This window comes from Emys orbicularis, chromosome 11 (assembly GCF_028017835.1).
Source record: "Emys orbicularis isolate rEmyOrb1 chromosome 11, rEmyOrb1.hap1, whole genome shotgun sequence".
Classification (NCBI taxonomy): Eukaryota; Metazoa; Chordata; order Testudines; family Emydidae; genus Emys; species Emys orbicularis.
In genome coordinates, this window is record NC_088693.1 from 24104882 (window position 1) to 24249060 (window position 144179).

A 144179-nucleotide genomic window follows, 5' to 3' on the forward strand; every position below is an offset into this window, starting at 1 on the left:
ATTGAAGGGATGGTACCTGAATATTAAGATTACACAAATGCTAGGCAACAAGTAATCTTTAAAGAGCTAGATCTTCAGCTCGTAGAAATGTGTAACCCCATTTAAGTGAATAGAGCCATGCTGATTTACACCGGTTGAGGACTGGCTCATGTTTCTACATGATTTTCTGGATAAGGAAGAGCTTCTCCTCTTCCCACATACAATCATCCAGATAGATCAATGGTTCTCCACCAGTGGATTATAAAGCTGTGGAAGTGGGGTGCGGGGTGTCATGAAAGGAAATTGAAGTGTCTCAAGGTGCTGAAAAAGTTATGACAATTTAAAGCAAAGAAAATCTCATTCTTCAATTCCCTAAATATCATTACCATCCAAGATTAAGTATTCTGTCAACTTCTTGAAACCCTCTCCCCCCCCAAATTATTTTACCATCTTTTATAGTAAATATAAGCCAGTTGTGATATTTTTTACTTTGAATAAGGGGTTGCCAACCTGAAAAGGTTGAAAAACACTCACATAGAGAAGAAATTGTCCATGATGCTTGCATTCCCCTCATCCCAAGACAATGAATGCATAGAACTGGAGGTCAGGCAAACACTAGAAAGAACTAAACGTATATGCCTTAAAGGCTCAGAAGCAGCCAGGATATTTTCAGCCAGTCACTGAACATGTCAATCTGTTTTCTCTGAGCATGCCCATTGGAGTAACCCATCTCACCATTAGTATGATACACCATCTGCTGCATATTATTAATGTGGGAGGGTGGAATTATTGCTTCATGCTGGCTAAGTGGTATGGTTTAAGTTTGGAGTGGTTTTAGGAATCACAATTAGATTTTGCAACAATGGGATTGTGTTAACTCAGCAAAGTCCTTTAGAAACTTTGAGACAGCAAGTTCTAAGCAAAATGAAGTTTGATAAGGAGAGAGTCCTCTTGTTATCAAGTTTATCCAAAACCATATTTATGGCACTACTATTAAATCAAGAATAACAGTAAAATGAAATTAACATTTCATTGTTAAAAGTTATCCATTTTCAAATGTCAACCAAGAATTAAAGGAAGAACTTGACACTTCTAAGTTAAAAATTATGTAAAATTACACAAACAATTCATGGCCTTTTTCAGGCCTCTTTCAGGCCTTTTCCGCCATCTTGCTCTAACATTAAAACATGCAATAAATCGTTTTCAATTGGAGAGATTTAATCTATGTGCAAAAAGGAACTTGGATGCACGTTCTTCCCTTTTTTCCCCAGAGGCCTCTCTTTTATTTTCTTTCCAGGTATTGATTGTGAAAGTGATATCACACCAGAAGATGCATTGATATGGTGTTGAGTAACAGAAAACTGCAAAGAATCCTTACAGTATAATCAAAGCTTCTGTCCAAGCCCCACACTCTGAAGAAATCCAATCAATAGGGACGATTAAATGACACATACAGAGCCATCAATATTAAATACAGTCCATTTCCTGTACAAGAGCAATGCAATATAAAGTGGACAAGATACAACTTGAAGAGGCAGGCTATATACAGTGTTTGTACAGTATTTAATCAGGGATGAACATTTGGGGCTTGAACCGTTTGCATGTTAATCAAAAAGAGCAAATAAGTATTTGTAAAACATATTGTGGTGTGACGGGGGTTACTTAAAAGAACAATCTCTTGCTGCATTTTTTGGCAAGGGTGAGGTGAAAGGGTGCATCCATGTTGCAGATAAATATGTTACATCTTGTGGTTTTCAGAAGTCATCCTATAGTTACTTCCTTCAGAACTTCCACTGACTTCAGCATAGAGCTGCGGTTCTCAAACTTCAACAATCCGAGGACCCCCCATTTTGATTTAAAAAAAATTGGGATCCACAAGCCACCCCGCTCAGCCCCAGGCCCCGCCCCCATTCCATCCCTTCCCCCAAGGCCCCATACCATCCCACCTATTCCCACCCCACACTCACTCCATCCCCCCTCCCTCTGTCGCTTGCTCTCCCCCACACTCACTCACTTTCACTAGGCTGGGGCAGGAGGTTGGAGTGAGGAAGAGGGTGAGTGATGTGGGCTTTGACCAAGTGGCACTTACCTCAGGTGGCTCCCGAAAGCGACTGGCATATCTCCCTGGTAACTGCTCCTAGGTGGGGGGATCAGTGGGTCTCCACGCGCTGCCCCTGCCCGCAGGCACCACCTCCACTGCTCCCATTGGCTGCAGTTCCTGGCCAATGGGAGCTGCGGAGTCGGCTCTTGCGGAGACCCCTTGACTCCCCAGGAGCCGCAGGGATGTGCCAGATGCTTCTGGGAGCAGTGTGGAGCCAGGGCAGGTAGGGAACCTGCCTTAGCCCCACTGCACCGCCTGACTTTTAGTGCCTAAAATCTCCTGGTTTGGCTTCAGTAGCCCCTGGGAGATAGAGATGTTTCCCGGCTTTCAGGCACTGGGAGAGAGAGGGAGGAGTTGCTCAGCGGGGCCCCCAGACTCCTGGAAGTACTCTCAGGAACCCCCAGGGGTCCACGGACCCCATTTTGAGAAACTCTGATATAGAGTATTCAATAGCATTATTGGAACATAGGAATTGCCTTTGCAAATAAGAACAATGGCACATCTCATTATTATATTATTTGTATTACCATCGCCCCTAGAAGCCCCAGTCATGGTCCAGGACCCCATTGTGATAGGCACTGTACAAACACCAGTATTTTGTCTCCAGCTGTGGGCAGAACCACTTCAGAAGAAGGCATTAGCCCTGCATAATGGACAATTATGCAATAACATGCCTGTAGGTGAGGTTTTTTCCTACCCAGACACTGACATTTCTGGTGTCCTGAATCATGACTTATATCCTTTATCATTTTTATCCTAACTAATGTAGTTGGGAATATTTTCATTGTTCATACAATTAATTCTTATTATTCATTAAATTAGTGGTGCCAGATTGTGCTAGATGCCTCTCAATAAAGCTAAAAGATCAGACCCCCGCCCTGAAAAGCTTTCAGAGTAATTTCAGATATGACACAAAAAGTAGGAGAGGAAGATTATGCAGATCAATAAGATTATGCAATTACTTACTGATGGCTAGTGCACAGTCTAAGAAGTTGTAGAAGACTTCATCAGCAAGTATAAGTATCTCAGAAGAGGTGGGTCTTCAGAGGGGATTTACGTGAGTAGAGGATAACGACTTTGCAGATCGGATCAAGAAAGCTTTTTCATGTAGTTTAGAATACAATATATTGTTACATAATGCACTGTACTGTAATGCATACAACATAAAAACAGATGTAATACAAGTGTGAACCATAGAAGTTCTGGTAAAAGTGGTTTCATAGTACCTACTCGTACCACTCACCTGACCTAGGTCAGGGTTGCAAAAGTTTAGCCTGGTATCTATAGTGGCCAATATCCACTGACTCCAGTGTCAGTTACACAAGGAAATATAGCAGCACTAGTTACCCTCTTTTGAGAACAGTACCCAGTAAGGTTGCATTCATCTTGATCTCATTTCTCATATCATAGCTTGATGCACAGATGAGAAATATCTCATGCAGACAGGAGCAAAGAGAAGATCCACTATAGAGTGCAACATCATGATCATCGAGGATAGCAATGGGTTAAAAATGTGGATCTCTGTCGAGGTAAGAGATGCAGGAGTGTCAAAGACTGAGATGGGAGCAGATTGAATTTCAGAATATCGGTTGGTAGTTACTTCTATTTCTTTCTCTTCTTTAAATTAAATCCTTTTAAACTCTTCTTGAAATCAATGGGTGAAATCTTGGCCCCACTGAAGTCAAGGGCAAAATTCCCTCCAATTTCAGTGGCATCCGGATTTCTCCAAATGGGACTATTTATATGCTTAAAATTAAACACATGCTTATGTGCTTTGCTGGATCAGGCCCTGAGCACTCAGCACCTGGCAGGACTAAGTCCCTGGTTCTAAATTTTATTTTGGGGATATTTTATAAGCTCTGATAAAAGTTTCATAGCAAAGATCAGCCTGGCAAATACTTAGCTATCATAAATATTTGCCCTTGGGACAGTAGATCACTTGCCAATGAAATGATACTTTTCACTCAGAAAAATTAAAACGAAGTGATTGGGTAATTCTCAAAATGGTGTCAAACGTACTGAAGTTTGATGTGTTCTAATTAGTTTGGTAGGTTTTCAAGATACAGAGAAATATCCCTTCTTGACGAGTTTTTATACAGATAAAGCATCGTGAATCTGTTCCATTGAAGGGGCATACAACTGATAGATGACACTCCCCCCCCCCCCCCCCAACATTCTCTTGAGAATAAGATTGAATTAGATGTGCATATTGTGGGCTAGTACTAAACTTTGGGTCACAAAACCTGAACCCTTCTTCCCTGGTTTGATCTGGCATTATTTATATGCACAGTAGACGACTGCAATAAGCCACTTTATGGACGAGAGAGAGGCTCAAGAGCAGTACTGGTTGTCAATAGGATTATGAAGTTCATTTTGATTGATCAATAATTAACTGCACCCTTGTGAGATTACAGGCTTGACTAACAGTGGAATTTACTGAACATCCCAAGCTGCCAGGAAGTAGAGTGAAGAAGAAAGCTATAGCAACTCGAACATCTGTCCCCTGTATGCTGACAGAGCTGGTAACCAAGATCTCACTCTTTCCTTCACTATCTAAAGTGCAAACAACATAAAGCAGGGATTGGATTGATATGGAATGTTACATAAAATGTTTGCTTATAATTATTTCTAGCACCCTTTTGAAGCTTAGGGATAAAACATTTCTAATTATTCATCAGGCCTTTGGAACTCCTAGGCCTCCGTAATAGGGATTTAGCAGAACAACAAATAACGTACCGGGATCCAGATGAAAGGAGCAAATTTGAAGGGATTATTACCATAAAAAAGCAAATGACTATTTGATGGAGTTACAACAATACAGAGAGTCAGACAGGGAAAGAGAAATAATGCTAATTGATAAATACATCGCTGCTTAAGCATTAATTTGAACTATAGCATGGTAGTAAAATGAGTAATACCTGTAATTTTCTTTTTACCAATTGTTATGCTTTTAGCTTTTGAAACAAATATGTACTCAGAAATCTCAAATGGCTATCCGTATTGCATTAGGCAGTTCTTTCAAAGGTAGGATCACAATTTGCCTATTGCCATGACCATCTTGATGTCAGTTGAAGCTTCCTACCAACCTCAGAACAGGGGCCAGCACATCATCTGTAAGATTATGATATCTAAACCCATATTCAACCTCTCTGCTGTTGGGAATTAGGGGTTTGCCTACGGGCTCAGTCCTGTGCTCAGTGAAGTGAACGGCAAAACTCCCATTGACTTCAGTCTGAGAAGGAGTGAGCTCTAACTGCATTAATTTTTATTAACCACACTAATTATCTTATTAGAAGTACAGAAGGGGAAAACTAGGTTCATATAGTATTTGGGAAGTAGTAATTTGAGATATTTAATACACTAATTTAGGGCCTGATCCTACAATTCTTATTCAGACAAAACACTCATTGAAGTCAACGGGAGTTTATCCTAAATAAGCACTGCAGGATTTGGGCCCATTAGAGGATGGGAAAATAGTGAAGAGGGATCTAAAATACATTACACAAGCAATTTCCCATCTCTGGTGATCCAATTCTGTTACAGACAGCAGTTGCATTATCTGTAGATCACTCCTATTGCAACACTAATTTGCCATAAAAAATAGCATTTGACAGTCCAGCTTTAGAAGGTATAGTGCCTAGAGGAGGGGGGGAAGGAATCAGACTTTCTATATATGCAGACCGTATGCCTCCCAGAAATACAAGATTCAGCTGCTATTCTGCAGGCTGTGCTCTGTTATACCATACTACACATATACTGTTAAGGGCAAAGATCTGCAAAATGAATGATTGGTAACTATTTCAAAATCAGTATTTAAAAGAAAGATGTTCTTTAACAGGTCCATACAGTCAATTAGAGTATTTCCTTTTTCCTCCTTAATGAAAGTAAAACTGTTAATATTATAAATTGTAGGCTGCATAAATTATATATTTAAAAAAAAGAAGACTGTGTACACAGTGTAGCAGGGGTGTATCTTCTTGCGAAGAGTTGCGCTGCTAAAGCCTATTAGAGTAAATCACATTTTATACATATACATTACCATTTTCCCTGAACTATGATGTCCTTGGAGTATTACGCACAAGAGACATCCAAAATCCAGTTTAGATGGGGCACAAAGACACTGCTTGGGATTTACCTGTGCCTTGTCTCACAGGTGACAGCATTAAAAAACAAAATCTACACTTATGTCAGATAAGCACAGGATTCTGTCTCTTAATTCACTTAGAAAGAAAGGATAATTACCTGAACTAAATTTCTGCGCTCATCTGAAATGGACTCAAGGGACAATCCTGCAGATTAATACCCCAAAGCATATAAGATTCAAAAAGAGAAAAATATGCATGTATGAAATAGGATGTATTTTCACAACCTGAATCAAAACTGTATCCTGATCTTGGAGTATGCGGTGTCAGGAAATGGTTTCATTGTGATTTCCAAATATCAGAGGATTCAAATTTTGAAAATCAAACATTAATATCAGAGGTTGCTGACTTTTTTAGAGCTATGGCAGAGATTTCAGTTTTCTTTGAATTGAGTGTTTCAGACCAAAACACTGCTGTAGATCTGCATTGCCCATTGAACTAAGCGGAGCCACATCAGTTTATACCAGCTAGGGTTCTCCTCTCTTTTAGCAATATTTTAATTGTTCCTTTGTTCCTGTTTTAGAAATATTAAGAGAATGTTTTATTTTGATTTATTGTGTAATTTGATGCTGCCACTGTTCTAGCAATGGGCATTTTTTAATACTAAGCAAATCTGTGGTGTTACTTTAAAAATGAAATAAACCTTGTGTTCATAGTGACAGTCAATAACACTAGAGCGTAATAATCAATTGCTGTTTGTAGCAGCAGGACTAGCAGTGGGGGCAGATCAGTGCAAATTACTGTCACTGTTTGCTGTCGTGTAGTGCAGCCAGCCTGTATAACGTAAGACAAATGATACTATATTCAATGGAACTAGACAGTAGTTAGTCATACCTGTACAATGGCAGAGCAGTTTGTGCTGGCTTCAGATACAACAGGAAAGTGATTATAAATCTACAGAATTGATAGGGAAGGGAAATAAATTAATCCAACAATAAGTAGTGCTACTAAGATTTAAAGTTAAATGCTCATACTTTTGCTATGGGCTAGAGACTGGAGGATTACAAGTATCTAGGGATCTACAAAAGGGTTAGATAGCTTTTTAGTGAACACCAATGAAGTCTCTGTTGTAGTTTAAACTGATGGCTTGTAAAGATGCCTCTAAACCATGGGTGTCTGCAGTTCAAAACACCTGTTATGATCAATAATAATGCCAAAACGGACTATAATTGCTTATTTTTTCCATAGAAATAGAAGTGTTTGTTACTGCTATAGATCACAGCAATGTAATTTTTTTTTCTGTTTCATTTGAGAAAAAAGATCGTGCCTCTGATCTCAGTGGGGGAGCGAGCTGTTATCTTAGAATTGTGGTCTGGAACCAGCAGGTCAAACAGGTAATTGTAAAGATGGTGCTACTCAATTCTTTGTGTTTCAGCACCTTCGTTGCTATGAATTAAGTAATTTATTTGGAACCCCTGTGACTACAGACAGATGCAAATTGTGTGTATTGGACAGAGAGCAAATACACTAGCCATGGACCGAACTGCATCGTTTTGAAAACAAAGACTTGGAATAGGAATTAATTTACTTCTATGAAATAACATTTGAATAGACGGCTTGGAAGAATTCTTAATGCTTGTGAAAGGTGCCAGACAGTCTGCAAAGTGAAATCTTCTCTTTAACCTTAGAAAGCTAGTGCATAGGGAGAGAAAGAGAGAGCTTTCCTACCCACCATGATAATATGCCTCAACCTGGAGAAACATGTCCACACATGAAAGTGCAGTTAAGTCTTCATGCCCAGTCCAACGTTGGATTCATTTCTGGAACTGTTGGACAAGAATGACAATTTATTGCCCCGTTTAATAGTAGCTTTTGTGATGTTCAGACTTGCCAACTAGGAACTGGACTGAGATCAAGGATTTATTTCACACAGGCCTCTGTACACTTGTTAAGAATGAGCTGTCACTATTGATCTGGACCAGAATGGAACCATTGACCTAGAGGTGAAAGCCTCTGAATTTCATTTCCAGTCCTCTGAGCCACATAGTCCTCAGAAATAACACTGACAGCAATAAAAAACAAACAAACAAACCATTAAGCTATACAGCAAGTGAACTTGCCTGATAAGCAGAGTGGCATGCTCACCAAAGCTATGCAAATCCTTTGCCTGTAAACTCCAATACACCAAAAAGTAGCCTAGTCTGGAGTTCAAGCATCTTCTGTGAATGCAGAGTGTCTCATTAATTAGAAATGTTCTAATGCTGGTGAAACATGGTTCAAATTTTGACATGCCTTTTTTTTTTTTTTTTTTTTTGCAACATCTGAAAAATCCGAGTGTATCATATGATGCATTTTGAGTTGGCTGTTTGGTGGAAGTCACATGTTTGAAGTTATATGCCATTTCTTTTACTTGATTGGCTGAGCACAGCACATGGGCTCAGGAGAATCAGGGAAACTATTCTCACTCAGCCTCTCTCATGAAGAATCTATGTTTAGTGCACACTCTGCCTCTGTATGAGCTGTTACAAAAATCATACAAAGTCTCACTATTTCTTCTCTCCTTTCGCCTATTCTCCGTGCCTTTCAAAGATGCTGGCAGTCTGTGTCATTGTACATTTTCAGCTCCTATATTCCTCACATTTAGTGCAAACAACATTACTTAATAATGAGGGATATTTCTCCTCACCTTAAATCAGAGTAGTTTTACACAGGAAATCAAAGACTTCTTGTCTCCATGTCTATTTCTTGCTGGGGGCGGGGGGAGCAGATCTTTTTTTTTCCAGGGGGGGCGAGAGGGGGGGAGACTTTTGATTTGGAGATTAAGGAAAATTGTGTGGCTTTGCATCTGGGATTCCAGTAAAAGCAAGATGTTGAAACAAAATGGGATTTTCCCTTAGAGAGGTTTGAACTATAGAACTGTCCTCAGGTAAGAGGTGATTGAGAGTTTGCTTTTAATTAAACTGAATAATGTCAGGTAATTTTTCGAGTGCTGTTGCACTGGAATTACAGCTCTGAGAGAAGGGAAGGGGAAATGTTGTTTTTTGTTTTCCATTTAAATGTCTTCAGAGTAAAAATTTTGTACAGCTCCACTTCATTATTTTGAAGTCTATTAGGGATTTTATTCCAACTGATACATTTAGGTCAACTTCATCTAATCTGAATTTAAAGTGTAATTTCAATCCTCTTAAAGTCAGGACAGTTTTCCAAGGACTTGAACTCCAGTGTGAAAACTCCAAAGAATTCAGAAATCCGCTAGCTGGCTTGGAGTATGACAAGTAGCTACCATGCATCTCAGAAAAGCAACACACTTAAAACTAAACCATTATATTGTACATAGTTCAGGGCTGAGAAGCTATCAATGGTTTGATTTGGTTTGGTTTTCCTTTACACAAAGCTAAAGGACTCTCTTTAAGAGAGTAATTGACAACAGACTCTAATAGCTAGTCTTATAATTTGTCATTGGTACAGGGCATTAACACAAAGTAGAAGTGTAAACTGTAATGTTCTTTAAACTGTGCACCATTTAAAAACTCAACATTCACCATCCAGGTGCCTGCAGTAACTGTGGCATTTTGCTATAATTAGAATATTGAGATATTATGGATCACAGGAGAGTGCAAACACTGAATTTTAATGGTATAATAGATCAGTGGTTCTCAACCGGGGGTACGTGTATCCCCGGGGGTACTCAGAGATCTTCTGACAGGTACATCAACTCATCTAGATATTTGTCTATTTTTACAACAGGCTACCTAAAAAGTACTAGAAAAGTCAGTACAAACTAAAATGTGATACAGACAACGACTTGTTTACACTGCTCTATATGCTATACACTGAAATGTAAGTACAATATTTATATTCCAGATGATTTATTTTATAATTATATGGTAAAAATGAGAAAGTAAGCAATTTTTTCAGTAATAATGTGCTGTGGCACTTGTATTTTTAAGTTTGATTTTGTAAGCAAGTAGTTTTTAAGTGAGGTGAAACTTGTGGGTATATAAGACAAATCAGACTCCTGAAAGGGGTACAGTAGTCTGGGAAGGTTGAGAACCACTGTGATAGATTGTGCCCTATTAACCACAGAAATTGATAGTATCATGAATACTTAGCTCTCATATAGCGCTTTTTCATCAGTAAATCTCAAAATGCTTTATAATGGAGGTCAAGATCATTATCCCCATTGAATATGAGGGGAAACTACGGTGAACTGATGTGCCCACAGTCATCCAGCAAGCCAGTGCCAGGAATAGAAACCACCTCTCCTTAATCCCAGGCCAGTGCTCTGGTCTTCACACCACACTGCCTTCCTGAGGAAAATTACAGTATTTTGTTTATTTTAAAGAAAGGGGGTTGTATGAAGGAAATAGAGATCATTATAACTTTTCCTTGAGCTTCTCACATAGTTTGGTGAGGAAATAGTAGACTGTGACCTTTATTGTGTAATCTGTTCATCTGTATGTATGTAACACATAATAATGCTCTTACAGTTATTTTAAAATACAAACCATGTATTGTAATTAGCCCCAAAAGAGTCAAATGAAATACAAAAATCACCTGAGATCAAACACTCTGGCTATTATAATGTTACAGCATGTAATTCAATATATCTATTTAGTTATTGACATTCTGCATTATTAATGGCTTTTAAAAGGGTACTGCTGTCTTCTAACTCCACAACAGGTGGAAGTCCACTGGAAACCCAACATTTATTGTTTATTTGCCAGATGATTTTCAAGATAAAAAGTCAGCGAAAATGTATTTGTGGACTGGAATTTACTTTTGAGGTAAGCTCTGCAGATGGGACAGGCAGCCCCCTGGGCTACACCATAAGTAGTCATATTTGACTATTCTCCCTGCGTTGTTTCCATATAGCTCCCCCAGCTGCCCACTCACAACAATATGGGAGAAAGGGATTCTTCATTAAACCTGTCTCCATATTCAGTTTTACTGCTTAAAGCTTTTTGCCGGGATGTACAAAATCTTAAAATTAAGACCATAGATATAAACCTCTGTATACATTCCTCTTCCCCCACCACCACCCATGGTTCCTTTCATTAGGTTTCTGCAGGGGACAGCACTGTATTAATATCAGCAAAAAATGTTAAATTCTAGACCTACTTCGTAAAATAACCTAATCTTAGCATTTCCTTCTTCTCTTTGGATGTCATTGTATTTACATATATTATGCTACACATAATGTATGCTAATGTTTAACTGATACAGAAGTGCTGACCTAGGATCAGGCATTAGATAGTTAAAAGCCAAAGTTTATTTTTAATTAAAAATTACTTTTTAATTTAAAAAATCTGTGTGTAATATAGTTTGATTTTTATATTGTGCATTTTAGTTCAGTGTTTGTAGCATCTAATAGCCTAAGAGGAGTGATAACAAGGTATAGAAATTTCAGAGAGAATCCTTTCCCTATAAGATTATTATTCTTTCATTCATTCATTACCCATCATTCATATCTCATGCCTGATGCCTGCAGACACATCAGTACAAGTCAAGTTTTAACTAATCAGCCACAGTGTTTTCCTCCATCAGGCAGTGCTTCCTCTATTAATTAAATCTAATTATCTCAAATCTACAGCCTATGTGGAGGCACAGCAGAAGGCCTTGCAGATGGCTCTGGTCTTTCACATATATTTTGGGATCCATATATATCCTTGCAGATTAGGGAGATTTTGGGGTGGATCCTACGGCATATCCCATGAGATAAACCAAATCCTCCCCTCTGTGTTCTCTGATATGATGATAGAGAGAGAACTCTGGAATGGGATCAGATCCTCAGAGATTTCCTCCCTTAGAACTACATTTCACAGATTTTACCATAGGAGGCCAATTAAATATACTTGTAATTGTAATATTTGATACTTCTCTATCAAACCAATCAAACCTCCAGGCCAATTAATTCGTGTTCAAATACTCACCATTTTTAAATTCTGAAGAATTCAGAGCTAGGATTGACAATTAATTCCCACAAAATAAGACACCTTCTGAACCATCAACCAGTTTTAGGCTCAAACTAGACCCAAACCTTTCTTGAGGTTGTGATATTTCCAAGCAAGGTTTTGGGGTGATGTGTTTTTGTTTGTTTGTTTTTTAAATTTGTGACAATTTAGAGAATCTGTCTATTTATAGCTTATGAATTCTGGTTGAATTTGGGGAATTCCCATGGAGTATCTTTATCAGACAGCAAACTCCATTTTGAGTGTGGGGCTTGTCTATCTTCTCTAATGTCCTTTGCCTTCATATTGAGCTAACACTCACAGGATGTGTCAGGAGAAATGTTTACACCTAGCACAGAGCTAACAATGGAGAGTCATTAAACCTTGATGATCATCCATTCATATAAAGAACCCTTGGACAAAGGAATGGCCACCATGCTAGGCAAACCAGTTTTTCAAGTCTGACTGCAAGGGGAAAGGTAATTAAACAATGTATCACCTGCTTGGAGACTTGGATCATCTGAGACTGATTAGGGGTCACCTGACGAAGGGGACTGGAGGCTATAAAACAAAGGGTTTCTCACCAGCCATTTTACAGCAAAAGGAAATCAAAGATGGGCTGCAATAAAGGGTATTTATAAATAACTGAGGTGTCTTGGAAAACAGCACTGGTCTTGGGGCTTAGCAGCTGGTCCATGAGTTACCACTTCCAGGAAGGGGTAGCAGGCCTTCTATGCCAAGGAAGGTGTGCCAAAGGTGCTGAAGCTAGAGATGGTGACTGGAGACTACTAAGACATAGGGAAGCTTAAAGTACATGTGTCCAGTATGAGGGACCCCAACACAGCAGATTGCTAAGTATCAAGCTTAACCCTGGTAGTGATATAGTTTCTGACCAAGACTAGAATTTCAAGTGCCAAAATGCCACACACAAAAAACTTGTCTTCAGCATTCAAGTAGAAGTGCTGAAAATCTTATGAGTGCCTATTCTTTCAAAATGTTCAGGTCACTTTTCAGATTCAGGAGTTTCAGATAAGCATCCAAACTTTTGACTGCTTATCCAAAACAAAACTAGACTATGAATCTTTTTTAGGCTTCCCTATTGCCTTATTCAGAACTGTGCCAAGTGATTTTTTTCTGGAGCTAGAAACAGTGCTACAGCTAGAGGTGGGTTGAGTCACAAATTATGATTTACAAATGGATTTACAAAATTCAAATTAATTTTGTAGAATTAACATCAACAAATTTCCTACAAGTAGTTCATACTTTTTTTCTGGTGATTTTCTGAATTGTCTGTCCAGAAATTTGACATGAGTGCTCAGATGAGGATTAGGAGGACTTTATTTAATCTAAAAACATGCTGAATGTACTGAGGTTTTTGTTGTTGTTGTTGTTTTTTAAAGACCTAGATATTTTTGTTTAAAATGTGCTAGTTTTCTTTGATTCAGAAATCATCTCTTAAAAGTTGAATGTTAACAAGGATGGCCTTGTGATTTAAAGAACTAGCCAGGGGATCATGAGGTCTGGGTTCAGCTGCTGGCTTTCCACTGTCTTCTTGTGTGACCTTGGGCAAGATACTCAGGCTGAGAGGTTGTTTTTTTTTCTCCCAAAGTCGCTTAAGGGATTTGCTTGCTCAGTTCCTATTAATTTTAAGGGAAATTTGGCATCTCAAACTCCTGGACACTTTTAAAAATCTCACCAATAATCTCTGTGCTTCAGTTCCCCTTCTCTAAATGGGGGGGTCATACTTCCTTTCTCCCACCTCTTTACTGTCTTCTGGAACTGTCTCAGTACAGTTATATCAATACCTGAAATAATTTGGACCTAATCTTGGTTTGGGAATTTAGGTACTACTGTATAATAATAATAATTAGTGACATAGAATTTTAAATAAATTTAAAAGTCAAATTAAAATAGCTGAGACATGAAGTGGACATTTATAATTTTGTTTTTATTGTAATTACTAATATTGATAACGTCCTACAAAAAGTGGAAACTAGGTCAAATTACAAAGGATAAATATAAACAAATAACACAAGTATGTAGGGATAAAATCAGAAAGGCCAAGGCACAAAACAAGATTAAATTAGCTAGAGATTTAAAGGGCAACAAGAAAACAAATACATTAGAAGCAAGGGGAAGACCAAGGACAGTGTATGCCAGTTACTCAATGGGGGGAAGAGAGGGGAGGGGGAAAGAACAGAAAATGTGGAAATGGCAGAAGTGCTAAATCATTCTTTTGTTTTGGTTTTCATTAAAACGGTTAGTAGCAATTGGACATCTAACCTAGTGAATGCCAGTAAAAATGAGGTGGGATCAGAGGTAAAATAGGGAAAGAACAATTTAAAAATTACTTAGAAAAGTTAGATGTCTTCAAGTCACCAGGGCCTGATGAAATACATCCTAGAATACTCAAGGAGCTGACTGAGCCATTAGTGATTATCTTCAAAAAGTCATGGAAGACAGTAGAGATTTCAGAGGATTGGAAAAGGGCAAATATAGTGCCCATCCTTAAAAAGGGAAGGACAACCCAGGGACTTACAGACCAGTCAGCTCAACTTCAGTACCCAGAAAGCTAATGGAGCAAATAATTAAGCAATCAATTTGCAAACACCAGAAGATAATAAAGTGATAAGTAACAGTCAGCATGGATTTGTCAAGAACAAATCACGTCAAACCAACCTAATAGCTTTGTTTGACAGGGTAACAAGCCTTGTAGATGGGGGTTGGGGGGAGTGGTAGATGTGGTATAGCTTGACTTTAGTAAGGTTTTTGATACTGTCTCGCATGACCCGCTCATAAACAAACTAGGAAAACACAACCTAGATGTAGCTACTGTAAGGTGGGTCCATAACTGGTTGGAAAACTGTTCCCAGAGAGTAGTTATCAGTGGTTCACAGTCAAGCTGGAAGGACATAATGAGTGGGGTCCTGCAGGGATCAGTTCTGGGTCTGGTTCTGTTCAATATCTTCATCAATGATTTAGATAATGGCGTAGAGAGTACATTTATAAAGCTTGCAGATGATACCAAGCTGGGAAGGGTTACAAGTGCTTTGGAGGATAGGATTAAAATTCAAAATGATCTGGACAAACTGGAGAAATGGTCTGAAGTAAAGAGGATGAAATTCAATAAGGACAAATGCAAAGTACTCCTTTTAGGAAGGAACAATCAGTTGCACACATACAAACTGGGAAAGGACTGCCTAGGAAGGAGTACTGTGGAAGGGGATCTGGGGGTCATAGTGGATCACAGGCTAAATATAAGTCAACAGTGTAACACTGTTGCAAAAGAAGCAAACATCATTCTGGGGTATATTCGTATTGTAAGCAAAACACGAGAAGTAATTCTTCTGCTCTACTCCGCACTGATTCGTCCTCAACTGGAGTATTGTGTCCAGTTCTGGGCACCACATTTCAGGAAATTGTAGACAAATTGGAGAAAGTCGTAAGAAGAGAAACAATAATGATTAAATGGCCAGAAAACATGACCTATGAGGGCAGATTGAAAATATTGGGTATGTTTAATCTGGAGAAGAGACGACTGATACGGAACATAACAGTTTTCAAGTACATAAAAAGTTGTTACAAGGATGAGGGAGGAAAAATATTCTCCTTAACCTCTGAGGATAGGACAAGAATCAATAGGCTTAAATTGCAGCAAGGGAGGTTTAGGTTGCACATTAGGGAAAGCTTCCTAACTGTCCGGGTGGTTAAGCATTGGAATAAATTGACTAGGGAGGTTGTGGAATCTCCATCACTGGATATTTTTAAGAGCAGGTTAGACAAACACCTGTCACAGATGGTCTAGATAATACTTAGTCCTGCTATGAGTGCAAGGGACTGGACTAGATGACTTCTTGAAGTCCCTTCCAGTTCTATGATTCTATTGTTGAAAAATTGCAACAAATCTATATCTGTAGTAGAGAGAGGAGGAGTAAAAACCCCTGCTACAATTGTACTAGAAGACAGAACTTCAGTAGAAGTGATCCGCATGTATGGAAACTTTTCCACAAGGATATTTTGGAGCAGTTGCACACACTATATTACTGTCAAAAGTGCATGGTAGTGTGCAGTGACACTGATCTATTGTGGTGCATATTGTAATATGATATCACAAGACAGAAACATTAAAAATTACAGAAAACATATTTTGGTCCGGATCAGCTACCCATTCAAACAATGGAAGCATGATCTAAATTCACTGACTCAGACCATCTTTCCAGTGTTCATGAGGCTCTTAAAAGCAAAAATACCCAAGTAGTTGAATCTTTCCCAAATAGTTTAGCACATTTACACTTCCAATATCTCTTCACTCCTGTGCTCTTCTGCTAGTAGATTTTATTTGTGTAGTGTATTAGTTAGAAACCAGAGGTGATGTTTTAATTAAAATCCAAAATTGTAATAGGAGAGTAAAAAAAAAAAATCAATTAGCGCTTAGGATTCTCTGTCTTTATGTGCTTAAGTTTTTCTTTCCAACAAATAACAAAAACCAAAATAAACACATTCCTAAATAAACCAAAGGGGAAAAATGATAATGACAACTTACCTTTTAAGTACATTTGTAAAACGATTACATTTTTCCCTTCTATCTTTAAAAAGTGAAAGGATTACTTCCGGGGCCAGATCTTCCACGGATGTAAAGTGACATATTATAATTTGTATGTGTTTGTAAGATGATGGTGTTTGGAGGCCTCAGCTGAGCTCAGGTCGACATTGTGCAAGGTGCTGTGCAAAAGATAGTCTCTGTCCCAAAAAACTTACAATCTAAATAGACAAGAGTGCCAAAGAGCGCTAGGGGAAATAAAGGTACAGCGAGATGTAGTGACCTTTCCAAAGGTTGCACAGCTGGTCAGCGGTAGAGGTGGGAATAAAAGTATCTTGAAACCTAGGTAAGTGTTCTATCCATTAGACCATGCTGTCTCCTCTGTTGAAATGCTATGCCAGCTTACGGCCAGCTGAGGATGTGACCTTAGATCAGGGGTCGGCAACGTTAGGCACGTGGCTCGCCAGGGTAAGCACCCTGGCGGGCCGGGCCAGTTTTATTTACCTGCTGACGCGGCAGGTTCGGCCGATCGCGGCCCCCACTGGCTGCGGTTCGCCGTCCCGGGCCAATGGGGGCGGCGAGAAGCCGCGGCCAGCACATTGCTCGCCCGCGCCGCTTCTCGCCGCCCCCATTGGCCCGGGACGGCGAACCGTGGCCAGTGGGGGCCGCGATCGGCCGAACCTGCCGCGTCAGCAGGTAAATAAAACTGGCCCGGCCCGCTAGGGTGCTTACCCTGGCGAGCCGCGTGTCGAACGTTGCCGACCCCTGCCTTAGATGTTTACCTGCGACTGCATTTGCACAATTGGAAGGAGAAGATGAGGAAGCAGAAAGTCTTTGCTCCTCTCTCATGTGCATCTATGCAGGAAGCAGCAAGCATGTGGTTGATGTGCTCACTAAACACAAAAGGTGGCAGGTTGGTAAGGGCTGAGGCATTCCATAGCTGAAAGGGGCATTGGTTTCAGGGGCAGGGCCCGTGCACCGCCACACTTCTGCACCCACTAGTGTGCAGAAATCAGTAATGGGAGGGAGAGAAGAAGAATATTCTGTTCCCCTTTTAAAGGGTGTAATAATTATTGACCTTTAGATACCATTTATGGTGCTAAATGCATTAGATATACTATAGGGCCAGACTCTGCCAATAATTAGTTGCCTGGTAAGATTCTACCTACTCAGCATGAGTAAAGGTGGCAGCAGCTGTCCCTTAGCTAGTTGCTGCTGATGTGTGTATCTCTCCCATCCCAGAAGATTTCTGCCTGCCTCTGCACTTTGCAGTCAGAATGCCTACAACTGCCTTTCAGTCACTGCACTTCTGCTCTCCATATGCCCCCCATGTGGCTCTCGCTGCAAAAGCCATAGTCTAGCTCTTAACATTTTGCTACTTAATGTATAAAGGTGTTGTTTTTTTATTAAGTACATATTGATTCGCTGTGATTGAGCCATGCAACTGTGAAGGTTTCCTGGATGGTTTTAGTATAAAGCATGCAAAGCCCACAGTACATTCTCCCATTTCTTTGGCATTGTGTCTGCAGTGCAGCGTCATGAGTGATGACACCTCTTCACAGAAAAACAGAGAAATATCTTTTGTGAGATTTCTAACGAAAGTTTCCCAGTGACACGAACTGTTGAACTCTCTCCATAGAGTTCTTATTTAATTTGAACCATTCCATCATAAACAGCACCATCCAAAATGCTGGGCAATAATTAAATTTCACAAGGAACTAATAACTATGAAGTGCACAAGTAAGATTCCTCTAAATTTAAAATATTTTAGTTTATTTTTGGTGAGGCTAAATAATCCATGCACGTGTGAAGATCATCAAATTATATCCAAGTTCCCTGTTTTAGAGGGACTGAATTAAATATACCCTTTAAAAATCCTGCCATGATGGTTTTTGATTAATATGCTATAAGAATTTCTGCATCTTCCTCTAAAATATTTTCCTTGAAATAGATGGCTTGTAAATTTGTTAATAAAATGGTATGCTGAAATGTAACAAAACTAAAAACAGATTTTATTAAAAACCAAATCAAATAGATGTGAAACAGAGGATTTACCATCAGCCATGAAGGAACATAATACACTTTCAAAATCTGTGTGATTGGGATGTATACTGGACCCTCATGGTAGGATAAACACATGATCCCATTTTTCAAAATATATTCTGAAAGCTAAAATGGATTCAAGATACAGTGTGCTTTCTATACTGCATAAAATAAAACTATGTGCATAACATATATCGTATACAGATGCACATTTATTCACATTTCTTTTTCTTTTAGACATTCCTTCAGCTCTTTTGTTGGCCAACTGTAAACTGATCACTTACAATTGTACTTGAGTGTTTAGTGACCAGAAAATGTACAAATGCTGCTGCTGCCAGAGTAACTGAAAGTGCACAAGCAGATTGAGGGAAATACTACAGGCAAAAATTAGCCATCATTAGTTACCCCTGCTAATATTGCAGAAAATTGAAATGCTTGCCTCACTGAGAATTGAAGAGCATTTCTGAAGTTTATCCAGAACAAAATATCTGACTTTTACATACAAATAAGATGTAAACGGTTTTGTGATGTATTGTTATGCTGCATATTAATACTTTGGTTCCACGAAAGGGTTTAACAGATATACTTGCAATCTTAGATCAATGCAGTGCTGCTAAATGGAATTTTAACAGTTGCAGTTGCCATATGAAGGAGGGAAAAATTGTCTCTGCTTACAACAGGGGCCGTAGATGTCAAGAGGCCAAGAATGCTGCAGTATACAAATTGCCGTAGACCCATCCTTAACACATTAAGGACTTTGTTTTATCAAAAAAAAAAAAAAAAAAAAAAAGAACTGTGGTAAATGTCACAAGCTATAACAGCATCACATTGAAAATTGTTGCCCTCTAAATATCCCCTAACTTATATCCCCCCTTACCCCCCCATGCACAATCAATCATGTATATTCTTTGTTTTGGAGAAAACAGAAGCACATACAAGAGGATGTGGAGTATCAGAGAAGCCATTTATGAAATTTAAACATGCTAGATTTAAACAGACCATTTTGAATCTCGGCTATCCTTTTTTTTTTTTTTTTTAACATTTTGACTATTGAACTACTTTTTACATAGATTCAATGATTTAATATTAGTCCTTAGTACTGGGTGCATTTTTGCTTTCTAATCTACTGCAAAAATCAATCTAACACGTTCAGTAAAAATTTACAAGTAAATCTCACCAAGGAAAAATGCATGAAGGCAGGTTTAAGCATAACCTTCCTCTGATATTTGGATATTCATTTTCATAGATGACCTTACTGTCAATATCTCTCTCAAGTACATTTCTGCAACACCTGTTATGAATGCTACAGGCTTCCATGCACATGTGACACCATATTGGAATGATGCAGTTCATTTGACATAACGCAAGTAGGTAGAGTACATGTTGCTTAACATATTTAAACAGCATTATATTTTGATCAAAGAAAGCTTTAGAAATATTTTGCACAATAAAGAGGTTTACTCATGATAATATATAAACTGAAAAGGTTCATTTTGGATCCTCATTACCAAAATCAACCAACCAAGGAGATAACATTGAAAAACATGCCATTCTTTTTATTTTTTTTAAAGATAATCCCATTACCCAGAAGGAAAGGTTAACCACAGTGAACCTTTTACATTCATATGAAATACATTTCATAGTATACAGCAATGCTGATTTTTTTTTGTAACTATTAATGCTTTTGTTTTTAATTCTTTTCTGCTGAAAAATTGAAAAGCGTCAGAAGTCCTTATCCAAAAAATTGCAAAGCTTTTCAACTCGGTACAAAAAATGGTAAAATGATGCATTCAAAAAAAATTGCTACACAAAAAAGTACTTTATATTAATGCTAGTAGGACTTCCAAATACTTTTCTTATTTAGATCACCTCTGACAGATTTTAGCACCTGTCCTTTCTACCAGTGAATGATTTATACACTTGTAAGTATTTAAAGAATTCTTTATCATATTGCAAGGGGGGAGTTCATTATGATTCTTATTTGAGGTAAGCCCAAATTTTGATGGTAAAAATGAAACATTGAATAAAACAAGTCATTCTAATCTTGCCTCCAAAGGTTACTGGCAAACGTATAGTGGTTAGTGTAGGCAGTCTGCTAACCTTTTACAAATAGACAAATCTACTGCTATTGAACTGAACATAAAAATATTGTGTACACAGTATGGAATTATTTGAATGTAACTTTAGTGCACCAGACAAATTGGGTCAAATAGATAAATTAAGGAACCAAAAAAATCATCTAAAAATGAAGGAAGCGGACTTCAATTTTCTAGTTCAATTGGGAAACAATTTCTGAATAAACTTTGTTGCCTACTCAGAAGTTATATAGCTATCCTGTGAAACTGCTTTTTATAATAGCTTCAACCTATACAGCAAAAACAAACCCATACCACTCCTCCTGAATTGCTAATGTTTCCGGCTCACCTTATGTGGCCACTAACTTATATCTTAGCCTCGCTCTGACCTGAAGGAGCAAAGCTATATATTTTTAATCATGGGAGGATTGGAGTTAGGTTGGCATTGTGTTATTCAAGACCCATAATACTACAAGAGCCCTTCTTTAAGGGTCACAGAAAGAGACTGGAGACCTCAAACTCATAGATGAGAATGATCAGGACCTCAAAGAGGTGGGTATCCTGTAGGTATGATGGGGCACTCTACATATCATGCCTCCCTTGGCATGGTAATTAAGGCTAGTCAAATCATCAGTCACTCCTTCATTGCCTTATTACTGTGATGGGGGGGAACGGGGACTGCGGGGAAGAGACAATGTCAGCATGCATAATGACACAGAGCTGATTGCAAGTGTGGAGGCCAGGAAGAACCAGGGTGTGTGTGTGTGTGGGGGGGGTGGCTTTCACCTGTAACTATCCCAGGATTTCCACATCTGGAGTCTGGTTTCCCCTAGGGCTCCAGGTAATTTTTAGTCCCTTTTGTGAATCCTCAAGCCCTCCTTCCTCTGTAAGAGGAGCAAATTCTGTAAGGTTAACCTTTTGGTGTTTCCCATATACATTTTTTTCTCATCAGTGTAAATTTAACTGGGAGTGGAATGTGAGGCCCAGCATCTTTACCCTGATGCTTTCTGTAATTTCATATCCATGTCCTGTATTATCAAACTCTAGGAAGTACTTTGAAATGAAGGATCTGAGCCTGCAATCCTTCTTCCTGCAGTGTTCCTTTAGAAGGAGTTCTTTGCCCTGATGGCTTGCAAATCAAGCCTACATCTTGTATGAAAAAATTATAAAAAATAAAGGGCCTTTGGCCCTTGGATCCATACACGCAGCTGTTATTGATGTCAATTGGCTGAATTGTACCAAATTGTATTGTTGTCTTTGTAGCCTGCTCTGACTGGCCTTTGTTGGTAACAATTAGACTACAGTTGCTTAAACTTATGGATTCATCCAATTTTGGTCCAATCTACTGATAAAACTGAATTCATAGGTATGTGAGGTCCTATCCTAATATTAATATGTAGCACTACTGTATATGGCTTCTAAGGAAAGTTACTATAATTGGGGATTTTATCCCCTGAAAGTCAGAAAAATTATTGACAGTTTCTGGGGCCTAAATGCATCACCATTTCAAGTAAAATAACAAGCTTTGCCTCAGGGTGTAGTTCATGCTATGTGATCACTTGATACTTTGTCTATGCGGCTTCGCATGGCATGAGAGAGAACGCGAAAGAGAAGAGCCGCCACTGAAATAGAAAGGAGTCAATAGATCACTTCACAAGCAATTATTATTTGTATTATATTATTTCAACATCATGATAATTAATGACTGCACTTCCAAACATATTTGTGTGAATTCAGTGTACTGATAAGAGTGGTTGCATAGTGGGTGATTTGTATTTGTTTCTGATTTTTTTGCCTGGGTGCTTAGCAGCAGAGTGCCACGCTGTAACTGCATTATTGTGTGGGTAACTGGAAATGTTTTACAGGCAAGTTCTGCCATTTAGCATAGAACTGTAATACAGTTCTATCATCCATTTTCAATCAATATTTAACCTTTTGAATAAATAACTTAAGTGTACTAAGCCAGAAAGAGGAAAGCTAATTGGCACATGATGTATTTTGTTTCCAGGTATACTTGGATGACTAAAGTAAAGTTAATTAGGTTATAGGTAGCACAGCAAGATTAGAAAAATGTATCTTCTGCCTCATAGACCTTTTGTTCAATCAATAGCATCAACAAATACTTGGGGAGGCTGCTTGTAATATGATGACCACTAATTCAAAACCTGGACTGTGTGCAAATCACTAGCAAATGGCATATGTTAACCAATGGTATTATAGTAAATAGAGGGGGGTTGTAGATTTATGTTCTGCTTTCTGTTCTGAACTAAGGATTACATTTTTGTTCTTAGCTGTAGAAAGATCTAACTATTCAGAACTGAATGGTTTTAAAATGTTTAGCAAAAGCATTTTTCAGAAAAAAAGTTAACAGGCCTTATTGTTACAATATAAAAGCTCATTGTTTATGGTAACTTTTAAGAAGCTATGTAAGCTTGAGAATACTTCTGTTCATAATTGCAGCATGCTATTGTCCACTGTTCAGATAGGAGTTCAAGTCTATTCCACCCTTTAGGAACCTTTTATTTCATCACTGCAATACAGTAACCAATTAATAACTTTTATGTACTTTTTTTGTCCCTTAAGCCCATCTTTTGTTAGTAGTGGTAACCATTTTAGGAATGTTTTGGGTGTACACATGTTTTTAAAAAGGAAAATAATGTTCAGAATTAACAAATAATTAAGAAAATGAATTAAAAAATTAGTTGTTGTTGTTTTTTAAAAAAAACCCTCAGCTGGCAAAATTAATGTCAAAGGAATATTTTCAGAGAACAACTTTTATTAGTGTTGTATCCAGAGATTTCAGATACATTCTCCTGAAAATCTTTATCCAGCTAACATGGCTTTTGCTTACCAGAATATGAACTGCAGTTGATTTCCCAAATTGCTTTTCCATATACAGGAAATAAAATTAAACACAAAATATGATTCTAAGGACCCGATCCCATAACCTGTATGTGAATCTGTTATCCTTACTCGTGCAAATAGTCCTGTTTTACATGCGTACAAATTGCTGGATTACTGGCTTAATCTGACACCCATTTAAATCAAAGGAAGTCCTTCCACTGACTTAAATGGGCATTGGATCAAGCGCTAGGCCCCTTGCTTATTTTCCACAGTTAATAGTGCCTAATGAGGATTCCATTGAAGTCAAATGGCAAGACATCCATTGATTTCAGAGACCAGAACTAGGCCCTGAATGTTCAACCTTGATCTTAATTATACTAGGGTAATAACGTATTGCTCTAATTTACTAAAAGTAGCAGCTCTGAATATGCTATAGTTTCAATAAAGCTGAAGTGATGTGTCTGTCTTTGTGAATGGTGATTTAAAAATAAATGCAAATCTGCTTACAGCTTTTCTTCCTGACATTAGGTCATTGCTTTATGGTCTTCCTTTCATTTGCACATCCATAGTAATTTCTATTTTTGAGCACCATTGAAAATATGAGATTCACTGGATCCAAATAGACATTCTTATAATAAGCAGATTGTGCTATGCTACAAAAGCAGCAGTATAAAAAAACAAATTCTATGAATGTGAGAAGAATGTGTAAGAAGTTTCATCATCAAAATGACCAGTAACATTAAGATGTTTTGTATGAAGAAAACACTCCAAGCAATGTTCTTTGTTACAGTATAAAAAGCCCTTTTGCAATGGCTGTTCCTTGACACAGAGTCTTTATATGGGAAATAATTTATTGCCATACCTGTAACTGAAATAATGACTAAATCATTAAAAAAAAAAGTCTCGTAGCTCGTACAGAGTAAATCTTCTAAAACTTGCTGCAGTGCTAATCGCAAGCATGTTATACAGTAAGTTTGCCTGAAGCTAAGTTAAGCAGGCAGATTAGGACTGTAATATAGTATCAGGGCTCATAAATCAAGTGTGCTTGCAGATTTCCTTTCACTTACTGCTCCTTCTTACAGTTCAGACAAGTCATAATTACACATCAGTAGGCATTGTGAACAGAGGAATGAGCTACAACATAACGCACAATAAACCCTGTCATATAAAAGCAAACTGGATAAAATAACAGAAGCAATACTCCATTTTACAACATCCCACTAAAGAATTATACCATGCCACTGTGTAATATTCTGATCAATCAAGAGCCCATCCACAACTGAAAGTCCCGGTAGGATGAAATTTACCATTGAAGAATATTTTTCATTTGTAGTATTTTCTTTTTTTTATTATTGTATACAGTGAATGAGATTTGAAAAAGCTACAGGTTCAAAATAAAAAAGGAGCCTAATGCACATTATAATTAAATGAATTCTGCTGATTTTTTTATTTAAAGCTTTCCTTCATGATATACACTTCTGATAAATTATTATGGATAAACTGTAAATAGTTTTTTCATGTTTTTATTAGCATTAAAATATTGAGCACAGGTATTATGTGTTTGCTATTTTAGACAAAAGTCATGTTGACGTCTTCTAGTTATATCTAGGCTTAGAATCAGATCAAAAGTGTTAACTTTAGCAGGACACTGAAAATGGGATTTAATTAAATGAGTAAATATTTGTTTATATTGTAATAAATATATCTAAAAAGAATCAGCAAATGATGGTTAAATACTAGGCACTGTGTAGGGCCCCTGCATTCTCCCCTAGGTTTCCCTGCATCACCACTCTGTGTATAAGGGGAAGCACAGGCAAGTGGCAGGGTATTGAACAGAAAAGGATTGTGTGGATCCTTGAAGCTATCCCTCAGTGCTCCAGGTAGCATAACTGGACTAGTCGGGGGAGTAGGGGGAATAGAAATCTGCTTCTGGTAAGGCCTAGTAGTAAATTATTTCTCCATATAGAGGAAGGAGGGAAAGTAGGGGAAAAGGGCAAGGGATAGCTCAGTGGTTTGAGCATTGGCCTGCTAAACCAAGGGTTGTGAGTTCAATCCTTGAGGGGGTCGCTTAAGAATCTGTAGCAATATCAGTACTTAGTCCTGCTAGTGAAGGCAGGGGGCTGGACTCAATGACCTTTCAGGGTCCCTTCCAGTTCTATAACATAGGTATATCTTATTATTATCCTGTAAGTATCTACCAGAACAAATGCTCCAGATCTTTCTAACTAAGTCCCCATCCTTGCTTAAAACAACCCCTGTTGCCTTTTCTGCCCCTGCACTTCCACTGGGGAATTTCCAGGCTTAAACCCTCCCTCTCCTCCCTGGAGTTTCTGGGTAGAGAGTCTTCAAAGTCAATGGTAGCAAAGTCAACTGGTAGCAAATCCATTGTTTTTGACACAACAAAAACACCAACCCAGGAACCAAACCCTGCTACAAACCCCAGTGCCAACTCACTCCACATATCTATTCAAGGAACACCATCATAGGACCTAATCACATCAGCCACACCATCATGGGTTCGTTCACCTGCACATCTACCAATGTGATATATGCCATCATGTGCCAGCAATGTCCCTCTGCCATATACATTAGTCAAACCAGACAGTCTCTACGCAAAAAAATAAATGGACACAAATCTGACATCAGGTATCATAACATTCAAAAACCAGTTGGAGAACACTTAAATCTCTCTGGTACCTCAATAACATACCTAAAAGTGGCAATTCTTCAACAAAAAACCTTCAAAAACAGACTCCAATGTGAAGCTGCAGAACTGGAATTAATTTGCAAAGTGGACACCCATCAGATTAGGCCTGAATAAAGACTGGGAGTGGTTGGGTCATTACAAAACCTAAACTTAATTTCCCCAATACTAATTTCTCCCTACCATTACTCACACCTTCTTGTCAACTGTCTGTAATGGGCAACTCTCTTACCACTTCAAAAGTTATTTTTCCTCCCTTGGTATCCTGCTGTTAATTGATTTATCTCGTTAGACTGACCTCACACTTGGTAAAGCAACCCCCATCCTTTCATGTATTTATATCTGCTCCTGTATTTTTCACTCCATGCATCTGATGAAGTGGGTTCTAGCCCATGAAAGCTTATGCCCAAATAAATTTGTTAGTCTCTAAGGTGCCACAAAAAGAACAGGAGTACTCATTGTTGTTTATTTTTTTTAAAAGTGATCACTCCATGTCTGACCTCTCAGTCCTTGTCCTCAAAAGAAACCTGCACAACACTTTCAAAAGACAAGCACCGGAACTTAAACTCATAACTCTGCTCAACACTGAAAATCATGGCCTGAACAGAGATGCTGGATTTATGGCAGGAGCGGAGGAAGCTCCCTAAAAGTGTGTGGGGGGGGGCACTGGTGCCCAAATGGTGACCCCAACCCTTCCCCTGATGTCCTCCCCTTGTGCTGCCCCCTCTCCCTCTCGCTATCATTCTTACGGCCAGTAAGAAGTGGGATGGCATAGCCCTCTCACTTTTAAAAGTGATGGAGCCATGGCCCCCTCCCTCTCTCTCCCCCCATTCCAGCACCCCTAATTTATGGTTTATTACAGCAATCTGTATCCCACTAATCCCCTCCTTGTTGTCCTTAGACTGCAGGGGTGTTAATGGGCCACTCTGCTTTGAATGGTCCTTAGAATATGTGCTAACTACTTATGCTAAACAATTTGTTCCATCTTGCATTTAGCAGTGATGCTCTGAGTACCTTTCCCAAACCAGCTCAGTGTTGCACACTCGAAACTCCAAAGCGCTGCTGTGGGAGAGCTCCCACGGCAGCGCTCTGAAGTGTGAGTGTGGTCACGGCGCCAACGCCGTGGAGAGCTCTCCCAGCGCTGCAGGTACTCCACCTCCCCGAGGGGATTAGCTCCCAGCGCTGGGGCACTGTTTACACTGGCTCTTTACAGCGCTGTAACTTGCTGCGCTCAAGTGGGTGTTTTTTCACACCCCTGAGCGAGAAAGTTGCAGCCCTGTAAAGCGGCAGTGTAGCTATAGCCTCTGTCCCCAGTAAAAGTTTGTTCAATAGAAGCTATTACCTCACCCACCTTTGTCTCTCCACTAGAATTCGTGTTCCTGCTACACAGTGAATGCTCAAAGCTACCCTCCAGGTTACATTCAAAATGAAGGTTTAAATACAACACAATGTTCACAAAACAAAAATGGAATTCATACTCTGACACAGGCACACACCCCTAACCGTGTCATGTCCTTCACCGAAATAACTTCCTAACTTTCAGACACTAGGTAGAGTTTCCTGTCCTCTCAGCGTTATTAACAACAATTTAAAAAAATCCTCTAAAATAAAGAACAAAATGTGGGTTTTAAGTTAAATTCTAAAGTTAGTTAATTCTCAAACATGGGGAAAGTACATTTCCCCACTATGTTTGCTATACGATGGCCATGTCTACACTAACACTTATGTCAGCAAAACTTTTGTCACTCAGGGGTGTGAATAAAATATCCCCAGAGTGACATAAGTTTTGCGGCCATAAGAACTTGTGTGCACAGCATTATGTTGGCAGGAGATGCTCTCCTGCTGACATAGCTATCACTCAGTGAGCTGGTTTTATTATGTCAATAGGAGCACTCTCTCCTGGCAGCATAATGCAGCTACACGAGCGATCTTACAGCGGCACAGCTGTATGGGTAAGCTATGCTGCTGTAAGCTTATAAGTGTAGATATGGCCTCTGTGGCACCTCTATGCTATGCAGGGATGTTTACTATAGGACCATAGAGATTTGTGATTTTTCTGGACATTAGCTGAATGACCATGAAGTCTCTAGATGGTTAAAGAAGATATGTAGATGTTAGGATAAAATGTTTTGCTCTTTCAAGGCTGATCTACTTAAGTGCTGTTGTCAGTTTGCCTGTAGTAGCCTCTCTATTTGTATTGACATCTACATTCTCTGTAAACATTTCAGTTTCATGGTTCTGACATCAATTCCAGCCAAGCTTGAGGCTACCTAAAATGCAGAGGGATTTGCCCAAGTCTGGGGATGCTGATGCATAGGGTCAATGTGGTGGAACTTTTTGCTTCTAAATTTGTATTAGTCTCTGCAAGGTGCTAGGATGAGAAACCCCATGGAGGGTCCATGGCAAATTCCACAGAAGTAAATTTAGGGATGGAATTACCTTAGAGATAGTAATTTCTTTTTTCATTGGGGTGAAAAAATCCATGCTTAGTACAAAGGTACAGCAGATTAATGTTCTGGTCTGTTAGACTACCAGCATCTTTAATGGAAGAGGACCTGAGTCAGCATTTCATTCCTGGAGTAAATTAGTGAGTCCTCAGTGCTGACTGAACTGACATTTCCTGATAAAAAGGAGGGGGGGGAGTCTATAAAGTTCTGGAGAGTCTAAAAAGCAGAAGCCAAGTAATTTAATGCTTAATGATCCTATTGTGCAGGAAGGCAGAAGAGGACAATTTTGCCATCTACAGTAGATGTCACTAACATTAGAACAAATATTATGTCATGTGCTAACATGACCAACCACTATTTTTAAAAATCATTAACATATTTTTTTTCAGTGTTCATTTAATTACTAAGAGCTGGTCTAATATTAAAACACTACATTGTTAAAAGTACACTTTGCTTTTATTGGTAAGATCATATTAGTATCCATGTATATGTGGATAGCTGGCAGGTATTTGAAAAAAGGTGAACAGAAAATTTCACAAATTTTACCATAAATCCACTTTTTTTCTAAATCATATAGCAGAATGTGCACTGTCACTCACTGGTTTCTGAGAATTGTTCATCCTAACTGCTAGGTGAATACTGAATTTTTTCAGATAGCTAGATTTGTTCATGAATAACTTGTAAAGCAAAATTATTGTTTAATTCACAGTAAATAATGGCTAGATTCTACCTCCCTTCCTCATAGCACTTTGCTATTATGGGACTACGCATATAGCAAGTTCATACTCAGCATGAATAAAGGTAGCAGCTTCTGGACCTGTATTAGTAATATATCGTTACTAAATAAATCTTGTAGGAATTGCAAAAAAGTCTTACTTGAATTATGCAAAAAGTTACTTTATAAACCAACCTATTAAAATGACCTGCAATAGATAATGTGTATTAGTTTTGCATTTTTATCCCCTTTTGAGTCACAGTGGGTGTTTACAAGCTTTACTCCCATTTTATGAGAAAAGTCCCAGTTAATTCCTGCTGTTTCTCTGCACGAAGGTGAGTTTTAAGTGTTGTACCTATCTGACCAACATTCTTCCTTAGAACTCAGGAGAGGAAGTCAGTTAATTCTATCCAGGTTCTTTTGTCCTGATTTTGTACTTCTGCTGGGTACGTTTCTCTTTCCTAAGGTTAATTTTATAAAGGCACTTAAAACTGTAAATCAATAATCCTATATAGAAAACCCATTGGGAAGGAGAAAACAATGAATTACATTAAGTGTGATATTCTATTTTCCTATATGTTGGTTAGTCACCCTTAAAGGAAGACCACCGGAGAACTGAACTCAAACTGGCCAGGAATTTCAAGGCAGCCCATGAAAATACAACTCTACTCACTGGTGAAGATCAGATTTTAGTGTTGAGGAAAAGTAAGGAAACGTGACAGAATCCAGAAGTGATACTTTTAGAGATATTAGCATTCACTGCTTTCATGTGTTATGGTATCCTACAGCAGAGGTTTTTAACCCTTTTTTGCATTTGCAGACTCCTAAAAAATTTCAAATGGTGGTGCGAACCCCTTTGGAAACCTTAGGCCTATTCTGCGGACCCCCAGAGTGTCCACAGACCACAGGTTGAAAACAACTCTTCTATGGTACCAAGAACCTTTCACAGACCCTTTAGACATAGTATGCGGACCCCAGGGGTCTGCGGACCACTTGTTGAAAACCACTGTCCTACAGTATTGCCATTCTAAGGAAACACCTGAGGTAATGCAATAACAATTTTAATTTCTCTCAAAGAGTAAATTGCACTGGGGCCAGACGCTTTTTAAACCAGTGCACCTTGCTTTTCAGCCATAGTCAGGCTTTTTGTTCACGTCTCTCGTCAGCACGTACTGAGCACTCCCAGGTAGGGTTTAATCACTGCATTTTCCTTCACTTCATTTTATATCTTCCCATCTCTTACAGGGCACTGATAGCTTTATCTGCCTCATTTTCCTGCACCAGCAATTAGAAGTCCTCCTTTTTTCTTTAAATTTAATCCAGACAACCACAAGCTCCCTTTTTAAAGTCTGGAAGTTAAGGTTTCTATTGCCCCTTGCACAGCAGAGAGTGCAAGTGCAAGTGAAGACTATCTGCAGGCTACATATAAGTTTGAGCACCAGCATAATCCTCTGCACTGAGCAGTAATAAGTCATGAGCACCCCACCTCACTACTCACTAATGTGTGGGATAAAAAAGAGGACAGTGACTATGTCTGGGGAAACATGGGGTTAAATTCAGCCCTCACCACACTAATATAGGACATAGCTTCACAATACCCACTTTGGCCTTTCTCCTGCTGCTATCAGGAAGGAGTAATTTGGCAGCCACTAGCAACACTGGGCTTGGGCTTTCTTGTGTTATCTGACCGGCTCATAGCTTTCTTACCTTTTGCTTCTGTAGGCAACACTCAGTGGGACCAGATCCTCAGCTGGTGCAAACTGGCATAACTCCATTGACATCAATAGTGCTCAATTTACATCAATTGGGGATCTGCCCCATAGCCGCACTTTAACCCCAAACGAGACAGACAACAACATTTTAGCTAATAAGGCCAGAATATTTTTAATGGAAATTAGAAGGGAGGGGAGAGGCTCAGGATTTACATTCACATGGTTCCTGTAGCCCAAAACCCACAGTTGAAGGGCCACAGATAGGCATTGGCCACTAAACTAGAGGACAAAAGACTCCACAGCCTGCTTCCAGTTTGCAGGGTGAATTCTGTCCGTGTGCCTTCTGCCTGGGGTGAATTAAATTTCACCATACTTGCACATCTTAAGTATAGTGGTTGCTACAGAGGGCCTCTGACAGTGGAGACTTTTTTTTCTTTTGGAATTTGCACACTGCCGTGCATTGAAACATTTGGGATTACCCTTCTGATTCAAACCAAGGGTATGTCTACAGTGGCAAGTTTCTGTGCCACAAGTTATACCACTTTTATTAAAACACTGGAATTAAACCGCTGTTGCATGTCCACACTGTGCTCCTTGTGAAGGTGGAGTGCATCCACATTAGCAGCTCTTGCAACGGCAAAGACAGCAGTACATTGTGGTAACTCTCCCCCTGTGCAACTGGCAGGGTGCTTTGGGAAGGGTTTGCAATGCCTCATGGGGCAGGCACAGCATCACATGCTGCAGGTTTCCCAATTCCATTGTTCCATGGACATCCTACTACATTGCCAGCTGCTTTTCAACTGAAGTGTGGGGGCGGCGGGGGGGGGAGTGAGTGACAGGGAGTGTGTGTGTGTGTGTGTGTGTGTGTGGAGGGAGGGAGAGAGACAGTGTGTTTTGGGGGACAGAGAGTGTGTCAGCAGGCTGCCTTGTAAGTTCAGACAGCGGCAGGAAGCAACCAATCCTGAGGCAGGGAGAGGGGGAAAACCCAACGTCAGCCCCTGCCTCCTTTCCTGGGCTCTCTGCACAGCAATCTCTCTCTCTCTCTCACACACACACACACACGGCTTGGCAGTGTGTACACGTCTGCAGTTTGAGCACAAAAAGCTGCTTTATTGTGCAGAAACTTGCCAGTGTAGACAAGCCCTTAGACCCACCACGTACAAGTTCCCTGAAATATACCCCTGTGCACAGGGCCCATGTCAGACAGGACTATTCACTTAAGCGGCACAGGCTCCTCTAAACACAGGTGAATTTCACTATATAAGGCAGCTTCACTGTCATTCTAATTGGTTAAACTAACACCGTTATAATTTCCTAAATATTCCTTGCAGATCATACTATAGGGGCCTGTGTTTTAAAAACAGCTAGTTCAATGGGGTGATGTTTACTCAAACTATAGTAGTTAGTTTTAGTTTACTAATGATTTCTAATGTGAGAGCAGGGAGTGATGCGAACTTTCAGTAATGAAATGTAGTAGCACAGAATCTCTTAATTCATTTGAAACAGCGTACTGTATTTTTTTCTCTCTATGCTTATTTTTTCATCCACCAATATACAATTTTTACTTGACTGTACAGTATGTCTTCCCTGCCTAGTGGGAACCCTAATTTGCTTTAAATTGCCAAAGTGCTCATTATGGAATGCTTAGTAGCAAGAGTTTGTACATAATATTTGAAAATCAACCTTAATTTTTCTGCCTGAGATGAACACTTGGATTTCACAGTAAACATAATCAGAGATTTACACAAACCCAGTGAACCCTGTTTATTATACTTGCCTGGAATAGCTACAAAAGAGGTCAGAGGTCCAATGTCTTCATGCAGAGACAGATCATGTTCTAGCTAGTACTGAGGAGGAAAAAAACAGTAGGTGATGCTTTAATGAATGGCTTATCATGTGGAACACACCATGTGATAATAGCAGTGCTGGTAAGTAAAGAAGGAAGTAAAAAACATAAAGGATTTATCTAGGTTTACATTGCTTGAAAGCTTACATTTGAACAGTAGCAGATGAAGGGGGTTTATTAAGAATATGTAGTAAAAATTGCAGAAAGTTGAAAGGATCTTTGAACTTCTTATTTTAAACATTGCATTGGAATTGTCTATATCATGGCATTCCCCTCACTAAATGGAAACACATATCAGATTCTTTTGATTTTATATGCCAATTTTTATTATCATTTTCACTGAAGTGACCTTGATCTAAGAACTCATTTCACAACAAAAATGAAATCTCATAGACACATTACTCCAAACACTAAAGGGAAAGTCTATGACAAGCTACAGTTTTGTTTTGGTTACAAAAAATGTCAATTAAGAGCTGTGAAAATGCCTTAGTGTTCTCAAAGCACTTCTTTCAGACTAAATAGTGGGCACAGAATGATCCAACTCCAAAATGAGAGCATTTATACTATATAGTATGGGCCTGATTCGCATCTTACAATGGTTTTATACTGATCTAATTCTATTGTACTTATTCCTGATTTGCTCTTATGATTTATCTCTTACTTGAGAGAAGAATCAGGCCCCATTTCCAAGCAACAATGTGTCTATCTGCCAACTTAGGTTCCCTTCCCACAGGTCATTGGGTAAATCTGGTGTTTTGATACCTGAACCTATCCTTATCTACGCAGGTGTCCGAAATGTTTTCTTCCATCCCTCCTTTCGAAAACATCACCTTCTAGGGTAGCTGATCAGCATGAAAAATCTATGAACTAGTATGGCTCTCATTACTGTAGTATCTGAGGACCAGATTATGAAAGCTATTTAGATTCCTAAAAATGCAGCTAGTGCCTCATTGAATTTACAAAAGCACCCACTACAGTAATGGGAGCCATATAAGTACATATCTGAAGGACAGATTTTGAAGGTATTTAGGTGCCTAAAGATGGAGATAGTCACCTAATGTGATTTTCAAAAGCATTGACACTGACACTGAATAGACTCCTAACTTCCATTGGTAACAATAGGAGTTAGGTGCCTAATCTGCTTAGGTGCTTTTGTAAATTCAACTAAGCTCCCAGCTGCATTTTTAGGTGCCTAAATACCTTTCAAAATCTAGTCATAAGCATCTCAGTCTTTAATGTACTTATCCTCCTGCCACTCCTGTGGGGGTAGGGAAGCACTATTAGTCCTATTTTACAGACAAAAATTGAGGCACAGAGAAACTAAGTGACTTGCCCGAGGTCTCACACACACAAAGCCTGCAGCAAAGTAGGCATCAAAGTCAGTTTCTGGAGTCCCAGGCTAGTACCCTATTCACCAGAGAATTTTGCCAACTCTTCTAAAAATTAGCCAGGATTTGGACCTGTGATCACATTGGTGTTGAAATGATATCAACAATAGTATTGACTTCTAGAAGTACTGTAGTCCAGGCCATTTATAAATTATATTGCATGTCCAGCAGTGTCAATGATGGAGAAATTCAGGTAAATTTGGCTGTTCTGGCAGGCTTTTAGCTGGGTCCCATTGAGCTACTAAATACAAGTGTTTTCAAGCTTCCATGTACCTGTATCCCATAGCATATCCATGACAGGATGTGTCATCCAGCCTCAGTACATTGGTTTGGAGCCTTTGATGGTGATGCTTCATGAGTGCATCAGAAGAATTAATTCTGAAGATCATAGAGTAGCAAGTGGATCAAGTTTGTGATTAGGAAGGAAACAACAAAGCTTGTCAAATGCAACATTAAAATTTGAAATTTTAATGCTTTAGAAATAAGGAAATTCAAAGATAAATTTCTCATGGCCACCTTAAAACCCTGCCTTCATGTGCATGTGCTACAGTATGTTTGCTTACCATTTTTCATTACAGGATTATATGTAATTACATGAAATAAATGCACATGCTAGTATAATAAATGGTTATGGTTTATATGCAAAAATATGGACAACTTTTAGGGATAAACTCTGCCTTTAAGTACATCAGCTGTGTATGAGGAAAGGCATGAGGAGGAGCAAGGGTGAGCAGCTGTAGAGGATGAATAGAGAGATCAGTGTGACAGACTACACCCCTGTATTCACACCCTACACACTATTGTAATAATCTTTGTACAAAGTATGCCTTGTAAGGTATCATTTGAAAAATCATAATTTGCTGGTCAGTATTGTCCTGATAAAATATTTTTTGGCAACACTGTATGTGAAGTTATAAGTTTCCCCAGTATGAAGTTGAGTGCATGTTCAAAATTCACGTAGCACCAAACTAGTCAAACAGGCCTGTCTTGAACAAAGGAGTGTACATTTGCTTTAATTTGCATTTGAGCAGTAAGCAGAGTCATCAAGCAGGAAGGAAAACAAAGGAAGCTCAAACAGATGGGGAAAAAAACCCAGCAGGGAACATCCTTCCACACAGACTCTGTCTCCAGGTGGAAATGTTTTTTAAGACGGGGAATGAAACTTTAAAAAGAAGGGGCAGCCACCCCTTCTCGCTCACTGTCTATTTCTGGCATCAGACCTAAGAAGACAAAGGACAATTGGACTTTGGGGGAAAAGGTACTTATCTGAAGAGTTTGGTCAGTAATCTTGCTGAGAGCATGGGGAGAGATGTTTTGCTTTAACTTAATATAGTTTAAATTAGGCACTATTAAGCATTTTATCTTTGTTTTTCCTGTAATCATTTCTAACTTTTATGCCTCATTACTTGTGCTCACTTAAAATCTCCCTATTTGTAGTTAATAAACTTGTTTTATTGTTTTATCTAATACAGTGCGTTTAAGTTACATGTCTGGGTAACTCCATTTGAGATAATAAAATGGCATATTATTCCCTTAAAGGCATAATGGATTTAATATATTTGTAATGCCCAGAAGAGGACTGGACAGTACAGGACATATACGTCTGGGGGAAAATCTGGGAGTGGGCATGTTTTGGGGTCACCCTGCAGTAAAACCAAGGCTGGTGAGAACTAGGGTGCACCTGGCAGACTGCTGTTATTTGTGTGTGTATATATATATATATATATATGGAAGCTACCTCAGAAGGCTTTATAAGGCATCCAGAGTTGCAAGGCAGGGGTGACACAACACCCCACTGGTCTGAATTGTACCCCAATACATGACAATTAGTTACTGGTACGCCTGAGCCTATGCAGGCAAATACTTTTCCGGTAGCAAGGAAATAGGTCATCTGGGGAGGACAGCCAGGTCCTCAGCACTTATTACACCTCATTTATAAAGGTACATTTTCCAAAATAGTCACTGATTTTTTTTTTTTCGAGTGCCTTCATTTTTGGATGCCTAACTTGACACAAGTACCCAAAAATGGAGTGCCCAATCTCACTGGCCACTTTTGGCCCTAACATGTGCTCCCCATCCCACCCAGGCCTGCTGATGGATTCTGACAAGTGTTTGGAGGTTGCGACTCATCACATTCCCAGCCAGATTGGCCATGGCCCTTTTATGGCATAGATCATTGACTGCTGTACTAGCCAGTCCGTCTTGTGCTCAGTGAGTGCTAGCCGACAGCTTCTGATTGGGCCCTTTGTAGGTACAGAAGCTGGGGAAGAGGCTTCCTTGGCCTTCTTCCCCTCTCTTGCATGACATCAATCTAGCCCTTAATGTAGGGTGACCAGATGTCCTGATTTTATAGGGACAGTCCTGATATTTGGGGCTTTTTCTTATATAGGCTCCTATTACCCCCTACCCCATGTCCCGATTTTTCACACTTGCTGTCTGGTCAGCCTACCTCAATGTTGCCTGTTAAATTGACCTTTTGGGGGGAACTGAGAAATGGCCTTACTGTCAATTGTTTATCTTGTCTCTATTAAGGCACTGTAACTTCTGGAAGTGGCTGTTTTCACTTTTTATCTTGAGTCATCTCTTGCTTGTTTACAGAACGTTAAGTTTTCTTGTTCAGGTTTAAGTACCCTCTAACCCTGAACAAGTAGACGAAGTCATCAGTAAACAACTCTTTAAAAAGACCAAACAAAAAACCCTCAGCAACGTGCACAGTACAATATTGGATTAGTATATGCAGCATGAAGTCAGATAAAACACATAACTAAAAGGTAAATTCACAGCATTTCTTAAGTTGGGACTTGTTCTGTGTGACTTTGATTTCTGAAACTTTCATCTCTTGCTTAGCATTACGTGCTACATGAAAGTCTTCTGTACTAGATTGTTTTAAAGCGTTATCTGCCAGGACAAATTATGATAATAGGAGATAACATGTGTTTTGGAATCCATACCCCATTAAATGCCACGTGCAACATACAGTATGTTATTGAATTCTGTAGAGGAAACTAACCTCAGCTTACTAAAGAGTCAATCATAAAGAGAGACAGAACAGCCCTGGGTTTCCTTATTTTAAAAGTACTATACTTACTGGACCAAATTAATCCAATGAAACCAACAACATTACACAAGGGATGACTTTCTCACTCTCTCAGCAAAACTTATTCATGTATTTAGGTATACTGATAGCCATACAACTTATCTTATACAATTAGTGGAATTATGGTAAGTACTTAGACATCTATTCCATCAATATACATATATGGCAAATAGGATTCACATTTGTGAATCAAGGGGAGATAAATCCTGTATTAAGAAAACTGAAATGTATACATAGGGTATTTCTCCAAGTCTAGGAAGTGGGGCATGTGTAGTCTGGCCTATGGTGAATAATATCTTCGGACTGGATACAATCCAAGTGGCTGGACTTCTCTACTGGAAAGTGTGGGAGGAGGAAAGATTCCTGGTTGCTAATTTACCCACAAGACTACCAACTTTGAGGAAGCCTTGTATGCTCCCCTATACTTGAGGGGAGGGCAGTTGGCTGGTGCCCCGCACCTGTTTCTGTTTCTCCCCTATCCATCCCTTTACCTCCCCGCAAAACATCCTGAAATGCTAGGGGCAAGGGATTGCCCTGAGGTTCCCAAATCCTGTCTGTATCACTTTTACAGAGAGGAGCCACATTGGTTCCAGTAAGTCAGTGTCCTCTGCAGCCACAGTGGTTGGGCAGGCTGTGACTCAGGGCCCCAGAGAGGACACCAAATAATTTGATTCTATATAGCAAACTCTTTTTTAAAATGGGCCAAAGTTTCAAAACCATGGACTTTGTGTATGCAGCTACAACTCTGTGTACCCAAACACCTGCCCACACACTTTCCTAGTGTGAACATGTACACATATATAGGCGAGAGGATCTACACTTTTGGAAGCAAGGTATAGAATTTACATGCAGAGAAACCCTTTGAACAAACAAATTGTACATGTGTGTAAATTCCATCAACTGCTCATCCAGGGATTAGGGCAGGGGTTGGCAACCTCTGGCACACGGCTCGCCAGGGTAAGCACCCTGGCGGGCCGGGCCAGTTTGTTTACCTGCCGCGTCCCAGACCAATGGGGGCGGCAGGTAAACAAACTGGCTCGGCCCGCCAGGGTGCTTACCCTGGCGCGCCGCGTGCCAGAGGTTGCTGACCCTGGATTAGGGTTTGAAAAGCATGTCCAGGCTGAAGTTACCTTGAAATACAAACCACTTTGAATATGTCTTAAGTAAATATTTTTAAAAGGAAATAATTTCTGTGCAGCTCTAAATGTGTGTGTGTAGGATGCTAAAGTACTTAGCTTCCAGCACACAGTACTTCAGCTGCAGCAAATCTCCATTGCCCTAACGGGTGCAGTTCAAATCCTAGAGATACTTATACTTAATGCTCCTGAATTGCTGTCTGAGATGATCAGAGAACTCAAGCTATCCAAATTCCAGATCTCCCTTAGGAGCCAGAAGTAGTAGGAATGAACACACAGGTCTTGCTGCTGCTTCTCTTCACCTGCTCTCCCTCTGTAATTGTGACTGTTGTTTTCTTATTCCCTTTAGTGGAGAAGGAGGAGCTAGCAGAGCATAATGTCGTGGCCTCTGTCAGTTTATGTAGATAGAGTGGAATATGAGAATTCATTGAACTGAAACCTCCAAGTAAACATAAGGGGGTTCATTCCCTTTCAATGCCTTGCAAACCAAGTGTATCAGCAATGAGGATTTTGCTCCTTAAATAGTGCATGCTGCATTTTAAAGTAAACTGAGCCTAGCTTGCAAAACTCAAAACAACTCCCAAAAAATGTTTGTGAAGACCATTCTCCAGTTAATAATAATTCCTACCATTAGATCTGTGATATATACGATAACTCCTCAGAGATAGGGTTCTGCAGTATCGCCACATGATCCTTGAAGCAAAGTTCATTTTTACAAACTTGAAATAACATACTGGAAAGACAGCACAGAAAATGTAAAATCAGCAGAATAAACCACAGAAACAGCAATAATCACACAGAAAATATCAGTGGTATTTTTTATGATGTCGGGTTACTGTTTGCAGTGACGAATGATCAAGACCTGGCTACAAAAAAATAAATAAAATGCCTCCTGTTACTAACAGTAGATTTTTCTAATTTGGTTATTACTTTGCTTATCTGTTCATTGAGATAATTATCTGACACCTGCCAGCAGCAGATTGTTCTCACAGATTTTTATTGGCTGAGATCAATTTGTTACTCACCATCTGTCCAGCTAAAGGTGGTTTACAGGTCAACAAGCTGGTGAGCTCTGGAAGATCTCACAATGACCTGAGTAGTAGCCTTCCTGAACTGTTAATTTCATCTTAATCTTATGTAAAGTACATGAAAGCATAGGCCTGAAAACACAGGCTCTCAGCAAATATTCACTGTGGAAAATTAGCTTTAGAAAAGGTGTGCCAGGATGATCTTTGAGTAAGTAATTTGTTTTCCTTTGTTGTGACCTTGTATAATCTATTTCATATGAGGTTTCCAAAAACCACTCTAGCACTCCATTAAATTGTAACCTGCTATATTATATGAAGAGCCTCAAGAGAATGGAGAGAAAAGGGTTTCCATCGGAAGTTATACTTGGCTAAATACCACTACCCTAGTGCCCAGGAGAATGGGGATAGTCTTTTCTCCTTGTAGATAAAGAAATGTCACTGCCGCTGTTTCAGGTGGTGGGTATAGTGAGCTCAGTTACTTCAGTGTTTGACTTGCAAATGTCAGTGCATGAGAGTGTTGTCCTTCCAGTGGGATCCCCAACAGAGTGCTTTAAGTTTTGCTGGGCTCTGGGCCCTGTCAAGCAAGACTCTAATCAACAGAGCAGTAGAGTCTAAGCATAATTTTCCACTGCTTGGAAAGATCTTGGGGGAAGCCTCAAATTCTTTGGGAATTTCCCTATAGGCCAATCTGAGGCTGTTATTACATAATTGCTGCCATTATTACTGCAAGTGTGTGCCAGTGGATGACATTATTTGTGACTTTATCCCCTGGATAGTTGCTTCAAATCATCTTTGACTTCTGTGTTGAAAGTGAGCTACATGGGTTTTCTTCTGAAACACAAATCCTGTTTGTAAGATTCCAGAAGTCAGAAAAAGCAGTGTATCAAGCTGGAGGTTTAAAAGATCCAATATAGTACAAATTTTCACAAAATATTAGAAGATAATCATTAATTCCCTCACATTGCAAGGAATCCCCTTGGGCAGGAGCAGTGTAGAACTAGTTATGGCAGCTGTGGGAGTTTAGCACTAAAGAGCATAAGCAGCATATGGGGATGTTCTACATTTTACCAGGATAGGGTGACCAGACGCCCGATTTTTAAAGGGACAGTCCTGTATTTAAGCCCTCCTGCAGTTGCCCAGGTATTTTCTTAAAAAGCAGTACCCGTCCCTTCCCTCCTGCCCAGTGCTGAAAGGCTGCTGCTGGCCACATTCTGGTGTGAACCCTGGCAGAAATTGGGGGTGGGGAGATGTGATCCTGCATGCCCCCCGCCCACGTGTTGACTCGGGAAGACATGGCACCAGGTACCAGGAGAGGCGGGTCTGTCCCGGGGGCCCAGCCAGGCACGGAGGGTGGAGAGTCCTGGACAGGGAGGGTCGGGTTGGTCATTCACCCTGCCCCTCCTCCCCTGTTTGAGAGAGGTGTACGGAAGTGTGTGTGTGTCACCTCTCCCTGTGTGTGGGGGGGGCAGAGTTGTGTGTATCACTCCTCCCTGTGTGAACCCTAAAGTCTTAAATATAAGAAGGTAAATAAAAGGAATCCAACTACGCAGTATCTCTTTTTAACGGGGGCTCAGTCAACTTGATGTTAATTTGAACGTTTGTACTGCATAGTTCTGATTGATTGCCATTGAACTCGCTTGAATACGAGTAATTTTACCAGATGTCCCATATTCAGCATGGGAAAATATGGTCACCCTATACCAGGGGCTACTTTAGGCCCCACGGCAGCCCAGAATGAAGGTACCACAAAAGTGGTGCGTAGCCACATTTTTTTAACTTTTCTGGGCTCCATCTTCTCTGCTGTTTCTCTCAGGAGACATAGCATAGAATCTAGCCCCTAATCTGAGTTTCAAGTTGGTTATACAACACAAAACAGGAAAGTTTCATTTTGAGGTTTTATTGTGAAAATTTCACACAGACTACAAAGGCGATGCCTGGGAGGGGCAAGAAGGGTCACATGCCCCTCCACAGATGCCTTGAGGGGCACATTCAGCAGGGAACCGCAGTGGTGAAAGGAGCAGAATGTGGGACCACCGCTCCCAGAAGCCAGCACCCTATGCCGGCAGCTCCTCCGGCCTGGCTCTACTGGCGGCGCTGTACAGACCCCAGGAGAAGCAGGCGCATGGAAGGGCTGGGGCAGTACAGCCGCGCTAGAGGAGCTGTCGGCGTGGGGCCACCCTCCTTTAACTTGAAATCTGTATCCAGTGCAGGAAATGTGGGATGTGTGGGATGGGGAGGAGATGGGGAGAGCATGGGGGCCCGGGCTGGGGGCGAGACCCGTGGGGAGGTCATGTACTCCCCTTTAGCTGGTGCACCCCTTTGTGTCCCTCCCATGAGTCACCTAAACATAAAAGAGTCCTATTTAAGTCCACATGAAGGCAAGCAACTGAATATTGACAAAATATATAAGTGCTCATATACAAATGCTAGAAGTCTAAATACTAAAATGGGTGAAATAGAGTGTCTGGAATTAAATGAAGATATTGGTACATTAGCATCATGAAAAACTGGTAGACTGAGGATAATCAATGGGACACAGTAATATCACGGTACAAAATATATAGGAATGACAGAGTAGGTCATGCGGGCGGGGGGGGGGGGCAGGAGTGGCACTATATCTGAAAGAAAAGGGAGTGAACAGTGAGGTGGGGAAATTTGCGACAATACAGAATTACTCAAGATAATTAAGTCCAAAGCTGACTGTGAAGAGTTACAAAGGGATCTCACAAAACAGGGTGACTGGGCAACAAAATGTGAGATGAAATTCAATGTTGATAAGTACAAAATAATGCACACTGGAAAAAAATAATCCCAACTATACATACAAAATGATGGGGTATTATTTAGCTGTTACTACTAGAGAAAGAGATCTTGGAGTCATTGTGGATAGTTCTCTGAAAACATCTGCTCAATGTGCAGCAGCAGTCAAAAAAGCTAACAATGTTAGGAACTATTAGGAAAGGGATGAATAATAAAACAGAAAATATCTTAATGCCACTATTTAAATCCATGGCATACCCACACCTTGAATACTGTATGCCAGGGGTCGGCAACGTTTGGCACGCGGCTCGCCAGGGTAAGCACCCTGGCGGGCCAGGCCAGTTTTATTTACCTGCTGACGCGGCAGGTTCGGCCGATCGCGGCCCCCACTGGCTGCGGTTCGCTGTCCTGGGCCAATGGGGGCGGCGGGAAGCGGCGCAGGCGAGCAATGTGCTGGCCGCGGCTTCTCGCCGCCCCCATTGGCCCAGGATTGTGAACCGCAGCCAGTGGGGGCCGCGATCGGCCGAACCTGCCATGTCAGCAGGTAAATAAAACTGGCCCGGCCCGCCAGGATGCTTACCCTGGCGAGCCGCGTGCCAAACGTTGCCGACCCCTGCTGTATGCAATTCTGGTCACCCCATCTCAAAAGAGATATATTGGAATTGTAAAAGGTATGGCGAAGGGCAAAAAAAAATGATTAGGGATATGGAACAGGTTCCATATAAGGAGAGATTAAAAAGACTCTGCCTCCTCTGCTTAGAAAAGGGGTGTGAGTGATATAAATGTATTAAAACATGAATGGTACAGAGAAGGTGAATAGAGAGGTGTTACTTACCATTTAATCTAAAACAAGAACAATGAAATTAATATGCAGCAAGTTTAAAACAAACAAAAGCTAGTACTTTGTCACACAATGCATAGTCAACCTATGGCTCTGATTGCCATGGGATGTTGTGTAGGCCAAAACTATAAGTTTTTTTTAAAAAAAAAACCCCTCAAGATAAGTTTATGGAGGATGGGTTCATCAATGACTATTAGCTAAAACACAGAGATGCAACCCCATGCTTTGGGTGTCCCTAAACCTCCAGCTGCCAGAAGCTGGGACGGATGGATGGAAGGATGAATCACTTGAAATTGCGCAGTTCTGTTCATTCCCTTTGAAGCATCTGGAGCTGGCCTCTGTCAGGAGACAGGATACCAGGCTAGATGGACCATTGGCCTGACTCAGTATGGCCATTCTTAAAATAAACACAGGGTTGAGGGAACTATTGTATTATAAATGCCTATTTACACTCCTGCCTTGGATTAGATTGGGGAGTGGGGCAGGAAATACCATGCCATTCCACTCCAGCTATGCCTACAAACTCAGACTGCACCCAGAATCGCAACACCAAAATAGTAACCCTTAGAGATGGTCGAAGAAAATGTTGCTGGAGACGTTTTTCATCAGAAAATGCCATTTTGTCAAAATTGGTGTGTTTTGCAGGAACATATTGATTTTAATTACATTTTTTATGGAAAAATTTGAAATGATTAGAAAGCTGCATGGAATGTTTAGACTTTCTTGTTTTATTATTGAATATTTGTCATGTTCGTGATCAGTGAGGGGCTGTGTCACTGCCTGCCCTGTGTTGGAGAAACTTCCACACCTGTAAACCTGAGTGCCTCAAAATGCTCTGCTGCTAGCTCTCTTGTCTGGATTTGTCCAGCCACCATATATGCATACACTGAGTGTCTCTGTAGTAAGTAGCTCTGCCTTAAAAATTCAGATTCCAGTATTCTGCTTGTTACACCACTGTCACACTCTGGCCTCCACCAGCTTTAGTTACACCACTCAAGATGACCCCAATGCTCGCCTGTCCTGAATTTCCCCAAAATCATGGTCTCTGCAGTGTCCAGCCATCTCCTGGACCATTCAGAGAGATATTAAGTTTCGTATGTTACTTTAAAGATACAATACCCAGCAACTTGCCACATTAAATGGAGTTAATGTTGACTTGCAAATCAAACACAGCATTGGGTTGGTTTAGATTAAAAGCAAAACACATTTATTAACAAAAGGAGATAGGATTTTAAATGAGGTTAAGTATAATGGATAGAATCAGAAATGGCTACAGGCAAATAAAAGTGAAAAATGTTTTCTAGAGGCTAAGGTTTAACAAAACAAGCTTACAGCCTTTGTTCAATGTAGTTTCCTTACCAACCTATCTTCCAATAAGATGGCAGACCATCCCTCTGGTCAGCTTTTCCTACAAAGTCCAAAGAGCTTGGTTCCTTTATTTTCTTATGTGAACGATCACTTTGTGGTTCTTTCCCCTTCTCTTTTATAGTATGGTGAACCGTATAAATTGATTTTTCCTGAAGGTAAACCCTCCAAAGTAAAGTAAAGTGATGCCGAGTAATTGGCTCCGCCTCTTGTTGGCTTGATGTTCCTATTTCTGTTCCATGTAAATTGCATTCCCATCGTCTGTTAATATACCTCAAAAATACTTTCCAGGTGGCAGAACCACATTCCTTTCTCTAGAGTGGGGTAACTTTAGTCTTACCTGCCAGACACCCTTTAAGAACACAATTTCCAATATGTCTGTAGTTTTGAATTTGTCCTCCCAACATAGATCACAGAATAATATTAATGATCAGTATGCTATTAGCTATCTATTGGTATCTTACATGTCACCGGTTAGATACAGATTATGCCATCAGTGAGTTTGAATACATTCCACTGGTTAAGCCAGCTGAAACTCACCTCCAGATACCAATGAGCCCCTTGCTCTCTTGCAGTGTGGTGCTGCTAGGGTCACAATAGTATCATTAATATTATATTTTATATTTTCCATTATATTTCAACATTATCAAAATTAAAATTATGACATTATCAGAATGAAATAGTTTGATAAGGTAATTTTGATGTTTCTGACTAAATTTTTCAGAATTTCCATTTCACAAAAATTTCAGAACATAGACTTTTCACCCCAAAACCAAATTTAGAGATGTTGGAATTTCTAACATTTTCCTTTTTTCTGATCAGCTCTAGTAAAAATTGATTCTGTTTAAATTACCATCAGTAAGCTTCAGAATCAGCACTGAATTGAATGAGTAGTTTACGTCGCACTAGGAATTACTGTGTCAGACAATCACTTAGGAAATGCTATTAGTTATTGCGTTGTTTATGGAGTTCTCTCAGGTATGATCAATTTGTTTTTCAAACAAATTTTGGCATTATGTCATCTCTGTTTATGACTGCCTTCGCTGAAGGTGTTATTCTCTACCCCTTGACCATCAAGTTCTGTTCTGAGTAGATCTGTGCTTCACTGGCATTTCCAAATAAATAATAATAAATAAATAATAAAAAATATATATACTTCAGGTAGACCCAAAAACTACATTTTACAAAATTTTCCCTAAATCAAAACTAGAAAGAAAGAAAGTGTTGGTCAAAAAAAGTATTTTCTTACGATTTTGAGTTTCTTTTTAATGTTTTTTAAATAAAAGAAAATAACATTGAAAGACATTTAAAAACAATCATTTCAAATCAAAACATCAAAATTTTTGCCTTTAAAAAGGATGAATGAAAACATTTCAATTTTTTCAGGTTTTTTTGAACAAAGCAATTTGAAGTATTCAACACAAATTTGCTAAATGTTTCAATCACTCTGAATCTGCATCTTTCTCTTTAAAAAGTTTTGGTTGAAAAAATTGTCCCAGATCGAATACTAAATCTCATTCCGTTCAGTTTGTCAGCTAACTGGTAGCCTCCCAGGACAGAGGGAGCTGAATTCAATCTTAAGCAGCCACTGCAGTAGGCTTGCTACTGAAACCAACTTTATTTAAATGTTCTCAGGCTGCCAGAGGAATAGATAAGTTATTGTGAAATTGAATTGTAAATGATATCACTGAATTACACAAGAGATATCTTTTTCTATAAGAAACTATGTGATAACAGTTGTGTTATGAGACATTCTTAATAACTGTGGATCATTTGCAGATAATGGCGCTGAAGGGCCCTATTACAGTCTTTTGTGTTCAATGCATACTTACATTGGAACCTTTCTGATTGCAGTGGAAATGTATGAGACACTCCTATTACCCACAGATCATTGGCATGATAGACAGTAACAACTCCTTCTGAGACATTAAGGTCTATTGTGACAATGAGTACTAAGGGATGCTTCAAGCCAAGGATCCATTTAGATGCCAAAATCTTGAATACTAAAATCCTTATGACATTTTTATTGAAAATAGAGTTATTGCATATACTATATACAATAACCATTTTTAGAAGTTTAATATTGCAGACATTTTAAAATAAAAAATAAATTGTCTCCAGAGCAGTTCTGTATGTAACTCAGGTGAGAAAACTACTTTTTTGCTCCTTTTAACTTCAAATAATAGCTAATTCAAAATTTTTACAATCATATGTGGTGCCAGGCTGAGATATTATGTGGAATGTTTTAAAGTTTGGTATAAATTATTAAAAACATGAAATAGATTGAAAAGAGATTAATGGAAATATTGACACGGAGTCCCTTAACTCCTGTCTACAGTAATGGTACTAATTTAAAGCGTCACTGCAAAATTTTCTGCAGTTAAATTATTTCTGAACCAATAGACCTCTGTACTATTTAAAATAATGATAGATTTGTCAAATTAGATATTTCTGATTTGGTATAATCCAGTTCTTTTGAAAGTCAAGAACTTTTCAACTCATAAATGTGTAATGATTGTTACCCATCATCTGTCTGAAGAATCTATTGATATTTTATAGAATGTTTAGTGTGCCTTGACATCTAATCTACACTACATTGTGAAGTCAGTGGGAGCTGTGGGTTCTCCATAACTGTGAAAAAGCAGACAACTTTAAAAGATTTAAGGGTAAAATTCTGCAACTGATTTCAGTGCAGCCAGGATTTCACCCCGAGTCCCTAACATTAAGCACCCAGGTTTGACAGTTTTTGGCCCAAAGAACTAGGGTCAAAAGTCTGCCACAGATTCTTTTTGCTCATTTGCCATAACTTTCTCCAATTCCAGCATATCAACTTAATTTTATTTCTGTTTCCAGTTTGAGATGCACTGCAGGGATCTCTTTCTCAGGCAACAGGCAATACGAGGTGAGAAGAAGAGCATGCTGCCAGCACAGGTATAGGCCTGTATAATGGAGCTGTGACACTCTGAAAGTGGCTTTTCATTTTAACAACTTTTCAAGTGTGGCATGAAAGACATAATGCAGATGTCATAATTGAAGTGGGAGAATGAAGTATTAAGCATGCACAGAAGGGATTAGGGAGGGAGACTTTGGGGGTTATTTAATTTTGGCTTGGTTGTTATCTATCAGTTTTGTCTAAAAAAAAAAAATATTAAAGCTCCTTGCAAGACTAGAGAAACTAAGGAAGATTATTACCTGCCTAAGAGTATGCTAAACCTTGTAAAACTATCAGACTTGAGAAAATGTATTCTTTATTACATGATATCATGTTCTACAAAATATCTTTCCTTCCACAGGTCCTCTTTCTTCATTTTTATAGACTTGTCAATTCTGAGAATCATCTAATCATGATGAGAATGTGAGGTATGTATATGCATTGTAATACATGCTAATAATTCATGAGCACTTGTTTTCAAGGATCTTCTCTCTCAAGCTCTGCAGTTCAAAAAGCAGTACCTTAACATAAAAAGATGCTAAGCCTCATATTTAATACCTAATGAAATAATTAAAGAGAGATCAGGCATGATTGCAAATGATAATTTATCAGATCTCATACAAGGCATAAGTAAGGTGAACAAAGGATAAGGACTTTAAAAAACAGTGAGGTCTTGTTAATTGAGGTAGGAAATATCACAGTGTAGAAATTTAAAAGGCCTGCAGTGTTTCTTTTGAGATTCATCAAGGAAAACTTCAGTATTTCAAGGGATGAAATAGCCAACGGAGGGCCTAATCCTGCAGCCCTCGCTCCAGGTCAATGGGAGTTTTCCCAGAGCAAAGATAGAAGAATCTAGCAAAAGTCTTAATGCACTGTAGACATTTCTTCTGTTTAAGAACCCCCTGAGGCACAGTTAGTGACATAAACAAAAGCAAAAAACATTCACAAAAAATGTACCATATTTGTGGTGTTAGTTACCTACAGGAACTTCATGAAGAATATATATGAGGATAAGAAATAGTCACTCTTTATTCCTGTCAGTAGGTCTTGCCTTTGGCTCTGCTGATCAATATCAGCCCTGCATTGGTTACTATGGGAATGAGGCTTTCCTTCACTCAATAAACCCCAAGTTCCTTTTTTACAAAGGTGAGCAAAATACTTTTAAAAGAAGGTTTTATCTGTTTTATGCCTTGAGGGACTCTACAGCCATCACTGTAAAGGTACTTGGACACTTTGAAATGCAGAATATTATGATCTAGCTTTGGGCAAGTAAAGACTTAAAACCATTTGTTTACCTTAAAAATCAATGCCAAATTCATGTAGAAATCTATACGCCGTGTGTGTGTGTGTGTATATATATATATATATATACACACACTATATATATATAGCGAGAGAGAGAGAGAGAGAAACACATGTATACAACTAAAATTCTGAGTTCAAAAATATATAACAATATGTTGCACTCAGCTCCCAGGAAAAAAATAATTAATTTACCCTTACAATAATCTGAGTGTTGCTGATTGTAATGGAATAACCCACTTTCAGGTTCTGGTTATGATAAAATTCATGCTGATTTTAATTTTTCACTCCTAGCTTAAAAAATATAAACTTTAACAACACTCTCAAGTTTTTCCTTTAAAAAAAATATTTGTATATAATTTAGTTTTATACATACTTTTTTGTTTTTGTTTATTTTGCATATAGTATATAACCTATATCTAGGATATAGTGTACTGCTAAGCAGAGTTGTTTACTAGGGTTTGGTCTACATTACATGCTTACTTTGATATAACTACGTCGCTCAGAGGTGTAAAAAAATCCCCACCCCTGAGCAATGTAGTTATACCAACCTTAACCCTCCCCGTGTAGACAGCTCTGTCTTTTCCCACTGACATAGCTCTCATCTCTCACAGAGGTGGAGTTATTAAGATGACAGGACAGCTTTCTCCTTTCGGCTTACAGCGTCTTCACCAGACATGTTATAGCAGCGTAGCTGCATCGGTGCAGCTGTGCCAATGTAAATGTGTAGTGCAGAGCTTCCCTTATTGAAATGCAGTATTAAACAGAAACTGTGACTGTGCTTTTGTTTCTATGACGGACGGAATGCAGGTTTGGTGGAGTAGCCTCTGCATGGATTTTTCAAAGGAAGCAAAATAGGGGTAGCAAACTTCCCATCAACATTCCTGCTACCAGCTACGGCCAATCTGTTGGATATCTATGCCACGGATCTGAGAGGATATGCCCTGGTGTATATTAAGAATGACCAAACTACTCTAATTCCCCACTCCCCACCACATACACACTTTTTGCTAATTTCTGCACTTCTTGGTTGGTATTTCTACTTCCAGTAGGAGATAGAAATACCAAGAGAGGCTATTCTGATGATATTCCCAACTTGGAAGCAACCAGAAAAAGCTGGAAACATTGTGAGTAAACATAGGCAACGTCCAGCACAATTTATGGCACAAAGAGATGTACAAAGTACATAAGAAGCAAATTAATGCAGAGTATCTTGCTGAAGCACATCCTGGGAGGAGTGAGGTGATGCTGACAAGGTGAGAGAAGCACTCTGAAGAACCCATGCCTCTGATCACCCTCCACTTAGAGCATCTGCCTTCAGAATATTAACACAGTTGACTTTTACTTGAATTCCTCTCTGCTTCGGGATACCCAAATAGCCACAGCTGCAGAAAACTCCCATTTTCATCTACTTCTGGCAAGAAGATAGTGCCCCATGTTGAATCTGGATTTAGGAACAGTAGGCACTTGTGAGTATATGGAGCTTCTAACTTTCCTAAAGATACACTTGGTTCAGAACATGCAGCCCTTTTGCTGAGCAACATGAGGACGAGTGCCCTTTGCCTCACTGGTCCACTGTCTTTGCTGGCTTCTTGTTGGAAAAAAATGGTCAAATTCAAGTTTTCAGGCCTCATAATCAAAGCCTACATAGAATCAGAAATAGATCTTCACTTCTCTTGGAAATTTTGGGGGACTTTCACGATGATGAGTGCCAAATAAGAACCTAGCTATCAAAGATAGACAGATTAGAGTAAGACTATGAATTCATTAAAAGATTCTAAGTAATTTCTCTGGGAAAAACAAAACAATCCCTCATAAACATTCTAAAGTAATTCAGAACTAAAGTTGTAAGAGTTATGCAAACCCACTTTGCAAACAAGCTCACTTTTTTCCCCCTTTGCCAAACTAATGAGACTAGAAAGCGTGTTTAATCAAAGTCAGTATTGGCCTGCTGACTCTCAAGAAACAATCTAAAAGTGCTTTGGGGGCGCTTTCTCCACTTATTTTTTCTTCCTGTTGCTCTTGGTTTCTCTAATGATAGAAGAAACACTTAAAAAAGCTTAATTTGTGGTAATTTTCTTCTCTGCTCAATTGAAAACTCAGATTAAACACTTTTCAGGTGGGAAAAATATCACATTTACAATGAGATTGTACCACAATGATCTTCTGAAAAAACAACGTTGGATGTTTCAGCAGCCCCACTAGATCTTGCATTTAGAGCAGTCTAATGTTCCAGTATGGCAGCAACTAAGTGTATGTGTGTGGGGGAACATAACTTATTCTCCATTCCAAGCCTAACTGTTAGCTTGCAAACTTAAGTGTTTCTTTATTAAGCTTTGTTGAATGCAAATGAAGTAAGCCCAGGTCAGAAAAGCAGATGGAGGAGTCAGAATTAAATGAAGAAACTGGTAGCTCAGAATTTAAAGAGAGAATATTGATGGCCTCATTCTCTTCTCATTTGCATAATTGATCAAGAGTAACTCTACCTAAGTGATTCAGTTACCTTACTGTATAGGTCCCTGCTTCAAAGCTCACCAAGAAATTTGTTCAAAGAGTAGTAGGTGGACTATACAAATAAAATATTATATAAAAATTACAATTCTTTCTCACACATTTGTATAGCACATTTTTCCAATAAAAGCTATTCACTGACAAAACTTGCAGCACACGGTACTAATTAATAAATAGCCACCAACTAGTTACACGTGGCCACCATAAGAAATGTAACAACTGGGAGCCCAGTTCACTCACCTTTACATTAATTATAGACTCAGACTGATAGACTTTAAGGTCAGAAGGGACCATTGTGATCATCTATTCTGACCTTCTGCACATTTCAGGCCACAGAACCTCACCCATCCACTACTGTAATAAACCCCTAACCTCTGGCTGAGTTTCTGAAGTCCTCAAATCATGGTTTAAAGATTTTAAGTTACAGAGAATTCACCATTTACACTAGTTTAAACCTGCAAGTGATCAGTGCCCCATGCTGCAGACGAAGGCAAAAAACATCTCATGAATCTGCCAGTCTGACCTGAGGGTAAATCCCTTCCCAACCCCAAATATGGTGATCAGCTAGATCCTGCACATGTGGGCAAGACCCACCAGGCAGATACCTGGGAAAGAATTATCTGTAGTAACTTGGAGCCCTCCCCATCTAGTACCGTATTGCTCCATTAGTCAATGATTCAATGGGACTACTCAAGTAGTAAGGAATTACTGAATGTGAGTACAGGCAGGAAAATCTAGCCTACAACTAGAACACAAAATAATTGTTTTAAAAACAAGTGCTTTTTGTGCCTCTTTGCAAAGTAGGACATTCTCTCCTACAGGAAGAGCCTTAATCTTTCAGTCCTTACTCAGACAAAGTTCCTATTGCAGTCATTGGAAGTTTTGCTTGAGTATTTTTGAAGCAAAATGTGTATGTAATTACTTTTAATTTGAGCATAAATTTTCCTTTTTGAAGTAAAATACTAAATCCTGGTTATACTGCAAAGGCTTGCAGCATTAAAAATAGCCACATACATATTTTAAAAAGTGGGCATAAAAATACCAATTAAGATAAAACATTATACCAGAGTACCTACAATAAACACAAATTAATAAACCAATCAGAAATGTGAGCACCTTCAAGAAAATTATATCATGCATCATATAATCTCACAGAGATAAGCAAGGAATGTCTGATGTGAATTTCTTTTAATGAACCAGTTAATTTTGGGCATCACTAGGGAAAGAATCTAAACAGATGTCCTGTAAAAACCCCATATATCCATCCTAAGAAATGGTGCTCTTCTCCTTATGTGGAGAAATGGGGCTTTACATTTCCTTATTTGGCTCCAAAAGTTGCCATGGGAGGGTGTCCATCCATCTCAGGATAATGCATTTTCCTAGCTACAGGAGGAGATTCCGCAAATAAATTAATTGGAAAGGAGAATTTTAGTCTAACTATACAGAGATTTGAGGGAACAATAAAAACATCTACAGATTTCCTAATGCCACTCTTCTATTCCTAATCATGTCACAACATTAAAATCTGATATTTCATGATCCTGCAGGGCTAAGTGGATTCTGTCTTTAGCAATGAGAAGCTAGGACTCTCCCATTTCCAATGGTATACAGCTCCTATTTCTAGCCCTACGGGGTCATGAAAGAATACTTTAAAGTCATTACACATTTATGTCAGGAGAACCTGTCAGAAGCGCAGAACTGTACCTTGGCAGTCCTGGCCCTTAGGCTAGCACCTTCATTAAAATGGCTCATCATGTTCTCATAAACAGAGAGTTTTCTAGGGTTGTGTCTGGGCTGGTGACCAGAGCAGTGGAGACACTTCACTTCCAAGGCATCAGCAAGGTGCTATATATCTGACACGCCCTTTTGAAGGTGGCAAGACACAAAACATGTAACATGCCACTGGAGATTCTGCTTTTTCCGTGTGGTAAAAAACCAAAAGACAGGTGGGAAATGATGATGAAGAACAGTGTTGCTCAATCTTGCATCCAGCAAGGCAGAACTTCAGTAACTCAATAGTCAAAGCAGTCATTAGGTGAAACAATCAGAGAAGAAGGATAGGCAACCTCTATTTACAGGTAATGCCAATGACTTCCTTTTGGGTGCAAACTTAGGTCCACCCACCTGGCATTATTTACAAGAAGTGATAACACATTTATTTTTATTAAATGTGTCTTTCCCTTCTGGTTTGTAGACTGTAGTGACTAGGAAGACTGAAGAATTGCTTTGTCTTTATTAGGTTTTTCACATGACATTCACTCAAGGGCTTCTGAAACATTGATTGACCTGGTTAGTATGGGAGGTCAAAAGGATATTGTGATTGTTTTCCATGTGAACTGTTTGTGGGACTCATCTTGAGAGTGGCTTTTACCACCCAGTCATGTGGGACTTCCTCTTGTAAGTGCTATTTTCTTTTCCTTATCCATGTTAATTAAAAACCTAAAATTACCTCCATTTCAAGGTCCATGCCTTTGCAGGTTTCCCTGGAGAGGTGACATATAGCCAGAATGTAGGAAAATTCTTGTTTTCATGTTCAACTTGCATTTTCAATGAATAAGGAAAGCAGTTAGCAAATTAAGGCTAATTTTCACTCAATCTTGGATGCATGGAGGTCTCGGTATGTTTCAAGCTATCTGGAGTGGCTCAGGAGTGTGAGTACCAACTTTGGGCAGATTGTTACAAACCACAGCACAAACCCCCCAACTTTTTTTTTATAAAAGCAGAGGCAATGAGGGGCTAGGTCCCCAAACCCATCAGAGGATGTGTTGTTCCTTCCGCCCCCCCCCCCACCCCCCGCCCAATACCCAACTGGTTAGAGCACTCATCTGCAATGTGGGCGACCTGGATTCAAATACCCAAACTGGAGTAGGGGCCTGAATCTAGGTTTTACCCCTTTCAGGTGATTGCCCTAACCAGTCAGCTATAGGCTATTCTGGACTCAGTCTCTCCTTTTGAAGCTCTTCCACTTGATATAAAATACTTGACTAGTCATTGACTCAGACTGTAAAAGGATGACTCAATAGACTAATGATTAAGGGACTCACTTGTTATGTGGGAGATGCCAGTTGGAATCCCCTTGCTAGAGCAGAGGCTCAAACCCAAGTATCCCACCTCCCAAAATGCCCTAGCCTCTGCTACTTTGGAGTGGGTCTCTCTTAATCTCTCCTGTTGAAGTTGTTCCACTTGTACAAAATACCTGACTAGTCTGGGGTCCAGAAACAGAATGATTCTATTTTCTGGTGGCTATGGCACCCAAAGGGGAAGGCACCTGGGTCCCAGTCCCTGCTTCAGGGCAGGAATTCACACCTACCTCTCCTCAACCCAGGTGAGTGACCTAACTATTGGGGAGGCATCAGCTCCTTCTCAGTTTGTGAATGATGCCAAATCCCAGTTTGTAAATCCAGCTGTCTCCTTCCCTGCCCCCACAAATGTGCCTGAAATTATTTGGCAAAGTCACAGACCGTTTCAGTTATTCTGAAATTGCAATTTTCAGTGAAAATTTCAAAAAAAAAAAATCATTCATCTCTGCTGGAGAATTTGGGATTTGTGTAAGCAGAAGCACTGGGATGAAAGAAGGGAGAACAATGAGGGGGGAAGAGGGAGAAATGAGGGGAAGGGGGAAGCAGTTGGAAAAGGAAAAGTGAGCAGCCATTGAGAATGCAAGGGTGAGATGAGAGTGAAGGGACGGACATAGGAGAGGGTAAATGAGGTTACTTGTGGAAGGAAAAAGCCATAGACTGATACAGGGAGAGCTCTGAGGGAGAAGGTAGAGCTGAAAGAGGTGTGGGGGTGGAGGAGAGGGAAATGAAAGAAAAAGGTTTCAGCATATTAGGGCTTAAGAGTGCCGTAGGGATGCTGGAGAGTTTTGTGTGCATTTTATTGACTTTTAGGTTATTTTTCTCTACAATTCTCAGAAGGAATTAACCTAAACAATGTCAAAATGCAAACACAGAGCTGTACAGTGGCTGGAGAAACACCCAGCTCACTAAAATATTGTCTTTGGGTGGGAGGTGATCATACATTGGCAACTATGCAGATGGACACAATCATGTTTTGCTTTAAAAACATTTGATGGCAATACAACCTCTGCTATTCTGACCCCAACAGACTATGGTTCAGTGTCCTACTTAAATAAAGAGTAAATTTCAGTTAGCTGAAGCTGGCTAACAGGACCTTTTTGGGCCCACTCAGTTTAAAAGTTACTCATCTTTGTTTTTCCAAGGTTTCCATGGTGAATATATGCACATGTATCTGTTTTGATATTTTTAATAATGAGTTGGATCTTCCATGTTAAACCATAAACAAACGAATAGATCATACATGTTTCTTTCTGTTTCCCCCTTCCAGTTCCTCCCCAAAGAAATGTAACACTGCGTAGACAAAACTGAACTGAGCACTAATTGGCTACTCTTACAGTGAGTCAGTAGCATATGAGGAGAAATGGGCAGACTGCATTGCAGTGGCTATGTGATGGTAGACATGGCTATGTTTGAAGTTTGTAAGGTGCTAGGGTTTGCAAAAGGGATTTTAAAAAAAGGGACTAGACAAATTTTCCAGATTTCACAAGAGTGCTTCCCGAATGTTAATATCTTATCCCGGGATCACCTCTCAGTGCACACAAGTCCCTTACCAATTCATGCACCTCCAACCGTTGTTTCTTCTTTTAGTTTTGTAAAAGACAGCCTTGGCTACAGAGAAGTTTTTAAGTCCTACTAAAGACAAAAGTTAATCTTAACTATAGAGTCACTAGCATGCCTCCATAACATAGTAGAACAGGGCACTTGACTTGTCTGACTGTACAGCACCTTTCACACAGTGGGTGATTGAAAAGGTCCAGTCCAACCTCAATTGATGTAAATGGAAAGACTCCTATTGACTTAGGAGTTAGGTGAGGTACCATATAATCTATAATAATAATATATAATGATCCTCTTCTAACAGCTCGTTTCCATAAAACTCTATGAAGCTTCAATTGTTTAAAAAAACCTATTGCTCCCTACTTGCCGATTGGTTCATGGGCTTGTTCCAAATAAATGCAAGTGCAGCCCAAGTTTTCTGCTGCAGGCAGCTTGCTTTTCACGCTGCTGAAGCAGAATCAGATGTGTGTATTGGAGGCATACTAATGTTTTGTTGCTTTCCCAGTCTCAAACAGCTAGAGTAGCTGAACATTTCATTCTTTTCCTTGTCTGAGAAATATGTACTCCTTATTATAAAAGGTTTAGGGATGGCATACTGTGTAATAGCTTAGATGACTGAAAACAAATTTAAATATAAGAAATGTACTGGCTTAGTTTTTGCATGTTGTAAATACTCTTAGAAACAGTATGGGGCCTTATTAAGTTTGAACCTCAGGTCTTTCAACTTCCTGAAGAAAAGAGAACAAATGGTAAATGCATGAGAAAATAAGTAACCTCGGTGATTTCCCACTTCAGCTGAAGCCCAGATATTTTTGTCAGTTGTTAATTACAGTCATATTTCTCTAACACCTTTAAAAAAGAAACAGCAAGCAAAAGATTTCAAGGAGAGAGGCTTCATCAGCGTAGAAAAGTTCATATTTCTCCAAACATGTGGTAACCTGCTGGGTAGGGAAGATTTTGTGCTTACTGTGAACCACATTCTCAGTGCTGCTCAACTGAGAAGATTTGACTATTTTCCAAACTGTCATTGAAATGAATTGGACTAGTCAATTTAAAGAGACCCCACCCTTGTGAACTGTTCATTTTGTTGTTGTTGTTTTTCCACACACTTATGGAACTATGTTTTTCCACACTTATGATGCTGCTGTGCATAGATATCTTCTCCCTCTACAAGTGAAAAACTCAACTGCCTACAAATAGGGCAATTGAATACAGTGGTCACCATTAAAAAGTCATTGTTTGCCAACAGTTTCAACATAATGATAGTGTGATTGCAACAGCTGTTTCCTATACTTGGAATAGGAAACAACTGAAGTATCTAAAGGCTTGTCTACACAGCCCTGCAGTTCAGACTCTGGGGGTATGACCTGAAGCACACACTAGTGTGCTATGCCAAAGCTACCCCATATTGATCCTGCCCCTGGGGGTGTGAACTAAAAGGTACCTAGTTCATGTTAATGTAGTCCTAGGTACCTTTTGCATTTTAGTTCATTCCCGCAGAATCTATACAAAGGTAGGCAATATTATGCTCATGATGGGAATACTGAGGCACAAAGAGGTTAAGTGACTTACCAAAAATCACACAGAGCATCACTGACAGAGATAAGAATAGAACCCAGGTCTCCTCCCCCCTCATTCAAACAAAAAATATTAGGCTACACAATGGAGCAACCCAGTGCACAACCACTAGATAGCCCATCTGATTATGGGATTGTGATGAATCAGGGAAGTTTAGTGTGTAATGGGTGTCACCAGGCACCTGTGCTTGTCTAGTGTTATGTTAAACATAATGGAAGATGGGAAACTAGCAGGCTGATGTCCAGCGAAAAGTTTTGCTTTTTCACAGTGTGTGTTTTCATTTTGGATCTGATTGTGCTTTTTAGTTTTGTATTTATAAAAAAAAAAAAACAAGCATATATAAAAGCCCCAAGGCCACTGCATCTGCATTACTGAGTGTCCGACGTGACCAAGAAGCACATTGTCAATTCATCATAGCCTACAGGCCAACATCACAAGTGCGGCTAAAAAAAAAAAAGTATTGATTGTGATGATTCTGTATCCCTAACAATCTCAGCATTTCTTAGCTATCTAGATATGTGCCACTTAAAGCTCCAAAGACATGTAGACCTTCGGTATCTCATGAACATAGGTCACATTTTATGGATGTATGCTCTATAGCCTTATATTCCACTGAAAGTTCACACAGCTCTTTAAGTTTTTATAGGAAATGTGGTGGTCCCTATCACTCCACAGCATGTTTCATTTAAGGGGTTAAGCAAGTGAGCATCATTCTCCTTTCATTCCTACAGAAGGAGGAATATTATTCTCTGCCTATCTATTTGTGTACTTCTAGTGCATTTATCACTATGGTATCTATCTAGATATGTGCATTGTCCCTAAAAGCATTTCATTTGCCCATGAGGAGGACCACTGAGCAGTATAAGCATTAGAGATCGTCAAATGGTGAAAAATAGATTTCTGAATCCATGCATTCATGAATAAACAAACTGCTGGTACCCGATTCACTGCTATTCATGGGATCATCCCATTTGCCACTTGTGAATGTAGGGATGACCATGTAAATGTTTTTGAATCCCAAAAGCTTTTATCACATCATAAAGAGTATATTATGTCTATTTTTTCATTATTTGCCATGTCCTGTTAAAAAGTTTGTTATCCAACAAATGAGTGAGCAAAACACAACCATACATAAGTAATAATGAATAGCAAATTTGTTACTAAAACGAACAGTTCTTGAATAAATGGTAGTTTAGACAATATTTATTTTTTCTACTTGGTGAACATTTAAAGGATCATGTGCATTTTGGGGCTGGTTCAAAACAAAGACAAATTTAAGTAAGCTTTTGGTTTCATGAATATTATTCAACTGGTTTTAACAGGTGCATTGTAGGACTAACAGTGTTTTCAATGATTAGAAAGGAACTCTAGGATTTATTTATCCAAACAAAGTTGCTGCTGGGGAAAAGTGTCAAATTAACAATTTAATAATCCTGGAGACAGAACTCTTTTTAACTCCAAAATTAGGTAAAGTAGAGACCTCAACCCTTTAAAAATAAACAAACAAAAACAAACCAAACATCTTTGCCCATTATGTACAATATATATTAACTTTACTTATGGACTGGCTATTTATATAGTTTAAAGGCCAAATTAAAGGCCTCAGTAGCACTAGTGTAAATTGGGACTAAATCTACTAAAGTTTGCCTGACTGAGAGCAGAATTTCACCTGAAATATTTTAACTGTAACATGAGTTTGTTATCTATATGAATCACCTTAAGAAAATCAGAGCCTTCTCATTGGATTTGCCAATGGGGGATCAGTAATCCTTGGGTTTATTTTAAGCTAATGTGTCTAACCTCTCAGATCTGTGTATGATACCACTTGTTTCTTGTTTTTAGGAGCATTTACCTGTGGGTGATAACAGATAAGATTTGTGTCTCATTTTGATTCATCCAGAATTCCCACTCTCTCAAGTGCTAACTCTAAACTTTCTCCAGTTCCATCTCATCTGCTGTAGAATCTACATACGCATGAAAGAAACAGGAAAGGGCAAACTTTACTGCATTCATTGACAGCTACTGGGAAGTGCTTATTGGTAACAAGTATATTTGGTTGTCCTTCACAGGGTCCCAGATGATACATTTTATATATATGTAAGTATGTATATTAATCTCAAGTTTTGTACCATCGCAAAAGAGTGCTTTTCTATTTAAATGTATAATGTAGCAAAGCAAGAAGAAGGTGCAACAATATATGAAACAGGTTGGGGAATAAGGCAGAGAGATTTGCACCACTTTGAAGCTCACCAGTGCCTCAAGCAGTCCTCGGAGCCACAGGATTTTCACTAAACACCAATCTGAAGGGGAGGGGATGCTGTAGCTTTCTGTACACTGGCGGCTATGTGCCACTTTGGGGATTTGACTGACTCCCTGATTCAGGACAGGAAAATGCATGGCACGTAGGATCACTGCCTGTGGGAGTGGCTGCTCTGGGAAGTCGATCTCACATTAGACAGATGATTAGACATGAGGTGTGCAACAGAAGCCTCAAAAGGAAACTATGAAAGCACTAGGAAACACAACACCCCCTGAAAGCAGAGACAGTCAGAGAACAGCAAAGGAGAGCAGGGGGGCAGGGTTCCATAACCATAGTTAGACACATAGGCACTGACTTCTTCTGGTGCCGGTGGATGCTCGAACCCCCGCTGCCCCCGGCCCTGCCCTGACTCCACCCTGCCTCACCCCCTCCTGCCACCATTCCAAACCCTTCCCCAAAGTCCCCGCCCCAACTCCGCCCCCCAGGGCCGGCTCTAGGCACCAGCAAAACAAGCTGATGCTTGGGGCGGCACATTTTTAGGGGCGGCATGGCCGGCGCCAGAATGCCGCCCCTAAAAATGTGACCCGGCCGCCCTAGCTCACCTCCGCTGCCGCTCGTGCGCCGCTACTCGCCCTCCCTCCCAGGTTTCAGAGCCTGGGAGGGAGGGGGAGAAGCGGTGCCCGCGCCATGGCCACTCGGAGTCTCCCCCTCCCTCCCAGGCTCTCAAACCTGGGAGGGAGGGGGAGATCCCGAGCGGCCGCGGCACGCGAAACAGTTGTTTCGCGCGCCGCTGCTCCCCCTCCCTCCCTCCCAGGCTTGAGAGCCTGGGGGGAGGAGGCAGGGCGGGGATTTGGGGAAGGGGCGGAGTTGAGGCGGGGCCGGGGTTGGGGGTAATTAAAAAACGGGATGGGGGGGGGAGGCGGCCAAAATTGTTTTTGTTTTGGGCAGCAAAAATACTAGAGCCGGCCCTGCCGCCCCCTCCCGGCGCCTATTCCGACCCCTTCCCCAAAGTCCCCGCCCAAACTCCGCCCCTCCCTGCCCCTATTCTGACCCCTTCCCCAAAGTCCCCACCCCAACTCCGCCCCCATTCCAACCCCCTTCCCCAAATCCCCACCCCAGCCCCGCCTCTTTCGCACCTCCTCCCCTGAGTGCGCCACGTTCCCGCTCCTCCCCCCTCCCTCCCACTACAGCTGTTTGGCGGTGGCAAGCGCTGGGAGGTAGGTGGAGGAGCGGAGACGTGGCGCGCTCAGGGGAGGAGGCGTAGGTGAGGTGGGGCGGGGGGGAGGGGTGGGGAGCTTGGCTGCCGGTGGGTGCAGAGCACCCACTAATTTTTCCCCGTGGGTGCTCCAGCCCCGAAACACCCACAGTGTCAGCGCCGATGGTTAGACACATTTATTGTGAGAAACAACATGAGTGGGTAAAAGAGAAGAGTCAAGAATGGGGCAAGTTCAACCATTTTAGCTATGTATGTAACAGCAGAGGAAGGTCTCAGAAAGATTCAGTTAGACTTGTACAAGAGAGGGAGGGCATATCAGACAGCAGTAAAGACATCTTGACTCTCTCCTTGAGACCAAGAGCACATCAGGTTCAGGCTGCTGAGACAGGAAAGCATCACCCCCTGCCTTCATGCAAGAATGTCAGTGGAGATATACCATTCATTGGATATCTCCTCACAGCCAAGGGACTGAAAGCATCTCTCAACAAGATCAAGACAGTCAGAGACATGCCAGCTCCAATGGGTGTGAAAGGGGTGCAGCACTTCATAGAATGATAAATTTTCTGTCCAAGTTTTGTCCGCACCTGGCTGCAGTAGCTAAACCTACATGTCAGCTCACAAGACGAGATGTTAAGTGGCACAGAGCAGGTTCCCAAGAGCAAGCATTTGACACGCTGAAACAAATGATAACAGAAGTCCTTGCCCTGAAGTACTACATTCCAGGATAGCCACTGACACTCCCAGGGGATGCAGCAGAGCCCTGTCAGAGACTGAACAGGGATATGCCCAAATAGAAAAAGAGTTTCTGGCTGTGGTATTTGGAGTGGACTGAATCCATCAGTGCACCTATGGCTATCCAGTATTAGGGCAATCATACCACAGATGCCCCAGAAGTTAATCATGGCAAAGCAGCTACTTAGTGCTTGTTGCAGGATTGGTACACCCCGTACCAATCCTGGGGCAGGGGAGAGTGCTTTACAGCCCCACGGCTGAGTCTGTAGGGCTGCCCCTGGTCTTGGGGCTGCGTGGTCCAGTGTCCTTAGTCAACAGCCTGGCCCTTGCTATTGGGGCAATGCAGCCTAGTGGCCAGAGTCAACAGTACTGGTGAGCTGGGCCATCACCTTGGGGTGGGTGATGGCCAAGGTAGGTTGAACCGGGCCCCCTCTCTCCGTCAGGTCCCAGCCGAGGGCTCTGTCAGTGGCGAGGTTGCCAGCCACCAGCTTGGCAGGGATCCTACCGAAAAACGCTGAGTTAGTCTCTTGTATACAACCGAGTCCCAGAAACGTTTCCCTCGGTCACCTCCTACCCCATTCTCTGCAGTTTGCCGTCTCCTGGTCTCACGGTCTCTTCACTTTCTGCAGCATTCTGAGCCTGGGGGTCAGGGTTTGTCTCTGTCTGGCCGGCCTCCATGTTCTGGAGTGCAGGAGGTCCTCCCACAGGAGCCAGCAGCACCAGCGGTCAGCCCTGCGGTCAGCCCAGACTGAGCAGTTCTGCTTCCTTTTATACCCTGTCTCCAGCTGGAGCATGCCCAGCAACACTGCGGAGGCATGGCTTCCTTGGCCCAAAGATAAGGATTAATCCCTGCTGCACCAGTATGGGGCTGGTACACTCTGTCACAGTGCTCCAAAGAGATTGCAGTGTGTATTGATGCACCTCAGCACTATCAGATGATTACTAGTGCTAGCTGACACCCTGAGCAGAGCATATGTACCCATCATCAGTGAGCTGGGGGAAGGGGATCAGGGCATTGAATCCATTGACATGCTGCACTATCTCCCAGTTTCAATAGCGAAGGTGATGGAAATCAGAGAGGCTATGAAAAAACCCCATTCAATTACAGGCATACAAGAGCACAGTGCTAGCAGGGTGCCAGGAGACCAAAGCCCAGTACGGGGAACGGGGCGGCGGGAGGGGAGGTAGACCATATTTTCAAATTAAAGCTGACTGTGCAGGATGGCATTGTATTTTGAGGAGAAAGAGCTGTTGTCCCCCCCTCATTACATAAGGATGTCATGCAGAAAATAAATGCCTTACACCTGGGCATTTACCTCTGTCCTAGTCTTGTGTGGTCCTGAGAGGAATGAATAAACAACTCCACTCCTTGCTAGAAGGGAGTGGGATACCGGCCAGCAGAAAGAGACTTTTCCTGGATGATCTAACCATGAGAAAAGGTGGGAGCAGACTTATACCTTCAAGGGAAAGCAGTACTTTATTACAGTAGACTGCTATTCACATTTTTGGGAGGTTGATGCCCTGATACGAAAAGCAGGTCAGTGATTGGCAAACCAAAGGCCCATTTTGTGAGTGATGGGTTTCTGGACACTATATGCACTGACAACAGACCCCCAAGGCATTTGAACGTAAATGAGAGTTTGACCACCACATCTCCTCCCCAGCATACCCAGAGATAATGGTAAGGTGAAATCAGCTGTGAAAACATCTAAGAAACTATTATACAAGGCTGTTTCTGCTGGTTCAGACCTCTTGTTAACATTTTTGGAACACAGGAATACCCTCATCACAGAGAGGCCAAAGTAATCCAGTGCAGGCACTGCTGGGATGAAGGACTAAAACTCTGTTACCAATGAGGGGAGACCAGTTGCAACCAGGCTGGAGCTATGGCCAAGAGGAGATAGCCAACAAGCAAGGAAAGCAGACACTAGAGAGGGGTCAGCAACCTTTCAGAAGTAGTGTGCCGAGTCTTCATTTATTCACTCTAATTTAAGGTTTTGCATTCCAGTAATACATTTTAACCTTTTTAAAAGGTCTCTTTCTATAAGTTTATAATATATAACTAAACTATTGTTGTATGTAAAGTAAATAAGGTTTTTTAAATGTTTAAGTAGCTTCATTTAAAATTAAATTAAAATGCAGAGCCTCCCCAGACTGGTGGCCAGGACCTGGGCAGTATGAGTGCCACTGAAAATCAGCTCGCATGCCACCTTTGGCTCGCGTGCCATAGGTTGCCTACCCCTGCACTAGAGTATAACAGGTCAGCCATGGACTTTCTGGCCCTGGAGACAGACACTCCTGTGAGGATCCATCCATTGGAGAGCCACTAGAAGGAGTGGCCTAAAGGAGTAGTGGGTGTGGGTGTGCAGTGGTACGCAGGTCATATGAGGTGACTACACAAGAGGGAAAAGTGATCTGAAGGAACAGGAAGCACTTATGAGCCAGCAGACATAACACCCAGAGAAAGCCTACAGCCACCCAGTGATCATCAAAGAACAAAGAGACAGAGAACTAGCTAGAGGCCATCCCCAGAGGGAGGGAGGAAACTCCACAGAGAAAAAGTTTGCTAGACTTGGAGAGAGAGAGAGAGAGAGAGAGAGAGAGAGAGAGAGAGATCAGCTGAGTCTGTGGTAAAGATAAGACTCTAACTTGTCTGGGTTCTAGTAACCTCTGGCCCTAGAGACACGAGGTTGGGTCTGGGCATCAATTGTATTTTTAATCTTTACATTAAAATGTTTTTAAAGTAGGGAAGATGTTTCAAGATCAGTGGAACTTCAATCCAAGGGCCAATGTTCCCTGCAGGGACTGCTATCGAGGGCCTGAGGGACACCACTGGAACAGGGAATGTGGGGAGTTAGGCTGGAAGCAACCAGGGCCGGCTCTGGCTTTTCTGCCGCCCCAGGCAAAAAAGCCTCCGCCCGCCCCCCCTCCCCGCGGGAGGGCGGCCGGAGCCCCGGGGCGAGGGTGGCGAGCCCCGGCGGGGGCTCCGCTCTCCCCCCGGCGGCCGGGGGCAGGGCACCGGGGGGGAGGGCGGCGAGCCCCGGCGGGGGCTCGGCTCTTCCCGCCCCCCCCGGCGGCCAGAGCGCCGGGGGCAGGGCGGCGAGCCCCGGCGGGGGCTCGGCTCTCCCCCCGGCGGCCAGAGCGCCGGGGGCAGGGCGGCGAGAGGGCGGCGAGCCCCGGCTGGGGCTTGGCTCTCCCCCCAGCGGCCAGAGCGCAGGGCGGCGAGCCCCTGCTGGGGGAGGGCGTGGGGGGGGAGGGCGGCCAGAGTGCCGGGGGGAGGGCGGCGAGCCCGGCTGTGGCCCCACTCTCCCCGGCGGCCCGAGCGCCGCGCCGCCCCCCTCCAGGTGCCGCCCCAAGCACCAGCTTGGTTGCCTGGTGCCTGGAGCCGGCCCTGGAAGCAACTCAGCCAAGTGGATAGAGCATTCCACAGGGTTTAATAAAGTGTTGCTTGTTTAACTTAACCTGCATTCAGCTTCACTCTTTATGAATAAAACAGAGGCTGAGCAGGCCTTCCTGTAATAGTTCCTCCCAGCAAATGGGACCTGTTATGGCATTGGGCACAGGAACTGAAAACAGGGAGGTCCTTCAATGCTGCCTCTGCTGGCAGCCGTGCACCATGGAGAAAAAGGAGAAAAGAGCCTGACATAAAAGTATAGAAGTGAGGAGTTGTCAATAGCTGGTGGAGGGATGGGAGCAGAAGGTGAAGGACAGAGGGAGTAGCCTGGTCAGTGAGGAGAAAATGGAAGGGAAGTCAGGAACAGGAGTGAGTCTGGGGCGGCTGGGGTTAGGGGACACTCCCCTCCTGAACTTGGACTGGCCCACAAGTCTCAATATTCCTCTGTTGTCAACAACTAACTATGAAACCCACTGGCAAGGTAACTGTCTTATACCCCTCTAGTGGCTGGTCCATGTAGTGCAGGGGTAGGCAACCTATTGCACGCGAGCCAAAGGTGGCAAGCGAGCTGATTTTCAGTGGCACTCACACTGCCCGGGTCCTGGCCACTGGTCGGGGGGCTCTGCATTTTAATTTAATTTTAAATGAAGCTTCTTAAACATTTTAAAAACCTTATTTACTTTACATACAACAATAGTTTAGTTATATATTATAGACTTATAGAAAGAGACCTTCTAAAACGTTAAAATGTATTACTGGCACGCGAAACTTTAAATCAGAGTGAATAAATGAAGACTCGGCACACCACTTCTGAAAGGTTGCTGACCCCTGGTGTAGTGGATAACAATGTACTATTGCTACCCACTACTCCATCAGCTGAAGTGGCAGAGGTCTGTGCTATGGACCTAAACCCTGCTGATGCTCAATGTGCAGCTCAATATGGTTCCCTGTGATGAAATTTCAATTTGATTTTTAAAAACATAGAAAATTATGTAAAAAAAAAACCTATTAAAAGAACATTGAGTGCAACTCTGGAGAATTGGATTCTAGCCCTGTCTCTGCCACAGAGTTCCTAAGCAGTGCTGAGAAAGACATTTAAGCCACAGTTTTCACAGGAGGCCACTAACTATCTGTTCCTTGTGTTCTAACTTCCCAACCTGAGACACCTAGGACGATTTGTGGCAGTGCTGAGCACTCACAACTGCTACAGGAGTCAATTAGAGCTGTTCTTTGAATTCTAAATACTCTGAAGAATCAGGCCATAAGTGGCTCAACTAGGGCACCCAAATTTCAACCTTTATCTCTCTCGAACCAATCCACAGAGGTACTTAGGTGCCTAAACCCCAGATTTAAGCATCTAAGTCTGTGGTTGGGGCACATAGATCCAAGTTTTAGGTTCTACTGCAACCCACAAAACTCCCACCATAGTTAGCTAAACTCACTGCCTAAGTTTTCAGGGTAAAAGTTCCCTCAGCACCTAAGTTTCAGCCTCTGGCAGGAATCCAAATACTTAGCACCCATCGAAGCCCCAGAGCAATCCACAAGCCAGTGGAAGCTAGGCATTTCCACACCAATCTTAGGTGTGGAGCCTGATCCGGTAGGTGTGCTCAGAGGCCACCTACTGGATTGGGTCCAATTTAAAATCTAGGGGTAGGGGTGCCTCCACTCATGTTATTACTTTCAGCCCAGTGGTTAGAACACTTGCCTGCAATTTGGGACACCCTTGTTGAAAATCCTCCCCCGCCCCAGACTGACTGGAGAACGGAGTCTCCGACATCTCTCATGCAAGTGTTCTAACTACTGAGCTCTGGGATATTCTGAAGTGGGGACATCCTCATTTTTTCCTGTTAAAGCTGCTCCACTGTGTACATGTAATTAAAGAGTGAGTGGCATTGGGGGACTGGACCCTGTGTCTACCACGTGGGTGCCCTAATCACCTTTATCTCTTTCTGGCCCAGTGACTATTTAAGTGTTTATTCACAGTGGAACAACTGCAACAAAAGAGAGCGATGGAACACCTTCTCCCTGCTAGTATCCCATAGCTAATATCCCATAGTGGTTAGAGTGCTTTTCTGAGAGGTAGAAGATTCCCAATTCAAATCTTTTCTCTACCTCGGGGGGGAGGGGGGAGGTAGGTGTGTGTGTGTGTGTGTGTGTGTGTGTGTGTGTGTGTGTGTGTGTGTGTGTGTGTGTGAGAGAGAGAGAGAGAGAGAGAGAGAGAGAGAGAGAGAGAGAGAGAGAGAGAGAGTCTCCTGCATCCCAGGTAAGTGGTCTAACCACAGGGCTCAAAGTCAAAAGATGGGTGGCACCACCTCTTCCCCCTGTAGTGATTTTGTATAAAGCAAGGCAGGTGCCTAACTCATTTCTGCAAGAAATAACTTAGGCACCTAACTTCCCTGTTTCTAGAAGAGGGGTTCCCATTTGTGGACCTCTAGCAGAGATAGATGCCTGTTTCCACCTGAGTGGCAGGGGTTAGTGGATACTCTTCTTGTCAACATCTCCCATTGGCTAGCATAGGGGGCACCTCTCCTAGCTTGCTGGCCTTTTGATTCTAAGGCAACCAATAAGAACCTAGGTGCATAACTCTGGCTTTATGGATCACATTGTTGTTCCTGTGATTTTCTAGGCACCTAAAAGTTAGACATCACAATGCTCAGCATTATAACGCCCAAGTCCCTTTGTGAATCCAGGCCTCTGTGCCTCCATTTCCCATCTGTAAAATGGGGGTAATACCACCTCATCTCACAGATGTGTTGTGAAGGTAAATTCATTATTATTGGAGAAGCACTTTTGTGAATGCACCATAGCCAGATCATTGAGGAAATTATTAATTGTTAATGTATTCAGTGCAGGGTTTGGGTGGTGTGCACTAAGTAAGGCCTAGGACTAACATTGAATGATGAACATCATAAGATATATTGAAGAACTACCCATTCAGTGAGCACCATCCATCCTAGGCACTGAAGGAGGCAGGGACCCGATGGAAAAAGTAGTATGTGATTATGTCATTAAAGATTGTATCATAGTGCATATGCACAAGAGACAACCTTAATTCTGGGCATTTCTTAAATTTTGATTGCTTAATTTTAAAACCTTCATGTTTTTAATGTAGTTCTTTCTGGGGGGGATGCATGTGTGGCTACATATACACATATGAATACACACACACACACACACACACACACACACACAAGGGGACTATATATATTAATATGTGTGTCTTTTCATTCAGGGGGTCATGTCTCCTATTAAAGTATGCTGTTGAGTCAAGTAATCTATTCAAAAAAATAAAAATACATTATCCTGACCACAGTCAATTTCCAATTTACTAAAGCATGTTTTCGTCTTAGGCAATATGAGCACCTAGATTCTACAATGATTTGTGGGCTGTAAATACATATATAGGTTCATGTAATGATTATAGGATGCTAATAGTATGTACATGCTTTCCGAGGCTGAAATTGCTGTTATAGTGGTGGAACACATCTTTTAAAATTGTAGGCTGTTCTTTTTAATCCCATTCTCTACCACATTCTATTCACCCTTCCCTAGAAATTTAGCTGTGTTGCCATTGCATATTTTGAAATTAATAATTACAGATTGGAATAATAATAATAATACTTAATAATTAATAATAATTAGTTATAGCCACACACTGCATTTTTATTTTACTTGGAAGGCATAAACTGAAACTCCGAGGCAGTGTTCAGGATTACACTGAACCTGTTTACAACAACGTGAGTTCAAATTTTCCATAGCTTTTATCTGTTTTCTTCTGAGAGTGTACAAAGGTCAAAACCATGTTTAAATATTGCATCATGCCTTTAACTACATTTTTCCCCTTGTTTCTGCACCTCCTTTGTGCTTATAACTACTACATTACAATGTCCCCTTGGATGCTAACATCATTTATTGAAAGATCCCCATAATCTACAACAGATTTTGTTTGTTGATTTTTTTTTTCTAAAACCAGCTTTATGGGTCTTATATGTGGCTTTTAATGCTTTTTGTGCTCTTACCTCTGTCATAGGGCCAATTTTTTTCTTCTTCTTCACAAATATGACACATTCTTTCCAAGATCATTTAAGGAGTGACTCAAGCCATGGAGTTGATGTGAATCGCATGAAAAACAAAACTGAAGTCTGGTTTATTTGTGTCTTGGTACTACTAGTTTCAAGGTAGAAATAGGGTCCTTAACTTGATTCTGAGTTGTATCCTGGCCTCTTTATGCTGCTCAGCCAGCATAAAAAAAACCCCATAAAGCTGCCCCAAGTAGACTTGGGGCATATCTGCAGCATAGGGGGAGTCCATGGGTGGCCAAAATCTGGCTCTATTTTCCCATCAGCATGGGTGGAAATGAACAGAAGATGCTTGTTGCTTCCCACTGTTATATTTATGGATGGGATCTGCTGTCCACCAGCTAATCCCAGTACTTCTCAGAAGTTCTAGGATTGACCAACAGCCCTCGTAATAAGGACAATAGGTGCGGTGGTGCCTCCCTGGAGCTATGGTCTACCTTCCCCCACCCCCTTGCAATCTGTAACCAGCTTTGATGGCTGTCACCCCTTAAATGCATTGAAGCAACTAGGCACTTTTCACTCCCCTATAATCCTGCTTCAGAAAGTCACCCTAAGCCTGTGCTTAAATATATAGCAAATCACCTAAGTATGTGCTTAAATATAGACAATCACCTACAAATGTTCTTAATCTCATTAAAGTCAATGCCATTTAAGCATGCACTTTGCTGAATAGGAAGGTTTGTTTAATGAAGGGATATACAGAGCCTTAAGTCATTACTAATGTAAGCCCTATGGCCAGAAGCTCCAGAGGGTAGAGCTCTCTACTGCCTCTGTTAGTGAAAAGTGCAGTCATAGAGAGCTTCATTTGCATAGGCTACCTACCCACGAGTCCTTTAGTGGCATTTGGGGAGTCACCATGACTGTACATGAACTTGGATTGTGGAGAATAGGAGCTGCCAAAGGGTTATTTCTAAGCAGCTTTGAACTCTGGTCTTTTTTTCTTTCCATTGTCTGTAGTTGAGCTGTTGTACAAGTATATGCCACCTTTGTTTGTTTGAGACAGCACTATGATCCACTTGCTTACCATCTTTGTTAATGCAAGTTTTTCTTTGGGGTATTTTTTTCTACCAACTTCTGATAGATTATCTTCACCGGCTCCTCTTTATTCATCTTCTGTATGTGTCCAAACCAACAAAGTTGTGCTTTCTGGATTTTGTCAGCCATGTCATGGACTTTGACGTCCATCCTAATGCATTCATTTTGAAATCTCTCCCTTTTATTTCTTGAAGACATCTCATCTTGAACACCTTTAGGTGTTGAACCTCCTGTCTCTTTATCACCCATGCTTTTGCACCATACAGCAGAGTGCACCATTGTTCTATACAGTTGAGCTTTAGTCTCAGTGGCATACATTTTCATACATAACCTTTGAGATATTATTCCACACTCTTCCAGAACTCCCCAGTACAGATTGTATCTCACATTCAAGCTTGCCATTAAGTCAGTCACCAGGGCTTTGCTCATGGGTAGTAAATGGTCTTGGCTTCCCTCCTGTGGAGACTTCATCGTGAGAGATGATGCAGACAACAGCAGCATTGCTGAGTGGTTGCTAGTGAGGCCCCCCATCTACCCAACATTCTGATAAAGCTGAATCACTAAGATGGGTTATATGGTGGTAGGCTCAGGCAAGAAGCTCCCTTGGGATTAGAGCAGGTCTCAACCTTTTTCTTTCTGAGCCCCCCCTGAAAATGCTACAAAAACTCCAAGGCCCACGTGGGCCACAACAACGATGTTTCTGCATATCCTGTAGATTAAAAGCTGTATTAAATGGATTGTTATAGTTCAGGGATCAGCAGCCTTTGGCACGTGGCCCGCCAGGGTAAGCACCCTGGTGGGCCGGGCTGGTTTGTTTACCTGCCGCGTCCACAGGTTCGGCCGATCGCGGCTCCCACTGGCCGCGGTTCGCTGTCCCAAGCCAACAGGGGCTGTGGGAACCAGTGCAGGCCAAGGGATGTGCTAGCCGCCGTTTCCCGCCACCCCCATTGGCCTGGAGTGGCGAACCACGGCCTGCAGGAGCCATGATCGGCCGAACCTGCGGACGCGGCAGGTAAACAAACCAGCCCGGCCCGCCAGGGTGCTTACCCTGGCAGGCCCCGTGCCAAAGGTTCCCGATCCCTGTTATAGTTAAACACACCTGCATATAATATATAAAAAAGACCAATACAGGCACAAAAATAAACTGATTTTCTTTTTTATTTACTCAGTGTGAAACTTGTTGGTGCTGATCAACAAGACAAGGAGGTATCTTTAAAAAGCGCACGCGCATGTCATGGTCAATGTTCATTCTGCTTTGGTACTCTGTTTTCATTACTGTCATGGCTGAAAATCCAGCTTCGCATAAGTAGGTGGTACAAAGGGGATCAAAACTTTCAGCACTGCAGAAGACACAGTGATGTATTCATTGGCACACCCACACCAAAATGTCTCTAGCGGCATTTCTTTGAACCTGGTTCCAAGGGAGCTGTCTGATGAAATACCAATGAGCTCTTCTAACAATTTTGATGGAACATAGGATGGTAGTTTAACGTCAATGTTCTCGCTAAAGGGGTTTGTAGTCCACATGTGTGTAACAGCTTGTTCTGTTGTGAGTTCAGGAAAATAAGCATTAAATGTGTTAAGCAGACCAGACAGAAGTGCTGCTAGCTGAGGTTTAGTTACATCAAAGTCAATGTTTTGTTCCTGAATGAAAGAATGTAAGAGCTCAAACATATCAGTATTGCCCCCACAGACACGAACTTTCCAGAGTTGTAGTTTTCTTTTGAATGCCTCAATTCTTTCATGCTGCGCAATAAAATTAGTGTTCCCACCTTGCATAGTTTTATTCAGCTTATTCATTTCACTTAATATGTCTGCGAGGTAATCCAGTTTTGCCAGCCACACATCATCTTTCAGCACTTTGGCAAATTCAGTTTTCTTATCAGCTAAGAAAGTACATAACTCTTCCTTGAGATATACCGTCAAGCATTCTGCCTCGAGATACCCATCTCACCTCTGTATGCATGAGCAAGGAATGGTGCTTTGCATAGGCGCCGACTCTGTGGGTGCTCCGGGGCTGTAGCACCAACGGGGAAAATTAGCAGGTGCTCCGCACCCACTGTCAGCCAAGCTCCCCCTCCTCGCCTCCTTCTCCCCCCGAGCGCACCGCATCCCCGCTCCCACCACCTAACAGCTGTTTGTTGGTGCTTAGGACTTTTCGGGAGGGAGGGGGAGGAGCGGGGATGCGGCGCGCTCAGGGGAGGAGGTGAAGAAGAGACAGGCCAGGGGCGGGGACTTTGGGGAAGGGGGCAGAATGGGGGCGGGAAGGGGGCAAGGCTTGGGTGAGAAAAGACGGGGTGGGGCATGGACTTTGGGGAAGTGGTGGAATGGGGTGGGGCAAGGACGGTGCAGGGGCAGGAAGAGGCGGTGCAGGGGTGGGGCCGGAGGGGGGGTCGAGCACCCACTGGGCAGAGGGGAAGGTGGCACCTATGGTGCTCTGTACCCACCTCCTCACAAAATGGAGCAAAACACCTGGCATTTGTTGCTTTGGATTTAATAAAATTAACAAGTGTAACTGCTATATTCAGATCACTGCGAAGATCTGATTCAAAATCTTTTGCAGCAGGCGTTCCTCGGTGTAAAAAGCACTGTGTCCAAATAATGCGAGGTGCAATGGCTTTTATTTTTTGCAAAACACCAGAATGCTTTCCGGTCATTGCTGTGGTTCCATCAGTACAGACCCCAGTGCAATTAGTCTAGCTGATTTCTGTTGAAATCATAAAATCATCTAACAGCTTGTAAATGTCATTTGACTTTGTTGTTCTCTTGAGCTCTTTGCAAAACAAAAAGTCTTCCTTTATTTCCTTGTTCCACATATACCACACATAGGCAAGTAAATGGGACATTTTTGAAACGTCTGTGGATTCATCTAGTTGCATAGCAAAATCATTGTCCTACAGCTGATCAATACACTGAGAAACTATGTCTTCTGACATAGAAATGATCCGTCGTTTGACAGTGTCATTTGACGTTCGTAGTTTTTTTCAGTACCTTGGCCTTCTCCTCTCAAACACTTCCTTTGTTATTTCAATAACACATGGCATTATCAAAATCTCAGCAACTGTATGTGATTTTTTTTTGTTTTAGCAATTTTCTGCGCTGCTATGTAGGATGACCTTAAAAGCTTTTTATCTGCAGTAGTTGTGAATTTCATTGCTGCTTTAGTACCAAGCAGTTCCTTGGCCTTTTGCTCAAAAAATGAATGGTGCTTATCCTTATAGATGTCATGTTCTGTAATTAAATGCCTCTGTAATTTGGAGGGTTTCAAACATTCAATGGAGAGTACTTGTGCATAAATTACACACTGCAGTTGAGGTATATCTCCACTTCTGGAACAAATAAAACTGAAATTCAAATAGCTGTCTTCAGATTTTCTATGTCTTGTGAGGTTAATCGCAGCTTTATGTTTCTTACTCAGATCACCTCCTCGATGTTCTTCAGCCATTATGGTGGTTGAACTTGTTGAAGGAAGTTTGGTATCATCGCCCTGGGGTTTTTGTTGTTTTGAAGCTGATGGTCGAATTAAAAATGTATCCAGATCTGCTATTTGTTTACTCTTACAAAATTTTCTCCTGTGCTGTGTAACTTGTCCAGCTCCTGTTGAAATATCTCCTTTACAACCAGCAAAGGGAGCTAGCTAACTTGCAAGGCTGGCATCAGATTCACTGGGCCGAGGGCAGAAACCAAGGAGTGAGCCTTCGCATGCAAAGTCTTGGGGTGCAGAGCCAGAGCTGGGCCAGAAGGCGTTAAGGCTGACCTACAGGCTGGGTGACCTGGAAGTCTGAGCTCCCACCTTCTGGGCAGGAAGCCGGGGCTTGAGCTTCAGCCCCACTGTGGGGCTTCAGCCGGCGGGGCACAGGGCTTAAGCCCCTGGCTAACTTCAGAACAGCGACTCCCTGCTTTAGCCCCATGGTGTCACTGGGTCTCATGGATTCCACCCTGGTGCCCAGTTTTAGCCCTGGCTTCAGCCCCACAGCAGCACAAGGGCTCAGTGCTTCATGTAGGACTCTAATCAAGTCACCCCTTAATCTTCTCTTTCTTAAAATAAAGAGATTGAGCTCCTTGAGTCTATCACTATAAGGCAGCTTTTCTAATCCTTTAATCATTCTTGGGACTCTTCTCTTAATTAATTCACTCTAATTTATCAACATCCTTCTTGGACAAACTATTCCAGCAGTGGATGCACCAGTGCCAAATACAGAGGTAAAATAGCCTCAGTGCTTTTACTTGAGATTCCCCTGTTTATGCATCCAAGGATTGCATTACCCCTTTTAACCACAGAGTCACAGTGGGAACTCATTTTCAGCTGATTATCATGACTCCCAAATCCTTTTCAGAATCACTGCTTCCCAAGTTAGAGACCCACATGCATTCTCCTAGATGTATATATTTACATTTAGCTGTATTAACATGCATATTGTTCGCTTTTACCAAGTGACCCAGATTGCTCTGCATCAGTGATCTGTCCTCCTCTTCATTATTTACCACTCCACCATTTTTTGTGTCACCTGCAAACTTTATAAGTGATGGTTTTATTTTTTTCCAGGTCATTGATAAAAATGTAGGTTCAAGAACAGATCACTGCTGGACCCCACTAAAAACCACACCTGCTCAGTGATGATACCCTATTGACAACTACATTTTGAGATCTATCTGTTAGCCAGCTTTTAATCCATTTAATGTGTGCCATGTGGATTCTATAATGTTCTAGTTTTCTAACCCAAATGTAATCGGGTTCCAAGGCAAATGCCTTAGAGAAGTCTAAGTATATTACACCAGTGCTATTACCTCTATCAACCAAATTTGTAGTCACATACAAAAAAGATACTGTTTGTTTGACAGTATCTATTTCCATCAACCCATGTTGATTGGCATAAATTATAGTATCCTCATTTTATTCTTTATTACTTGAGTCCTGTATCGGACACTCCATTATCTTGCCTGGGATCAATGTCAGACTGACAGGCTGATAATTACCCAGGTCATCCCCTTTACCCTTTCAAAATATTGGCACAACATTAGCTTTCTCCTTCCAGTCTTCTGGAACTTCGCCTGTGTTCCAAGATGTAATGAAAATCCACAATAATGTTCCAGTAAGCTCCTCCATCAGCCTTTTTAAAACTCTCAGATTCAAGTTATCTGGACCTGCTGCTATTTAAAAAGTCTAACTTTAGTAGCTACTGTTTAATGTCCTCCTGAGATACTAGTGGAATGGAAAGGGTAGAGTGTTCATCATCATATGACATAAGTACATCGTCTTTTTCACCCAATATGGAACAGAAATATTTATTGAACACGTCTGCCTTCTCTGCATTATTATTGATAATTCTATCATTTGCATCTAGTAATGCACCAATAATATTGTTAAGATTCCTTCTCTTCCTAATATACTTTTAAAACCCTGCTTCTTATTGTCCTCAACTCTTTAATTTTATATATTGGTATTTGTGTAGGCAATACAATAATGGGGGAATCAGTGTTCATAGAGAGGGATTTATTGTCAAGTGGCATAAGGGAATTCCATTTGTCAGTAGTTAACTCAACATATATATAGTTTAAAGATTAAATTTTATTCTGAACTTTGTTTAAATGCAAGTGTATGGATTTTTTTTGTCAACAGTCTAGAAGTTATTAATGTTTGGAAGCCAGCTGAAAAGTGGAGGAAGTAAGGACTGACGTGCATTCACATTGCATGTTCCAGGCCTGCCTCTACATGACAGCAAGGTATAGGATTCTTACAGGAGTTTCAGGGATATACATGCTTCACTTCACATGTCTGGGGAGGAGCACAGTGCTATTTGTTTACAGTCTCTTGTTCTAATCATATAATTATATTCTTTGATGGCAGACATCTGACAAAGCCACTGAAAGTAACTTGTAACTCTGCCTCCAGCTATTATCTCATCACCACTCTTGTGCTTCTCCTAGAAGATAAAGACAGCCATGTGTGTACAAAGCTATCATTTTACCTTAGTGGATTGTGCCACCACAATTATCTCATTGAAAAAAGAAAGTAAACTGGTTGTTGTGGAAACAGAGGGCATGCAAATGGCAGGTAATAGAGCAGACCTAATTAGTTTTAAGTACCTGTAATCCTAGGAGATTTTACCTTGTGATAAAAGCTAGGGAAAGTCCCTCAGGTATGAGTAATTGGTCCCCAGCCAGGTTGGCTGTGTATCAGGTGTAGCCTGTCAGCTCTGCTGAATGCAGCCTATTGATTCAGAAATGCCTATATTTTCTGCCACAAATTGAATTTAAATTGCTTACATGAGGGAGACATCTGGCATGTTAAGGTTTACCTGCTTCATATTTCAAAATAATTTTCTCCACCAACAAATCAGTTGGAAATAGTTCACTTAACATTTTGTTTCTTTTAGAAATAAACCAACCTGCACATTCATTTGAAAGATACAGACCTGTTCATTAAAAATGGAAAATGATGCAAACAAACACATATAATGTCAAATTGCACATGTCCCAGTTCAAGGCAACTGCACCTGTATTACCCCGGCACTGACCACCATGGGCATCCCCTCTAGGCTCTCAGCTTCTCAGCCATCACCTAGCCTGGGCAGTGTCTCTCTCTCCCTCTCTTGATGGGGGTTTTATAGGCTGCACTGTTCCCTTTCTGCAATGTGCAGCAACCTAGACTGCTGAGAGAGGCCACCATCTGCCCTTTGCTTAGAAAGCAATGAACAGCTGTAATTGCCAACAGTCACAAGTTAATACGCAGCTCTTTCTAAGCAAGCACATTTACTCTTCAGGTGAAAGCATTACAGAGAAGAGATATTTAAAACAACAGAAGAATCTATACACACGCTAATAAGCTTACCAGAGATCACCCCCAACTCCAACAAGGGCTCTGGCAGGAGTTAGTCTTTCAAATCCCACAAAGCATTTTTTTCTGTGATTACAAATTCATAACAGCCTTCGCTCAGACCTTGCACCCCCATGAATAGTTCAGTCATTTCTTTATGTGGGTTGGGCCTTTCATCTGGAGACTCTGGAAACCTATGGGAACAGGTAATCAGCAGGCGGTGGTCCTCTCCTTGGGGATATATTAAATGGCTTTAAAAGCTGGCTAATAACAGCTGGGGTTTTTTGGCATAACTGGAGATAGGGAATTTCATTCACCTTCCCCTAGAGATTCCCCAGGCAAACCACTTTACTTGTTTATCTCAAAAGTACAGCCCTTTGAAGTTCATAACACTTCCCAGGGTTCACATCCCATCTCCCTCCAAGAGAGGTTACATAAATTCTGGCCCACAATAATATATGACCTTTGCATTAATGCAATGCACGCCAAAGATATTTAAATGTAATTCAATAAGATTTTTCAAGGATATTACAGGAAATTACATATCTGTCACAGCACGTATACTACGTTTCACATGATAGTAATCATTAAAATAATAGAATGATAAAGTATATACAGATTAAATATAACTACAGTGCCTTTACTCCCATGGAGCACAACAACTTTCTTTTTAACTTGATTAGTAAAACAATATATTAGTACTAACAATCTAGTTCATTTTCACAAAATCCTGGGCTAAATAACTGCCTTTTATTTCTTTTCCAGTGAATTTCTAGCTAAATTCATACACTGTTGGTAAAGGCATGCATATATTCTGCATTTGGGTGCTAACAATTGTGATCTAATGTGTTCAGAGCAATAATTAGAGAAGCTAGGCCATAGGTTAACAAATTTTCTGTTTATCTTTTGAGTGAGGAACAGGTTCTTTCCACGCGTTTCACATTTCCACTGACCCCATCCACCAAGGACCTGGATCAGACTAGGAGAGTGGCAGCACTACTTTCAACACGGCTCTTCTATCAGTTACTTGAAGTGCTAACTCCCATCCTGTATGGTTAAACCTACTATCTCCATGTACTTACAGTCATGAATACTTTTAGTAGTGAGGAGCATGAAGCTACTAGATCAGTCAGCCATTCCAAGATCTGACCTTTAGTTCTCTGAAAATCCAAAATGAGGGCGTATATTCCATATTGAAGCATGTGTAATAATCTTCTTTAATGTTAACAGGAAATGTGTGTGTGTGTGTGTGTGTGTGTGTGTGTGTGTGTGTGTGTGTGTGTGTGTGAATAAAGACAAAAAGAGAAAAAAAACACTTGCCCTCAGAATGAGAGGTTGAAAATATTCTTGTTTTAATGCTATTATGTATATAGTAACTTTGTTTTCAATGTTTCTAGTTGAATGTTCACAATAACCACTAGCTAATTTATACATCATCCTACTCATATTTCATTTTAAGAGCCTTCACTGCTATTTAGATAACATCTATTTGAAAAGAATGCAAGATACAGGCTAGACAGCTGCTTTTTTCTCACTCATTTCACTCAGTTATTGGTTAACTTAGTGGAAAAATGTAAATTTTCCAGGGACTTCAGGTTGGAGGTATCTCAGCCAAGGTGGATGTGTGCTTCACTTGAGGTCTAATCTAACTCCCGCGTAGTATTGATCGTCTTGGACCACCAGGGACCCTTACAATCTTCCTTTGCCAAAGGTAGACAATGGTATGAAAGTAGTGTAATAAATGCCCCTGTCCGGTCCCATGTCGATATACAGCTGCTGCTGGTTTTTTTTTTTTTTTTTTGCCATTTGGAGTGGATCAGTATTTCACGTTTATTGTAGTGTGATGAAACACCTTTCAGAATGGCCAGAGGGACACTCAGCAGTAAGTGTTTAGGCAGTACAAATTGGAGTGAAGAGGAGGACAGTTAGCAGGGAATATTTCTGAGGTCAAAGTAGACTGAATAGGAGCTGAATCAGCTAAAAGCGGAGTTAAGAGCTACAGTACCTGCTGCAAAGTAAATATAGATTACATTCCTGAAGACAAATTGATTTACTGGTGTGCCCAAAGAGGCACGACAAAAGAATTAAGTATTTCACACTGACATATACACAAAGAAACTTTAAACACAGCAACCAGCGAGATTTCACCTTGTTAGTGCATGCATAGTCCTCATATGAATATTATTCAATGCCTAGGAAAGATAAAAGGCCCAATGTTAATGCCCTGCTGAAGATTCAGAAGCTGTATTTATAAACATAGGGTCTCTTCTGACTAGTGTTGCTGTCATCAGTACCTGGTTTACAATGGCACCAATGGTGCTGTGGCACTGGGCCCACTGACAGAAGGGGTGCTGCGGCCCAGATTGTGGCCCTGTGGTCCCACTCCGCTCCAAGGTCCCATCCCTGCTCAGCCTCTTCTCCCTGAGGCCCTGCCCATCCTCTCTGCCCCATCTCTCCCACCACTAGCTCACTCCTCTTTTCCCCCTTCCCGCTTATGTGAGCAGAGGGGCCTTGCAGGGAAGAGGCTGAGCAGGGGTGGGGCCTCAGGGCAAATCACGGGCAGAATGGGGCCTGGCTGTTATATTATTATTTGACCACCCAACAGCCAATTACTTTTCATTTACACTAATGCAGCGTGTGATGCACTGGCAACCCAATTACGAACACTGGCCAAAGCTGTAAGCATTAGCTAAGAACTGAAAAATTCATAGCTGGAAACCAAGCCAGCTCACCAGTATGTTAGTTTTGTTCAAACTAGGTATTGGTTTTATATTATACTTAGTGTTTAGACTCTATGAAATGCTCTTAAGTTGCTGTATGCATTAATTTGGCTTGTAATGTCTTTATTCCATGTTACAAGGTAAAATATCAGTTTGTTTTATAATTGTAAAAATGCCTGTGAACTCAGCAGGGAACAGTGGCTCCTCCTGCCCATCCAGGAGGACTATCAAAAATTAAGTGGGCCATTAAGTAGGATAAAAATGTTATTAAATGCCCAATCCACCTATTAAGAAGTGCATGAAGAAGGCTTCAGCCCATCCGTTTGCATGCTGGAAGAGGAAAATAAAAATAGCTAACATGAAGATTTTTTCATCTCTTTGCAGTTTGGACTCTTGCAAGAGCTGGAGATAAGAAACAAAAAAGCAGGGATCCCCAGGGTTGACCTGGGTTAAGCCCCAAAAAGACATTCAGTGCTGACAGATTACTACATCTCTGTCACCTTTTAGAACCATAGACTGAACTAATTTCTGCCTATATGTTGATTGCTTAACCCTGTAAATAAACGCTTATTTATTGTTCCTAGTTAATAAACCTGTAGTTAGTTTATTACAGGATTGGCTACTAGTGTTGTCTTTGGTGGGAAAGCTAAGGTACAAATTAATCTGGGGTAAGTGACTGGTCTCTTGGGACTGAAAGCAACCTGAATATGTTAAGATTTTTCTTTGGTGTAAGTGACTATTTATCACTAAATCTAGCTTGCCTGGATGGTAAGATAGACTGGAGAGCCCCAGGGGACTGTCTGTGACTGCATGGTAAGACTGTTACAGTGGTCTAGGAGTTCACATTTGTTACTGGGTCGGTGAAATCTATTTATAGAACATTCCACCTGTTTGGGGTGTCTGCCCTGCTTTGACAGTCTGTGCTGAGTTTGGCAGTCTTGTTCTTGAGCCACTCCAGACAGTGTGACCCAGAGTACACCATGCAAGTTTCCCCAGTGTAGGTGAAAGGAAAATCAGGCCCCACAGTCCACCCAAAGTGCCACCTCTTCAGGCATAGCACTTCCAGAGATGATCATGACAAGTGACTTGTGATGGAATGGTGTTGATGCTACTGATGGAAATGAAGAAGTAGCCAATGACAGACTACTGAATGATCTTGGAATCTGAGTTTATGTATTGAACAGCAAATTAGAGACAGAGGACACAGCTGGTTTACTGCCAGCTGGCTGTAGGATAGGACTGGGCTGTCTCAATTAGGAGGAAGATCAAGAACTTGAGAGTGGAGGAAGACAGAGTCTGTCTAGCTGGGGAGGGGGATGGAAGGGAAGAATAACTCTCTGAAAGAGAGAAATGGACCTGGAGAAAGCAGCTTTTCCAGAATGACTGTGAGTTTTCTTAAGAACATTAGGAGAAATCCTGACTTCCTGGAAGTAAAAGGGAGTTTTATCACTGACTTCAATGGAGCCAGGATTTCACCCCTGAAGCTTTAAATCCCATTTAGCTTTAATCCTTTCTTGGTTGAGGATGAAAGTCAGCAGGTGAAAGGTTACCTATGTAGGTTTTGTGGTTGGCATCACATGTTATATAACTCATCTATTTCTAATACAATTGCAGCCTTATGAATTTTATCCTCACTTCACTGCTCTATCTTCTGTTTCTGGGAGTTAGGCACCTAGGACTAGATTCACAAAGAAATTTAGCTGATCCTCAGTATCACCATGACTAACTTTTAAGAGCCTACAAAATCACTGGGATTCACAAAGCCTGAGTTTGGTGCCTAGGCTCCCTATATAACGAATAGGGAGAGATAGGTGCCTTAGAATGGGATTCCTTTTAGATAGTGCCTTTCCTGAGATAGCCAATGGGAGATGTCAAGCTCAGGGGTGTGTTTTAAGCCCTGCCCTCCCTCAGAGATAGGTACTTAAGTCTAGACTGCAGGGAGGTGCCTCCTTTTGCTTGGGATTCGCAGCTGCAAACCCTCTCTTTGTGTTGGGTGGTGGCAGCAACAACCCTCCCCAATAACCAGTGTTTAGGGTACTCACCAGGGCTATAAGAGACACCTGGTTCAATCACTCCCTCTACCTGAGAGGGAGGAGGGATTTTAATTCGGATCTGCCATCTCTCCGATAAGTGCCCTAGCTACTGGGCTATGGGATATTCTGATGTGGGGCTCCATCACTCTCGCCTTTTGAAGCTGTTGCACTGTGGAAAAATAATGAAAGACTCAGTGGGAATATGGGTGTGTATGAGAGACAGTGATAATGACAATGATGCTGTAGATTTTTTGGTTAGAGCACACACTGAGGCCGTGGGAGAACCCAGGATCCAGTCCCCTGGCTCCAATGATTTTCTTAAATTATTTATTCCCGGTGGAGCACTAGGCATGCTTACCAGATGGGGCCCACTGGTGAGTTAGGTGGGTGAATGCCTATCTTCCCCTGGTCTGTGAATTGTTCTGGGGCTTAGGCATCCAGATGCCTGACATGAGGCTGCAGTACGCACGCTCAGAAGTAGAAACATAGGTGCTGATGGAAATTCAACTGCAAAAATTTAGGCACCGGTAGATTTTAGGCATCATCAGGGTTTGGGGGCAGCTGAGTGGAGGCTTTATGAATCCCAATGGGGCCTGATTCTGGGATTTAGGTGCCTCATGTGGCAAGAATCTAAGTCCTTTCATGGATCTAGCCCAAAGACACTTGTAAAAATCTCAGTAAGTGCCTGTCTACATCTTGAGGTGCCTAAAATGCTTCATTGTTTGGAATCCCTCTGACATTCAGGCAATAATACAGTATTTCTTTAATGTTTCGTTTCTAATAAATGTGCCACTGCAAAACAGTAATAGCTAATGATTTAGGATCAGATCCTGCCAGTAGCTCTGTTTGAGCAGACCCTATTGAAGTCAATTACTTCAGTGGGGGAAGTAGGAGTCCAGCCACATAGAGAATATTGCAGGGTCAGGGTCTTAGTAAATGAATGATTAAATTATAGTGTAAACAACAAGGAATGTTTCCCCCCCCCCCCCCTATTCATGTAGTTATAATGTGTAATTAAATTATTCCCCTGCAATTAGGAGATGTGAGGAAATACTTGCAACAACATTTGAAAAACTCCCCCATGAGAGGTTTTCATATTTGTTGCTTCAAATTCACAAAAAAATTGTACAGTTTCATGAAAAGCCTGCAAAATTGCAAAATTATGCCCTTCCTGATTAAATTACTACTTCAGTTCCCTTATATGTTTCTGGATAGTTTCTGATCACCTATCAGTTGTATATATGAGGTTTCATTTCTCAACTTGGAATAGAACAAAAATGTTCACTTGAAGCACTGAACACAGATTTCTGACAACAGCAGCGAAACAACTTTGGGTGCAGAAATGTACTAACCACAGAATGACATCTTCAGTAATCCAGGTCTGTCAATTGCCTTTTCTACACCATAATTATCTGAGAAGTGAAAAAGTATTAAGGAAAGTGGGGAAAATAGAATTATAATAAGATTAAATAAACACACGTTACAAGGCATAGTGACGACTAGATTGTGCAACCCTTCCTTGGGTTTTTGAACCCTTAACTCACACAAATAGTCCTATTGCTTCATGTTAATGTGCGCAGAAAAAAGCCATAAAAATAAGACAAGAAACATGGAGTGAGTCAGATGAGGTAGTTTTTTGTTTGCTTTCTTTTTAAAATTATATTTTCTTTAGATTTACCACCTACTTTCCTTCCTTTCACTCCACCTCGAATAATTAAGAAATGGAAAAGACACTTGATTTTCCTGTGTTATGGGCAAGTTACTCTGTGGTAACAATACCCTAAAAGCCACCACTGAAGTCAATGGGACTGCTTTTGTTATTAAGTGCTTACTAGCCTGAATAAGGGTTGCACAATCTAGCCCAGAAGTATCACAGTTACCTCCATTACTGCAGTCCCACAAGGTTACAATTGTAGCGCGCACCATGCCTGATAGAAAATGTTGTAGGCTCAGACTTAGATTATAAACTCCTCAGGCACCATGACTACACACAGCAGCTCATCAGCACTAAACAAACGAGTCATAAATGCTACGCTAGCCATTTTTGTGAGTATTAGGCTCTATTATTTTTTATACTGAGAAATGAATGTGTTGTGGTTATTATATAAATGGCACATCAAATAGCCTCACCATGTCATTTTCTTAAAGCAACATAATACTGCTAGATGTCATGTGCACTTGTGTACTTTTTACATTGTTATCAGGGAAGAATATGTCTTGCCATTTCCCATGGGGATCCCTGGGATAGCATCTGAGTGTGAAAGGGCACCATGGGGCTGCCTAGGACAGTTTTCTTTCAATATTTTTTTTTTCTATTGTGACCACTATTCTCTGCTGCTTCACTGATTTCCCAGCTGTTCTTTGCTGCAGTGTCTGAAGTCAAAGCAGCAAGTCTAAGGCTGAACGGCTCAGAAATCAGCAGACGGCATAACCAGCAGGTCATGGCAAGCATGAGAAAACCAGGACTATATTCTCTGACCACAAAGACTGATGGGTTGATTCGTACTGCCTCGTGTAGTCAGAATTTGTAGAATTTTGTACCCATGCTGCACTGGTATAAATAACTATGCAAGGTCCCAAGCTGTGGTGAATAAGGCCTAGTGTGTCACATAACAAACCTGAGTGATTTTGCAGGCATAACAAATACAACGGAGGTGGGAAGGCTACTAGTGCAGAGACTTTTGTTTTGTTTTAGTTCACTTAAACCCTGTGCAAAGGTGTTCACTAGAATGGGCAGTCCAAGAGTAACTCAGGAATGAGTTAGCCCAAAGGTGGCTAATCTTGTCGATGCTGCCATGGCCATGAAGTTCCCTGATGGTCGTTCTGCTGCCCAAAGGGGTGGCAGGATTTAGGGGCCTTCCAAAGGTGCATCTCTTGCTGTGCAGTGCAGTGTCCTACTCTGCAGGGTTTCTTGCATGGCTGCCAGGGGTGGGAAGACTGTTTAATATTATCTTGTTGAAAGTTTAAATTATACTTAGGTTGTGCCCTTTATTCACAAACAAAAATGGTTTCCTATTAAAAAAATAAGGCAAAGGAAAAACATCTACTATTTTTTCAAAAATATTCCTGATTTAAATGTATCATGGGTAGGGAATTGTGAACAATAAGGTAGTCACACAGGTGGTATAATACTCACCTTTGCATCCTCCTGTGGATACTGGGACTTGCTGTCTGCCATGCTGGTCTCTTGTCATAAATTACAGCTGTCTGAAGGCTGCTTTTACTTATGCAAGCTGCTAATGGCTCCAAGGTGCCAAAAACACATTAGGCAATCAGAGTAGCCTGGGACACCCTCTTTCATCTGACCATATCCTATATGTGAGCTGGCACGGCAGTCTTTATGCCACTGGAGGAACCCTTTGGAAATATCAATAGGGCATTTCTCCAGGGCCATGTATATGAGGTCAGGCCCAAATGTCACCAGTGGTTCAGTGTAAAGTAGCCACAGCACACCAGAAGGATCTTATCAGTTCAACTGTATGTTTTTCCCCCTGCATGCTTTTCACACCCAGAAGTGTGCATTTGATTTTGCTCATGAGAAAATGCTCCTGTGTCAATTAGTGCATAAAAAAGAATGATTTCATGAAACATCAGACCCTAATTTCCACAATCTGATACACTTCAAGTTGTGCGTCTGCTTCTGGCATCACTTACGTCAGTCTTGTATAATTCCATTAAACTCAATGGAGTTACTTCAGATTTACTCCATTTTAGGTGAACAGAATCAAGCCCATGGTATTTCTCAGATGAATGACAGAAATTAGTTTCTAACCACATTTTCATGTATTTAATCCCATCAAACACTATGAACACATTAGGGTGTAGAACTACTAGTATATGATTTCAAGTGTGTTTCCTTAAATCCCTACTGTAATTTTCTGAACACTAATTTATAGCTGGACTTCAAGCTTAGTTCTGTAGCACCGGTGTAAGACTGCTTTATGTATTTGAGGAAATCTATGCAAATGTATATAGTTAATGAGAAAGTGTCAGTTAGTGGAGTGAACACTCCAGCAAGTTTCTTTTATCCACCAGGGTGGCACATATTACTTGTTTATCTACTATATTTAAGAAAGATTTTACACACTATTATTATATCCAGTTTAGAAATGAATATACTGAGGGACAGAGAAATTAGTCAATTTACACCACAAGGTCACACAGTAAATCAGGGGCAGAGTCTCTGACTCAGTCCCCTGCTCTAACTAGTAGACCGCTCATGCCTGAATACAGTAACCAGAAGACATTTTTTATGAGACAATGGAAACTGGAAATAACAGCTCCTTGGGAAGTTCAAGATTGCAGTTGCATCATTTCCCCGTATGTACCAAAGAACGATCATGGTTTCTGTCTCCATTTTTATTGCTCTAGGCAGTAGATAACGAAACTAGTTTCTATATTTAATGCATTGAAACTCACTGGTCTCCAAGGTAGCAAGGTATCTATATCCACTGCTAGAATACATTTTAGGTTCAATCACTTTGAAAGCCTAGATAATAGAGGAGCACTTGTACTATGGATAACAAAGTTATTTCCTTTAACATCAACAAGCAGCTCAGTTAGTAACTGCAGCAAACATTGATTTTGTTAGCCTGTTTGTAGGCACTGCAGGGGCCTTTTTAACTGATAGAACACAGAAATTTGTAGAACATTCTGTTTATACATTATTTTACAGTACAGACAACTGACAGGAGGAGCTTTGTCAATTATCATTTTTTTAAATATCAGTCAAATGGCTTTAGAGATGGACCTGAACCCAACTCTGATCTTCTCCCTCTAGCCCCTCCAACCACTGAATTTGGGGTAAGTTGGAGACTGAACTCACATCCAAAGCAAATTTCACATTTGGCTCCTGTGTCTGTAAGGGCCTGAACCAAACCCCATAACACATGCAAACAATGCCCGCTCTGAACTACTGGGATTCTAAATGTGGATTTACTTCCAGAGTTTTCAGCTGAGGTCCAACTCTAAAAGTTTGGTTCTACAATTGGATCTACATGAGTGTTCCCATTTGCCCATTCTGAGGCCGGTTTATTTCCATGGGTGCAAATATTAACCTATATTTATTCAGTTGAAAAATCAAATCCTAAATTTATTTTTAGTATTATAAATCAGTAGTTAAATATTGCCATAATTCCAACATTACCAGCATTAATAATACCTTCCTTTTTCCCTATGAGAAATCACCCTATTTTAATGCAGTTTGTTCCTTTTTTTGTATATTATATTTGTATACTAATTAATTCCCTAGGCCCTATCACATTCCCTCCTGCCACTCCAAACCATATAGGTCATATTATTGGTAATGGGAGTTATTCATGTACATAAAAGTGAAAGCAGACCCCTTCGTGTAAACTTTTTGACAGAAGTATTCGTAACAACTTCTCAAAAAAACATGTCTCATTTATTTTCCTCTTTTTCCTCCTAGTTTGATGTCAGTCATCAATCGAACAGGAGACAACTCATTTCATTTCTGTGACACACAATGATGGACTTGTGTTACAACCCTGACTTATTTTGAGAACTTCAATTTCTCAAGCTGAAAGCTTGAATGTCCCATGCTTGGAAAGGCTATTGATCTGATGTAGATGGACAGCTCAAGAGGAACTGATATGTTCCTTACAGCACTTTTTTCCCTGACCACTATATAATGTAGACTTTCTGGGTATTTGTTGACATTGAAAAACTTTGATTCTGTGATTTTGCAGATTTTTTTTTGCTGTTTTACTCTGTATTTCACTGTACATAACACACATGGCCCTCCTGTTGCCTTTTACCATTTGCTTTCTTTAAAATAACTATTAATGCAGGAGTTAGTTATTATATACTACCTGGAATGGAAAAGCTGGTTCAGTGTGATAAAATACTATCATTCATAAGGCTGCAGGAATCTGTGTAGTCTCTTTACAATATCGTGGGTACAAATGTGAATTATTCACAGATTTGAACCCATTTCGATCCCTTTTAAACCATATAAAGTTGGCACAAATTTGGTTTGGAAACACACTATCTGCAAAGAATAGAGAGCAGTCAGGAAATAGTGAAGATCTGTGCTCACCTTCATGTTTACCCATTACATTGTGTCATATTACATTATGTTAGTTCTTCATAGCATATTGATGAAGTAACATGTTGCAGTACAACATCATTAACAAGAGGGCTATTTTTTAATCAACTCATTTTAAAGCACACCCGCTTCCAGTGCTGGGAGGAAAGTTATGCACATTTTTTATGGCTTTTGCTTCTCCTCTGGCCAAACTTCACCCAAGCCCCAGAGTAGACCACAGACACACAGGAATCTGTTGGAGGAAAATGGTCACAGAGGTGGCATAGTCCTGTTCCCATTGAGGTAGTGAAAGGTCAATGAGGGGAGGGTCTTGGTTGTGTACAGAACTTTCTATACCTGTGCAACTTCCTTGGAGTTATTATTGGCTTATGAGCCCGTCTTCTCTACCACCATGACTCATTAGGCTTACAGAAGCATACAGGAAGATTTGAAACACAGGGGGCCAGTGATTCAACTGGAGTTATTGGGGCCCAAAGCCTCAAAGTTATTTAAACCCATAACTTCCATTGATTTCAATGGGAATTAGGCACCTAAATACTCTGAAGTGTATGGGTATTATAAATTTATACCAGTTGAGAATCTGGCCCAGGGTTTCATTATCAGACATGCCACTTAATAATAGTGATAAAGAAGGTCTCCTCCTCCAAGACCGAATTAGAGCAAATTAAAATGCTTCTCATCTCATAATCAAAAATATCTGCCACAATGATTCTCACTTAAATACCAATCCAACTCTATTTTGTCACAGCAGGTTGATGTATCCACTTTTCCCTCTAAAAGCTAAATACCATTCAAACAAAAGCTGCCACTTCCTTTTTAATTACATGAAAGCAAAAAAGAAAAGAAAAAAAGGGTGGAAAAAGAAAAACAAAAAGGACATTAAAGCATTTTATGAGAACCTGGATGGTGTAATGGAGGTTGGATGTGGCCCAAGACCTTTGCTTTGTATTCAGCTCAGATTTAGACTTTAAACTTCAATTTGATGCATAGGGTCACAGTTTATTATGGTTGCCTTCAAACATAATAAACATATTAGAAGAATAAAGGAGAAGGGAACAAGGGAAGGGGGATGGGGGAAATGATGGTTTTGGACAAGACATATGGGAATCAGTGGTGGGCTGAGGCTTTTAGCGATGGAGACTCCAGAAATGGTGTTTCATTTGCCTATGCCATATCTGCCAAAGAAAACCTGGAGGGTTGACTCCCGCCGCAAAGTTAAATGTAATATCCTATTTCTCCGTTAATAACATGCCTGATCTTGCATTCTATTTGAGCCATATTCCCACTGGTCAGTGGAAGTACAGCCTAAGAAAGGCTGGTAGGATCTTGCAATATAATACATGTTTTTAATCACAATTATCTACTGAGAAATACAAAAGTCAGATTCTCAGTTGACTTAACTCTTTTGGCTTCAGTGGTCCACAGCAGCACTTTCAGGTGGAGAGGATTCAATTCCCCATGTAACATCTGATTACTCAGGCTTTATTAAGAAGATGAAGGGTTGAGAAAAATTTACATTTAAGATCTTTCTTTATCCTTCCGTACATTTGCTGTGAGTGCTATTTCAGAGGGAACTTTCTAGCAGGATATGGAACCTATGGAAGATGGATTGAATCAGGGGTTCTCACATGTTTTCATTGCGTGAACTATAGTTTAATATAAATTTTTTTTTTCATATATGTAGCCCTACCTCTCCCATCACAATGACACAGACCACCCCCACACATCAAAAATCCCATAATATCCCTATGGAAAGTTCTGCAATTACTTACTAGAAAAGTAATAATAGGAAAGTACTTAGTGCATTTGTAGATTCTTTTAATACAAATCAGGAGCCAGGCACAAGGAAAAGATCTAGCAGCATGTGAGAAGCCTGGTTTCCTCAGACAACTAGCTAGTGCTCTGTAGATAGTTTGAGAACTTCTTGATTGAAGATACCATCATGGTGGTAAGTGTGAGCAGGCTACGAAATTATAACTACATAGTTATATTTTAGAGAGTCAAGGTGGGTGAGGTAATATCTTTTATTGGACCAACTTCTGTTAGTGAAAAAGACAAAGAGCCAGTGCTTAATTTGTGCCAGGGCTTACCAGGGCTGAGCCTCGGCAGCTCTAGGCCTGGCAGTTTATAGCTCCTGCACCTCTGAGCTTGCCGCGACAGTTATGAAAATAGAACAATTGCTTGAGCCCAGGCACCTAATTGCTTGAGCCCTGGCACCTCTTTCATTGCAAATTAAGCACTGCAAAGAGCTCATCAGTTTCAGCAACAGAAGCTGGTCCAATGAAAGATATTACCTCATCCACCCTGCCGCTCTAATATCCTGGGACCAACACGGCTACAACTAAACTGCAAACAACTATTTATATACTATTACTGCTATTAATACAATTGTGATTAATAATTATAACTATATAATTATTGCTAAGAAATATAAAGTTTTATTTTCCAAGTTGGAGCTCATTATGTTACTTTCTGGTCATGTTTCTCATCTTTCTAGGTTCTGTAGTCTTATTTCTCTGTCCTCATTCATATTTTGTTCATTAACAGTGTGGCATCATGTGACAATGCCATTATTGTGCTGTTTACTCCTCTTCCAAATCATTCATTAAGACATTAAATAAGATCAACTTAACACAAATCCCTGAGGTAACCTTAATACTTCCTCTGAGTTTGATACATTGTCTCTTATAATTACTCTTGTATCTATATTCAACCCCATTGTATTACTATCCAGAACAATTGAAGGTATATTTAAAGTAAAGATTGAGAGACATGGCATTAAAAGTTTCAGTAAAATCTAAACGTATTCCAGCTACTGCATTCCCATCACCCATTAATTTTGTAAATCTGTCAAAAAACACACCTAAGGATTGTCTGTCAAGAGTTCTTTAAAAACCGCTGCTTCTTATTGCCCATGTCTCCATCATATTCTTAGGGGCTTATTTCTTCACAGGGGGCAGAGGCAGTACTGGAGTCCTAACAAAAGACTTTCTGGAACACACAATATCAACAACAAGAATTCCTTGTAACAGCAACAAGAATACCTTGTAAAAGTAACATTTTTTTTATTATTATTTTTTTACACACCTGAAAGATGCCATTAGAAGTATCAGAACTCTTTTCTGGCTTGCAAAAAAAAAAAAAAAAAGTGTCAGAACGGCATTCTTTAGTGTTCTGGCATGACTTGTTTCAGCATTCTAGCTGCTGGAATGGTGAACCATAGGATTGATTGGGGCCATTGCCTCTGATGATCGAGTAGAACTTATTTAAAGGTAGCTATGGGTCTAATAATACAAGAACTTGATGATATCCAATAGATAGGGTCAATAATAAGTGGCATTATCTTTTGTCCATGCAAATCCATACGCTTTTCTTTGCCTTACTTTATGCAATTGCAGTAAAGCATAGAGGCTAGAGATGTATACTATGTCTCCTTCTCTGTTGTACCTTGATAAGCTTATCAGTGGCTTTCTGTGTGTGTTTCTAACTACAGTGATGTGCATTAGGTGTAGCACAGAAAGAGTATGAACTTATTCTGTCAATGCCAGAAAAAACCCTGACATAGCTGCAGGACAAAGCAATTTAACAAAAACAGCAGCTTAAGACCAGGTTCCAGCTGTTGGAATTTTATGTCCTTAAGATACTTCTGGAATAACAAAATGTCATGCATGCCTGTGCCAGCACACAAGATCAGCACATGAGATCAGACATGCAGATGTTGCCTTCACATCCACCCACTGGCATCTTATTATCAGTTCAGTTAGCATCCCCACCCATTTATGGCTAATCAGGAAGTCAGTATTAATAATGCGTGAGAATGAGCTGTCTAGCTACCCTTTAGCTGAAAAATGAACCTTCCACAGGAAAGAAAATACAAAGTGAATATGAAACCTATAGAACCTCACTGCCTGTCACACAAGCAGGTGGGAACACTCTATGATGCAATACACAGTCATCTGAAAGGTGGTAAATCTTAAGGGAGTGAAAGGACGGACATGGTATGACTTCAGTAAGACAGAAATTTGCTTTCAATGGCTGAGGCTCAGGAAGGGAAAGACTTCTTCCCCCAGGAATATCCCAGGCCTGACACACTTGAAGTTTTTCAGCCCCCACTGTACCATAATGGAATACAACATAGAGTGTACAGTTCAGACTTTGAAAGGATGCTATGGAAAACATATATTGATAGGAAGTCATAGGAAATGGGTTGATCTCTATGTCTCTCCCTGACTGACCTCAGGAACAGACCTTTTAATTAGAAAATGATGGCCATTAATTACAGTAGCAGGGACGAGACTCCTTGGTATCTTAGGTTCTCAATGGATTTCAGAAACCGCCATTAGCTGAAATAATTTTCATTGGTTCAACATGACAATCTGATCAGTGCTGTGCAAGGCCCAAGTGGTCAAATTTCCAAAAGTGACTGTTAACTCTGGGTGCCCCTTAGGTGTAGCCAGGCCTGGGAAGAGTGTTTGAGCTAAACTACGCATTGTGTTATTGTGAATCAACCAAGCCCTAGGAATGGGGTGAGTTTTAATTCTTCACAGTGTGTAGGTGTGTGTGGACTTGGTTTTCAGGCAGTTTGGGAAAGGCGCCTTCTCACCCCAACCCTGGTAAGTGTGTAATAGCATCTTCCAATGAGGATCTTAAAACATTTTGCAAACATAAATGGCTTCGACCTCACAATCACAACACCCCTGTGATGTAGATAATATTATTCCCCTTCCACTAACTGGAGTGTGGAAACACCAAGAAGCTAAGTGATTTGCTCACTGTCATACAGCAAGCAAGTTTAAGAACCAGGAATTGAACCCAGGTCTTCTGTCCTACAGAGTAACCACAAAACCAGCCTGCTCCTTACACCAGCATTCAGATACAGGGCTTTGGTTCAAGCACATGTCTATTGCTGGAGCTGGTTTCAAGGGCACACGTGACTTTTTTTCAACACTGCAGTAAGCTGCACATCCGAGTACATTTCCCTTTGGTCGCCTAGAGCCATCCTGGCACACACACTCTCCCACACCCTTGCATTTCCATAGTGAGGCAGGGCAGGAATTTGCCTCTCATGTTTTTCCTCCTTTGCTGCAATTATAATTCCTTGCTTATGCTCCCAATCTTTAATTGGACTGGAAAATTACAGTCACAGCAGAGGGAAAAAAGCTGAGTTATTTTCTCTGACTCAGATGCCTGTTTTAAGTTTACGACACCACACTCTAGAGATGTTCTTTTGCACTAAACAAGAAGAAGCGTATCTCAATTTAAAAACAAAGAACCCAATTCTGCCCTCACCAACTGCGATGCATCCCCACTGACATCAATGGGGAGGCCTAGCATTGCCATTGAGAAAGAAATTTGGCCCAGGTAATTTTACATAAGAGGTGGAAAGAACAGGTAAAGCACTTATTCACAGAGTGTAGCCTTGTTTCTATGTCTACCTGCTTCAGCTGTCATACTGTGCCACATAATTTATATGTCAATTTCTCTATAGAAAGGAACACTGACAGGTTTTCTGTTGAACATGGCCATTAACATTATACTCTCATTCTCAGGAAAAATATCACAATGGAGGAAACAGCTTAAGTTCCAATTACATTAAACATAAATGCAAGCAAACACAGTGGCTTCTTACCAAGCTCTCTAGTTAAATTAAGCAAACAGTAGAGGGTTAAAGGCCATTTTTCTTGCACCTGCTTTCTCACTGACAGGACTAACATTAAGACATGTCTAATGATGAAACTCACTCTTGCCTGGAATTCAAAGTCCATTCACCTGAAGGTAATGAAATAGGCCAATTTAGCTTAAACAAAAGGGGGAGGGAGAATCAACTCACACATGCCAGTATGGAAGCAACTCAGTGCAGTTCTACTTCAAAGGGTTTGAAGTGCATCACTGATGCAGAGCTGAATTCAGAAAAATGTAGACCGGGACAGTTGTAATGGTGATTAACGCTTTTCAAGATCAGCTCTGAGATTCAAGTTCTCTGAAATTCCAGCTCAGGTAATAAAAACCAAAAGTTTAAAAAATACAAAACAAACAAAACAAAAAAACCCATCATTCCAACTTCAGAAATCTCCTCTCTGTTGCTAATAAGACATAACTAAAAATGTATGCTCAGATGGGTCAAATTCTGCAATGTGCTGAGTGCCTCCGACAAAGTTAAGAGCATCAACATCTTCCACAATATCATAGGGAGAGTTGAGGTGGCTCAGCACCTCAGGAGGTGCTTGGCAGTTTGCAGAATTGGGTCCATAACTCAGACACCTATCTATCTTGATATGGTCAAGCTAGATTGATAGTGAAGGCTGGACATATTAAAAGCCAAATTCATCCATCACCTGTGGACCTCATATGGCAGAAAATGGCTCACGAACATCAATAGATTTGTATATGTATAGAAATCTGGTAATTCATAACTCATTGTACCATTATAATATATATGTCACCCATGTGCCAGTCTTCTATCAAGAAAATCAGCCATTTACTGTCCCATTTTGCCCATCAGAAACCCATCCAAAACCCGCCAAGCAAGCTGGCATCAAGGCGAGTGTTACAGATCAAGAGTGAAATATGGCCCCAATTCAGCAAAACACTTAAGCAGTGGTTACATTAAAGAAGAATATGTTTAAGTACTTTTCTGAATAGGAATGGTTTGAGCAATTGGGGCCTGTATTGGTATTGCCGTATAGATACCACACTTCATGCATAGCACTCAAGTACATGAGAGATTATAGATCCTCTCACACACATTTCTAAGGGACAAATAATGCCACAGGCAGAATTGGAATGTCTTTCTTACCTTGCACCTTCCACAATTTACTCAGCCTCTAATAGCAAAACACCCACAAAGTATACACCTAAAGCTTTCACCTCACCAGTTAAGCCAGTGTTGTTTTCCCTCCTTTTCATCATCACAAAATTCATCTACTGTCAAAAGAAAATGGAGTTCAATAAAGGGACATTCCATGAAATTATCAAATACTGGCTACAGACTGAAAAAATAAGGAGATATGTATTTATTTTTCAGTCTGAGGCCATTAATAATCACCTCTGTTTTAGTATTTGTATACTGTACTTAAAATAGACAAAGTCCACCCCAAATTGCCAACATGGTGTTCCATTAGTCTCTAACTAAGTCCCATAAAGCAGGAAGTAACAACTATGTAATGATAAGGCTAGTAGCAGCAACCAGAATGCTTGAAGGTCTGTTCTTGTAAAGAAAAAAATTCAATTAGTTAAAGAAGCCAGAAGCATCAGCTTTCAAAAAAAGAACTTCCGTATGAAGCTTTGATCTCTCCTACTGCATCATGTTTTTCATGAAAGACAGTTATAGCAGACAGTTTAAATGGCATCTACAAAACAGTTCAATTTGCAAATCAGTAGGATTACATTTTCCTTTATAATCTTCATTCAAATGAAGTGGGATGAATTAGATGTTAAATTCAGGTCTTATCTACTAGAGTTGTGCTAGAGTAAAAGTGGTCAGTACCTGAGAATAATGAGGAAAATACATGGCCCAGGCAAATTTTACAGCAGAAAAAAAGCAATCAGAGATGTGTGAACATGAAATTCCCCTTATTTGCTACTTCTACCAAAGAATCTGAAAAAAAAAGTGATTTGCTCCCAGTAGCTTAACTGTCCCCCTAGCAACCCAGAGCATATGGCTTTGATGTTGTGTGATGCCTATAATAATATTTTAAGAAGAACACTGATCCCAGTTTTTGAATCTAATGGAGCTACACTTTGTGTAGGACCCAAAAAGGGGTGGTAGGATACTTTAGGCTGTCCTGATCCTGGGTTTGGCTGAGGGCTGGTTCATAACTTAGAGCATCCTGGAGGCAGCACTAAATTACAAGCAATTGCAAAGGCCCCCAAAGGGCCCTTAAAACAGCGGGCGTCACCAGGGCATAGCTCACTCTAGTCACGTCCCCTTCTCCCACTATGCTCCAAAAGGCGGCGGGGGGGGGGGGGGGGGAAGCTTGAGCAGGAATGGCTACACCACCATGCCACTAGAAGATTCGCCTACACAAAGGGAATACTCATTTGGCCACTTAGGCCTAGGATCAGCTTTAGCTGTTTTGCCGGTCAGGATGGAAAATGTTTTTGGTATCCTCTCCACACACACAGCCCCTGAGCAGCTGAGCAGGAAAAAAAAAAAAAAAAGGCCAGCCAATCAGTGAAGCAAAAACAGCAGGTCAATCAGAGTGGAAGAGAGAGAAAGAGAGAAAAAACAAGCAACACACAGGGCCGGCGCAACCCATTAGGCGACCTAGGCGGTCGCCTAGGGCACTACAATCTGGGGGGCGGCAACCGTGGCGGTATTTCGGCAGTGGGACCTTCCACTGCCTCTGTGGGGGGCGGCATTTCGGGGCGGGACCTTCCGCCGCCTAGGGCGGCAGAAAAGCTGGCGGCACTCCTGGCAACACAACAGTATGGTGCCCCCAGAAGTTGGCACCCAGGGTGACTGCCGTGCTCACCTGACCCTAGTATTAGCTCTGCATGGACAAAAGTAAAGCAGACTTAACATGGACAAGGATATGAGCCAATGTTTTTAGTTTTATAATTATTATATAAACTTTCAATCATTTTTCTGGATTCCATAGATTCAGACACTTGCCATGTCCTTCCAAACGTCTTTGCTTTCTACTTTCCAATAAAGAACTCACAAACAGGTGCTGAGCATCTGATAAATGCCAGCACCTCTATTTAACATTAATGGGAGCTGGAAGCACTTACCAGACACTCAGCACCTCCCAAAATCAGACCCAGAATTCTTTCATGTCAAATGCCAAATAGGTACAGATGTAAAGTATTGCTACACTGGCGATAAAAAATATTTCTGAGCATAACTGTACATTTTCTAATAAAAAAACCAAAACCCTGCATCGTGAAAGCATTTTTGACAAGGTTCCACTTTAGAGGTTAATGGCAACATCTGAGGTGTGGGAGTCCTGGAATAAATGGAAAATTGGCTCCAAATATTAAAGCCAGAGAGCAAGAAACCAAGAAAAGCATAGTCATAGACGGATGATACTACATTGGCAGGAAAGGTAAATAGCGTGGAAACATATTGCCAGATGCAGAAAGGCTTAGATCATTAAAAGGGAAAGAGATGAAAAAAACACTCAAAGCAAATAAATTAGAGCAATATCACTATTATAGTCTGTCAGCGTTTCCGTTAGAAATCCCTGTTTTCAAGGGTGTATTCCATGGCAGAAAAAAGTCTCTACAGGATAGAACTTGGCATGCAGGATTTTAGGCCAACTGTAAACTTTTGCCTTTAGCCTTGTTTAAGATTCAGGAATTAAAAATAAAACTATGTGAAAATTTAATTTGAATTAAAAAGAATCAGGGTTTGTTTGAAACAATACAGTTATATACACAATGGGCCAGATCCTCCGCTGGTATAAACTGGCATGGCCCTATTGAAGTCAATGTATTTATATATGCTTAGGCTCTAGCTCAATATGATTTTGATCTTCAGGGATTTTTCTCCTTCCTATAAAAAACCCAAAAGCAAAGGGTGACCAAATGTAGTTTAAAAACTGGATAGTGTACATTTTGCAGCAACGTTATTCACAACTGTACAACACATAGGATTAATCTTAAATATGAACTTACATGATGGGAAAGGATGGATGCTTCAGCAGTATTAGGGTCTGTTGTGCAAGTAATTCACCATTTAAATAAATGTATGAATATGGCAGTTCAAACCAACTGACTATATAACATGCCTTTACCAGAAACTAGCTAAATACAGAGTTCTCTAATAGATCAGATCAACTGCAAACACTACACACTTTTCCAAAACAAAAGAAAACCCCCAAACAAACAACAAAAAAACCCATTGCTTAATTGTGTTCATTATTTACGTGAAAAAAATATTATTTGCAGCTATTCTGGTCTTTCTGGTAAATAATAAACATTTGGATAATTTTCTGTGATGCATTATACTTTTTCATAAGACAAAACCAGGGTATAAGCACAAATGTCTATATTTTAGAAAACAGTTAAAGATTTGTCTTACACTGGCCCCCAAATAATCAGATTCTGATCATGTATTCCATTCTTAACTCCCATTGCTACTGGGCTGTTGTTGGTCCCCCCCCCCATCCATTCTTAATTAAAAAAATACTACAATATTCTACAGAAATGGCCCAACTCATTGCAGTAGTTTCACTGTAAGCTATAGCATTTTGGATCAATACTATAGAGTACCATTGGTGAGTTGCTGTTTTTAAGTGAGGATATGTAGAATTTCAAGGCGTTTGTCAGTTTAAAAAAAGACGATAAGTCTAAAAACATTTTTATTTGTTTAATGCACAGCAACATAGTAAAGTGTCTTTGGAAAGGAGGAGCTCAGACAACTATGTATGTGTCAATAAGAATGAGAAAGAAAGAGCAAGGAATAGGTCATGCCCTCTGATACATGGTGCGCATCACTGCATCCTTTGGAAAATCAGCCACTCCACCTGTCCCAGGGATGCAATGGACACAGAAGAAATAAGATAAATTGCTTTTCATAAAAGAGATTAGACCACAGTAGTGAAACCTTATTTTAACCAATACATTAAAAAATCCACATACTGTACCATAACATAAGAAGACATCTTTACTTTTATCCACTGACGCGTCCTCTTTCTCTCGCTCAGATTTGATTTTTCTGGGTCTCTTAGGCATTTGTAAACTGTCTATCACTCCAGCATAACTAAAGGACTTCTAGAAAAGGGGCACTTGTGTACCTTTGCCAGTAGCTTGAGTGGTTTGAATTGGGGGAGGGAGGGTTCCTTACCTTGTCTACATAACCTTAATTTCTTAACTATTAGCTGGGAAAGATTTTGAGAGTCACAGACAAAACCTGGACATGTCTGCAGGCCACAATGAAATGAATGTAAAGGGTTTGATTTCTTTCTAAAAACCTGTGAGAAAATGAATATCAGGCTTTTATGCATTTGAAAAATCTCAAATACTACAACTGGACTCTGAGTGATGAGAAACATGTAGAACTCCTAATGGAATTGGGCTCTGGGAGAATAGTTCTTAGTCCTGGCATATGGATAGTAACAGCAGGTCCCAGTGGTACGCATAGCAGACACATGAAGAAGTGGAAGTACTCAATGTGTTATGCATTTTCATAAGAATATTTTTTTCTGCACATAGCATGTGTCCTACAGAGGGAATTACACAACAGAACAGCTCCAAAGGCATCTTCATCCTAGTCAACTGGGTAATTAATACACTTTTTTATAAAAGTATCATTACCTATTTAAAAATAAAGGCTGTGAACTTGCAATCAGGTAGATAAAACATATTTAAAAATTCCTGAATATGGATTTATGCAATAGAATGAAGAACCTGGAAGTCATGATTTTGTGTCTAGTAATAACAATATTCTTCAAAATGGAAATGGAATGTATTGAGGGCTGAGGTGAAGACAGACAGAAGTAGCAAGACATAACTAAAACCCAAACTAAAACAAGTCACAAATACATGATCTGTAATTGTTGTACCCCTCTTCTTCCCCTCCATCTTTTCATCTCCCCCAGAAGCATTGCTTTGTTATAGTTTGCTGTCTGAGTTAGATGTTAAGCTTTTGGGGGCAAGTATCTGTCCTGTAATGTCTTTGTAAACCACATCAATAGAACTGGTTAAATAATAGCCGTTTACATATGCAAACACTTGATTTATACAAGGAAACACAGACATGCAGTAATGCATCCTTCCCCCCTCCTTTTTGTTTTGGGTTGGATCCTGTGGGTGAAATCTTGGTCCCACTGTGATCAATGGCAAAACATCTAATTGACTTAATTGTGGCCAGGATTTCACCTTGGGCCCTCTATATTTATATATTTGGTCAACCTGATGCAATAGTACTGTAGATAATTAAGAGGCTAAGGAGTGCTCAACATTTTTAGTGTTCTATCAATAATACTTTTAACAGAATTAAATATTTACTTTTTTCTAAATGTGGAAATATATGCAAAATATTCATCGTTTATATGTACTTTTTCTTATTGCTTTATACTTTCAATATTTTAGCTTCTCTTATACTTTAGGGCATAGGCCATATCTCTGCAATATTCCTCCCACTCTTTCTCTCTATTACTTTTTCACCCTAGATGGACACCAAGAGTGAATTTAATGAACTCATGCCTCCCTAGGCCTAAAATTACTTGGAAGTGTCACCAGGAAAAAAGAATGTGAGTATTATGGAGATGCTGATAGCAACTCTTTTGTTAAGGTTGCATTGAAATTTGCTGCTAAAATGGGGTGTAAATCCTCTAATTTCTATTCACTGCTGGATAATGTAGTCTTCATATTGAACACACATGCAAATCTTACATGCATTTTCTGTGTATATTTCATAATTTGTAAATGAAGATTCAGAGTGTGGAAAAAGTTTTTAAATCACTCATTTGTGAAATGTACTGTTGGTCTTACATTTCACTCTGTTCCCTGGCTTTAACCTGAATTACAGTTCTTCCAGAACTCTTTAAATTTTACTCTTTAACTCATCTGCACTATATCTTGGACATGGGTTAAATATATTAAAAAAAAAAAATATATCCCTTTAATTCATCATAACTGAAAAGTGGTTTGCCAAATGAAGCCAACAGACATGAGAGGATTCATTAAGTATTTCAGTTTTCTGATGCGCAAATTGGAAAGGATCATCTAGGGAGATTGCCAAGGACAGGGCTTAAAACATTTCTTTCTTCATATACTAGAGATCTGTGAAGTTACACAGATAGCACATGTAATACCAGAGTTTTACAATGCTGAAGAATCTGTCCATCCACATAGAACATCATTCAGAGGCAGGCAAATACACATAAAACATTTTTTTTAAAAAATATTTAATTCAAGCAGCATTAGTTAAATATTAAACAAATGGTACATAGCAGTAATAATAAATCAATACAAATTATTTCCACATTCTTTGAACAATAACAATTGGAAAGTGACAGCACAGATTCATCTACTTTGCTTCCTTAGAATTCCGAGCTTCTGAAATCAGAATCTCCATATTAGCAATGAATACAGCAACATTCTGATTTAAATTATTGACAGCCTGAACTAAATTAGTTAGCGTCTCATCTAGTTTCAACAGCCTGCTATTCATTGAGTTGTTCAGATGTTGGATGGACTCCATCAACATTTTCTGCACACACACTCTTTTTTTCTCCATTTTGCTGCTCTCTGGTTCCTTTCTGACATTGCCATCCCTTTCTAGTAAAATGTTCTATGTATTATGACCCCCAATTCCATGTTTGTTCCTCTCCTTTATCTTTACTTTCTATTCTTACTTTACTCTCTTTTCCAATCTCCTCCTCTCTTTCATATTCACCTTCCTTGTTAGCTTCTCTGACTTTTGACTCAGTCTAATAGTGGAAGTTCTGCTACCAGAGTCTAAATGAATTTATTCTACAAACTAATTAAAATCCATACCTAGCCAAGATTCAAGTTCCATTTGTCCTAGACTCCCCTCGGTGTGGCTGCACTGTTGATCAAGTGGAATTTCTTTACACCAAGGCATTGGCACAGCAAGTGCTTCCCTTGATGCTACTATCTGGTGCATAGGAGGAAGCCTTCAAGCTGCACTGCCTTAACTCTGAGGCATGGGGCGCCTCTCATTCCAGGGTCCACACACAACCTCAATCTCTCCATAACAGAGCTAACAGGGAGTTTCGCAAGGAAGTTCTCCAGGTGAAGGAGGAGCTAATACAGCATCTGTGGGGTAAGTGACTGTCTGTAGTGTGTGTTTGTTTGTGTTTGGGGGTTACTTGCTGTGTGCTGAGCTTGTGTTTGTTTGTTTGGTTGTTTGAGGGACCGTGTGCTCTGGCTGGCAGTTGGAGGCAGGTTTGAAAGCTCGAAGCCTCTGGTAATTGGCTGAGCCTTACTCAGTGGGCGGGGCATTCACTCAGGCCAGGGCTTTATAAAGCCGCGCACAAGCGACCAGGGGCTGCTAACAGGGAGTTTCGCAAGGGAATTTAGAAGGGGAGTGGGAAGGGAGTGGGAGTCCCTCGCCAGCCGTAACCCCATCCCCGTGGCCCCCCCCTAAAACCTATAAACCAAACCACATTCCAAAACTTCCTTCTGTAAACCACCCTTTCACTAACTAGGATACAATGCAGGCAGAAGCCCAGCAGCAGAGTGGGGGCTATCCAGTTTATTGCACCGACTGTTGCATGTATGATTACCTGCCCTGTGGGCGGGTGGCGTATGTGTGCAGTCGGTGCAAGGAGCTCCTGGCCCTCAGAGACCATGTACGGACTTTGGAGGCCAGGGTGGCGGAACTGGAGGAGCTGAGAGAGGCAGAGAGGTATGTTGATGAGGCTTTCCGGGACACTGTAGAATTGTCCCACCTCCGCTTAGACAGCACCTGTGCTGTTAAGGAGGAAGAAGGGCCCAGGGAAGTAGAGCAGTCAATGGGAGCAGAGGGAAACTTTCCCGTAGTTGGGACCCTCCTTCCAGATGGTTCTGGGGTTGCCTCGCGCACTGAGGTTGCCTCTCCGGGGGAGGGAACTCCAGTTTCTAGGAAAAGGCAGGTGTTAGTAATGGGAGATTCGATTATTAGAAATGTAGATAGCTGGGTCTGTGATGACCGGGAGAACCGTATGGTGACTTGCCTGCCTGGTGCGAAGGTTGCGGATCTCTCGAGGCATCTAGATAGACTTATGTGTAGTGCTGGGGAGGAGCCGGTGGTCGTGGTACATGTAGGTACCAATGACATAGGGAAGGGTAGGAGAGATGTCCTGGAAGCCAAATTTAGGCTGCTAGGGAAGAGACTGAAATCCAGGACCTCTATGGTGGCATTTTCAGAAATGCTCCCAGTTCCACGCGCAGGGCCAGGTAGGCAGGCAGAGCTTCAGAGTCTCAATGCGTGGATGAGATGATGGTGTAGAGAGGAGGGGTTCACGTTCATTAGGAACTGGGGAAACTTCTGGGATGGGAGGAGCCTATACAGGAGAGATGGGCTCCACCTAAACCAAAGTGGAACCAGACTGCTGGCACTAAACATTAAAAAGGTTGTAGAGCAGCTTTTAAACTAGGAGATGGGGGAAAGCCGACTGCTGCAGAGGAGCGTGTGGATCGGACACAGACTTCCCTTAGGGGAGAGTCTGATGATAGAGAATCTCCAGGTTATAGTCGGGAGCAGAGGACTGAAAAGTATAATGTAAGGGCCGGATCAGATGATAAACAGCCACATAAAAAAGAATCTGGCACATCAGAAAAAGACAGGCTAATAAACAGGGACAAGTTTTTAAAGTGCTTGTACACAAATGCCAGAAGTCTAAATAATAAGATGGGTGAACTAGAGTGCCTTGTGATAAAGGAGGATATAGATATAATAGGCATCACAGAAACCTGGTGGACTGAGAGCAATCAATGGGACACAATCATTCCGGGGTACAAAATATATCGGAAGGACAGAACAGGCCGTGCAGGGGGAGGAGTGGCACTATATGTTAAAGAAAGTGTAGATTCAAATGAAGTAAAAATCTTAAGCGAATCCACAGGTTCCATAGAGTCTCTATGGATAGAAATTTCATGCTCTAGTAAAAATATAACATTAGGGATCTATTATCGACCACCTGACCAGGACAGTAATAGTGATGATGAAATGCTAAGGGAAATTAGAGAGGCTATCAAAATTAAGAACCCAATAATAGTGGGGGATTTCAATTATCCCCATATTGACTGGGAACATTTCACTTCAGGACGAAATGCAGAGATAAAATTTCTCGATACTTTAAATGACTGCTTCATGGAGCAGCTGGTACGGGAACCCACAAGGGGAGAGGCGACTCTAGATTTAATCCTGAGTGGAGCGCAGGAGCTGGTCCAAGAGGTAACTATAGCGGGACCGCTTGGAAATAGTGACCATAATACAATAGCATTCAACATCCCTGTGGTGGGAAGAACACCTCAACTGTCCAACACTGTGGCCTTTAATTTCAAAAGGGGGAACTATACAAAAATGAGGGGGTTAGTTAGACAAAAGTTAAAAGGTTCAGTGACTAAAGTGAAATCCCTGCAAGTTGCGTGGGCCCTTTTTAAAGACACCATAATAGAGGCTCAACTTCAATGTATACCCCAAATTAAGAAAAACAGTAAAAGAACTAAAAAAGAGCCACCGTGGCTTAACAACCATGTAAAAGAAGCAGTGAGAGATAAAAAGACTTCCTTTAAAAAGTGGAAGTCAAATCCTAGTGAGGCAAATAGAAAGGAGCACAAACACTGCCAACTTAAGTGCAAGAGTGTAATAAGAAAAGCCAAAGAGGAGTTTGAAGAACGGCTAGCCAAAAACTCCAAAGGTAATAACAAAATGTTTTTTAAGTACATCAGAAGCAGGAAGCCTGCTAAACAACCAGTGGGGCCCCTTGACGATGAAAATACAAAAGGAGCGCTTAAAGATGATAAAGTCATTGCGGAGAAACTAAATGGATTCTTTGCTTCAGTCTTCACGGCTGAGGATGTTAGGGAGATTCCCAAACCTGAGCTGGCTTTTGTAGGTGACAAATCTGAGGAACTGTCACAGATTGAAGTATCACTAGAGGAGGTTTTGGAATTAATTGATAAACTCAACATTAACAAGTCACCGGGACCAGATGGCATTCACCCAAGAGTTCTGAAAGAACTCAAATGTGAAGTTGCGGAACTATTAACTAAGGTTTGTAACCTGTCCTTTAAATCGGCTTCGGTACCCAATGACTGGAAGTTAGCTAATGTAACGCCAATATTTAAAAAGGGCTCTAGGGGTGATCCCGGCAATTACAGACCGGTAAGTCTAACGTCGGTACCGGGCAAATTAGTTGAAACAATAGTAAAGAACAAAATTGTCAGACACATAGAAAAACATAAACTCTTGAGCAATAGTCAACATGGTTTCTGTAAAGGGAAATCGTGTCTTACTAATCTATTAGAGTTCTTTGAAGGGGTCAACAAACATGTGGACAAGGGGGATCCGGTGGACATAGTGTACTTAGATTTCCAGAAAGCCTTTGACAAGGTCCCTCACCAAAGGCTCTTACGTAAATTAAGCTGTCATGGGATAAAAGGGAAGGTCCTTTCATGGATTGAGAACTGGTTAAAGGACAGGGAACAAAGGGTAGGAATTAATGGTAAATTCTCAGAATGGAGAGGGGTAACTAGTGGTGTTCCCCAAGGGTCAGTCCTAGGACCTATCCTATTCAATTTATTCATAAATGATCTGGAGAAAGGGGTAAACAGTGAGGTGGCAAAGTTTGCAGATGATACTAAACTACTCAAGATAGTTAAGACCAAAGCAGATTGTGAAGAACTTCAAAAAGATCTCACAAAACTAAGTGATTGGGCAACAAAATGGCAAATGAAATTTAATGTGGATAAATGTAAAGTAATGCACATTGGAAAAAATAACCCCAACTATACATACAACATGATGGGGGCTAATTTAGCTACAACGAGTCAGGAAAAAGATCTTGGCGTCATCGTGGATAGTTCTCTAAAGATGTCCACGCAGTGTGCAGAGGCGGTCAAAAAAGCAAACAGGATGTTAGGAATCATTAAAAAGGGGATAGAGAATAAGACTGAGAATATATTATTGCCCTTATATAAATCCATGGTTCGCCCACATCTTGAATACTGTGTACAGATGTGGTCTCCTCACCTCAAAAAAGATATTCTAGCACTAGAAAAGGTTCAGAAAAGAGCAACTAAAATGATTAAAGGTTTAGAGAGGGTCCCATATGAGGAAAGATTAAAGAGGCTAGGACTCTTCAGTTTGGAAAAGAGAAGACTAAGGGGGGACATGATAGAGGTATATAAAATCATGAGTGATGTTGAGAAAGTGGATAAGGAAAAGTTATTTACTTATTCCCATAATACAAGAACTAGGGGTCACCAAAAGAAATTAATAGGCAGCAGGTTTAAAACAAATAAAAGGAAGTTCTTCTTCACGCAGCGCACAGTCAACTTGTGGAACTCCTTACCTGAGGAGGTTGTGAAGGCTAGGACTATAACAATGTTTAAAAGGGGACTGGATAAATTCATGGTGGCTAAGTCCATAAATGGCTATTAGCCAGGATGGGTAAGAATGGTGTCCCTAGCCTCTGTTCGTCAGAGGATGGAGATGGATGGCAGGAGAGAGATCACTTGATCATTGCCTGTTAGGTTCACTCCCTCTGGGGCACCTGGCATTGGCCACTGTCGGTAGACAGATACTGGGCTAGATGGACCTTTGGTCTGACCCAGTACGGCCTTTCTTATGTTCTTATGTTCTTATGTTCATACAAGAATGCCTTCTGCACACAACTTTCTTCTTTACATATATATCTCCCTCACACATATGTCCCCTCCAGCTTAACTGGTGCACCAGAGGAAGTGTCAGAAGGAGCCAAGAGTGGCTGAATGGCCATGTGGGGGGCATAAGGGAGCAGGGGTAGCAAGGAATGTGGATGCGGACATGGGAAGAGCACAATTTTGTGTGAGAAGATTGGCAGGAGGGAGGCGTCTGCCAGAGATAAAAAGGCAGAGAGAATGGCTGCCCTAACAAGCCATGGGGTATGTGTGCAAGGACTTCAAAATGTTTTTTTTTCATATGTAAATCTGTTTAATCTTTCTGAAATAGTATTTAAAATTATTACCCCCTTCTATTTCAGAGCTATTGATCTCCATGTTCCCACAGATCCTCATAAATGATTGCATTTCAGCTACCATTTAGCTATAATACTTTTTTTCTTTGGGTAGACTCACAACAGGTGCAGAACTCAGTGTAAGGTGAAGTGGCAAAGGAACACAATATATTGTGCATAAATCAGCTACAGAATAAAAGATGCTGGTTCTTTGTCTTAGTATTTACGTATTCATTTTCCACAAGATCACAGAGAAAAATTCTGGTCTTAGAGATAGTGTAGCGAGCCCCAAGAATATCACCTTACTATAGAGGGACGTCTGCTGTCATGCAGCAGCTCCTACATCACCACCCTTTCCTGTTGTTGGCCTACAGGTGCTGGGTAGAGGAAAGGGAGCATAGCTAAGGCCTCCATAAACCTGCTGATCTCCAGCTGACATATCAGTTCCTTTGGGTCACTGGCAGGCAGTGTAATACAGCAGCCATCAGTTTTACTAGCACACAGCCAGCTCAGGATCAAGGGGAACAGGAAAATTACCTTTCCACCCCTCTCCCGAACTATACTGTGCACTCCTTGGCCATAGACCAGGACCTAGTTCTATATCTAAAGTGCATATATGAAGAATTATAAAATGAAACCTTGCTCAAAAACTGCCTGAAATTAGAGCTGGACAAGTATCAAGACACAATAGACATATACTTACATATTTGTTGGTATCCTGGCCTGTTGTATAAAGGTGTTACTCCCAGCTGTAATGATTCTGGAAAAGGATTAATTATTCTGGCCAAATGACTTATTCATCTTTTAAATGTTAGAAATATTCTAATATTTACATTTCACAATTTGTTATGATAAAACAGTATTTGCTAAATCTTCAGCACCATCACCAGACATGCAATGTAATACTTTAAATGAAGTAAGTCTGAATTAAACAAGTATGGTAGAACTGCAAGTGGGATTTATAGTAACCAATAACCATCTAAGAATGTATTTCACATATTGCTTCTTTATATTGCAAAATGAATAGAGTTTTATGTCTAAAGAAACAAATCTGCACATTAAAAAATCAATGTTTCTCATGATACACACTTGGTATTATTTCTGGGAATGCTACAGCTGGCATGCATAGCCTAGTTAAAATATTATAATTTACTTGACTGAATGCATAGACGATTTGGAGTCAAAACTACCACTTACTACATGGGAGGAAAAACAATGACTTCCGTGCTACTGGAAACATCAAAGGTACTTTTTGCACTACTCCCCCTCAAAGCCTCCTGGGAAAAGCCCTGACTCATAATCTTTCCACTGGTTACTAGAGTGCTTCTTAGGTTTGGGGAAAAAAATCATATTCTGCTACAGTACCTCTGCTGAAAAAATCCTCAACAAGCAGAATGGATTGAAAAATTCAAGCATGACTAAAAAGTACATTCCCCACTAGTCAGTGAATTTTGCTCCCTATTTGTCACTGCCACCTTGGAGAGCGGTGAGCATTAATAATGCATGGGTGCTAGGAATGTATTAGCAACTAACCTTGCGAAGAAAATCAGCTGGGGACCCAGAAGAGCTGTTTTTTTCTTTTATTTCTTTCTTTTCTTTTCTTTTTTTTTAAAGTCAGAGCTCTAAAGTACCCTCTTATTTATTGAAGAGATTTTGGGAGACGTGTCAAGTATGGCGGCAACTATGTATCATTGTAAACTAAGGCTGAAAGTCCCTGAAATGGGGTCGTAATTGAGTTCATTGATCAAATTCAGGAAGATATCCACCCCACCCACTAAGCCATCTCATATCCTGCCTTCATCTAACATAGGAAATACCTAAGGGGATAAAGGACACTTATGTACTTAGGTAAATTGGCAGTTGTAGCAGAAATGTCTTTACTAAGCATGTGTTTTAAGAAAAAGCTTAGCACTGGTATCATTTACAGATACATCCAGTTTGTGTAAGTTAATTATAAAAGGACCTTTCTTAGGAAGCAGTAGACATTCCAGAATCTATTTATGCTATTTTAGCTCCGTTAGGGTCAGCATTATGGATGGAAAACCAGTTTTGTATTTTTACTTACTTCTAGAACTAAACCTGAAGAGAACTCTTTAAAATTCAAAAGACTTTGGTCAACCTTTATTAAGAAATGTGACAATCTTTGGATCCTGATCTGATTTTGAACCACTTTGGTCCCTCAAAGGCCCAGTACCCAAAGATCCAATACCCAATAAACATATCATACACTTCTATAGCTTGAAGCAGTTTGTTCACTATGCTGCTATCCTGCTGTTAGACTTGGCAGTAATCCTACAGCTACAATTTTGCATGTTGCCACCTCCTTTCAAATCATATTGTTTATATTTCAAGGTTTGTTTTCTGATATAACAACCTTTACAAATTCACTTTATTTTGTGGAATATATATTATTTTTAGTAATATTAACCAACAGATATTGTGTGTGAATCTCCACACTGTCAATTACTTTAACAATGAATTTATTCATCTTGTCAACATTTGTAATGTGGAGCTTCAGAGAGAAGAATATTCTCAAACTAGGCATAAAGAAAAAAGAGGACAGGTTTTTCCCCTCTTGCATATTGGATAAATGGGCAAAAGACATTGGCATCTATTCATGCGTTAAGGAAAAAGTGCTCCAAATTAGTGTATGCAGTGACAACCAAAAATTGTTGAACCCAAGGGTCCCTGAAGGTTCATAACTTTGACTACAGCCTCATCTATATTTGTCTTAAGTTTAGTTTGCAACTTGGTTTAAATACAGTTCCATTCAAAATAGGATTAAACATAGTTTGGCTGGCCAGTGAAGATGGGACCAAACTCTTTTAAATCCATTTTACATTGTCTAAAACTATAACTATAATAGATTTAGGCACCATCATACTGACCAAACTTTGTTTCAAACTCTTTTAGCTGGAAGGACCAAGTTTAAATTGACCCTGCCATTCATTTTGAGCCTATTATAGATGGGGACTAAGAATAAGAGCAAAGCAAAGTATTTTAATTATTTGGGGCTAAAGTCATTTTTTCACTTATGCCATTTTCCACTTCCACATTTTCACAGTTATTTTTCACTTATGTGTGCTCTTTAAATGATATCAGATGGGTAAAATACATTTAGCACTTAAAAATATGTCATTGGATTCTCTATAAATAGGGTTTTCCTTCTTGTCTTGTTTTTTTACTACACACCATGATGAACAGCTACAAGGAATCCCCCCTCATATACCATTCCCAATACAGTCAGTGGACTCCATCTTATGTTTCTGATATCACTTTTGTGGACTTCCTCCACTTCATTAAAGAACAGCCTGCCCTGTCAAACTTTTTTGTCTCCAACACAGATTCTGCCTCTGACCACTTCTCTGATAATGATCAGCAACTAAAGACCATGGAGACCAGTACCACCTCTATTTCACTTGCCATGTGTCCTCCAGACTATCTGCTACACAGGCCCTGCTTTAGGAATACAATAGGAGACTTTCTCCAACAGAAGGCAGGGGATCCCTATACTTCCCATTTCTCTCACAGAAAGATTTTCTATCTTGGTACTCTGTTTCTCATGCCCCTCAGTGGCCATCTGGTCATTTTTAACTTTCCAGTTATCCCCATAAAGTACATCATTGCAAAGATTCAGGAAGTCTCACCCAATATTGCTGTATGAGTCTCCAGACAAAGACACATATGTGCACATGCATTTTCTTTATATACTGTCTTTATGATAAATGTTAGTCACTTAGTTATGTTTAAGACATTCTAGTCTTTTTAATGGAATCTGGTTCAAAATCAGTGAAGACGGGAAGATACATCCTATTTAAAGGCAACTCCTTGGAGTAGGAACTTTAAATCCTGATGTCAATTAGACCCCAATTCAGCACCTATTTAAGCTTGTGCCTAAAATTTAAGCATTTCCATTCCGATTTAAGAATTTAGTCCCACGGAAGTCACATTTTAAACACGCTTGTGTTTAAAGTTTGCCATATTTTTAAAGACCAAGGTAAATTTTAATAAATGAAAAATATGTCTTTTCCCCTCAAAAAATTAGAATGACCTGTTCTTAATATTGGAGCTGATCTGTTTTTGTAACTCTTTGGTTAGTCAGTGTACAATTAAGCTAATATTGTGTCCAAAATTCAAAGTTCCGTATACACAATGAGGTATAATAGCTATTTTATAAAACTTTGAGTAAGCTATGATTCTCAAACCCAAATTCCTAATTAAATGCTGCAGCCTGTGGATAAGCTAGAAATCTTACTGCGACACAATCCCCTGTTTTTCCACCTGATTCCCCAATACATATTAAATAATTCATTCCATAATTCTAATCTTTATTTGAGGTTGAAGACAAAATAAAGTTAAAAGACACCTACTGGTAGATAGGTTTTTCCATGGAACATGCTTAAATAGGCCTTTAGGAAAACTAGATTCTGGCATCCTGAGAGGATCACATGATTAAGATCTGAAGATTTTTAAGAGAATTCATTTATTACCAGTTTCCCATTCTCATTACAATTGTTCTCTTGAGAAATGAGTAATTTTGTGTCATTGTTTACTTGACATAACAGCTTTGTTGGATTTTAGTGTAGATTTTCACACATCCTTCTTTCATTTTTTTGTTTTGTTAGTCCTCCTTTTAAATCTCCCTGTGCATGCCATATTCATTTAATTTTTGTTATGGAAATCATTAGGGTTTTATTTTGTTGTTGATGGGTTTTTTTTCCTTCCGTCCCAAGAGTTCCATAGGATTGCAGTCACTCAGTTAATGAATATAAAAGGTCTTTTGTCACACTAGCTTGTGTGTTAGCTGATAAAATGTTTCTTATTATCCTCTGATGTTGCATTCACAACAGGATAGTAGATATTGTTGAGTCAAGGTCTGCATTATAAACTAGAAGTCATGTCCCTAAGTTCCATACTCAGTTTCTTACTCATGCAGTAGGCATTTGCCTGAATAATGACTGAGTTAAGGACCTCTGGGCCCAACTCAGCTCCCACTGACGTCAGTGAGCAATGGATAAGGCCCTAAATGCTGGGCTTATTAATTCTGAGGTTTCCTGCAGAATGGCAGAGACAACTCAGGCACCTCTGACCCAGAGAACCTCCAGAGCACATTAGACTTCCTACCTGAGCTACCCACTTGAGCTTAGGATATCAAGTGCATGGTATGAGAATAGCTTTGATAGAATAACACTAAAGGTACAGGCCTTCTAGGGCCAGTTTTTAAAGGTATTTAGGAATTAGGCACCTAAGCACTTGTGAATATCTTATGAGGTTCCTATCTGCATCTTTAGTCACATAAATACCTTCAAAAATCTGACCCTGAGAGTCCAGAAGATCAATGAGAGAACCGGGGGCCCATTGTAGATCAAACAGAATTAGGATCATCAGTGGCCTTATTTGGGGTAAGGAAAGCAAAAGATGGGTTGGGGAAAAGGAAATAATTTTATCTGATAGAGAGAAAAGAATGGGGGATCTTGCATAGGGGAAAAGGGAAATCAACAGCTTCAGATAAGCAAAGAGATATACATTTGGGAACTTATTAAAAATTATGGCTGATTGAAACATTGAATGGAAAATTGTGTTTTTGACTAAGCAATTTTTTTTCACAAAAAGTATCTGCTTTCTGCAGAAATTATTACTTTAAAAAATACACATGAAAATCAAAACTTTTCCTATGATGTACCACACCCAGGGGGTTCTCATGAATCAGTGGAATATAGTCTGGATAGGCATTCTGGCCCATAGAGAATGGAAGAGAATGGAAGCATAAGGCATTTCTGTATAGAATTATTTTGGTGTGGGGTTGGCTGACACATTTCAATTTTCAATTTTTCACTAAAAAGTTGAAATTTTCAAAAGATTTTATTTGTTTGCTTTTATCTAGGAACATAAAACATTGTATTAAAACAATCTCAGAATGCATAGAGGTTTCCCCATTATTAATATTACTATTTTCAGGAGCTCATGATGATATTTAAAACAAATTAAAAAAAAAAGAAAAATAAGGAAACTCTTAGTCCTACAGGAACATTTCCCCAAAGTATTATAAAATACTGTAATTATTCTATTAAGAAGAGCAGAGCAACATCAGCAAAATAACTGAAAAGTCTACAGTAATGTCTTTTGCAGTGTTGTTGTAGCCATGTTGTAGTCATGTAGAGAGACAAGGTGGGTGAGGTAATATCTTTTACTGAACCAACTTCTGTTGGTGAAAGAGACAAGCTTTCTAGCTACACAGAGCTCTTCTTCAAGTAATATCTGACATTAATATGCTACCTGAAGCTGTACAAAGGGCCATGCTGGCCTTTTCTTGGGTGCACAATAAGCTCCTCCTCCACACTGCACTTCCTCCACTACCACAATCAACGTCCCTGCACTCTCCAAGTCTAGCAGCTACTTCCAGTCCCACCCAACATTCTGGAACATTCTGGGACATCTCGACTGTCTCCAGCATGGGCTTAACAATCGTTAGTAGCATAGGCTGGCACAGAATTTGTTATGTGCTATGTCCTTGCTTTGGACTGGAGTCTTTTGCAATTGACTTTCACTGATCAGAAGACAGCTGAGAAAGTAACATTTGAAAGTGGCTACTTGCTTTCTGCATTTGTTACATTTTCATTACATTTGAATAGATCAGGAACTAATTTCCTTTGAAATTAAGGGAGGAACTGTAATGAATGCACATTTCCCTTAGCATTAGACCAGTATATGATCCAGTTCCAAATAAAATATCTGGATATTTTAAGCTTAAGCTGAGGGGATGTTATTTCAGTCTTACTGCTGTATGCCCCTGACCCAGAAAAGCACTTAAGAAGGTTCTTAACTTTAAGCACATGAGTAATACTGTTGAAATCAAGGAGACTACTTACATGCTTAAAGTTAAGCACATATTTAAGTGCTCTGCTCAATCGGGATCTATCTTAGAGTACACCTGAGCTACCTATGCAATTATGATAGGATCCAATGAAGTCACTTCTACTCACATAACTGATTTGTTCTCAGTGACAGATTTCAACAATTCTTTATAAAGGAAAAATTACCCAGGATACTCTTTAGCCTTCATAATTTAAATGAAATTAAACTAATCTTTAAAATTGTTTTGACTGTGGTCAGAATCTAAGGGCTTGTCTATATGGTGAGTTAGCACAGACCAAGCCAGGGTCTGAATGTACAGTGCTCCAGCCTGCTGTGTACTAACTGGCCTGCAACCATGTACTAAAAATTCTATAGTGCACTGTGGCAAGACAGTGCTTTATAGAGTTACACCCCAGCTTGCTGTGTCAGTGGGCAAGCCCTAAAAAAAGTAGGTAAAATATGTTTAATTTAGAAATGCAGAATATTTCTTAAAATGTGAAGCCTCCTTATTGTACTTCTAATGTACTGAGCAGTGCTGGGGGTATTTTAAGATATGCCATATATTTTTATCATACTTGCATTTCCTCACTTGGTTCTCAATCTTAAATTTTATTAAAACTGAATTTGGTATGTGAATACCCAAATTTACCAGTCAAAATCTTACTCTCTGTGTTTGAAGGGGGGGGGGGGGGGGCTCACAAAGTAACGTTTCATTTATGGAACATTTAACACTTCCTTGTAACTCAGAGATTCCAAGCTAGATCCACAGACAGGCCTAGGTGTGGCAAGGTGGAGCACTGTAACACCTAATTTTTAGATACCTTGACACCTTGTGGAATCCACAACCGAGTTAGGTGTCTAGGCTCCATATGCAATGTATAGGGAGAGTTAGGCACCTAAAAATGGGATCCACAAAATCCAGCACAAGCTAGCCAATAGGAAATGCTGAGGAGAGGGGTGGGTCCATACTCAAAGGCACTTATGCATCTAAGTCTGAGCCAGCAGAAGAAGCCTATCTCTGCTTGGGATTCTCAGACATGTACCCTCTCCTAGAGTCAGGCATCCAAGCAGTTGTTGTTGTTTTGTTTTCTTTGGTTGGTTGGGTTTTTTTGCAGGCAGTGCTGGGCTTTGGGGGCAGGGAGAAAGAAAGAGAGGTGCCTCCCTTATAACCTTTAGCTCAGTGGTTAGGGCACTCAACCAGGATGTGGGTATTCAATTGCCCCCCCACCCCTTATGTGGAGAAGGGATTTGAACATGGATTTTCCACCTCTCAGGTGAGTGTTCTAACCACTGGATTAAAGGATATTAGGGAGGCTTGCACCCCAGGCCATTTTTCATGGTGAGTTAAGACTCCACCCACATGTATAGGAGGAGGGATAGTAGGGCCATGGAGTCTGCTATCCTTTTGCACTGTTATTAGTGTTATGAGGTAGCACACACAGGGGAGTAAGGTCTAGATCCACAAAGATACTTAGATGTTGCAATACCTAACTTTCAGGTCCCCTGCCAGACAGTGAGTTCTCATGAGTTATGTGCCTGGGCTCACTGTAGAGTGCAGGGGAAGAGATAGATACCAAAGAATGGAATTCTCAGAAGTCAGCGCCCTGAGCAGGGAGCCCCTAAGCTAGCCAGTAGGAAATGCCAAGGTCAGGGGCAGGGACTAACTCCAACCTCTCAAAGGTGCCTGACTCCTGGCCCAAAGGAAACACCTCCCTGTTGTCAAGATTCACAGCCATGAATCCTTTCCTGGAGTTAGGTGGCTAAGGTGCGTCAGCAGGAGAGCTACATCTCCCCACCACTCACCTATTATAGGCAATAACCCATTGGTTAAGGCACTCAGACAGGATATAAGAGACCCATGTTTGAATCCCCGCTCTTCCTGATTGGAGCCAGCTCTCCCAAATCCCAGACTGAGTGCTGTAGCCACTCAGCTAACTCATTCACTCCTTTTGTGAAGGCTAGGCATGCTCCGAGAATGCCTATCAGATCAGGCCTTGCAGATGAGATGAGATGAGCAAGAGAATACCTAGTTTTGAGAAGCCCGCTAGGGTACTGAGCAGCTCAGCAGTGTCGGGTCTTTAGAAGTTTTGTGCATGACCACCATCAGAAGACAGGTTCCTAGGGAATTAGGCATCTACAGTGTTAGGCGGCAGCTGAGCAGGGGGTTTGAGGATATCAGTGCCTCCTAAATGTTGCATTCAGTGCCTAAAGTGGCAGATAAGCACCTAGGTCCCTTTGTGGATGTAGCCTTAAATGCTTCCCCCCCCACACACACTTTAGTCTGCTGTATGAGTGCATGCAACAGGTTTCAAACTGGCCCTAGGCTAGTAGGAAAGGTTTTGGATGGGATTTCATTATAGTAGTTCTAATAATATCTGTGTTACAAGGATGCTTTATGTCTGTATACATGTAAGTCGTTTTCTGTTAGAAAATATGCCAGTATATGGTACGTAAAAATGAATAGCATAGTTCCTAGGTTTGGTAACACAAGTAAGGTTTGATATTGTTGCACAATGAAAATGACTTCCTTTGTGAAACTCTTTACAATAGCTTTTAATCATCCCAGTAAGTAGGTGTTTTCATTACATCCCAGAGAAAGTCACATTTGAAAACAATTAATATTCTTTTTTACAATAATATTTTATATCGAAATATGAAGAAATCTATGCAACAGAGAGCTGGTGAGTCATCTCAGCAACAAGCAACCATTATGTCTCAAGATCAGAGGAGGATTGCTAGGTTCTAGCGCTGAGACCACTGCCTAATATGCTGACCAATATTGTCCCATTATTTCCTTGTACTCCTCCATCAGTCTGTATCCATCTGTTGTCTTGTACTTAGTTTGTAAGCTCTTAGGGGAAAGGACTGTCTTTTTGTTCTTTATTTGTACAGCACCTAGCATAATGAGGTCTGGCCATGATTGGTGATCCTAAGCTCTATGGTAATACAATTAACAACTAATAATAAAATGAAAGTTGTGTATCAAAACTCACTTAGTTCCAAATTTCTTTGTGAAAGCAAACTCCAGGCAAGGGTGAAAGGTATGTCTCACAGAGCATTTGGCCAAACATGGAACCCTTTCGTAGGTCCTGGTCACTTCTCCACAGGAATTCTCTCTAGCCAAGAGGCTGTACCTCCCCAAATGTTTGTAGGTGACTATTTTGGGCAGGTAGACGTTTACCCCTTCTTTCTTTATGAAGTGATGGGTGTTGAAGGCAGTTGAGTCCTCCCCCTATTCTTAGTCTTTAGGAAAAGCTAAAGGAAGTCCCACTGCCTTCCCAATCAGTATGAAGAGTTTTCAAGGGAACAGAGATGGAGTACTTAGTGGTGCAACAGTAGGACCAGGACTTTTCCTTTCCATCTGCTACAGAATGATGAGTGAGAGTGAGTGAGTGTGTGTGTAGAGAAGGGGTTAATCGAGAAAGGAAAGTTGGCCAGCAATTAAAGTGGCCTTTACCAGTGTGTGTTCATAGATTATTGAATATGAGATCACCATGGGCCTTAGCTCTGTAAAATGGACTAAAAGGGCACCTACATTCTTGCCAAGACAGTACAAGACATGGTATATGTTTCACTCAGTGGGAATACACACTTTGCTAGAGCTCAACAAATAATGTACAAATAATAATTTATCTGATGAACATTGCTTTTGTTCTTGCTGGTGAATTGTCCACAAACAGATTGCAAAATCCTTTAATGTATTGGCTTCCCTGCACTCCACATAAGAACACACAAAGTATACAGAAATAGGACTCATACAGTTCTTTCCTTTCTATGGACATGAGCCAAATCCCACTGAAACCACCAGAAAGACTCCAATTGACTTCAGTGTGCTTTGGATCAGGCCTTATGCATATTCACACTCTGAGTGGGGGCATAGATATGCACATACATACACAGCAATAGGAAGAAAATCCTTTAAGAAAACAGACTGTAACACAAACCCTGTTACAAGTACAAGCCATCCGTCCTGAGACGGAGTCAAAACACATAATACACTCTTGGTTTTGCCCTTGCAAAATATTGCCATATATCCATAATAAACTGTAGCCAATTTATTTTTTTAGAAATGGAATTTACAGATTACAAAAATGGTTTGCTCAAGTCATCATCCCTTTCAACTTCAAGACCATTTGAATTTGATCCTGACCAGACTGACCATAAACTATTCTGTTTGGATAATAGAGGAAATGGAGCAGTTTGTCTTGGGTAACCTTATAATAAACTGCAGCTCAATAGATATGAATTATTACTAAAATAGCAACAAAAAACCAGCAAGCAACTTTAGGTCAACAGAGGTGAATGAGTGAAACAGTATTTGCAATAGTAAGGTTATTTTTATTTTCAGTTAAAATTAGCGAAGTTCATCTACTTTTTTCCATTATCATTTTATTGTATTACTAACATATTAATCATTTAGGTGAGCATGATAACAACATGACCATATCATGGTAGCATAAACATAACTTGTCCATCAAAAATTCACCTTAATCTGCACTCAAACAAAAATATTGTTTGGTTACAATATTGAAGTTTCAAAGTACATTTAGTTGTGATTTTGAAGCTGTCTAATCTATCTTTCATGCAGTCACTGAAAATATAGTGATGTTTCAACCTTATGCCAAGTTTTAGAACTTACCTGAATGCAGGCCCAAACTGACTTTGTTGTGTAGTACAGAGAAGAGCAAAAGCATGGAAAGCCAACAGAAATGATGCAGACATGGGCAGCATCTGGAGGGCACGCTATCTTCCCAGTGTGATACCCCTCCATGGTAACAGTCCACCTTTGGGGCTCTGAAAGTATTGGAGGGTATGGCCAGCGGAAGGGTGTGACGCTGAAGAACAGTCATTCTATGCTCAATGTACTCAAGAAATGTTACTGAAGTTACTGCTACTGAGAACAGCATTAACTGTCACTCCATGGTCTCTTCTCACCTCAAATGGTGAAATTAGTGCACAGAAACAGGCCACAAGACTCATGTCAGCTCAACCACTGTACTGGCCATGCTGTCAAAAGTGTGGGAGACAGAATGGCATACAAATGAGCAAACACTCAGTATGGCTCTCTGGACAGCCATTTAGCTGGCACCATGAATCCCTACCGATTGTTGGGATGCATGTGGTTAATAGCACCCCTTCCAGGCAATTGCTTATCCATCCTACATGGTGGAGAATAAGTGGGGAGAATGCAGCATCATTTCTGAAACCTCAATGAGGCACAATTTTGAAAGCTTTCCTCTTTTATTCCTTATTGCACAATAGAAGACATTACAAACCATTCAGAGTCTTGTCAAGAAAAGAAGAGAGGCTGTGTTACAGGCTGATGCCATGTGCCATGATATAGGGAATTGCAGTCCATCGTAAACAGGAGGCATCTATTAAAAAGAAATAATTACAAACTCTAAATTACAAAGAGACGTCCAGACAACTTGAGTTCCAGTTTTGTTTCCTACGTTTAGTAGGAGCCACACTTGTGCTTGGAATTCTAGAGAGACATCTACTGGCTGAATAACACACTACCAGTAAATATTTATTCCGTGCTTTTACATCATACGGAAATAAAGAAAAACAAGTCACTAAAATCTTGGGAGAAAAAACTAAATAACTTAATACACTCACTTTTTTTTTCTTTTTAAGAAACATGGCGAGTTTGCTCTGCTTTTGTTCATTGGATTATATCAGGGGTCGGCAACATTCGGCACTCGGCTCGCCAGGGTAAGCACCCTGGCAGGCCGGGCCAGTTTTATTTACCTGCTGACGCGGCAGGTTCGGCCGATCGCGGCCCCCACTGGCCGCGGTTTGCCATCCCGGGCCAATGGGGGTGGCGAGACGCCGCAGCCAGCACATCACTCGCCCATGCCGCTTCTCGCCGCCCCCATTGGCCCGGGATGGCGAACCGCGGCCAGTGGGGGCCACGATCGGCCGAACGTGCCGCATCAGCGGGTAAATAAAACTGGCCCGGCCCGCCAGGGTGCTTACCCTGGCGAGCCGCGTGCCGAACGTTGCCGACCCCTGGATTATATTATTCCTTGAGTATTCATGTGATCAGCACTTATTCATGAAAATATATATAAATTCTAAAAGTTTTACCAATTTTAACACAAATGATTATTTCTCTGAAAATTCATACTGGAAGTGTACTATGCATTAATTACTTAATTTCAATGACCTAGTCAATGAGAGATACATTTTCAGTCCTTAGGAAACAAGGTTTATTCCAAGAATCTGGATAATAGTCATAATTCACATCATGTTTATCAACACTGAACCTTGCTTTCCAGAACTATATGCTGTTCTTGGAGATTTACTTTAGTTCTTTAATGACAATCAGTTTAAAAATATCTATTAATGCAATTGGACTTTTTTTCTAATAATAATACTTTTCGGGCAGACAACCATATTGTGTGTTGTGAAGCAGCTATAAGGCTTTCCTGAGGGGCAATAGCTTACAGTCTTCTACAATTCTGCAGAGAAAAAGGGATTATACCAATGAGTGATCACTATGCAGAAGAAATTTACTATTCTAAGAGAAAGGTTTTATTATTGTCCTTGCTGGCAAACTGAGCTGTAATTAAAGGTAGTCTATGCTCCTTGTCATTATCTCTTTATCTGAATTGTTAACATTGTACCAGGTTTACTTTCTTGATAAAATAGTGGGATTGGAGCATATCACCATCATCTTGATGGCATTCCAGAATTTTCCTGAAATACAGGAGTGGCTCACTCTTTGAAAACAGATCCCTGAATACAGATGCTAATGTCTCTTTCAAATTTATATAGAAAAAGTGCACCTTATAAATCTGAAGATTAGGGTTAAACAACTGTGGTACTTGTAAAACAGATAGAGCAGTATTCTCAGGATCTGAGATATTATTTTTCAAAATAGATTATTTCATATTAAAGGTTGCCATTGAAATCAAGATATGATATACGGTTTGCTAGAATGTCACCCTCTTCCTTTAATTCATTAGAAATCCCCTTTTTTGACAAGAACTACACACTCATTATACATTATAATTCTGCCTTGAAAAATTATCATAAGAATTTACCAGCCCAGGCACAAAATCATGCCTGCCCCTAACCATGATGATGATAATTATGAAAGAATTAATTGTATTTTATTTCCATGTCTCCCCCCCCCCAAAAAAAAAAAAACAAAAAAAAAAAAACCCAACCTCGTTGAAGGCAGTTAGATGAGTAGGAGTTTACCAGGCTGGTATAATTGTTATTATCCAGGAAGTTGCTGACGTTATTAAGAATTTATAATTTTTCAGACAAATTTGGGATGGAATTCTGATACCTCCTTATTAATGAACACCTGCTAGATATGTTCAATGTGTTTTTGGAAGTGTTCTTTATTCCAGGGAAATGGTCTGTTACAGAAACCATCTTCCTGTTAATCTCTGTCTTCGAACTGATTACTCTGGAACAAATGGCTCCATCCAAGGGAAACCTTCTGTTTAAAATGTCAGAAAATTTGTGTAAGTCATACGAGTTCAGCTATCCTGAAGCAATAAGATTCAGACAACAGTAACTTCTCTCAATGATGAAAAAACCTTAAATATATGTACTTTAAGATTTTTTTCATATATACACCAGTCTGAATTCTTATTTTATTATTATTTTATGCATTCACTAGCTCCAGTAAGTCACCTGAATTGTGAATCTGTGTCACTATTTGTAATTGTACACTCTCAATCATGGATACTGATACAACTATCACCAATTCTTACAGTTGTGTCCCTAGTTTACTATATTTATTACAATCTTATTACTATTAATAACTTTATTACAGTCTTATCTGGATTCAACCTTTACCAGTTAATCTTCATCCAAGTCCCAATCTCCATAATAGTGGGGGATTTCAATTATCCCCATATTGACTGGGTACATGTCACCTCAGGACGAAATGCAGAGAAAATGCAATTCTCGATTTAGTCCTGAGTGGAGCGCAGGATCTGGTCCAAAAGGTTACTATAACAGGACTGCTTGGAAATAGTGACCATAATATAACAACATTTAACATTCCTGTGGTGGGAAGAACACCTCAACAGCCCAACACTGTGGCATTTCATTTCAGAAAGGGGAACTATGCAAAAATGAGGAGGTTAGTTAAACAGAAATTAAAAGGTACAGTGACTAGAGTGAAATCCCTGCAAGCTGCATGGACACTTTTCAAAGACACCATAATAGAGGCCCAATTTAAATGTATACCCCAAATTAAAAAACACAGTAAAAGAATTAAAAAAGAGCCACCGTGGCTTAACAACCATGTAAAAGAAGCAGTGAGAGATAAAAAGGCATCTTTTAAAAAGTGGAAGTCAAATTTTAGTGAGGTAAATAGAAAGGAGCATAAACACTGCCAAATTAAGTGTAAAAATGTAATAAGAAATGCCAAAAAGGAGTTTGAAGAACAGCCAGCCAAAAACTCAAAAGGTAATAAAATGTTTTTTAAGTAAATCAGAAGCAGGAAGCCTGCTAAACAACCAGTGGGGCCCTGGACAATTGAGATACAAAAGGAGCACTTAAAGATGACAAAGTCATTGCGGAGAAACTAAATGAATTCTTTGCTTCAGTCTTCATGGCTGAGGATGTTAGGGAGATTCCCAAACCTGAGCCGTCCTTTGTAGGTGACAAATCTGAGGAATTGTCGCAGACTGAAGTGTCACTAGAGGAGGTTTTGCAATTAATTGATAAACTTAACAGTAACAAGTCACCGGGACCAGATGGCATTCACCCAAGAGTTCTGAAAGAATTCAAATGTGAAATTGCGGAACTATTAACTATGGTTTGTCCTTTAAATCAGCTTCTGTACCCAATGACTGGAAGATAGCTAATGTAACGCCAATATTTAAAAAGGGCTCTAGAGGTCATCCCAGCAATTACAGACTAGTAAGTCTAACATCAGTACCAGGCAAATTAGTTGAAACAATAGTAAAGAATAAAATTGTCAGACACATAGAAGAACATAACTTGTTGGGGAAAAGTCAACATGGTTTCTGTAAAGGGAAATCATGTCTTACTAATCTATTAGAGTTCTTTAAAGGGGTCAACAAACCTGTGGACAAGGGGGATCCAGTGGACATAGTGTACTTAGATTTCCGGAAAGCCTTTGACAAGGTCCCCCACCAAAGGCTCTTACGTACATTAAGTTGTCATGGGATAAGAGGGAAGATCCTTTCATGGACTGAGAACTGGTTAAAAGACAGGGAACAAAGGGTAGGAATAAATGGTAAATTTTCAGAATGGAGAGGGGTAACTAGTGGTGTTCCCCAAGGGTCAGTCCTAGGACCAATCCTATTCAACTTATTCATAAATGATCTGGAGAAAGGGGTAAACAGTGAGGTGGCAAAGTTTGCAGATGATACTAAACTGCTCAAGATAGTTAAGACCAAAGCAGACTGTGAAGAACTTCAAAAAGATCTCACAAAACTAAGTGATTGGGCAACAAAATGGCAAATGAAATTTAATGTGGATAAATGTAAAGTAATGCACATTGGGAAAAATAACCCCAACTATACATACACTATGATGGGGGCTAATTTAGCTACAACTAATCAGGAAAGAGATCTTGGAGTCATCGTGGATAGTTCTCTGAAGACGTCCACGCAGTGTGCAGCGGCTGTCAAAAAAGCAAACAGGATGTTAGGAATCATTAAAAAAGGGATAGAGAATAAGACGGAGAATATCTTTTTGCCCTTATATAAATCCATGGTACGCCCACATCTTGAATACTGTGTACAGATGTGGTCTCCTCATCTCAAAAAAGATATACTGGCACTAGAAAAAGTTCAGAAAAGGGCAACTAAAATGATTAGGGGTTTGGAACGGGTCCCATACGAGGAGAGATTAAAGAGGCTAGGACTTTTCAGTTTGGAAAAGAGGAGACTAAGGGGGGATATGATAGAGGCATATAAAATCATGAGTGGTATGGAGAAAGTGAATAAGGAAAAGTTACTTACTTGTTCCCATAATATAAGAACTAGGGGGCACCAAATGAAATTAATGGGCAGCAGGTTTAAACCAAATAAAATGAAGTTCTTCTTCACACAGCGCACAGTCAACCCGTGGAACTCCTTATTTGAGGAGGTCGTGAAGGCTAGGACTATAAAAGGGTTTAAAAGAGAACTAGATAAATTCATGGAGGTTAAGTCCATTAATGGCTATTAGCCAGGATGGGTAAGGAATGGTGTCCCTAGCCTCTGTTTGTCAGAGGATGGAGATGGATGGCAGGAGAGAGATCACTTGATCATTACCTGTTAGGTTCATTCCCTCTGGGGCACCTGGTATTGACCACTGTCGGATCAGATGAAATGGAGACATAAGCTGGGTATCTACTTACTATAAACAGGGCATCCAACGACATGATAAGGGTTTCATATGCATATTAAACAACACAGGTAACACAATGGCGTTGCTGGCACACCACAGTACGAGCCCCTCACTGCAGATGAGCAACTGCCCATAATTCCTCTCTACACACTGTAGTATTAAAAGGCCTTGATTCACTTCAATGCAACTTTATTCACCCCATTAGGGACCACAGACATGTCAACGTTTCATGGTCAACGGTATCAGAGGCTGGTAACAAATCTAAATGAAACAGCATTGATATATTTTCCTGGTCCACTGATAGGAGGAGAATACTGACTAGTCCCACCAATGTAATTTCTGTCCCATTCCATGTCTTCAACCAGATCAATTAGGGTCAAGGATATTTAAGTCTTCAGATATATCACAGATGGATCACCAACACCTTCTTAAAAATTAGAGATTTATTAAAGGTGTGTCATTGGTAAGTTTATCTCCTTAAGTGCCCTCGGCATTCTGTCTTCAACAGCAATAATAGTTCAAATGACCTTAATGAACCAGGATGGACTGGTAATGGCCCAAAATGCTTCAATACTTCCAGAACCCAACAAACTCACTGGTCAAAACTCAAACAAAGATTGTGTTTGTGTCCTCATGAATTATTCTTTACTCATTTCTGTAGATAGCTCCATCCAACTGATTTTATCTGCACATTAATTTTAAAATTCCTCATAATAAGAAATACATGAATAGTAAAGAATGAATGACAAAAAAATGCAACCCATTCATGAACAATCTATAGGCTATTATTTGTTTCCAAAATTATTAGTAAAACAGTTAAAATAAAGAATAAATTTGTAAAAAAATATTACCTATTTCACATAAATCACTAACTAAAAAGAAGGCCCAAACTTGTCAGATAATTTATTCACAGTGAATAATTCGATCAGCTCTCTTTGTATCTTCAAACTTTTGTTATTCTAAAAATGAACAACAAATAACCCCTATTAAATGAAAGGACTAGTATTCAAATTCTTGCTGCATACTGAATATATTGTCCCAGAAACCTTCTTGGCTTGCCTATTGGTGTTGGATAACACCACATTTTATTAAAGATCTGTGAAGTGTTTCCTGAGATGTTACTTAGCCTATTTTCTGTAGACAGTAAGTTGTACAAAATCTTCTTGGCTTTGTATAGGTGATAACAGGAAACAAGAATAATGAGATAAAACCTCTTCTTTCGGGTTTTTTAATTGAGGAACAAATTATTTCATAGTTTCTCATTAGTTATTCCCATGGATTCTAATGACAAGGTGCCAACTTTCACACTTTAAACAGGTTAATTAATCAGGTAGTAATGAAGTTGGGTGATACCTGAGTGTTGGTGTGCCAAATAATCACAGCTCCTAATAATGTGCTTAAATGTCTGTAAACCTGAGAGGATACGTTGAAATTCAGCTCTTCTCAGTACTGCATAAATAAATGCAAGCTAGCTAATAGGCAAACTATTTTTAATGTTGTACTCTGGGTGTCATTATTATTGATGTCACATATATTAGATGTTTATATTTTCTCTTCCTTACTTTTTATGACCTTCAAGGGACGCTGTCAAAATTGGCAGATCTCAGTTTTGACCTACTTATTTTCTTTATATCTATTTGCCAAATCCATGAAAATTTGTGAATGTTATTTTTTTTTTTACAAATATTGCACTTTCAAATTCTTTTTTAATTAAATCAATGCAAGACAAATATACAGAAAGAGCCTAATACTAACAAAATAACATGTAAAACATTTGGCAAAGAAACAAAATTCAGCTTCAAATTTTTCAAGTGATAACATGAAGAACTGTGATATATCTATATATAGATATAGATATATTAGTATAAAATATCATAATAGAGTTCTGTTAAGAATGATGTAAAAGTAACTTTAGTAACCAGGGTGGATGATAGCCAGTTGTGTTGGAAGGTACAATATCAAAATGGCTAAGAATTATTTTTGTATTTGATGTTCCAACATAGATCTGTTTGAGTTATTCATTGCAAATAAATTATCTGACAAATTTAGCCTTTTCCAGTTTCTGAATTGTTCACACACTAATCCTGATTTCTAAGAATATATGTTATTTAAAAAAAAAATTACTGAAGAGTTTATGCAAACAAATGTCGGATTTGTTCACACACTGATCATTTCTACTATTTATTGTTTGCAATGCTTGATTTGTCACTGAAAACACATGGGTAGTGTTTCCACTTCCTTATTGGATAACTGACACCTTTAAAAATGGGAGAATAGCCAAAGGTGAAGACTGAATAAAGAACAAATAAAGCTCTTCCACATACAAATATTGGAACGCTTGGGCTAAAATTTAATGGATTCACAACATTTTCATCACCTAACCAGTCAGTGGACATCTCAATACTTTCCAACAGAAAATAACATAACCCCACAGATAATAACAGAGCAGACTTCACACATGTATTTGTATCAGAATTCCTGAATGAGTTTGTCTTTTGTTCGACCACCTGTATCCCCAGATTAAATCACAATGAGAAAGAATCTACTCGAACTGAGCTTCAAGGCACCTTACCATCAAATCTATTTAAAAATAAATGAGAAATAATATAAAATATTTAGCATTTTTTTTCAGTGACTCTTTTTTAAACACATTCCATTTTCAAGACTATTCAGTGCAGTTACTTTTCTTAGATCCTGATAAAAGCTTTCTGGAAAATCCCAGACTGGGGGAGATGGACTCCTGCAGGAGAAGGCACTATGTTTGCTTGCTAATCTATTACCCAGTGTCCTTTCTGTTTTCCTTCTGCTGCCTTTTATTTTCTTATTTTGAAACCAATGGGAATTCTAACTGGAATTAATTTTCTTTCCTAGGAGAAAACCTAATATAATCTGAATGGCCACAATTTCAAGAATTGATTGATAAATGCCAAGGAGCCAATAACAGTTTGTTCAGCAATAAAAGAATTGAAGTTCTCAGGACTAGGTGGTCTAAAAAAGATTAAACTTTACTCTGCTGGGGTATCTTAAATGGTGGTTCCACTATTAATGTATCTCAACTCTACATCTCTCACTCTTTTTTATTTTGCACATTACAATTACTGGCCATGATCTTCATTCATGACTTATTGTGGGTGACAGGCCATAATCCTCATTCATGACTGGCTATAAAGAAAAAAAACACACAAAACAAAAGCTCTACATGCTACTTAGAAAGAACATGACATTATGCAGAGTTTATCTCACTCTAAGAGCAATATGGAGATGTAACAAATGCCACAACATAGATGCTTTTAAAGGATTTGTTTTTAAAAGATGCAGCTTCCTTGAGTTGTTGTTGGGGGAGGGGGACAAAAGGGGATGGAATTGCAAACATGTATATCATTAGTAGAACTGCATCCCACTTATTTTCCTTTGCAAATAAATTACATAAATGGGGTTTGTATTGTTAGCTATACTTCATCCAGAGATTGGGATAATTAGGTTTCAAATACAGAGATGTTTTAAAACACATTTAATTTAGCAAAATTGGCAAGGAAGCCACTGCAATTAAAAATAAAGGACAAAAGTTTCCTCTGCCTTTCTGGGTAATTCAGGGTGAATTTAGACTGTGGCATTAGAAGTACAAAAGGTAACTAAAAATGCCATTAAATGAAATGTTCCAAGTCCAAGCAATTTCCTTCTTAACAGAAAGTAAAATGCAAACAGAGATTACTAAAACCCTGCTGTGTTTAATTTAAGTGTATGTAAGCCTTTTACTCACAGTTATTTTGTCTGGAGATAATCATGTAGATCCTCAGTGGTCAGAGCTGTGAAGCGTGTGTTGTCAAAAGTTGCTCACTCTTTGATTCCACCTCGCTTCTGTCAGCCATGGTTCACATCATGCAAGCTCAACTCATTCATCTTCTGACAGGGTGGGATTCTCCCATTTCTGTCTCCATCAATTTGTTTCTGTCGTGTCTAGATTGCTTGCAGAAATACTGAAAAGTGTGTGTGTGTTGTGTGTGTAAATTATTATTATATATATAGCAAAGTACAGAATACTGTAAGCACTGAGCATATTATCTCTTGCAATGTTGCATCAGCAGGCTTTTGTAGATTTTTAGGCTAAAAGGAAAATTCAACATCTACTGCAGAATCATTATTATATAGAAATGAAAGAGTTAGAGATGCATTAGATACAGATAGCTAAATAGGAAGAGAGATTGTATTCTGAAGAGGTATTAGGTGGACAACTAAGGAGCTATTACAAAGGGCAAAAAATTAGGGGCTCACTCCTACAGTACTGTCTTTACTAAAAGCACTGAAGTCAATAGGGAGTTTTGCCTGAGTAAGGAATGCAAGATATGAGGTTTATTTGTTACAGAGCTATTTTATATTGACATTATACGTCAGTACCTTATGTTGGTGCTGAAAGTGCTCTCTGAGAAGTGAAGTGTCTTTCATCATCAACTGATGAAAATTTGTTGATTCATAACAAAATGTTAGGGCTCAGATACCTCATTTAAAAACTCTCATTATTGCTGTCTTTAAGGGGAGCAATTTAATATTAAATATAATATGTCTTGTATTTAATACAAGGCAGCCAAAGTTTAATGAATGCCAATATGAAAAGGTATGAATTTTCATTTAAGAAATACGGAATAATAATGTCAGTCACGAAAATGGTGATGCATCAAAGCTGACATACTACCCAACTGGTAATGGCAAAATTATCTTACCAAGAGTTAAGAAATCAGAACAAAGCAAAATGAACCCAGGAGATTTATTTCCAACTTGAAACACAGGCAAAATCTATTTCCAGCATCCATGTGCCCAGTATGTCACCATCACAAACAGTATTGTGCCTGAAAAGACAAATATAGAAAAATACAGGAAAAGATCCCTGTAGGTGGATGGCCAATCACATTGCCATTGAAAAAGCACTAGTCAGAGTCCACATGTCCCTCAGAGCTCTCCATTTTCTTTTCGGCTGTGCCCGTTTTGATAGTATAGTAATTTATCTTCACCATATGCTAATGGTAACCATGTAAAGATTTTAAAGACTGGTTGGAACAAAAAATAACTTTTGGTTCAGAGCTGGTAGTGGATTTCCTGATTACTGGAGGTACAGTACATTAGACCTGAAAGTGGTCCAGGGAAATATTTTGCGAACATTATGAAATTTGCATTCTATGTAATATTTTCCTGCGCATCTAGCTGCAGAGAGAAAGAATGCTTTACCACCACAATGATGCCCAAGTTATACAGCAGCTATACTTGGAGTGAACAACATAAAATACCAAATGAAGTCCACTGAAATCATACGTTATTACTATTTTCTGTATTTATTTCTAGTAGCACCAATAACATACTAGGTACTTTTTAAACTGAAGAGAAATCACATTTCATGCCCTCCAGAGAGCTCACTCTAAAGACAGATGGGCAGAGGCTACAGGGAAAGAGTACAATATATCACTAGATTGATCAACAGGGTTATTAACTGTGTCACACTAACATCAGGTTATGTTAACCCAGGATGGTGGGATGAGATTGTGTGTGCATTTGGGAGTTTAGGACGATATTTACTGTGTTTCCAGTTTCTCTGCAAACATGCCATTATCATTAGTTAATTTGCTATAGGCACCATGGAAAAAGTGGGCCTTCAAGAGGGACTTGAACATGGAGATGGTGACAGTCATGAAGATGAGCTCAGGAAGGATGTTCCATGCATGGAGGCTGGCATAGATGGTGACAAGAAGCTTGAACTTGATGCCCTGGAAAAGGGGAAGCCAGTGGAGGATTCATGGAGCCGTGAAATTGACAAGAGAGCCAACAGCCTATGTAAATAACCCTAACTACACTGATATAAGCGCTACGCCTTTCATGGAGATGGAGTTATTATGTTGATATAGAAGGGCACTTACATTGGTGGGACAAGGCAGTGGTGTGTACACTGACATAATTAGATTGATGTAAGATGCCTTATGTTGACCTAACTGTGTAGTGTCTGGGAGTTAGAGTTACCCTAAGTCACTCCTAATTTATCCAAGTGGGATAAATCCTCACTGGGACCCTGACCAGAGCCTGTTCAGGGATGCAAGAAGGAGAGGGAAGACACCTTGCATCAATGAAAAGGCTAGTCAAAATGTATAGACTCAGACTCATAGACTTTAAAGTCAGAAGGGAAATTTGGCCTTTTGAATGATTAATAACTATGCAGAAAGGCGTAAACTAATCCTATCTGGGGTCAGGGAGAATTCCACTCCCTCTGCCCACCACCCTTTTCAATTACTGGACAATCAGATGGTTCATTAGTAAGGTTTATACTCCCTCCTGAAACAGGCATTGTTGGCTACTGTACGAGCCAGAATATCAGACTGAATGGACCATTGGTTGGCTCTGGTCTGGCTATTCTTAGCTCTTTGTACAGTACAGTATCTCCATAGGAAGCCAGGCAATTTGCAAATAAGCAGAAACAAAAGGCCAAGGACAGCAAAAAAAGGAGATTTCTAATATTAAGCTCTAAAACCAGAAGGTACTATCCAGTCACTAGTTATCATTAACAGGAAATGAAGAAGAGGAAATGAGGGTAGTGAGAACTTGCCTACATCATCATATTTTGTTACTTTTGTGGTGGTAGCCAGTGGTGACAGGTGACTTCCCCAAATCCATTTTCTTTAATAAACCTCATTATTAAAATGCAAGTTTCAGCTGTCTGTAGATGTTATGGTTTATAATGTAGGAATGGGAGAGCTACCTCATGAAACTTAAAACCCTCTCATTCCATAGAGTTTTAGATACAATTTTAAATGCAATAAGAGATTGCGTTGCTTAAAGATGATAGCATGATATGATCCAAAATATAAAATAGGGAAGATGTTGCATTATTATATGTGAGGAAGGGCTGTTATAAGTTTTTTTTATCTAAAACATTTTTGATGGAAAAATGGGGTTTTGACTAAGTGAATATTCTTGCAAAGAGAGCCTACTTTCTGTGTAAAATTTCAATTTTTCATTGAAAACCCAAACACCCCAAAATCAAACTATTTCAATTAGGATATCCCACTGCAGTGTCTCTTCAGAACTGTAGAATTTCCATGATGCACTATAACCATAAGTTTCTGATGATGAACCACCTTCCCTCTCTAAGAGGGGAGTCTATGGTACATCACAACAGATGCAGTCCGACCATGGAATTGATAATATCTTATCCTCATCATGACATAATGATATCAAAGACATAGTTCTAGAAAAGCTGCTTTGGTCATGCAAAGAGAGCAGAGAAGAAAGAAGTCAGAGATAATGGACTGACAGTGAAAATATCTGAGGGACTTTGGCTTCTCCAAGTTGCAATAGATGCCAAACTGACCCCTGGCCAATCTGAAGATTAGGAAACCAGAAATACAGAGTAAAGTCACTTCTGCCCATCTCATAGCCTTCCCTGCCCCACTCCCTTCCTTCCCAACACACACTTCAGCTGTGGGCCTAACTCTGCAAATTTTATGTGGTTCGGATTTTTTGTGCGTGTGTATGTGTAAACCAATTTTGGATAATTTTATTTATTTTTAATAACATTGCTCAATTAATAGTTTTACATGCTATTTACTATGCTAAATTACATGTTTGCATTTTATTTACCTGAAAATTTGATTAATGAAAAGCTTTGTTTACTGGTCCTTCTAATGATATTTTATCTAGGGTGCAAATAATACAAAAAACATTCCAGACCTTTGTAACTCTAACTAAAGTCAAGCAAGAAAATTACCTAACGGATGGCATCTGCTTCTTGATTTGTAGATGGCTATAGGACTAAGATCTTTCTTTCAGTTGTACAAAATTGCAATGATCTTGTACTTTTGTGTCTGCTGAAACAGATTGCTACTTATATCACTAAATACACTATTCTAAGGATATGGAAGGTATCAAATCATCATGTGGAATAGGCCCATTTTCTTTTTAAGGTCCTAACTTCTGAAGGCTGTTGACTGAACCTGCTAGACTCTGAATCTGTTTCTGTTTTTAGGTGTTATCTGAAGTCTTTTTATAAAATCTTTTAAATCTAGATCTATTGTATTTTATTGGTTTTCAGGTTTTTGATATATGTCCTTTTTTAGTAAGATTAATGTAAAGTGCTTTGGGATGTGTCTACATGAAAGGTGCTATACAAAATAAATGTTTCTGTTGTACTCCGACAACTTAAGCCACCAAGCAAGACCAGATGACTTCAAAAGACTTCTTCAGATATCTGTACGAAAATAATCAAAAACTTGTTCATTTTAATGCTGTGAAGTTATGTGTGTAGAATGGATGTTAACCATTTAAAAAAGAGAAATAGATTAGTTCAGGAAGCTACAAATGTATAAGTTCAACACCATTACTTATAAATGGCAACCTATGAGCCAGATTCTTAATGGAGTTGCATCAATTTACATCAGTTGAGGATCTAATGTATGTATTATAGAAAAACAATTAGAATGGATTGAAGGGGAAAGATCTTGTCTAATCCACATTGCAGAAGACCTTGATTCTGGAAAGCTCTCAGGTTTCTTGTTCCAGCTGGTGGGATCAGGCTCCTCTTTGGGGCCCTAGGGCAAGACCCTGAGGTGGTGTAGCTTCATTGAAGTTAATGGAGGATCTGGTCCAAAATGTTTAGAAATAGTGAGTTAGGCATGGGCCACTCGCCACAGGAGTGAGTTTTGTGAGATCATTCAAAGAAATGTACCTATGCTAATCTCAAAGGATCTTAAGGGCTATAATTTGCCTGAACTGAAGAAAGGGTGAGTGACCGCATTATCTTCTGCTGACCATGTTGCCCTGAGATGGATGTTGTACTAAGAGAACCCACAATCACACATCTTCGGGAAATACAAATCTCAAGAAAAGAAAAGAAAAGAAAAGAAAAGAAAAGAAAAGAAAAGAAAAGAAATCAAATACAAATAAGAAATCTCCTTCTCAGGGCAAAGGAAATCTGTCTCAGCAACACCACTTTTCAAATGGATAAAAGCCTTTCTCAGAGCTGAAGACAAATCAGTGGCACCAGTTTTAACAAAGAAAGAAACCTTACTCAGGGCAAAGAGACAGCAGGAGTGGTAGGAGTACCAGCTGGAACAGAGATGCACATCAAAGATAGTAAAGCCTTATGGCTGAAGAAATTACATGGATACTACAAACTAATAATTTTAAATATTAAAAATCCCTTTCAGCCTAAAGAAAAGATCCATGTTTTAAGCAGTCAGCCCAAGGTTAGCAAGCACTGAGTGAATACATTCCCTCAGAACAGGGGACCTTTACTTTGAAGCCTCCTAGGTAACAAAGTGAGTTGGTTAATCCCTACTAGTTTAAAGACACAGCTTGTTATAATTCCCCCCCTGTGCTTTTTGGTTTGTGTTAAAATATATTTGTTAGTATTGGTTTCACCTACAGTAAAGTTGCACAAAATGTTCTGTTTTAGAACAGGGAGGCATACACGTCTGTGCTTCATTCCACATTTATACAACAGCTTGCATTTCAGCATGATTCTAGCTTTCCCCCATGCCCTAAACATTAGAATTTATAGAGTTAAATTTAAAGTCTAATTTTCTTTACTAGCAAAATGTATCTCATTTGCTATCAGTCCATGCAGTATATGTTTTGTCAACTTGGTGATTCAAGGAGAAAGTCAGGCTCTCTTTGTTATCAGATTTACAATGGCTTCTTAAAAAGACAGCTTGTGTATACCTCCTGCCTCTCTAGAATACTTGCTTGCTTGGTTCCTAACAATGGCTCATTAAATTCAGTCAAACTAGTATGAAACTTACCTTCAAACAGTTTCACTTGCTGAACCCCATTCTCAAAGGATTTTCTAATCTGCAATTTTTATTTTAGACTTTAACCAGGAAAATTTGAGATAAAATAGAACATAGCACTTTCTGAAAAAACTTGATGATACCATTTCAGAAACAGAATAGATTTATGTCACCCATATTTTGAAGACAATCACACTTGTAATATTTATTTATAAAGCCGAGCATTTGCTATTGGTTTTGACTGTAATTAAACTGCATCTTGAAAGAGCATTCTGTAGATTCTAGTAAACATTCATTTTTTCCATCACAGGGAAGTCCATTATTTTGCAGATCTGAACAAGGAAGTTCAAATCGTACATATCTCATAATTGGCAACCATAGTGTATTTAAACCATGTGCTGAGACTTTTTTTTTCTTTCCCCAGAAGCTCAAACTTAGCTTGAGAGTCAGCAGCACAAGGACAAAATTTCCACCCTTCTTATTTGAATCAGGATAATTCTGATTTGATAAACTGTTATGTGTCTCTTGTTATAGCCTTCCCCCACATTCCCTCACCCTCTCTCTTAGACAATATATTGCCCAACTTTCTAACAATGTCAAAATATTGGTAGGTTTTTTTAATAAGAACAAACAACAAGGAAAAAACAAAAAGATTTATATGAAAGCCCAAAACAGACTTCTAACTGTTTAGATTTTGTAAGTAAAAGGAGGGGGTATTTATACCTGCTATAGTCTTTGGGGGGACAAATCATATTTCATCTTATATTGGTTATTTACTGGTTATTTACCTTTAGATTATCAGATGACTAAATAAGGCATCTTAATTAAATCTTGAAAATAAGGCTGTACAGGACATTGTCTCTCACGTTAGCTTTTGTTTACAGTCTGACTTTGGAATCTGTGTGCAAAGCTGAACATGTAAATGTCACTGCACAGCTAAATACTTCCAAGTAACCCTAATGGCGGTAGTTGTCCTGCCACTGGAAAGAGTTCACCAGTGCTTTCAAGACAGCAGTCATGTGAACAGCACATCACTGCACTAATATAAGGTTTATATCCCATGGGTAACTCAGACCACACGTGTAGCATAGCAAAAGTGCCATCTGGAAGTAATTCCCTGTTATTACTTCTTATCAGGACTGCTGAGGGGTTTTTATTTATCAAGTATAAATGAATCATAGGGAAAACTGATGTATGATCATTAAACTATGAAAACTTATTAGGCTATCCTTTTACTGCTCAAAATAGAAGTCTAATAGAGGTGGGCTAGATCATGCTAACCTACAGCATGAATGTGACATGCAAAAGAAGAAATAGACTGAAATATGTCTGAGTTATACCAGGAAATTACATATTCTTCTTAAAGTAAAATAAACACTTGACAAAGCTGTTAATCATCCCTAGTGGAAAGGATTTACAGATTCAATATTAAGATGATGAGCTTCCCACTGGTCTTAGAAGCACTGTAGTCAAATGAATCCATTTTACTCTAAAATCATTTAGATAAAAATTACATAGACATTGAAGAATATGAATGGTTTGAATGTTAAAACGTCACTTTAAAAATACATTGTCCCTCCAGTGGGTTCCTAATAGTCCTCAGTTAATATTTAGTATATTTTGAATGAAAATTTCAAAGTCAATATCTTATATGTAAGTATATATATTTATAATGTACTCACTGTATAGACCCACCTACATGTATGTGTATCTAGACAAACTATATGTTTTATACACAAGCCCACACCCACACACTTCAACAATAAATACACTGTGCAACTGTATTTCCATATATTTTCACACACTGTTTTTGAATTTTATATATTTATAGACAAATATTTTGCATCAAACCACACAGGAGATCTCGTACACAAAAAAATTAAACATTCCCACACCAGAGAGTAGAAGAAGAAAGAATACATATTTATCTTGATTAAGATGATTTCATAAAAGCTCTTGACAATTAGATTTTTTCAGTAATTTGAAAAAATCCTTTATTGAGAACATATTTGGAAATTTACCTGCAGTTAAATTGTAGCTGGAGATGCCAATAAAAACAAACAATTTTTAGAAGTTACCCATTCAAAGAGAGAAAGAGAAAGAGAATGAGTGAGAGAGATTATGGAATTTAATGATTAAGAATGTGTGCAGTGCAGTATAAGTACATTTGTTTCCTTGGAAACAAACTAGTACTGTTGCACTGAAGAAATTTGTAAGCATTAAAAAATTCTGTAATCAGGCCCCAGGAGAATATATTAAAAATTTTAAAAGGGATAAATATTTGACATTCCTGCCCATTTTCTGACTGTACTTGTTGATGAGGCCTGCTGTCAATGGGTGGTGTTTCTTATGCTGGAGAAATTGATATGATATGTGAACCTTCACTGCCAAGAACACACTTCTAAATGGCTAATCCATGTGGCAGGATCAACAACCCTGGCATAATACTGAAAGATTTAGATTACTTAAGTACCAAGTACATGGCAAATGCAACTGAAAGTAGACTAACAAGCCTGCAATAAAGATCCAAAGGAGGGACTATTGAGAAAGGGCTCTAAAGGCTCAGCCCATCCTCTTGTTGCTTTCAGAGAGCAGCAGATTTGGTATGGTGAGAAGAGACGATAACAATGCTGCTGTATCATGTCAAGTCTATGGCTTATCAGAGTTCTTCAACTCAACTGGTTCAGAAAAACAACACAGTTGCAGCCCCTGAACCATCACCCACTTTTAGAACCAAACCTCTCTTAGTCTTTTTCACTTCATTTTTTTTGGCACGAAGCAGAACCAGAAGTGCTAAAATATATAATTTTTTAAAAGCTGGATTTCTATCTGCAAGCTGCAGCACAAATACTAGGAACCTCCTACTAAAACTTGTTCTGGTGAGACTTCCTGTCCAGTTTTGCAGACTCAAGAGGCGCGGTTAGCTTGGATGAGAATTTGAACTCTGGGGTGGCCTTTCCAAACAGAATCCCATTCTGGTCCCCTCCCCTTAAGCTAGCATACAGAGCTATATACAATATTGTCAACCCTACTATTCAGTATAGTAGTAACATGGATTCATTTCATATTAATTATGATATTTTAGGTTGGGTGGAGTTGCTGCATGTTTATTTCCAAATAAATACAGCCCAAATAACTAGTAGTAGCAATAATGTATGCCACACAGAAAAGGTTAAGATATCTCAGGATGATCATGAAATAAACTTGTGAAATCTTACCAAAAACAGGGGAAACCACACAGAGCATGGAGAATAATAGCAGATCTAAAAATATCAATGCAATGAGACTAAATGAAGTCATAAAAGTTCATTCCCATCAGAAAAGTGATTGTAAGGGGGTGGTATATAAGGTTTTATAGTTATGAAAAAATAAAAATTGCCAAAAATGAATGAGGCAATCCTTCCCAATGGAAAAAACTCAAGAACATGGAAAGACATATAGAATAAGAGTACAGAGGAGAGAAAGGGATTTTAGGTACAAGTGTTTCACATGAATGGGAGACAAGTCATAAAATTAGTTTCCAGCTACAGGCATAAAAGTATAAGGGAGCATCCATGTGTTGAGAAAGGAATATAGGAGTATGTTACTGAGGAAGAAAATGAGCAAATTCCTGTCCTGTATTTCACTGAAACTTCAAGTTATTCCCTTTACCTTATAACTTCAAGTCAATGGTATCACATCAGTCATGAATTTGGCCCTATTGTTTTAGAGATCCTAAAGAGATTCCTTTCACCCACTTGAGCTTGATCTGGTACCACTGAAGTCAATGAGGGTTTTGCAGTTGATTTCAATGGGAGCAGAACTAAACTATGTGGTTAGAGTTGGAGACTCTGGAAAGGTGAAATCTACCCTTGCAATTAGGATGAGTAAACAAAGCTGTTACCCAGCCTACTCTGTGAAGGCCATTCTCAAGCCTGTGGGGTCCATGTTAGTTGTGTGAGATGTTGGGGACACAAACTCAATGTTATACACTGCTATTTTTCTATTACAACCATCCTGATACATTATGCTTAAAATGCTTATTAAAATGGCTGGAACCAGATCAAGATGACAAGGTCGTGGCTAGTCAAAAGCTCTCCTACTGGAATAAGTTGCTAAAAATATTGCAATAGCTAAACATATCTCTTCTTTTGCTCCTGTAAGTAAGAGGAAATAAGAAACTACATACAGTAGTTAGAAAATGCCTAAAGTAATCTCAATGGAATGCCACCCATCTGCCCCCAAAAGGGTCCAGTTCACTTGTTACCTGTATCTCCCTATCCCTTTACACAGGGGTCGGCAACGTTTGGCACGCGGCTCGCCAGGGTAAGCACCCTGGCGGGCCGGGCCAGTTTTATTTACCTGCTGACGCGGCAGGTTCGGCCGATCGCGGCCCCCACTGGCCGCGGTTCGCCGTCCCGGGCCAATGGGGGCGGCGAGAAGCGGTGTGGGCGAGCGATGTGCAGTTTCTGCTGCCTGGCACGAAAGGACTGTAAAGCCAGCAGATCATAGAATCATAGAATATTAGGGTTGGAAGAGACCTCAGGAGGTCATTTAGTCCGACCCCCTGCTCAAAGCAGGACCAACACCAACTAAATCATCACAGCCAGGGCTTTGTCAAGCCGCACCATAAAAACCTCTAAGGATGGAGATTCCAACGCCTCCCTAGGTAACCCATTCTAGTGCTTCACCCCTTCCTAGTGAAACAGTGTTTTCTAATATCCAACCTAGACCTCCCCCACTGCAACTTGAGACCGTTGCTTCTTGTTCTGTCATCTGCCACCACTGAGAACAGCCTAGCTCCATCCTCTTTGTAACCCCCCTTCAGGTAGTTGAAGGCTGCTATCAAATCCCCCCTTACTCTTCTGCAGACTAAACAAGCCCAGTTCAGCCTCTCCTCGTAAGTCGTGTGCCCCAGCCCCCTAATCATTTTTGTTGCCCTCCGCTGGACTCTCTCTCCAATTTGTCCACATCCCTTCTGTAGTGGGGGGACCAAAACTGGATGCAATACTCCAGGTGTGGCCTCACCAGTGCTGAATAGAGGGGAATAATCACTTCCCTCAATCTGCTGGCAATGCTCCTATAATACAGCCCAATATGCCTTTGGCCTTCTTGGCAACAAGGGCACACTGTTAACTCATATCCAGCTTCTCGTCCACTGTAATCCCCAAGTCCTTTTCTGCAGAACTGCTGCTTAGCCAGTCGGTCCCCAGCCTGTAGCAGTGCATGGGATCCTTCCTTTCTAAGTGAAGGACTCTGCACTTGTCCTTGTTGAACCTCATCAAATTTCTTTTGGCCTAATCCTCCAATTTGTCTAGGTCACTCTGGACCCTATCCCTCCCCTCCAGCGTATCTACCTCTCCCCCCAGTTAGTGTCATCTGCGATCACGAGTGTAAAGAGTCTCCTGCACCCCCCAGTACAGGCGATGTTGTTTCATGGATCGGGGCACGGCATGAGTATTAAGATGCTTTAGCTATTCCCTATTGCCACAGTGGTCCCTTTGGGTCATGGGCTGCCAGGAGCAATTTTTTTCCCCTTTAGAAGTTAGGGGAACCATGAGGCTACTCTAACCTCTGCCAAGAGCCCCAAACGGCCCCCAGTAGACCCCTGAAATAAAGATAGCACAAAAGTGGTATAAAGCTTTCTTTCTCCTCCAGGTCCTTGAGTGTTGTGCTGAGAGGTTGGGTGTAACCATGAATTAGGTACCAAATTCCCCTCCCCCCCATCTCACTCCTTTAAAAATTCTGTCTTTTATCTCCTTTGTCCTCTTCCCTATAACTTTGTACCATTCTCTTTATTATACCATATATCACCTTTTGTTTTTTATCCAACAGTTTAGAGTCTCATGCATGCGTCTCCCATACATGAAAATCCCACTGATATCAATGCATGCTCCATACAGATAAAGACATGTATATGGTCCTTAATTCCTTATGACTTTATATGGTTTTTCACTTTTCCTCACTTCAGTGCTTCTTCTCCTTGAAACTTTTTCTTTCCTACCACCCCTGCTGTATGTTGTCTGTCTACAAGATTCCTCTCCTCTCTTCAGGGTAAATTTGCGACTGGAACATCTGACTCCTGTGTAGCTTGCATGTCTATGGGAAAAGTTAAACGGAGCCAGCTCTAGGGAAAGCTTTTCCTGTGGATCTCTGCAGGAACCCAGGAGTAATTCTCCTTTGATACTATTTTTTTTAAAGAATCTACATGTCTGTATGTGTGTGTTGGAAAGTTTGTTGCAATATGACCATGTGGTAATAATACATCAAAGTCCAGATTTAAAATATTTAAAAAAACATGAAAAAAATGGGCTGTTTATAAAGCTAATGAAGAAAATATATTTAAGAAAGTAAATTCTTTGACAATGTGGGTAATTTCCTGAAATCAGAGCTCATCTTGTAACAAATCCATATTCTGTAAACAACAGACACAAGCAAAACATAAATCTCACACATACTGTATCTTCTCTATCCTGGCAATAAGATTTTTTGGATCACAACAATGGAGACAGTGGGTTACAGAAAGAATAAGGGCCTGCTCCAATACCCACTGAAATCAATGGAAATTGACATGGACTTCAATGAATATTGGATCAGGCTCCAACACCACAAAACACTTAAAACAGGAGCTGCAGTGAGCTTTTTACCAGACAGACAAAACGTTGTCTATGAACTCCTGCTGGTTATTAAATATAAGAGCCTGTGCTTTTAAATTCCATATAATTAAGAAATACCAAAAAAGTTGTGTATCAGTGTGATTACAGTTATATGAAAATAAATTTGTGAAATTTCTATTTAAAAAAGCCTCACAAATTTTGCACATTTACTTTATGTGCAGCACAAAGGTCCACCAAATTTAGTCGATGTTCTCAAACTTACAATCTAAGCTCTCAATTCTTCAAAAATATACACTTGTGCTTAACTTTAAAAATCTGCTTTGCCTCACTGACTTTATTTGATTTTGATTGTCAATTTGAGAACATATACTAAAATTAGGAGAAACTTTGTACTGCATATATAGTATTTTTTCAAAATTCGTTGGGCTTTCAACTTTTTTTTTTTTTAAGTTCTGTTAAAAACTTTTTCTGCCTCTTGGAACAGTATAAATTCATGCCACTTGAGTGGTAATTTATCCCAAAAAGTATCCAAATTAATAAAATGTGATACTAGCATGTGCTTGATTATATAATTATATACATATTCCCTTTTCAAGTAGATTAAAACTTATTTTTCCCTGTAGCACAAGCAATAAGATTTTTTGACAAAGAGGATGTTCACCTATTAAATCACAACCTTGGATCTCAATACAAAAACAAAAGAAAACAAAAACAACAACAAAACACCTCAACAGAGGAAAATTAAGATTGGATAGAAAATATATTAGGTTTAGACTTGAGATAATAGAAAGACCTGTAATCAGAAGACATGTTTTATTATTACAGGCAGAGATAACATTGAAGAAAGTGTAGGCTAATGCCTTGGGCTTAATTTAAGACTAATGTAACACGACGGTAGCTATATGGTTGTTTTACCAGCTTTTCTTATAAAGAATTTCTTTTCCAACATTTACCCTTCAGGCTCAAAAATGGGTTTATTTAATTTTAGACATGTGCCAATAACCCAACTACCTCCAAAAACTGGCCATTCCTTTCCCCACTTTCATTTAGCTTGGAGAGCACATAATGACGTCCATCTTCAAGGCCCAATCCTAAGCCTACTGACATCAATAGAAAGACTCCTGATGATTTACAGTGGGTTTCGGATCAGACCTCTTAATCCGTGTAGCAATTTGAACAGAAGTTTAAGAAGAGGGAGGCACAGTTTTCTGTAAAAACAAGGAGTACTTGTGGCACCTTAGAGACTAACAAATTTATTTGGGCATAAGCTTTCATGGGCTAAAACCCACTTCATCAGATGCATGGAGTGGAAAATACAGTAGGAAGATATATATACACAGTACATGAAAAGATGGGAGTTGCCTTACCAAGTGGGGGGGTCAGTTCTAATGAGACAACTTTAATTGAATTGTCTCGTTAGAACTGACTCCCCCCCCCCCCGACTTGGTAAGGCAACTCCCATCTTTTCATGCACTGTGTATATATATCTTCCTACCGTATTTTCCACTCCATGCATCTGATGAAGTGGGTTTTAGCCCATGAAAGCTTATGCCCAAATAAATTTGTTAGTTTCTAAGGTACCACAAGTACTCCTTGGTGTTTTTGCTGATACAGACTAACATGGCTACCACTCTGAAACCAGTCACCATGCAAGGCACAGTTTTCTGTCTAATTCTAATGTGCTCCTTTTTGGAGTCATTTGGTCATAAGAGTTGTTTTTCCTATATGGCTAGCAGGGAGATTGACATCATCATAGGTGAAAAAGATTATGCTCTTTTTTAAATAAATAAGTGCGGAAGGTTTGTCCGTGTCCCACTGTTCATACATACTAGTAATCTACTGGCATAACCCCCCCTTCAAATTTCAAGAGATATAAATTGCACACGGAATCATGCAGTGATGTGGCTTTTAGTGGGAAACTATTTCTCCTTGAGTTGAAGAAGTGGACAGGTCTCTCCTAACACCTCAAGCTACATGCTCATTTTATTCATAGGGAAATAGCTTTTAATTATATATCTATAAAACAGCTAGCATTGGTTTCTTAACAGATTTCTAGCATATAAAAGTGTAAATTAGAATTCAGCACAACCCTGATGCTGGGGAAATGTGTAGGGGTAGATGTGTGCAGTGCAGAGGTTCATGAAAACCTACCAAAATGTTTTGATTTTTTTTAAAATGAGAGCTATGTACTATTCAGTATTCCCAAAAGTGCACCCAGTAATTTAATGGGAGATGCATGGCTAAAATCCCACACTCTAATCTGCGTCCATATATCAATTTCAATCTTCACTTTACATGTAAATAACCCTACATCAGAAGTTGTTTAAAAGTCTGTGTATCGCTTATTTTAATGAACCAAATGACAGTTAACCTGCTGCTTTTAATTGGTATTGAAAAAGATCCAGAGCAGATGGTGATGTCCAGGAATTTATAATAATAATAGCTGTATAATTTCTTTTTGTTTGTGTTTTTTAAATAGAACTGAAAATAATGCCAACATATAATCCACCATTTTCATAGAAGAAAGTGGTGGTACTGGTGTATTATTATTCAAAGGTGGGAAGAGATATAATTGGCTAAATTTAAAACTATTGACAAGAATTATTGACCACTTTATGATTGATACCACAAAGTATATTTGGTCATGTGAACTTGTTTAATTCAAATGGATAGATAATTGCAATCCAAAAACTGAATAATAGAGCTGGGGGAAAGTAGTGAAAAAACTAATTTTGGACCTTTTTCTGTTTGCAAATTATTTTTGAATGTATGCTTTTCTTTAATTTATTCATTATTTAAAATAATTCACCAAATAATTTCTGCAATTTTTTTGGTCCTAAAGGTCATTCATGTTCATTTTACTGCAAGTATTCTAAATTTGAGTGATGTTGGTTCATATTGATTGTGTAAAGTGATAACATGGACTATTTCTGTACTTTAATTTGATTAGGAGAACTTTAAAAATCAGGTATCTGATAGGAATTCTTGAGTTTCCAAATTTAAAATTCATTTCCAGTGAATATACTCCAACATCTGCTCAATATGCACTGTTCCTATGAACATAAATTAGTAAATTAATTTCCTAGAATATTTGTGAACATAGGAGTATAAACATGGTCCAAGCAAATTCATTTAAATATTCAAACAAATATTCATAGGTGTTTGGGGTTTTTTCCCCAGTATTCACTGAAAATACTATAGTCAAATTCAGTCCAGGTATAAACAAGTGTGGCTTTTATTCATTTCAACAGGAGTTGCACCTGTGTATGCCACAGCTGAAATTGGAGTCTACTCAACATTCACTGTGCTACATCACAGACAGAGTGAGAGGTAAGATAAAATTCCCTATCCCAGCCAATGTACTGGCATGAATATGGTTGCTTAATTCTTTATCTGAAACTCTGCTCTCCTTCAGTATCAAAGGGAAAGATTAGAATGTGAGCTGATTCTTGAAACATTTCTGATGTCTCCTTCCATGTAGAATGATTAATAATATGGGAAACATTCCCATATTTGCAGATATGAAAGTGTCTTTCAAAGCAATAATCACCACAGTTCAGAAAGGTATGCTCAAAACGAAAGGCAGGTCACCTTCTCCTCCTGCATGGCTAATTAGATCACTTTCTTTGGTCTACTTATTTGGGATGTTTATATGGGAAGCCAATGCTTATGGCTAGAGATGGATGAATGTTGGTATATTCCATGAACATTAAAAGTTTTAAACTTTATTCACCTCCCTCTTATGCTTACTTTGTCTAGTTATTCCATCACATGAATTCACTAGTGGGAATGTTTGTGGAAATGCCTAATTTTAAGGGAATATATAGAGAAAGCAAGTTTTAAGATAATAAAATTCCCATTGGAAACCTAATTCTAAAAGTTATACTCATCTAGTAAGGGAAAGAAAACTATGTGACATCTTTGTTCAATCCAAATTAAAATGCACAGGCACCAAGCACTCCGTTGGGTGTTAAACACAACTCAGATATCACATACAGTCTGCTTACAAACAATTCAGGAACAAGATATAGGGACAAAATGTGTTCATTAT